We start from the raw sequence: 144,179 nt of genomic DNA, 5'->3' as shown, positions 1-144,179 counted from the left end.
TTTCGTTTGCGAAAACCCCTTCATCTCCCTATTGCACAATTAATTCTACCCCATCTATATTTTTCTTTAAGGAGATGTGCCGATGTTGAATATCTTTTTCATATCCTGGAGTTTGTGGAACAACCTAATGAGATACAAATCAATGTTTTTCGCCAAGTTTGAAGCAATTCGATTTAATATCATCAACACTCGTGTCATTTTAAAATAACTCTTCTATTTTAAGCAAAAACCCAAAATTTATGTTCAAATCTGAAATTTTGTGCGACTAAAATTTTGCGCCCGGGGCAAGTGTCTTTCTGTTCCCATATCCTAAAAACACCACTGCCATCTGCCGAATTTGGAAAATTTTCATACGTGTAGGAATAGAATAAAATAACGGAATTTCTGCTTGTTTTAGGATCAAATATTTATGAATATTATCCCTGATTACTATGTTACTAATATTCTTGTTTCCTATTTTACTCTTAACGAATTTTAAACTCTTCAGTAAGATTTGCAATGACAAAGCTTGTTGGGGTACTAACCTATGTGTATGAAGATCACGATTTGCGAAGGTTTTAGAAGTCCTTGATGCCGATCTTTCTAAATATTATCTGTCAATTTTTTAGTAACTTTCAATGCTATTGCAGTTTGCAGTTGTGTGGATCATCTCTGACATTTTTACCGTTACGTTTACGGTGGAATGGTGGTTTTACGATGGTTTACGGTGCACTAGGCGATGGTGCAAATTTTCATAGACGACTCAGAAGCACATTTACAATCCTATTTTGTATTTCAGTTGACATTTACCCCTTTTTACGCATAATGGGTTCACTTTTGTGTGCTTGATATTTTCTTTTGCTTTTTTTTCGATGATTTTATTTTTTCAATTTGTTTTTCATAGAAAGTATACAACAGACCAGATTCTAACGATTACATTAAGCAAACTGCATGATAGTGTGGTATAAAACGCGTGATCAAAGTTTAATTTTAAATAACGTTGGAACTTATAAAGTTTTGTTACTCTTACTGGAAGAAAGCTTCTTGTAAAAGACTCAACCTGGTTTCGTATTCATCTTACTGGACCAAATTTAGCATGGAAATCATTTAGTGAATTATCTTGTTGTTTTATAAAAATGTATGACCTAGAAAGAACCAATCGAATTAAAACTCACTTTTAATGCAGAAGTATAGGATAACAATAATCTGTTTCCCTCGCTGTTTGAAATTCACATCGTATCCACTCATAAGGCTTTTAGCCCCGAGTAAAGAATCATATGAGTAGCTCACTTTCCCTGCCTCATCCACTTCGAGGGATAAGGCTAGGTGGGTGAGGCTCAAAGAGTATGAAAAACTTATAAGAATAAAAATTGAATGTAGCACTGGAATAGCCGCTAGTGCCATCTAGCGTTTGGTGGTTTTCGTTCCTTTGTTTTTTAGCAAAACGCTAGACTACTGTATTTTCGTCTATTCAGATACATTGAAATGTATGGGAGTGTTGTTACAGTGTCAGCACCGCTATTGATTCTTAACCTCTGTCTTCCCACCTTAAATCTACAAAAATCCCACTCCTGTACGTTTCTTAATCTCTTTAATAGATTAATCTCTTTATTTTTTTATTTTTAACGTGTCTTCCCGCCTGAAATTTCCTAAAATCCCACTCCTACACGTTTCATAATCACTTAAATAGATTACTCTCTTTATATTCTTAATTTTTTCATCTCTGTCCTCCCACGTTAAATCCTCATAAATTCTGCTCCTATACGTTTCTTAATCTCTTTAATAGATTAATATCTTTATTTCTTTATTTTTAATCTGTTTCCACCTAAAATCTCCTAAAATCCCACTCCTAAACGTTTGTTAATCTCTTAATCTTTTTAACCTCTTAGGCTCATAACTTTTCGGACCACCTTCATACACATGGATTTACCTTGCGTTCCTTCTTGCCTTTAATTTTGTTTAAAGTTATTTGGACTTCATATTAATTCTGGTTATATTATGTGTTCTGTTTATTTTTCTCTTTGTTTGTTTTTCTTTAGTTTTTAATTTGTGTCTTAATCATATGTTAAATGGTAAAAGCATAAGACATGAGCTCTTTTGAAGGAAACACTATCGAACAAAAAGGGTATAGCCTTTTAATTTTATCATATATAAGACAAAGATTAATCATATACAAATAAATTGAAGCTGATGAAAGTCTTACATTATAATATGAAATAAGTCTAAATCTTAGTTAATCACATAATGTTCATTCTTTTTTCAATCATTTTTTGAATATAGAATTTTGACATACAGCTATCAAATCAGAAAAATGACCTGTTTATCGACATATTTGCTGTATATCTTTACAAGCTTTTGAAAAACTGTGTTTTTCGAAAGTCAATAAAAGGATTTTGTGTTGCGAATAGCGGAATTTTTCGAATATGTTTGCTTTGTATCTTATTAATTGAAATGAAATTGTACTATCACAAGATGACTTAAAACGTGGATGAACTTTTAAAGAAAGATAAATACATATTATTTATTGAGACTTGCTGCATATTATATAGTAGAATTTCATCACTTTTAATCTTTAGTTTTGTTTCCTGCCTAGGGCTGTATCTACAGGCTAGGATATCAATAGGTCCTCTAGGCGTGGGTGTTGGGGCTTACAATACCACAGGTGCAATAAATTGTAATTGATTTACTTTTTCTTATCAAAAATTGAACAGATGTGATTTATCGTCAAATTGCCTTGGTTCACCATTAGGCTTTTTGATCATGCAATGGCTAAAATGATCTTGTTCATAGTTAGGTCCATTCCTGAATGATTGAATTCCACCTAATCTAATTCCCCTACACAATTCCGAATGAAAATGTTGGCAAAACCATGATTGACCTAGATCCTGAATATAAACTGATTTTTCTCTTTTGATAGGCTGCATATTGGCAAAGGAGTTCAACTGGATTTACGAGGTGAAGGGGACATTTGGCTGCGATGTTTGTCAGATCACAGCGTTTTCGTACAAAGCTATTACTTGGACAGGGAGGCTGGAAGGGCACCTGGGGATGCTGTACATAAAATTTATCCTTCTGCTTACATCAAGGTACGCCCAAAAATTTGAAGAAATGATTAGAATTTTTACTGGAATATTAGAAGCTAAGATTTTTAGATGGTGTATGTCACCGACAATTCAAACTATATTACAGGGGTCGGTCGCAGCCACTAAAATCACTTTCTGTCACTTGTATTTTGGCCTGTCACTTTTTCTTTGAGATTGTCACTAAAGTCACTTTTCTGCCATTTCAAAATTCATTTGATTTAGCTACTGCTTATTCACTGAGCTAGAAAAGTAATGTAAAAACATATTAGATAACAGGTTATTACACGTTGGAAATTAGTAATGGCAATATGACACAGGAGTATGAAAAAAGGAATAATCTGAAATTCCAAAGCAACATCTTTAAATCTTTACAGATTAATTCTGCATAAGTTATGCATTTATTTTTCATTGCAAGCTTTTGATCGTGGCTTTAACCCTTATCAGTTGAACTGGTTGATCCGGGCGGTGGGGTGATCCCTCTCTGTCTTATTAGACCTTGCAACCTTCAAATCAATCAGAACAAAGTCTTTTAGTTAAGTGTCAGCTCATAGATTCTCAGTCACGCATTATCAGCTTTCGTTGTTGTAATGTCTTCACTTTTCCAAATCATAATTCCTATGTGATTTTTCTCCATTTGATTTAATATATTCAATGAACTGAAATCGATGTAAATACCATCGCCAAGCCAAGTTAATAAAATAATATGGGTCCTATAATCATATGGTAAAACTATAGGATGAAATTATAAGAATTTGAACTAGTTACAACTTTGTCTACTCTTAGCCCAATTAAGTCCCTCGGAGCTTAAAGTCCTCACTTAGAAGGAGGGCAAGGGCCCTCCACCAAATTTTAAAGTATTCTCTAAGTGTGGACCATCCCAAAAAGAGAGTAAAGAGAAGAAAATGACAACTCTTAGTGATAAGCTCAGAAAGTTTGCCTCTTCGCGGCATAATTACATGTTCATTTCGTTTTAAAAGATTATTTGCTTTTTCTGAAATGTGTATCGAAGAAGCAAATATAAGGGAAAATATACTTCGCGGCATAAAACAAATAAAGATTTGTTTTTAAATCTTTTATTGACCTCAAAATTCTTCAGTTGTAAAATAGACGAGATATGCACTAACTTCTCGAGTATTTTTAATTTTTTGCCATCCTTCTCCCCTAGTAATTCTGTCCTCCACATCAGTCAGTGTTCAGTTGCTGAAAGTTGGAAAACTGTTTTTTAAAGAAAGAGTTTTATGGACAAAGAGAATTTTTATGTTGTAGAGTAAATTGTGTTCTTATTTTAAGGTGACTTTTGAGATGACGGGGGGGGGGGGGGGGTACAAGCCCAGATTTCCAGGTTTTGGGCCATGGATGGCCAGTTGTAGTGTTTTTGAATCGGACCCAATTTCAAGGGATTTTAGGCTCTTTTTTGAAAATCCTGGAAGTTTATTTTCGTATCTCCTAAGCACTGTTCGTTTAGATGTGCCTAACAGTTACTATTCTGGAATAGGATTAAATTCTGAATAATATTGGATTTTACTCAGAAAAAAAAAGTTTGTTTAAGTGTATGTTTACTATCGATTATTATGAGCTGGGATTTGCCATTTAGTAGGTAACCATGATATGTGTGGGTGTCCTGTTGTAGTATAACTTTGTTATTGTCGTTACTCTCCTGTTTGCTTCGTATAATGAATGATAAGAAAAAAAAACTAATAAGTACATTTTAGGATTTTGCCCTCTTGTTCCAAAGCCAAGCTGGAGGACTCTTGGAGGCAAAAAATAAAAAAAAGGTAGTGACTAGGACCGGTCCAGTCCCTGTGCCTCTGTTCTAAATGCCTCTGAATAGTCACTTTTGTCATTTTCAAATTTCATTTAAATGACATTAAAAACAGAAGAAACAGAAGAAACAAGGGTGGTAGCAAATAAAGTTTGCAATAGTTTGGTGACCAAAGTACTGTTTGGCAAGCATCAGCTTCTCAATAATCGTGAGTTTCAAAAATTGACAATGATAGAAACAAGATAGTAAATACTTGCATCAGTGTATAAATTTATATTTAAGTAGTCAGTGTTGTCAAAAGTAGATTTTCTATAAGTATCATCTTTTTGCAACAAGGCGAAAAGTATACTGCCGTCAAAAATTAGAAATGATGTGAAAGGGAATAATTCTACTCTTGTTTGTTGTATTTCCAGGGAAAAAACCTGCGTGGAGACAAAGGTTTTATCTTGAGTTATTCTATTACACTTGTCTAGTAAAAACAAAACTGTAGAATGAGATTCAGAATTTGAGTAGGTATCTGACAACTTTGTGCCGAATAGCAAAATATCGTGTTGAAAGTATCAATTTTTAATGAGATTTGCATATGTCTAAAGAGGCGTGTTCAGCATGCAAATCGTCTTGCTTTCGCGACAGCCACTCACACCTTTCCCTGTCTGTGCTCCCCATCCAAGATCTTTTATTAATCGACCACTGTTTTTATATGTTTCTTTATTCATTTTTATAATGTAATATTTCCTGATAAGTCATATATATTCTTATATAAATTTTTTATATAAATGTAAATTTTATCTTATTTCCTAATGCCTGATGAGACTCCCATAATATGATGGTTTATTATAATATTGTGTAATATAATTATTATTATAATATTGTGTAATATAATGTAACATAATATTGTGTAATTATAATATTGTGTAATAATAATAATGATGGTTTATTATATTATTGTTTAATATTTGTGAAGAATTGCTTCGGCTGAGATTCCTAAAGTTTGACGTAGCATTAAATTTTTTTTTTATTTTTAACCTCTAGGGGGGCTTTTCTTAATCTAATTCCTGTTTTTGTTTCCTAGGTGTTTGACCTGCGACAGTGCCATCGACAGATGCAACAGCAGGCTGCAACAGCTCAGGCAGCCGCTGCTGCGCAAGCTGCAGCTGTGGCTGGACACTTAACAGGACCTGCGCCAGTTATTGGAATTAGTAAGTCAGGCGAAAATTATTCGGTGTGTTTTAATTAGTCTCGCTTGTGTGGCAGTTATTTTTGTGCACACCGTAGGTCATGTAGATAACTGGTTGTATACCCTGTTGTTTAATGTCACGTGTGTCTCAAAAACGCACAATGTCAATAACATGAAACAAAAAATAAATACATTTTTGCTTGTTTTTGGCTGATTTGTCAACTGTGCTTTACTTGGTTCTGTAAAGAAATATTTAAATGTGTTCCAAAGGTATTAACTATGGACTTTTTTCTAAATGTATAAATTAATGATAATGATAACCCGCAATATACAGAAAACCATAGGGAAGAAAAAAAAATCCCATACAAATTAAAAGAAATATTTATATTAGTACTGCAGAAGAATGTTGCCTGTTCAGTGTTGCTTTCACCACTGACTTCCTGCGTTCGACTGTTGTTTAATTTGTTTCATACCAATTAAAATTTTTCGAAAAATGGGTGAAAATTTCCTAGGAATGAACAGTGAAATTATTGTGTATCTAAAGTGGCATTTACTAATTTTTTGTAGACAGTTCGTGATAACGCATTGTAAATAAGAAATGACATTAATAGTAACCAAAACTCAAAAAAGGATTTTTATATATCAAAAGAATGGGTTTTTATGCTAGTTCCAAATATATGAGATTTATTAAGATTACTGTTACTCATCTCAGTAGTAAAAAGGGGAAACACTCCCAGAAAGGCAAGAAATCTTAATAAAAATTGCTCCATCACATTCCACATATCTGAGAATCTTACTGTAGTGGATCCAAGCTCGTATCTCCAAAAATGTGAAATTGTGTATTTTTTGACAGAACAGAAATAACGGATGTGTGATTATTATTATTTTTTTTTGTTTCTTTTCCCAGGGGTGATTTTAATGAACCAACGGTTATAGGAATATTGGGAGAGGGTTCATTCTAACCGAAATGAAATTTTTTAGTGCATTTTTAAGTGACCCAAATGATTAGAGAGTAACTAGCCCCCTCTCACACCCTTTTCTCCCAAATTCGTCTGATCAAAACTTTAAGATAGTCATTTCGTTGAGTATTGTTGAAAAGTCCAATAACTCTGCCTTTGAGGATAACATGACCCCTCCCCCCCACAGCTCCTGGGGGAATTGCTGTAAACTGTAAAATATGCTCATTGTGTACATGTTGTGTTTGCTATTGGGAAGTACACAGACATTTTAGAATGTGGGGGAGGGGTTTCTGATTTTTGGGGAGGGATGATTTTTTTGTGGGGAGAGAAGTTCCCGGGGCTTAGCTTTTCAGAGAAAATTTTACTCTTGGGAGTATTCCAGAATTCCTATGCTAAGTTTTTTTTTTTATTTATCTTACCTTCTCTTTGCCGATCCAACTTTTACATGTGGAGATATTCTGGGAAAATTTTAAGCCGGGTTGGAAGTGTCTGAAGGATTTTTTCTTGGGGGGGGGGATTTCCATGAGTTTTTCATGAGGGAGCTATGGAACTGGCCACGGGAGATTTCCAGGAAACAATTTCCACGACTGGGAGATTTGTAGCATGATTTGAAAGACGGTCAGAAATTGAAGTCTTTCTCAAATGAAAATACGGTAGGGGAAAATTTTCAAGAGGAATCGTCCACAAGAAATTTTTTGGGGGGAATTTTCAGCGAAGATAGGATTGATCAATATCGGAGAGTTTGCACAATTCTCTGTCTTATGTCGTTGTGCAACCTAGTTCATTTCTTGTATATTATTGACACTATTGAATGCTTTTCACATGTCCATAATATATGCCTCGTTTCACGGCGAAACCATTCGGAATTTTCCAGAAGTCTTCAAGCTTCTAAAGTCTTTAAGTCTCATCAAAGACATATCTTTGGAACCCAAGCTCATTATCTCCAGAAATTCCAGTATCTATCTCGATAAAATAGCGTATTTAAGCACTTTACTAAGGATGCACGATTTACTAATCTGCCTGTAAAGTTTGCATTCATTTAGAGCCTTTCTGTAAAAAAAAAGCTGTACACGCTCTTTGTCGATCTTATGGCCAAGGAAAGCATATTGTCCCCAATATGGCGAGAGATGGTAATCAGTATAGATTTAATGAAAATGGGAACCTCTTTAGAGGGTTTAAAGGCTTTAAGTAGATTAGGATGAAGTAGGAGTGTGCATAGCTATGGTGGTCTCAGGCGGCTTGGTGCTGCATAGAGTTGTTAGTAGTTGTATCAGGCTGTAGATCGTAAATTGAAGAAGTAGGTGATACATAAAGTGACGGTAATTGATTCTTTAGACCATTCTCACCTGTAATCGTAACGCTCTTTTTTAAGGAGTATAACATTGGCTCAAGCACATCCATGGGGCCTGTGATTCTTGTGATTCTGGGAGCCTGTTATTCAGTCCCAAGGATTCGTGTTCATATAACTTGCCTGGTCTCACTTATTTAGAAAAAAAAATCATCCTCTAAGAGAATTTTTCTATGAAATTTTTTTTTCGGTAAAATTGTGTTAAACTAAGGATTTTTGTTTTATTTAGATTTGACTGCGGCTGCTGGGATTGGTGTGGATGATTTGCGGCGATTATGTATCCTGCGATTGTCCTTTGTCAAAGGCTGGGGTCCCGATTACCCACGTCAATCAATCAAAGAAACCCCTTGTTGGATTGAGGTAAGCAGTCAAGAAGAAATGATCTCTTAACACCCATATATTTTCTTATTGACGTTCAAATTCATTTTAGGTGTTTTAGCAATTTAAACCTGAAATTACTATTTTAATAATTTTAATTAAGTTTAATTTATTTAACTTAATTACTTTTTTTTATGTTTCACAAAGAATGACTATGTTTAGTATCTTTAGCTAAAATTTAGTTTAAAACTTAAGATCTTTAGTTCAGAAATCAGCAATTCCTAATTTCTATTTTCATAAATGAGAACTTAGTTTAAGCTTTGCTTAAATTAACTTTAAAGTTAATAGTTAAATTGTAACTCGGTTTGTTTAGTAGTAGCACTGCACTATTGTGACAGAAAAGTCATTTTTTAAATAAAAAAAAAAAAAACAAGGAAATAACTACTGCTTTTGATTATAATAAAATGCACATTCAGTGCGCTTGAATATGGGTACGTTCTTTCATGATTGAATACAATAGACGAAACTCGCCCACATGATTAATGTCTTTGGATTGGATAAAGCTCCGCCCACGATTGAATTGGATAACGCTCCGCCCACGCAATGTCATTGGATGTGGATGCACACTTCCTTGATTGTTTTGTATGATACACAAACAGTCATAATATAAGACATTATCAACAGAACAGCTGAAAGTGGTGCAAACTTTTAATAAAACAATAAATAGCATTTATGCTATAACGCCCCGCCCACGCTTGAGTAGGATTGGATAAAACTCCTCATGCGCAATGTCATTGGATTTGGGTGCACACTTCCATGGTTGTTTAATACAATGGACAAACGAAAAATTAAGGAAGAAAAAACGAATTTTAATTTCAACAAAGTAATGAACAAAAATAAAAACAAAACTACAGTTTAGTACGTCTGGGAGCCTTTCTCAACAGAAAAAAAAGGAGAAGTACGACAAAAAGGAAAAAAAAAATTAATACATAACACACACACAAAAAAAACCACTACAACTAAACATACGAAGAAAAAAAATGATAACAATAAATAAATAAGAAATCCAAAGCGAATGTCTATAGTGAAAACATGGGTCACTCTCCTTTGAACAATCAGTGAATAAATGAGAATATTATATACAAACTTTCAGCGCTGATGTTACAAAACTTAAGAAAATACCAAAGCTAACTATAGTCGAATAGACAATTTGACTATAGTCAAATAGTCAAATATGAGCAATCAGTGTATCAATACACTAATTGCTCAGAGGAGAGTGACCCATGGTTTCACTCTAGACATTCGCTTTGGTATTTTCTTAAGTTTTGTACCATCAGTGCTGGAAGTTCGTTTTATAATGTGAGTTTCTTATTTATTTATTGTTATTAGTTTTTCCTCTTCTTCTTGTGTTTAGTTGTAGTGTATATTTTTTTTCCTTTGGTGTGTGTGCTGTTTAAAATAAGAATTTTGTCGTACTTTTTATTCTCTTTTCCTATTGAGAAAACCTCCCGGACATGGGGCCAAAATATTCGGAATATGTATTTTTTTTAATTAAATTGTAGTTTTGTTTTTATTTTTGTTCATTGCTTTGTTGAAATTAAAACCTGTTTATTCTCCCTTAATTTTTCGTAAATGGAAAGGTAATATGGTCTAAGAAATTATTTACACTGGACAAACAGTCATAATATAGCACATTATCAACAGAACTTCTCAAAGTAGTGCAAACTTTGAATAAAACAAATTTATAACATGTATGCAAAAGAATACTCCGTCAGAAAAAAAAAAACTCATCAGGCCTTGACAAATGATGTAAACAGCCTATATCTCCTTTACCCCCTTATAGATGAAAAAAAAATCATTTCGTGTTATTTTCATTATAAAAGGGCTTGTTTCTTCGTATTTTTGTTAAATAAATTGAAAAGACGACGAATTTCTCCTCCTGGGATTCTGAAGAATATGTTAGTTGTAGATTGTATATATCAAGTTGTAGCTTAAGTTTAGCAATATAACTATATAATGTGGTTTAGGTTTGTTTAATAATTCTAATCCTCCCCTATATAAAAAATTTTTTTATTCATTTATTTTAAAATAATGCCCCTGTTTTCTTCTATATTTCTATTTCTTTAATTAGCAAATTTTTACCGATGAAACTTTATAATATGGTTTAGGTTAAGCCTTAGTTTAGTTTATTTAGTAATTCTGACCTGCCTCTATATTAAAAGTTTTTTTTTCAATGTCTGTATTTAAAATAATGTACCTGTTTTTCTATATTTCCATTTGTTTAATTAGTTTAAGTTTAGTAATGAAACTTAATAAAATTGTTTTGGTTAAGTTTTACATTCACTTTGATAAATAGTTTGGACCTTACTTATTACTAAACTTTTTATTCCTCTGTGCTATTAAATATATGGTACCCGTTTTTGTCTTAAGCAACGTAATGTTAAAAAAAAAAAAAAATATTTAAACTCAGAAATCAGCAATATGTAATTTATAGGTTCGTAAATGAGGGCTTGGTTTATCCTTTGCTTAAATTTTAGCTTAAATTTAGTGATAAAACCTAAACCTCTTTCATTTCCAACAAAAGAATCTTGGTAACTGATTAGAGTGCAAACTCGCCCTAGTGCCAAAAAAATCACCAACGCTATCTTGCGTCTTGCGAAATTATAAGCCTGGCCTAGTATAATTCTTTTAAACTGTAGATTATTCTACCCAAAGCAGCCAAATACTTGCCTTTTTGGACAGTTTGAAATGCAGGTTAGTGTAAACAGTCCAAAACTATTTAACTAGTTGGTCTACCAGTTTGGAGTTACTTAGTAGATAACTTCGAAGACCACGCCGCCTTTCCATGACGAAAGTATAACAGTTCAAAATAGGGATGAAACCTTTTAATCGACAGTGAACAGATATACAATTTTTTAACTGGATATTTCAAACACATATACAGTGTTCATCATCAGCAGTACAACAAAAAATTTTACTTCTGATGATGAACACTGTACATGTGTTCGAAATATTCAGTTAAAAATTTTTATATCTGTTCACAGTCGATTAAAAGGTTTCATCCCTATTTTGAACTGTTATACTTTCGAAGTTACTTAGCCTAATTAATCAGCCAAGATTTTCCTCATCAAACCTAGGCCTACTTTGTGTAGCCTCGATATGCCTACTGAGTGAAATTGGTCCTTGAAATCAAATCAACACGGGTTATTTATTACTTACAGATAGACTTCACATTTAGATGCTATAAATGTACAGATTAGGCTATATCCTTATCATATCAAATATTCACTTCTGTTTGAAATTTTCTGCTTTGTTAGAGACAATGCTTTCGCCATCCACAAGGCCGCGTTTGGTGCCAGTAGTTTTCAATTGCTATCTTATCTATGTTAAATCCCGGAAGATCTAACTCTCATTGGTTACACAATCTCTTTGATTCCAACATTAAGAATTAAAACATTAAGATTAGTCATCAAGTTTAATCAACATTAAGATCAAATATATTACTTAAACACGACAAATCGATAAAAACCATAAAGAAGAGAGAAACGAAGATGATAACAACCAGTGAAAAAACCGCAGATTATCGTCAAAACCTCGGCTTGACTGTCCTCGGTGCAGAATAATAAAAAATATTGATAAAAATCCAAATTTAAGATAACTACTTCAATAAATATAATATACCTTATTTTGAGAAAGTCTTCCTATTTTAGTTTTGTGTTTGTTTTAAGGTTTGGTATTTATTGTCCATTTGTTATTATTATTATTATTTTTTATTCTGCATTGTGAAAGGTTAAGCGGAGGTTTCACTTTTTTTTACAGTTTTAGCCAATGATTATACTGGGCAATTATTTGATTTAAGAGTTTTATGTTTGGCATGCCTTCATGCCTTCTCATGATTTCCTGCTCGTGTGGTATATATAGACAAACCTCTCGTTCAAACAGTTCGTGGTAACGAACTGTAGTAAGGAGCGACCCGGCTCAATAGTAACCAAAACTCTAAAAATTTGAATTTTGATATCAATAGCTACGTCAAAAGAATCGCATTTTAATGCTGATTTTAAATATACAAGTTTCATCAAGTTTAGTCTTACCCATCAAAAGTTACGAGCCTGAGAAAATTTGCCTTATTTATGAAAATAGGGGAAAACACCCCCTAAAATTCATAGAATCTTCACGAAAATCACACCATCAGATTCAGCGTATCAGAGAACCCTACTGTAGAAGTTTCAAGCTTCTATCTACAAAAATGTGGAATTTTGTATTTTTTGCCAGAAGACAAATCACGGGTGCGTGTTTATTTGTTTGTTTTTTTTTGTTTTTTTTTCTTTTTCCCAGGGGTCATCGTATCGACCAAGTGGTCCTAGAATTTCGCAAGAAGTCTCATTCTAACGGAAATGAAAAGTTATAGTGCCCTTTTTAAGTGACCAAAAAATTGGAGGGCATCTAGGCCCCCTCCCACGCTCATTTTTTTCCCAAAGTCAACGGATCAAAATTTTGAGATAGCCATTTTGTTCAACATAGTCGAAAACCATAAGAACTATGTATTTGGTGATGATTTACTCCCCCACAATCCCTGGGGGAGGGGCTGCAAGTTACAAAATTTGACCAGTGTTTACATATAGTAATGGTTATTGGGAAGTGTACAGACGTTTTCAGGGGGATTTTATTTTGTTTGGGGGTGGAGCTGAAGGGAGGGGGCTATGTTTGAGGATCTTTCCTTGGAGGAATCTGTCATGGGGGAAGAAAAATTCAAGGAAAAGGGCGCATGATTTTCTAGCATTATTATAAGAAAACAATGAAAAATAAACATGAAAACGTTTTTTCAAATGAAAGGAAGGAGTAGCATTGAAACTTAAGACGAACAGAGATTATTACGCATATGAGGGGTTCTAAAAATACTTAAGCATAAAGAGCGAGGTATTTAAAGGAGATAATAAAAATATAAGATTATGAAAGTTTGTTGCGTAAGTTGCTAATTTATAAGTTACGTATATTTTTTACTAATAAAAACGTTCGTTAAAAATCAAAAGTTCTAGTTGCCTTTTTAAGCAACCGAAAAATGGGAGGGTAACTAGGCCTCCTTCTCCACCTCTTATTTCTCAAAATCGTCTGATTAAAACTAAGAGAAAGCTATTTAGCCAAAAAAAGAATTAATGTACAAATTTAATTTTAATAATTTATGTGCGGAGAGCCAAAACCAAACATGCATTAATTCAAAAACGTTCAGAAATTAAATAAAAAAACTAATTTTTTTTGCTGAAAGTAAGGAGCGACATTAAAACTTAAAACGAACAGAAATTACTCCGTATATAAAATGGGTTGTCCCCTCCGCAATCCCTCGCTCTTTACGCTAAAGTTTGACTCTTTGCCACAATTCTACTTTTTAAAACAATTAAAAGCTTTAGCGTAAAGAGCGAGGGATTGCGGAGGGGACAACCCATTTTATATACGGAGTAATTTCTGTTCGTTTTAAGTTTTAATGTCGCTCCTTACTTTCAGCTAAAAAAATTAGTTTTTTATATTTATTTGTACAAGATCCGTGTAAATATAAGTGAAATTATTGCTTAAAAATTTGACTCACTGTATATTTCTTTTCTAGGTCCATTTGAACCGAGCTCTTCAGCTCTTAGATGAAGTCCTCATTTCGATGCCTATTGAAGGACCTCGCCCTCACGAATAAGTTAAAAATTGTCGAGTTATTTTTTTCCAGTTTTATTCGATTTATCATGTTATTGATTTATATATTAATGTCATGTTTTTTTTTAATTTTAAAGGATTTTGTTTTCAAGTTGAAGCCTCTTTTCTACTCGTGGTACACTTACATGGTCGGGGAGCTGGCAACTTACTAGCTCCAAGTTACTCTGACTCCTACAATTTTGGGTTCCAGCTCTGACCCAAATTATTATAACTTGGGCTCCTTTTGGCGTGAAATTTTAGGTGGTGAACTCCGACTCGGGGAGCTGTTAAATTACTAGCTCCAAGTAGCTCCGACTCCTGCAATTTTTGGGTTTCAGCTCTGACTGCGATTATTGGAACATGGGCTCCTTTTGGTGTGAAATTTTAGGTGGTGAACTCGGAATCGGAGAGCTGGTAAATTACTAGCTCCAAGTAGCTCCGACTCCTGCAATTTTTGGGTTTTAGCTCTGACTACGATTATTGGAACTTGGGAATCCTTTTGGCGTAAATTTTTAGGTGGTGAACTCGGGCTCGGGGAGCTGGTAAGTTACTTGCTCCAAGTAGCTTCGACTCCTGGAATTTTCGGTTTCAGCTCCGACAACGATTATTGGAAGTTGGGCTCCTTTCGGTGTGGAATTTTAGGTGGCAACCTCGGACTTTTGCTTTTAATGTTAGCTTATAGGAGTGAATATTTGCGGAGGCTGATTAAATCCTGTTCTATCGAGATCGTCAACAACAAGCTTTTTGGTTCCCTGCCTTTGTCAAAAGAGACACACAAATCAAGGTGCCGGTTTTCGCAAACATTTTAAATTAGTTATCACGTGATGCAGTTCAGCTTGAAAATACTTTCTTGAGCATTTTTGCTTGAATGTAGCGGGGACCAAATTAAAAAAAGAAATGCCGGTGAAAGGCCAAGCAAAAAATAAGCTAGAATTATATGGCACAAAAAATAGTTTAAAGTAGTCTAAAGACTTCTTTTCTCCATATTTTTCCAGCACCTATTTAGAGTTAGGTTGACTCTAGCTGAGCTTACAGAGTCAGCGCCACTCACCCCCGTTCCAAACCAGAATAACCAGCCACGCCAGGACTTGAACACCTGTCCAACGGACAAAGAATTTCAAGATAGTCTAATATATCGTTAATAAATATTTTTTAAATTCTTTAAGTTTAAAACTAGAATAATACAAATATCTCAAGTTAAAGTGCCAAGGTCGGTGAAAAATAAAATGGGAGGTCTGAAAAAGTTAAGTGGAAACTTTTGCAACCGTAGAAATTTAAAAATAGAAAAGTCCCTCATAAATAAAAGAAACTTCGTATATTGCCTTTGGTAGTAGTTGCTGCTAAATTATAAAAAATAAATATTTGCAAAAATCAGCAAAACATAAGCAAAAATCATATGGCAAAAAAAAAAAGAAGAAAGTTATGCTTTCCTTTGAAGGTCTAGTTGTCTTTAAAAGGCTACACATTTATAACGTTAAATTTTCACAGTTAAAAGCATTGTCAAATTTAAGTAATTACCTTTAGATGTTAGTCTCCATGGTCTCTGACAGATCCCCTGACTAGGATAACCTGGATACAAAAAAGTAGAAGTTTTTTTCGGTGCTTTGAGAAGAATTTAGGTCTCCGTTCCTCATAAGCTCCATCGTTTCTCCTTATCCCCAAAGGGAAATCTTGCTTGTGTGACCTTATAGTGGCAATACGGTAGACCTTTCATGAGTTTTTCTAACCAGAACTGTGATCGCAAACTGCACTGCAGGGTGACCTTGAGGCGTGGCACCCATCGAGGAAATTATAGCCTAGTATATGACATAGCATTTGCACTGGATTCTCATTGACGGATAATTCTTCTGAGTTTTGTTTGTTTTTGTATACTTTTTAGGGCTTCCCAGTTAAAAAGCCCTTCCCAGTTAAATTATCTGTTATAGATTACCTCCCCATAGCACCACTATGTTGGTGGGAATGTATATATAATGAGCCGGGGGCAATAGGATTGAGATTGTCTGTGCAAGAGATCAGCTCTTGTTGATAGAAGAGTATCGCCAATTCCTGAAAGTTGTGTTTTGACCAAGATCATCCCAGGATTGCACAAACTCATCATTCAACTTAAGTTGCACGAGTTCATTCTGCCAACTTCTACAGTGTGGTTGTTAATGAAACAACTAATGTGTCAAGCAAATCATAACTAAATGTTGCCATTTGCTATAATGACAATGTCATAATATTAGGATTTTGTTGTTTTTTTAGACCTATATGGAACATAATACTCAGAAAGCTTTGGAAACTTCGAACAACATATTCAAAGGTAAACGCTTGTAAATGCTATGTTGGATTTTTTATGGCACTTGGTATTAACCAAGTGACATATAGTAATTGCCAATTCTGTTGGTCCCAGTTTTGCTACTTTAGGCACTTCCAGGTAAGCTAGGACGATGAAATTTGGCAAGCGTATCAGGAATCGGACCAGATTAAATTAGAAATAGTTGTTTTCCCGATTTGACCACGGGGGGGGGGGAAGGGAGTGGGGGGCTGGTTAATTCGGAAAAATAGAAAAAATGAAGTATTTTTAACTTATGAGCGGGTGATTGGATCTTAATGAAATTTGATGTTTGGAATGATATTGTGTCTCAGAGCTCTTATTTCAAATCCCGACCGGATCTGATGACATTGGGGGGAGTTGGAGGGGGGAAACCTAAAGTCCCGGTTTTGCTGCTTTAGGCTTTTCCAGGTAAGCTAGAACTATGAAATTTGTCAAGCTTATCAGGGACCGGACCAGATTATCGCCATATAGTAACAATGATTATCGACAGATTATCGACTATATAGTAATCGCCAATTCTGTCGGTCCCAGTTTTGCTACTTTAGGCACTTCCAGGTAAGCTAGGACGATGGAATTTGGCAAGCGTATCAGGAATCGGACCAGATTAAATTAGAAATAGTCGTTTTCCTGATTCGACCATCTGGGGGGGAGTGGGGGGCCGGTTATTTCGGAAAAATAGAAAAAATGAAGTATTTTTAACTTATGAGCGGGTGATTGGATCTTAATGAAATTTAATCTTTGGAATCATATTGTGTCTCAGAGCTCTTATTTTGAATCCCGACCGGATCTGATGACATCGGGGGAGTTGGAGGGGGAAAACCTAAAATCTTGGAAAACACTTAGAGTGGAGGGATCGGGATGAAACATGATGGAAAAAATAAGCGCAAGACCCAGATACATGATTGACATAATCGGAACTGATTCGCTCTCTTTGGGGTAGTTGGGGGGGGAGTAATTCTTAAAGATTAGAAAAAATGAGGTATTTTCAACTTATGAACGGGTGATTGGATCTCAATGAAATTTGATGTTAAGAAGGATATCGTGTCTTAGAGCTCTTATTTTAAATCCTGACCGGATCTGGTGACGGGGGCGGGGAGTTGGGAGGGGGAAACCTAAAACTCGGAAAACACTTAGAGTGGAGGGATCGGGATGAAACATGGTGGGAAAAATAAACACAAGTCTTAAATAGATGATTGATATAAACTGAACAGATCCGCTCTCTTTGGGGTAGTTGGGGGGGGGGGGTATTTCTGAAAAATAAAAAAAATAAGGTATTATTAACTTACGAATGGGTGATCGGATCTCAATGAAATTTGATATTTAGAAGGATATCGTGGCTCAGAGCTAATTAGAGGATCTGTTTTTCTATGATCTTCCACGATGCTGCAACAAGTACCGTTCACCCAACCACCCACAGGCGGCGTGCGAAAGTTCTTTCCTGAAATTCTCTCGATATGATGGTCCTCATGAGCCAGTACATGATTCGCCATGTCAAATGCAGCCCAAATGCGTAAACTGTGATGGGTCCCATATTTTGTATAACCTACGGTGCCCAATTCTATGTCATATTGTTAACAGCAGAAAGAAAACCCCAAACAATAAATGAATGAATTGAACGTTTCTATAGTTTCATATAACATAAATGGCACCAAGGATATAGATGACTCAATTGACTATTTGATTTCTATTAATAACATTGTATGCCTGCAGGAGCATCTGCTATGTACTTCTTCAGTTAATTTCCTAAAGCAAAGATCTTTTTCATTTTGTAGTGAGTGCTGGACGTACACGTGGTCACCCTTCCAGTGGGCTTGCGTGCATGGTAAATAAAAGACTGTCCCATTTATCTCCAGTACAGTAATTTTCAAATAGACATTTTTTTGGCTGTCCGGCTAGGCAATACTATGACAGACTGAGCCGGGACACAGAATTCCGGGGCAGGCGTTTTATCAATGGACACAATCATCTTTTCATTAATAGGTTTAACCGACAGAATTGATTCATGACCCCAAACTTGTTCCTGAGCTTGTTTGCGTTTCGTAGGATTGCTCAAATTAGGTAGAATCTTGGAGATAATCACAGTGGCATGATTTTCGTTGTTGCGAGACGAAAGGGATTGTAAATTGGTTTCGTAAGACACCATTTTAGAAGACATAATATTTAAAATCTGTTCACAGCTATTTACTTTCACAGCTAGTCTAGAATATGCTACCACTGGTACACAGGGGACTTCAGTAGGCATACAAATAACATAGTAAGGAATATCCAAGTCATCATTATCACACTTACGTAGCAGATCAAGAACATTCTTATCATTATTCGAAGCAGCCTTAGCACCAATACGCTTTGTAGACTGGATATCATTGTTAACTGTGTACCAAAGTTTCACCTTTTCTGAAGAAATTACTGATCCATCAAAAAAAAATCAATGACATGCTTAATTATCACCTCATCTTCGATTCCAGATTCGAAATTAGTCTGTATGAAATTTAGCTCGGGTGAGTAAACAAGTTTCCTGTCACCCACCAATTGCATACTATTGCTTTCTACATTAGACATAATTCGATAAAAGTTCATAAACTCAAATTCTCGATGTTCAAAGTTTATCTTTTTGAGGGAAAAATTTTCCAAGAAAATTGATTGTAAATTATTTGAGAAAATCCAAAGTATACTCTTCACGCGATTTAAAAAGGTAGATACAGCTTAAGAGGTCCACAAAATAGAATAAAAAGTCATTTGGTCAGAAAAGGATGTCCAATTTCGTCTATAAACCCATTTCACTGCACTTTGCTAGTAAATAGACGCAAGGGGGGCGATATTAAATCCCCCTCTTTCCAGAAAATGCAGCTGTAATTCAACTTCAATTGGCAATGTTCCTTACGCCTTTAGTCAGTATGCCAGTGAACCGGTCAAACAAGTTAACTTGGTAAAGTAGAAGCACTGAATTAACAAATATCGAAAAATAGGTCAAGTTCAAATTTCAAACAAGATTTCAATTTATAATCCTTTTAGCTAGCTAGGTATTATCTCAATGAACTCTGAGTAAGTTTTTCTTCTTCTATATATTTATATTTTGCTGAGGATGGCCCTTGGACATATGGTTGAAATATTCCTTCAAGTTAGATTTTTACTGTCTTATGGAAAGGATTCCCTTTTGTTCTTCTTATTTTTGATGTTTGTATCCCCTTTTAACATTCATTTTGGAGAGTTTATTATACTAATTTTAAAATCTTATTCGTATAGGGTGTTTCTTTTCAATTTTTTATGACTATTGTCCTTAACATTTCTGATAATAGTTTATCAGATCATCCCGATTCTTACTTGCTTGTTATTTATATGATTTTCTTTAGAATACCCCTCTTTGTGTTTTTATCAACTAGATTAGTTTTATCAGGAAGTCTGCGAGTTTTAATTGTTACAATAGTTTTGAAATGTTGACTCGAGCAACTATTTTTTTTTATTGCTAATCTTTTTCCTTTTTCGGTTGCTCTTACCTTTTTTGTTTTTGGCTTTGACTCCGAAATGCGAATCCGACATATCTTGGCTTGTGATAGGCTTTTTAGAAAATAAAGCTTATTTTCAGGAGAAATTATGTGTTTTAGCATCCTGAAACTAGATGTCTAATTTTTCTTTGAAACAGTGACATCAAACAAGCGAGAAATATAGTAAACATCTTAAGAAAGTAATTACAATTTTTTAATCGGTATTTTGCTTCATCACTGATAAAGAAGGAAACAAAAGTACAGTAAAAATGGCTTATTAGTTCAAGCTAAATTTGGTTCTGGATGAGCCATACGAAAATTACAATACCGATTAAATACTGCTGAAGACCTAAGGTAAGAACATACCACCTTTATTTATTTTTCATTTTGTATTTTGTGTCCGTAATAAACATGTTTCCGAAAATTAACTGTCAGACATCTTGAAAACACGTTTAGGCCCGCCTTTTCACCCCTGTCCCCTAAAGAATATCCTATGCCCTTTGACTCCAGGATGTAGACCCTACTTATCTCCCTCTAATAACAATACTGGAGCTATGTCCATATATCCATTAAAAATATGCGAATAAAACACAACCTTCTCAATCAGTTTTTTTCAAATTATTGTCTAAATATAAAAATAATAGCAAGATAAAAAGCAAACAACAAAATAGCTCTGAAAATTATTTACAGGGAGCAAAGTAGATTATTGGTGTGAACAAATGTACCTGGGATGGTTGCGCTCAGTTTGCTAGCCCGAAGGGTTGATGTATTATGACCCAGGATAGCGCGCGTTATGAATAGTTTAAATTACTAGTTTCAGTAGCTCCTGAATACCTCTTTCCCTTATCATATTTTCTGCAGTTGAAAATGGGGTGATATACTTCTTGGTTTCTCTCACAGATGAATTTAGTGACTATCATTTAAAGAGGTGCCCAAGCCAAGCAAGCTATTGAATATATGAAGATATTAGTAGAACGCGTCATTTCCCAATCACAGCAAAATATCAGAGGTTTTCACCCATAATTAGGTTAGTTTACTTTGAAGCTCCTAAGAGCATTAATTGGACCCACAGGTCCTGAAATCTGTCATTTCGCTGAACTTCGACCTTTTTCTCATAATAGTGACCTAGATTTAATATTTCTATTTGCCTTTTGCTACGAAAAAATCCGGCAACAGTGGAATTATTTTAAGAAAAGAAGGAAATAATGGAAAGCGTGGTGTTAGCCATAGAATTTGAGATTTCTAGTCTAGAAATAAACTGTCACTTCCATTTTAATCCCTTTAGTAAGTATCATATGGAAGCTACGTGCTCAGCTTTATGTGTATTTATTAATTAATAGCCTATTAGAAGCCTGCTGGGTTTTTTAAATCATTTAATTTCATTAGTTTTAGTTTTTTTAATTTCTACTCATCTCCTATAGCAAGATTCTGATTTCTTTGTCATTATTATTCTGCATTATTATCTGTCATTATCATTTAGTTTTTTTAATTTCTAATCATCTCCTATAGCAAGATTCTGATTTCTTTGTCATTATTATTCTGCATTATTATCTGTCATTATGATTTATGATTATTTGTATTATGATTATTGTATTATTTGTATTTATATTATGATTATTTGTCATTATTATCTGCATTATTGTTTCTTTGTCATTATTAGAGAAGCACATCCATTTTTTAGCTTTCTGAAATCCCTCTCCAACAAGATTAAGAATATGTAAAGTGGGCTTGCTTATAGGTAACATTACCTATAGAGCAAAGCATATTATTCCATGAGCCCTGCAGGCAGTAAGGCAAGGTCTGTATTCTATTTTTATTCAACAATCAGTGATAAGACAAAAAAAAGAGAAAAACTCAAACAAGGTTTATCAACTAAATATAGGGTAAAATTCTAGTTAATTGACTTCTTGTTATCTCAGAAAGGGTTTAGGTTAGGAAAATGAAACTTTCAGGGATGAATCTACAGACCAAAGTATTTCCTGGGAAGGTATTTTGAAGCAACTACCTCCACTCCTTCTCCCTCTAGAGGGCCCTGACATTGGTAACCTTTAAAAATATGTGTTATAAAAGTGAAACCTTGTAAAATAGATCTTATGCTTAAGATGTGCTTATGCTTTTTGTTTTCAAGTAAAACAAAATTGTTTTCAGCTTCATAACTTTGCTCAATTCCATTTTATAAGGTTGTAAAGATATGCAAATGCATTTCCTAAATTAAAAAAACACTGATATGGCTCAAAATTCTACTCAAATAACAAGAATTGCATTTTCAGAACTAAAGGCAGAGAAAAAGCAACTAGTAACTGGAAATTAAGGTAAAATTTGTTTTGTCAAAATTTCAATAGGTATAGACCTGTCATGTAGGCAAATTTCAGGGCCCTCTAGAGAGAGAAGGAGCGGAGGTTGGTACTTTAAAATACCTTCCTGGGACATACTTTAGCCTGTAGGCCCATCCCTGAAAGTTTCATTTTCCTAACCTAAACCCTTTCTGAGATAGCAAGAAGTCAATTAACTAGAATTTTACCAAATATAGAATACAAACCTTGCCCAGCTGCCTGCAGGGCTCATTGACTAATACTCTATGGTTTATAAGTAATGTTACCTGTAAGCAAGGCCACTTTATGTATTTTTAGTTTTCCCCAAGGAGGAGGAGGGTAAACCAGAAATGTATATGCATTTCTAAATAGCCTACTATAGTATGGAAACTAGGCTGTTTTGCAGCATAGTGTCTAGTTTAGACAGTTTGTGACAAAACTAAACATTTACCAAAAATTTAATAGGCTATAAGCTCACTGGCTTTACTGTTTAGAAGGACATTTTGGTAAATTTATTGACTTACTAATAAAGTTAGCATATCTCTTGATGCCTTTTTTTATGCTGTTCAGAAATATGACAATTGCTTCTATTGCAAAGTCAAGTTTAAGCACTTTCTGCTCTTGAAAATAACAAATTTTCAATTAAATTATGAGCTATTGGTCATTTTCCAACAAATTAATGCTATGTTTTCTCAGTCATTTTTGAGGTAATAGTACTACTTTTTCTTAGTGCCAAAATTATTTAAGTTAGGTTAGGTCAAAAAGTGCTTAAATTTGAATTTGCAATATAAGTGATAATTATATTTGTAAGGAGCATAAAAAAAGACATTGAGTGTTATATTCACTTTACATTTTACTAGTTTTCCCCAAGGAGGAGGAGAGTCAACCAGAAATGGATGTGCTCCTAGAATTAGCATTTCTAAGTAGGCCTATGGTAAAATTTTAGTTAATTGACTTCTTGCTATCTGGGAAAGGGTTTAGGTTAGGAAAATGAAACTTTCAGGGATGGGTCTACAGGCTAAAGTATGTTCCAGGAAGGTATTTTAAAGTACCCACCTCTACTCCTTCTCCCTCTAGAGGGCCCTGAAATTTGCATACATGACAGGTTCTATACCTATTGAAATTTTGACAAAACATTTTACCTTAATTTTCAGTTACTAGTTGTTTTTTCTCTCTCCTTAGTTCTGAAAATGCAATTCCTGTTATTTGAGTAGAATTCTGAGCCATAACAATGTTTTTTTTCCAAAATTTAGGAAATGCATTTGCATATCTTTAAAACCTTATAAAATGGAATTGAGCAAAGCTATGAAGCTGAAAACAATTTTGTTGTACTTCAATTAAGTGGAAGATCTATTTTGCAAGGCTTCACTTTTATAACACACATATTTTTAAAGGTCAGGGCCCTCTAGAGGGAGAAGGAGTAGAGGTAGTTACTTCAAAACACATTCCCAGGACACACTTTAGTCTGTAGATTCATCCCTGAAAGTTTCATTTTCCTAACCTAAACCCTTTCTGAGATGGCAAGAAGTCAATTAACTAGAATTTTACCAGGCCTACTATAGTATGGAAACTATGCTGTTTTCCAGCATAGTTTCCAGTAAAATTATAGCAGTTCATGTAACTGACTTACCAATAAAGTAAACATACCACTTGATGCCTTTTTTTAATGCTCTTATAATGCTATATTTTCTTGGTGCTAAAATTATTTATAATAAGGTTAGGTTATGTTAAAAAGTGCTTAAATTCGAATTTAAGGTAGAAGCAATTATTATATTTGTAAGGAACATAAAAAAAGCATCAAGTGGTATATTCACTGAATTGGTAAGCCAGTTATATGAACTGCTATAATTTTGCCTAGTTTCCAGTTTAGACAATGCTTAAATTCGAATTTAAGGTAGAAGCAATTATTATATTTGTAAGGAACATAAAAAAAGGCATCAAGTGGTATATTCACTGAATTGGTAAGCCAGTTATATGAACTGCTTTAATTTCACCTAGTTTCCAGTTTAGACAGCTTGCAACAAAACTAAACATGTACCAAAAATGTAATATAGGCTCACTGGTTTTACTGTTTAGAAGAAAATTTTGGTAAATTTATGACAGTTCATATTATTGACTTGCTAATAAAGTTAGCATACCACTTGATGCCTTTTTTTTATGCTGTTCACAAATTTAACAATTGCTTCTATTGCAAATTCAAATTTAAGCACTTTTTGTGCTCCTAAAAATGATGAATATTCAATTAAAGTATGAGTTATTGGTCATTTTCCAATGAAATAATACTACGTTTTCTCTGTGCTGTTTTCTTGGTCATTTTTTAGAAAATAATACTACTTTTTCTCAGTGACAAAATTACTTATAAGGTTATATTAGGTCAAAAAGTGCTTAAATTTGAATTTGCAATAGAAGCTATTATTATATTTGTAAAGAACATAAAAAAAGACATTGTGTGTTATATTCACTTTACTGGTAAGTCAATAACATGAACTGTCATAAATTTACAGCCTAATGTTCTAAATCATAATCTAGTTGTATTCTTTGTAGTTAGAGGTTTTACTGGTCTCATTTGGAAGTTTGCTCCTTCCTTTGGGTATCTTATCTGGTTTTTGATTTCCTTCTATACCTAGATGACTAGGTATAGACTATATTGAAATTTAATGACACAGCTTAATCTTCCAAGGCTGTTTAGTTTTTTTTTAGTTTGATGGAACACATGAAAAATTCTGATAGCAACTTTGAAAATCTTAAAATCTTGAGTAACCTATAGACCTAGCCTATTTTTCCTAAAAGTAATGCACTTTACCTAAGCTAAAGGTGTTGAATAGTTTCCTTCTCTAAGGATCTAATGTTCTTCTTATTTCTAAGTCTTAGAAATTTGCCTACTTGACAGGTCTATAGGCTATGATTACAAATCCCTCAGAAGCTAGGCTAGTGAAGGTATCAATCTCAGTGAACTGATATATACCATTAATTTCTGCCCCGGTTAATCAACAATAGGGATTTAGTTGGTTTTCCAAGTCATTCCATGAAAAAAAAACAAAAAACAATCTGAATATTTTATCTTAAATTGTATTGCCCAGCAAAATAAGGATTAAATCCCATAGAATTGCTGGTTAGTGATGATGATTGTTGGACGTCTCAATGGCATCCCATTCAGTTTGCCATAGCTTTGATGACCATTCTTCATCAACAGCTCTTTTAAAGACAGCAGTGCTGGGGGTAGTGACTGCTTTTTTGGTGAGAGAATTCCACAAGCTCACTATTCTGTAAGTGAAGAAGTTATTGCATAGTCTAGTGGCAGCTCTCTTCTGATGCAGTTTCCAACTATGCCTCCTAGTTCTGGCAGACTGGTCAAGTTGAAATAGCTTATTTAATGGAGAGTTATAATTCAGGAGCTTATCTGTCATGATAATATCACCCCTTTTACGTCTGTAGACAAGAGTGGGAAGTTTCAGCCTCTTCAGATGGGATGAGTAGTTTAAGTATTTGCATCCCTCAATTGCTTTTGCAGCCCGTCTCTTAACTGTTTCTAACTTCTGCTGGTCACCTTTGTTGAGGGGGCTAGCAACACCCATGCCAAACTCCAAATTAGGCCTGACCAATGCCTTATATAATTTAGTCATCATTATAGGTGACCTGCTAGTGATTGTTCTTTTTATAATGCCCAGGGCTTGGAGTGCTTTGGTTAAAGCTGTCTGTGTGTATATAGTGAATTTTAATTCTTTATCAACTATGACCCCCAAGTCTCTTTCTGCTTCAGATGAGATAATAGTCTGTCTTGATCCATCCATCCCTAACATATGATAAGGGCATTTCTCGTTTTTCTTTCCAAAGTGGATTTTTTAACATTTATTTACATTGAATTCAAGCCTCCACAAAGTTGCCCAATGGGAAAGTACCCACAGGTCATTCTGCATAGAGGCTCTCTTATGGGGTGTATTGACAGTTCCAATGAGTTTGGAGTCATCAGCATAAAGACTTATTTTATTTTTGACTGTGGTTTGTGCATCATTAATATAAATGTTGAATAAAATTGGTCCTAAGATGGGATCCTGGGGCACTCCATTTAATACTTCCGCCTCTTCTGAAAAGAATACCTGATTGCTTGATCTAGATGCTCAGTAACATAATCATATGCACCATTTCAACCGTGTGTCCATGTCTAAAGCCATGTTGACTATCATTGAGCAGCTCGTTAGTGGTCATGTGTTCAACAATGTGAGTATTCATGATTCCTTCTAAGATTTTACCAGCTACAGATGTAAGACTAATGGGTCAATAATTGGAAACGCTGTTGCAGCTACCCTCTTTGTGTACAGGTGTAACGTTTGCATCCCGCCCGTCTTGAGGAATCTGCTTAGTATCAAGAGGCATCTGAAGCATGTTTGCAAGGGGAGGAGCTATTTCCACATGAGGTTGTTTCAATACTCGTGGGCGAACTTCATCAGGGCCAATTGATTTGTTAGGATTAAACAGCTTCAGCCGCCTCTCCACATCAGAGGCAACCACAGTTATCTTTTGCATAGGTTCTTCAATAGAATATTCTGGTGCTTCTGGTAAGGGGGCATCGTCTGGAGGCGTGAACACTGACTTAAATTGTCTACTTAATTCAGCTGCTATATCATTTGGGGTACTAACTATCTTGCCATTCACAAGTAGTTCTGTAACTCAGTGTCTCCCTGGATTCCGAGCTGAAGCATACTTCCAAAATCTCTTAGGATTAGATTTTGAATCCAATGCCAATCCCTCTTCATATTCTGTTGTAAGCTTTCTCGTGAGATGCCTAACTTTATTCCAGGTTTGTTTAAATTTCTCATAGTTTTCATGGGAGGGGTTACTTTTATATTTGCTCCAATACTTCTTCTTTTTACATACAGCTTGCTTGACATCACGAGTGATAAATGGTAGGGTTTTGGGTCTTCTTTTCCAGGAAATTACTGTATGTTTTTCTGTTGCTTTAATTAAAACCCTTTCTATTTCAAGCCAAGCCTCCTTCATTTTCTTATCATCAATGAATGACCAATCCCAGTTTGCTAACTCATGTCTGACCTGGTTGTAATTTGTGTATACATGCTTAATCCAATTATCCTTCTCTGGGTGCAACCTAAGCCTGCAAGTAATTGCAACTTGGTCACTTGCTCCAAATGGTGGTTCCAAGTCAACACTAATGAGCATCTCATCGTCATTAACAAACAAAAGTTCTATTAGGGTTGGGTTCTGCCCACTTCTATACTTGGTCAGAAAATCATTTGCTTGGTATAGCAAATGCTCATGAAGGCAGTCCAGAAGTGGGCAATTTTAGTGTTCAACCCCTTCTGCAACAGCAAACCATCAATCCAGTGTAGTTCTGGTAAATTAAAATTTCCTAGGTATTTCCAGTATTTCCTTGTAAGTCATGATCATTTTTAAATTCCACTGCTGTTTTTCAGATCTTTATAAAGGAATTTTCTCAAGGCACATCAGAACACCTTAAGTCAATTCACCTTAAGTCAATGACTGCTACTTTTCTCTAATTGAGATTGCAACACTATTTTCTATCTCTCACTTTTTTTATGTTCTGATGCAATAAATATCACTTCCTATGGGCTGAGTATTTTCAGGTTAGATGTTTGTCCTTTGTATAACTTATTTTGACTTGGAAAAAAATTGAATTTAACCAACTGAATGTAACCATGCCAACTGTAACAAATATAGTACATTAAAATATACTTTTAGCAATATGTTCCCAATAATAGATTCACAATAATTGATATAAATCTATGCCCATGCTCTTACAACTCCTGGAAAAGCACCTGTATTCCTCTCTTCTAAGTTTTGGTCTAGTGCATTGTGATTTTCTCTTTTCAAATCACATTCACTAGAGAATATTGTTAAGGGGAAGGGAGACCCCTCCCCCCTGCACACTTTGGGAAAAGGGAAATCCCACCTTGCAGACTTCAAATGGTTTTCTCATCTGAAGCAGCTAAAAGGTTTTTGTACTAAGCTAATTTCAATAACTTAAAGTCAACAGCTAAGTCAAACCAGGACAATTTGAAATTGGCATAACACCTTATTTCAAATAAGAAAGCAAATTATTTTCATTAACCCTTTAAGTACTGAATTATGAAAGTAAATAATTGATAGGAAAAAAAATATTTGAAGGATGTTTCTAGATGAAAAAAATTCACTTAACTCAAATATGGAGTCATATTTTCAGTATCTGGTTCAGGGTTCAAGATCCATCATGTCCTTTTAAAAGGACATCCATGGAAAACGCTAAGAATGGAGGGATCGGGATGCAACTTCGTGGGACAAATAAGCAGAAGTTTTAGATACGTGATTTACATAATTGGGACGGATCCGCTCTATTGGGGGGGGGGGGTTAATTCTGAAAAATTAGAAAAAATGACGTAATTGTAACTTACAAAGGGGTTATCTGATTTTAATGAAACTTCATATTTGGAAGTACCTTGTAACTCAGATCTCTTATTTTAAATCTCAACCGGATCCAGCGTAATTGGGGGGGGGGCAGTTGTGGGGGACCAGAAATCTTAGAAAATACTTAAAGCGGTGAGATCAGGATGAAACTGGATGGGAAGAATAAAAACCTGTCTAAGATACGTGACTGACATAACCAGACCAGATCTGCTCTCTTTGGTGGTGCTGGAGGGGGGGGGGGGGTAATTTTGAAAATCGAGGTATTTGTAATTTAGGAAAAGGTGACCAGATCTTAATAAAATTTGATATTTAGAAGGATCTTGTGCTTGAATGCTCTAATTTTAAATTCCGACAAGATCCTGTGACATTGGGGGGAGTTGGAGGGGGAAACCGGAATTCTTGGAAAATGTTAAAATTGGGGTATTTTTATCTTTTTATTTTATCTTATTTTAAATCCCGACCGGATCTGGTGACATTAGGGGGAGTTTGGGGTGGGGGAACCTAAAATCATGGAAAACGCTTAGACTGGAGGGATCGGGATCAACTTGGTGGGTAAAACAAGCAAAAGTCTTAGATTCGTGATTTACATAATTGGAATGGATCCGGCCTATTAGGGGGGGGGGGGGTAATTTTGAAAAATTAGAAAAAATGACGTATTTTTAACTTACGAAGAAGTTATCGGATCTCCGTGAAACTGCATGTTTAGAAGGACCTCGTAACTCAGATCTCTTATTTTAAATCTCAAACGGATCTAGTGTAATTGGGGGATGCAGTTGGGGGGACTGGAAATCTTAGAAAATACTCAAAGCGGTGAGATCAGGATGAAACTGGATGGTGAGAATGAAAACCTGTCTAAGATACGTGACTGACATAACCGGACTGGATCTTCTCTCTTTGGTGGAGTTGGGGTGGGGGGTAATTTTGAAAATTGAGGTATTTGTAACTTATGAAAGGGTGACCAGAGCTTAATCAAACTTGATATTTAGAAGGATCATGTGCTTTAAAGCTCTAATTTTAAATTCCGACCAGAATCTGTGACATTGGGGGAGTTGAAGGGGGAAACCGGAATTCTTGGAAAACGTGAGAATTGGGGTATTTTTATCTTACGAACAGGTGATCGGATCTTAATGAAATTTGATATTTAGAAGAAATTCATGTCTCAGAGCTCTTATTTCAAATCCCGACCAGATCTTTTGACATTGGGGGAGTTGGAGGGGGAAACCTTTGAAAACACTTGGACTGGAGGAATCGGGAAGAAGCTTGGTGGATAGAATAAGCAAATGTCCTTTATACGTAATTGGCGGAACCGTACCGGATTTTCTCTGGCTGGAAGCGTTGGCTGATAAAGAAAAGTTGTTTCTACGAAAATTAAGTGAATATTTAAAAATTATAATCTTGTTAGCAATCTGTTGCAATGAAATATTTTCTTTCAAGTGGGAATCTAGATTGTAAATATAACTTACAACAAATTGAATTGTCGACTAGAGACTGTAAAATTCAAATTTGACCGAATTTTGTAACTTTGAAACAGAAAATCAATATCGAATAGAAACAAGCTGATGCCCCTTCGGTCCCCATTTTGGTCTACCGACAATAAGGTTTATGTTTGTTTATATTTATAACGTGGCAAACACAGTTTTTTTGTGTTTAAATATTTTTTATATTATACCCTTTTCCCCTTTTTGGTGGATTTTTTCTTAACTTTTCCTATTTTTCTTGGGGGGTGGGGTTCAGTATTCCCTGACCCTCCTTGAATTTGCCACTGTTTTAGTTTAATAATTACAATTATGGTAATTAATTATTCGCCTACAGAGATTAAGCAAATGTCTCTAGACATTTCATTCATATACGTATTCATATACGTGTTCATATACGTTCATATACGTATATGAAGAAGTTCGCTCCCTCGTCAATAAAAGGAATTATTAAAATTATCAATCGAAATTGTTTTTTTTGTAATTTCTCCTCCCCCCCCCCCGAGTATTCTTGACTAATATTGGATGCCCAAGAAATCTATAGGCCCTTGCATACAAATAGCCTCGTATTTGTATGTAAATGAATGCACAGCACTTGTATACATTTTTGTGATTTAGTGGTTAATCTTAATAAAATTGAACAAAACTTAAGCTTAGCCGTAAATAGCAAGGTATTGTCAAGGGGGTGAGCCCCTTCACAAAAATGTATACAAGTGCTGTGGATCCATTTACATACAAATACGAGGCTGTTTGTATGCAAGGGCCTATAGATTTTTTTGGTATCCAATATTAGGCAAGAATATCTGAAGGGGGGGGGGCAATATTAAAAAAACAATTCAATTCATAATTTTAATAATCCTTTGTATTGACGAGGTAGCAAACTTCCTCATATATAATATAAAGGGGCTCACCCCATTGTCAATACCTTGCTATTTACACTAAAGTTTAAGTTTTGTTCCATTTTATCAAGAATAACCACTAAATCACAAAAATGTACCTAAGTGCTGTGCAGTCATTTATATACTAATACGGGGCTGTTTGTATTCAAGGGCCTATATATTTTTTGGGTATCCAATATTAGTGAAGAATTTTCGGAGGGAGAGGTGGGGTCAAAAATTTCAAAAAAAAATTCAGTTGATAATTTTTATAATCTCTTTTATTGACGAGGGAGCGAACTTCCTCATTAGCATAATATGAAGGGGCTCGCCCCCTTGTCAATACCTTGCTCTTTACGCTAAAGTTCAAATTTTGTTCCATTTTTATTAAGAATAACCACTAAATCACAATGGCCCTTTAATTAGAATAAATAGTTCTGTTGAGATTACTAAAAACATATAAGCGTTAACAGCGAGGTATTGACAATGGGATGAGCCCCTTTATAGACGTAACAATTTCTATTCGTTTTTACCCCTCCTCCCCCCTCAACAAAAGAAATAATAAAAAAAAGCCTCTAAAAACAATCTTCCCACTTAACCCATTCCCCCCACCTCCCATCCAAAAACAATTATATGAAAAAGTCTATGTATGTACAAGTAACAAATACTATATGTGAACAATGCGTAAATTTAACAACTTGTAGCCCTTTCCAGGGACTATGGGGGCTCAAATAGGTCTCAAAGACATAGTTATTAGATGTGTCGACTATGTTAAACAAAATGGTTATCTCAAAATTTTGATTTGGCGACTTTTGAAAAAAATTAGCGTGGAAGGGGGCCTAGATGCCCTCCAAATTTTTGGTCACTTAAAAATATTTATTTTTCAATATTTTCTTAAATAATGATAGAAAAACCTGTGTCCCCTTCATTGAAATTCTATTCCCCCCATGACAAATTGCTCCATTTAAAAATCCTCCCATATAGTTCCCCCCTTAACATCCTCCCACCAAAAAAATTCTTCTCCCCATTGTGACACTATTTTCTCTTTTTAGATGACCAGAAAGATAAGAATTTGCCAATTACCATCCGAAACGACCTCGCCTGCCCCTGGACTTCCCCTGCCTGGCTCCGAAATGACCGTGCCTGCACCTGGACTGACCGTGCCTGCACCTGGGCTGACCGTGCCTGCACCTGGGCCAATCTTACCTGCCCCTGAAATGACCTTGCCTACCCCTGGACCGAGCTTGTCTGCTACCTTGGCTTCCTCCGGATTGATATTGCCTTCACCCAGACCCCCCAGCCCCTCCTTGTCCATGACCGAATTTTTACAAAAGAATCTTTTTAACAACAAGAAAATTAAATTACGAATAAGAAAAACACGGAATAATCGACCCATGACTGAGCAACCATCCGAAACGACCTTGCCTGCCCCTGCCTGCCCCTGGACTGACCTTGCCTGCCCCTGAACTGTCCTTTTCTTCCCCTGAACTGACCTTTCCTGCTCCTGGACCAATCTTACCTGCCCCTGAAATGACCTTGCCTACCCCTGGACCAATCTTACCTGCCCCTGAAATGGCCTTGCCTGCCCCTGGACCAACCTTGTCTCCTACCTTGGCTGCCCTCGGATTGATATTACCTTCAACCAAGCCCCCCTTGTCCATAACCGAACCCATGGCCCCCCAATTGAATCAGCCTACCCCCCAGCCATCATTGACTGTAACCGGAAATAAAACCCAGAAATATGTCAAGATCAATCCGACAGCGCCACTAGCAAAGGAAAAGAAAAAGCAACGATTTTTTTGGAAGGTCTGTCCAAATTGCCACAGGTCTTTCGAAAACCTCGAAAAACATCTTTTGTTAAAAAGAGGAGCCTCTGGTAAAAAACCTAATGGAGACTCGTATACCAAAGCAGAGGCAAAAGACATTCATGAAAAAGCCAAGGATGAGCTTGAAGAGAGGGCGAGAGATAAATCCTACTTCTCAACTTCAGAGCTAAAAGCTGCACTCATAACATCCAAAATACTCCGTGCATTCAGCAGAGCCTTGACAGAGATGACCGGCGTGTATTTTGACAATAGAGATGTACGGGACTGTGCAATTCAAATCCATGAAGCCGAGCCAGGAGCTCCAACTGTTTCCATTAGACACGAAATTCCTGTTGTTCCACCGTCAGACCCTGAGCCATCAGTCTTGGCGATGCCAGAGAGAGACTTTTTCTCCGGCGAGCCTCTAATGGGGCCTTCTCGACTCCATAAGAAGGTTTGATGGGCAGATATTGAATCGAACCCCGAGGATATCATAGATAGTGACGAGGAGGGTAGTGTTTACGATTCATTCAATATGGAAGATTACAGAAGGCTGAAGGATGGCGTCAAAAATTTTATGGTTCCTGTCCTCGGGAGTTTGTCGAGAAATCAATTACTTAGCGATGACATACCAAACTTGACGGCCTACCTTTGCTTTCAGGTGTCGTTTATGTTTGATCATCGGCCCGGCGTTCCGGAAACTATGACTATCAAGGAATTTATGAATCGTCAGTTAGTAGAGGAGGAAGCAATGTACGTCATCCCTGTGGAAAAACACAAAACTGCAAGTTTAAACTGCTGGCATAGCAATTAGCCTTGAGGAAGAGAAAATTTTCTGGAGTACCTTAAATTTGCCCGTCCTGCTCTGCTCAAGCCTGGTGAGCCTGTCCCAAAAAACTTCTTGCTGCCATAGAAGGGAAGGAAGCTGAAGAATGTGTCGAAAATAATGAAGAGGTTTCTGCGGAAGATTTTCCCAAATGGCATGAGGTGGGGGGTTAGGGTCCCGACCCAAACAACTGTCCGCCACCTTATAACAACTATAATTAGAAAAGCGACGAATAAAACTCAAGAAGAGCGCCAAATGATGGATGAATATGTTTGTGACTCAGGTAAGTTTCGCTCATTCTATATAATTTTCATAATTTAAATATTCTTTCCAGCTGAGTTCACCACTTAACATAGTCAAAAATTGATGATTAACTTATTGTAAATTTAATTGTGGGAACCAGCTGCCATTTTCCTGAGGCCCTTAGCCACTCGTAATTCCTCCAGAACTGAATTAACTTGCAGGGCTGTTTTTCGTTAGAATGTCTACCTCTAGTTTGTCAAAAACTATATAAATGTCTAGTTCCTCCTGAAGGATTTTTCCTAACCATTCTGTCTTTCAGAAATAACTTCAAAAAATCATTACGAAGCCTATGATTTCAAGAGGATTGCCGTAAGCAGGAATTTACTGCAGAGTCGTTGTTCTGCTTCAGAAGCCAATGAAGATTCAGACGAAGAAGAGGAGGAGTCAACGACCAAGAAAATCAAATTCATGGGCGAGGCAACGAGGAAAAGAGTGGTCAATGACGCAAGTTTTATTTTGCATTCTGTAATATAGACTTTTTTTTACCACATTTTCAAATTTAAGCACTTTTTAAGCTCTAAAAATGACAAATTTTCAATGAAAATACAAGTTATCTCTCATTTCCAACAAAATAATACTATGTTTTCTCTGTGTTATTTTCAGCAAAATAATACTACATTTTCTCAGTGCTAAAACTATTTATAATAACTTAGGTTAGGTTAAAATGTACTTGAATCTGAATTTGTGGTAGAAGTTATTAGTGTATTTGTAAACAGCATAAAAAACGCATCAAGTGGTAACTTATTGATGGATTGGATCAAAATGCTGGACATGCACAGAACAAAACACTACAAAAAAATAATATAGCCTATTTGTCACTTCTATAGCCTACCTAGATTAGAATGAGGATAAAAGTACATTATAGCATAAATTTCAGTTTTAGTTTCTTGTTCTGTGCTTTTAGTTTTGATATTGTAATTCTTGTTATTTGAGCAAAATGGTAAAATTTTAGAGTTGCTACTTGTTGCTATCTTGGAAAGGGATTATGTTAGAAAAATGAAACTTTCAGTAGTCTTGCAAATCCTGTTAAAAAAAAACTCTGGGAAGGTATTGCCAAGCTTTTATGTTCACACTCCTCTAATTTCTAAGGCTTCAACATTTGACTATTTGACAGGTCCTATACCTATTGAAACTTTGGAAAAACAACATTTTACCTTAATTTTCTGTTAACAGTTTCTTTTTCTCTGGTTTTAGTTCTGAAAATGTAATTCCTGTTGTTTGAGTTGCATTTTAAGCCATATCCGTGTTATTTCTAAATTTAGGAATTGTTTTTGTGGATCTTTAAAACCTCATAAATTGGTATTGAGTAAAGTTATGAAGCTGAAAACAGTTTTGTTGTACTTCATTTAAGCAATAAATCTATTTTGTAAGGTTTCTCTTTTATATAACAAAGATTTTAAAGGTCATCAAAGGTCAGAGCCCTCTAGAGGGAGGAGTGATGGTAGGTACATCAAAATACCTTTCTGGTACATGCTTTTAGTCTGTAGACCCGTCCCTTAAAGTTACATTTTATTACCCTAGGCTTTTCCAAGATAGCAAAAAGTAGCTAAATTAGAATTTTACCAATTAAAATTTCAGGCCGTATCAATTGTTCAAAAATCAGACCAGATTAAATTAGAAATAGTCTCTTCCCCCATTCAAATATCTGTGGGGACTCGAGGGATGTTTAATTCAGAAAAAAAATAGAAAAATTGAGGTATTTTTAACTTACAAAGGGGTGAATGGCTCTTAATGAAATTTGATATTTAAAAGGATCTTATTTTAAACTTCATAGCTCTTATTTTGAGTCCTGACTAGATCTGGTGATATTAGGGAAATTGGAGAAAGAAGCCAGTGTAAAATGCTAAGAGTGAGTGGAGAGATCAGGATGAAACTTGGTGGGATGAATAAGCACAAGTCCTAGATACATGATTGAAATAACCAGACTGGGTCTGCTCTCTTTGGGGGAGTTGGGGGGTTCAGTCCTTTGGCAAGTTTGGTGCTTCTGAACGTGCTAGGGCAATCAAAAAACAAGACCAAAGGTTCTATGGGATCCCGAAACTTCAATATTTAATCCAGACATTGGGTTTTGTCTTCGCTAGATCCAGTCTTCGCCAGACTCCTTGAACATTTTTACTCTTAAAGATCTAGAAACAGATTAAGGCCAAATGGCTAATCTTCTGAGAAAACTAAGTTCAGATTTGGATTCAGCATCTGTGTTTACCTCTATAAGTCATATCTATTTTGATGATACCGATCGAAACGATCCTGCCTTCTGCCAATTTTCCGGTTTCGCTGAAATTCCGGAGCTACTTGTCTGGCGAAAAATTGAAGCTCAGAAACGAATTTCGTGTATCTCCTTGAGTCCTTATTCCAATCTCAAACATCTATTCAACTTCAAATAAAAAATATACGCATAACAAATTATCCGGTTTCAGCCGATTCTGGACTAAATATAGGCCCGGCTAAAAAACAATTGTCATATACGGTTTCAGCATGCCCTCTTACCCCGAAATCGAACATCTTATCAACCTCAAATAAAACTTTTACTTTTAACTAACTTTCCAGTTTTGGCCGGATTCCCGGCGAAGGATTTATCCGGAAAGAACAAAGGGTTCTCAGCAGGCTGGCGCTGGAAGTAGTTAAACTAATGCAGGTTCTTTTCTTTCACCAGCAAGTCAATCCATGAAAGAAAGGACATAATAGCTAAAAATTTATCTTGTTTATAGACCAAACGTGTTACAACATAAGGGCAGAAGTGATAGATATCGATCAGGAATATGAGGACGGTGATAAAGACTCAGACGATAGTGAACCCTCCAACAAAAAACCGAGGACCACAAAGAAAAGGGCAGACCAAAGATACAAGAGTGAATGGGAAAGAGAATCTTACTTTAATGAATGGTTACGAAAAGGAAAGGTGCAGACCGGTCAAAACAGTGGATATTTAGCTCACTGTCTTTACTGCAAAAAGGATTTCGTTTGTAGAAAAGGGAAACACGACGCAAAAAGGCACAAACATACCAAAGCTCACGAAGAAAATAAAAAAGCGTGGATAACTCCGTCTTCTAAGACCATGCCATTGAGTCTTCATTTTTCTGTTGATTCAAAAATCGAAAGAGTGGCCACTGTTGAAGCGAAGCTAGTGACATTTCTCGTTGAGCAGGATCTACCCTATTCGCTTTCTGAATACTTGCTGAAACTTGTGAAAAGTATGCCAGGCCCAGATCTTTTAAGCCAGGCCACTCTTGGTAGAACTAAAGCAACTAATATTGCTCGACAAGCGTTGGCCCCTCATTTTCATGAAAAGCTTCTTGAAAGCCTGAAAACGAATCTTTTCTCCGTAGTAATTGACGAGACCACAGATTCCTCTGTAGCCAAACAACTTGCTGTTTGTGTCAGCTTTTGTGACGAAGCAATGAATGTGCAGGTAGATTTGCTCGCTCTTGTCGAATGCAGTGACGGATCAGCGTCTGGTCTATTCAACCAGCTAGTGAAGGTGATGGATGATGTCAAGAAGGCGGGTGTTCCTCTACAAAACTGGGTCGGATTCTGCTCTGACACAACGAATGCTATGATGGGGATAAACCACTCTGTCAAAACACTTGTTGAAGGGAAATATCCCTGGGTTACAGTTGTGAAATGTAGCTGCCATCTGTGTGCCCTAGTTGCAAGTCATGCTTGCAAAAAACTGTCCAAGAGCCTCGAAGATCTATGTCGGACTGTGTGCAATCACTTCAGATACAGTACAAAATACCAAGATGCATATAGGAAGGAATTTCAAGTCTTTACTCAAGTGGAACAGCATAGATTCCTTGCTTTGGCTCCAACACGCTGGTTGTCGTTTCAAAACTGTGCACGCCGTATTCTCGAACAATGGGATGCTCTTACGTTGTACTGGGACTCGTTGGTACTTGATGATCCCTCGAATGCTAATGATCATGTAAGAATGACACTAAACAATCCATACTCGAGGGTTATGATGTTTTTTGTCGAGTACGTGTTGGGAGAGCTGAATGAGTTCAACACCATCTACCAGTCTGAAAAACCCCTATTTCACCTCATGAAAACCCAGGTGGAAAAACTTCTTTGGACATTCGCCATGAACTCTATGAAGCCTTCATATGTTAGAACAGTCAACCCTTTTGACATCAATCCGCATGACGAAGTGAACTATCTTCCCGACGAAAATGTATATATCGGCTACAAAGGGTACGATCTCCTTGTGGGGCTCGAAACGAGAGAAGTTACCAGTGGCTATTTTGTAGTGGAAAGTCTCCGAATTCGTCGCTCCGCGAGGGATTTCTACGTCGAAGCTGTTCAATAAATTCTTGACCGTTTTCCATTCTCTGTAAAGATCTACGACCTGGTACACTTGCTTACTCCAAGCTCTAGTTATGAACTGAAAGTTCCCAGTCTTCGTCAGTTCTTCGACTACTACCTTTCTGCGCTTTGGAATAAAGCAAAGCTAGAGCAGGAATGGCGGTCTATACCGAGTCTAGCTCTACCTAGTACTGTCGATCTCCTTGACGTAGATGACATGGACATTGTCGTTTACTGGCGCCACATCTTGCAAACGAAGTCACCAAATGGTAGTCGGATGTTCCCAAATGTCGGGAAAATAGTTCAGTACTTTTTCTCAATCCCTTTCTCAAACGTTATTGCCGAGCGTCTCTTCAGTTTGCTCAAGGAAGTGAAAACTGATAAGCGAAACCGACTGAGTGCAGTGACTCTTTCGGCAACACTGAAAACCAAATGTGGCCTTAAGCGCAATTCTAAAGGAGGGCTTGACTCGGGCAAGTCAGTGCTAGAGCTAGAACCCGGACTAGTCAAACGTGTACTCAAAGTGAAGGCTAGTGCCTCTTCTCGTGACTGTAATGTTTTGAACCAAAGCATTGTGTATGGCCTGGCCAAAGATATTGTTTGTGACACACGTGAACAGTCCGATTCCGATTAATCTTGTCTGTTTGTCTTGTATTATTTATCTGAAATTAATCTTGTCTGTTTGTCTTGTTTTATTTATCTGAATGTTCCTTCTTGAAGCTTTTGATATTGATTTTCATTAAACATTAATCGGAAAAGGTTGAGATACGAGAATCTAGTTACCCATCAATTATTCTATTGGATAGGCTTGAAGGCCCAAAGGACAATCGCTTTTAATTTCTTCACTATTCACTTCACATTTATACGGTTTTCCCACCTTAGACTTTACCTGCTTTGGTACCTCTGCACTTTTACTTCTGTTGCGTGCTTGACGAAAACGATGAACGACAAATGTGTGTTCACGGACTAAGCTGACCATGCTTACCTTTGACCGCTGAAAAGAAGGATAGACAGCACGTGTTTTCTGAAATTTATGACAGATCTTCTCCACACTTCACTTGAAACTGAATCAACATTCATATTAAAGCGAGATTTTTCACCCGTTCTCTCTCAAAAATACAAAACACAATTTTTCCGAGAATTTCGGGCATGCCGCGGTTTTTACCGCATTTTGGTTCAAGGATGCCGCGGAAATGCCGCTTTTTGACGAGGCCGACGCCGCGGAGCGGTGCCGGTCGAGTGGCAACACTGATATATATATATATATATATATATATATATATATATATATATATATATATATATATATATATATATATATATGTGTGTGTGTTTGGGAGATTTCTGGGAGATATATATATATATATTTGGGAGATTAACAAAGTGACATATAGCAATCGCAAATTCTGTCGGTCCTGGTTTTGCTACTTTAGGTACTTCCAGGTAAGCTAGGACGATGAAATTTGGCAGGCATATCAGGGACCGGACCAGATTAAATTAGAAATAGTCGTTTTTCCGATTTGACCATCTGAGGGGGGAGTGGGGGCCCGTTAATTCGGAAAAAATAGAAAAATAGAAGTATTTTTAACTTACGAACGGTTGATCAGATCTTAATGGAATTTGATGTTTCGAAGGATATCGTGTCTCAGAGCTGTTGTTTTAAATCCTGACCGGATCTTGTGAAATTGGGGGGGGGGGGGGTATGGGAGTGGGAAACCTAAAATCTTGGAAAGCACTTGGAGTGGAGGGATTGGGATGAAACTTGGTGGTAAAAATAAGCACAAGTTCTAGATACATGATTTTAAATCCTGACCGGCATTAAGCCTCTTATTTTCCTTTTAAATCCATCTATTGATTCTTAGAATTTTGTTAGAGCTCATACCATATGACCTCTTGGCTCTTAGCTCTTCTTGCCTCGTCACAAGTACCATATGAGCTATTAGCTCTTGTTCACATATTGAGTTTTCCGTATTCCTGAAAAGTTTAAGTTCATGAAAAGTTTTAAAATTGGCTTTTGCAATATATATCTGTATTATGGCAGTTAATACAGTATTCGCTGTTTTTTTTATCATCAGTCATGCATCAAACGATTATTGATAAAGAACCAGAGAAAAGAAAAAAAAAGTTCGGACGAGAACCCTATATATTTTCATATAAATTTGTTTCTTTTCAAGGATAAGCATCCAAACCCTTTCTTTCATGGCTGTACACATTTTTTTTTAGAATGTCGGACATATAAGACTGAAAATTTCACATTTATTCCCCTTTATAGTTTAACATTCTTTCACTTTCTAACAGTTTAAACTTCGAATTTCTAAAAAATTTTAATTGCCAAAGAGTAGATTTTTGCAAACTTTTCTGAAAATTAAGCAGTCACAAAACACATAATATTGGAATTCAATTTTCACTGTCTCAATATAAGAGAAAGCCAGCGTACATGTGCAAAAACAAAAAAATATTCTAATATTTATCATACCACACATATCTATTGCTATCCAAAATTCATGAAAACAGAAATCCAACTGAGCATAGGGATCAAAATTCTTAAGTCCCATAACTTAAGTAAGAAACTAATTTGAAAAAAAATATTTCTTTTATTTGCGGCCTTACGGTCTATCACCTTAACCTCCTGAGAAGTGAGTCTAACATGATATTTTATTTCTATATCTTTACTTTACAGCCCATTTTCAGACAAAAAGTATGAGATGGGCCCTTTTATTTTCTAGTACAACCAGTGTATTGTCAAATTAAGTTGCAAATACCTGTTTGATTATTAAAGATATTGACTTATCACTATAATTATTTCTGCTGTTTTGATTTCCTAATATATGCTTCGTTTTCTACAGACCACAAAAAACAGGAATTGGCTGTAGAATTGTTCGAAAAGTTATTGGAAAGAAAAGAAATACATGCTGAAGAATTTGATGACGAATCACCCGGAACTGCCGACACTGGTAATTTTTAAATGCTACTATTCTTCACTTCTAAATCAAAACTCATTTTTCAAGATTTTAAGTCAGAATATTACGCATTTCTTTAGGTCTTAGTGCATCAAATGGCTGAATTCTTTATTTAAGCTGGGCGCAATTAAGCCATAAACGTACAACAAGTTGCTGTGTGCCGTCACTGCCTGAATCCGACTTGGCGTAATATCTTGGATACCTATACCACTTGACACCTTACATATGTTAGTCTACCTTTATTAATATTTTATCATCCAAGTTGGAAATTCTATAGAGCTAAACAAAATTCGGTTAAATGAAACTCCTTTGTATAGGGTTATATTAAACGTAATGAGCATATTTCTGTTGATGATCTAAAAAAAAAAAGGTAAGGTAAAGGATACGGCATTAGACTTTACAGTCCGTACCGGCGGTGCTGATCTCCATTTCTTGGCCCTTCAGCCAGGAAGTGCAATGGGGGGCTGGGGGCCAGCCATCCTGTGCTTTCGCACCACATCATGTTGATGATCCAAGTATATATTTGCTAAATGTGTTTTTGGTGTTCCTCTCTTGGAAGTAATATCAACTGTACACCAAAAGTGTGATTCTTCCCTTATGTAGAAATATTTTGGGTGTTTTCTTGGGAGTCTTAAACCTTTTTTAATTACTTATATAGAATTCTACCTGGATATGTTTAAGATAGTGAAATGCCTTGTAAATCCTTGTCTAGAAAAAAATAAAAGGAAAAAAATTATAAATAGGTGGCTGAAGTAACGGTAAATCACACAAAATTGCACATTTTTACCTTTTTAAAGAGCAATTTCGACAAAATTTCAAATTACAATATCTGTAATACCTTCCTCACTGTTAAGAATATTTTGATGTTGTCGTAAATCCAGAAAGTTCAGAGGTAAAGAAAGTTTCCTTGCCTTTCTTAGAGGAAGCGTTGGCTGATAAAGAAAAGATATTTCTACGAAAATTAAGTCAATATTTTAAAATTTAATCTTGTTAGCAATCTGTTGCAATGAAATATTTTCTATCAAGTGGAAATCTAGATTGCAAATATAACTTACAACGAATTGAATTATCGACCAGAGATTGTAAATTTAAAATTTGACCGAATTTTGTAACTTTGAAACAGAAAATCAATATCGAATAGAAACAAGCTGATGCCCCTCCCGGTCCCCAGTTTGGTCTACCGACAATAAGGTTTATGTTTGTTCCTATTTATAACGTGGCAAACACTGTTTTTTTGTGTTTAAATATTTTTTGTATTATACCTTTTTCCCTTTTTTGGTGGGTTTTTTCTTATCTTTTCTTGTTTTTCTTGGGGGTGGGGTTCAGTATTCCCTGACCCTTCTTGAATTTGCCACTGTTTTAATTCAATAATTACAATTATGGTAATTAATTATTCGCCTACAGAGATTAAGCAAATGTCTCTGGAAGAAATGTTGATGATCTTGCGTCTTTTGTATTAAACTTTGCGGCCACTATGTTTTAAGAACTCATTTACCAAGCTTCCAGCATTCGAGATCTTATAATTTCTTAATCCTTCAAGCTCCTCTTCACAAAATAAATCTTTCTTCATTTCCAAATTCTCGATTTTTTTGTATATTTGAATACAGCTTTATTCAGGCTTATACTATTCTTAAAATGTTCTGCATAAGTCCCCTTAACACTTTAACTTTCCTTTTGTTTCATAAACTCGTAGGAGTCCACAATGACTTGTTCCTTTCAATATCTTAACATGCTTACACAATATTTTACTAGTATGCATTATGGCTGCACCTTTTAGGTTTTCGGCTATTTATTCATAGTTTCTACTTCACATCCCCTTCATTCATACATTAATTTCTTTTCTACTTCTCCCACGTTCTCTTATTCTCGAGAGACCTATCACTCAGAAACCTCTTGCACAAACTTCTTCTCTCTTATACCAAGCCAAAGCGTGATATTCCTAACTCATTTTCTAACGTTCCTTCCTAATCTTCTGTGACTTCGCAGACCAGCTTCCTAAAATATGACATATAACATATTATGACATATGTAATATAACAATTTAACTGAAAGTAAAGAGCGACATTAACACTTAAAACGAACAGAAATAATTCCGTATATGAAAGGGGCTTTTCTTCCTCAGCGTCCCACTCCTTACGCTAAAGTTTGACTCACTCTCTTAACTCTACTTTTTAAAACAGTAAAAAACTTTAGCGTTAAGATCGGGGCGTTTTCCTTAATTCCTAATCTCTTCTAGACGAAAACACAGACTTTGGTGAAGATATGATTTTTAAAACGAATATTCAACACAAACAGAGACCAAAATCTCAACAGAGATCAAAACACTCCAGGAGAAAAATTCATTATTCGCCTGTACGTACTCACGTGCTGGTTGAGGAAGATATTGAAGATCCTCAACTAAGCACATCGAGAGGGCGACACAGGCGAATCGCCTCTCGCCAACCAGAAAAAAAAATCAACAGTAAGTATGAAATTTATATCAGTAGGTATCTCCTGACCGCTTTTCGCTAGTTCCAGCTAGTCCCTTTCTGTCAGGTAGAGCTAGTTGGGTTTGTTGTTCTATTCACTAATATTAAGAAGGATAATCATCTTTTATATAACCTGCTAGTGCTACAAATGTGTCTCAGTAATAAGCCGACATACTGAGGACAACTCCTCGATTCTACCGAGGCTAAGGTCTTTACATTGACCTCCTCCTAAAAAACTCCGGTTATATTTTAGAAGTGTTGAATTCAGTAGCTGAATGATAGATGCACCATTTGATTGGCCTCATCAGTAATGAGATGCTACTTGCCTATCTCTCTGCTAAAAAGAAGATAATAGAGACCACTAGTGGATCCAGGGGGTCGGGGGAGCCCAGACTCCTCAAGATTTTTTCTGGCGTCCTTATTCCTTGTTTTATCCGTTTCCCTTTTTTAAATAATAAATCGGTCAATACGATCAATCATTAGCGCCTTTGTTATATTCCCCCCCCCCTTGTCCTCTCCCAAGACTGTGCTTATTGGTGCCCATGTCATATTGAGCACCTCCCCTGAAGATTTTTCTCTAATATCTGCCCTTGGCGGAGCAAACTAAGTGCAGCTTGGACGTGGCTCATTTGGTCACTTTCCCTTTTATCTAGCTCGTTTTGCGCTTAACCATTTCTCTAAACTATATTCTAACTATATTCTAAAACTATTTTCAGTCGGTATTTTTTTGCATTTAATCATTATATTCCTATTTATCATATTTATTCCTATACATTCCTATTTCAATTATCTCGTTACGGCCCAAGACAGGTCAAAGTAGGCCTTTGAGAAAGATCATGGCAGGAAAGAGAGGAGAACTTTGAGCTAGGACTTTCTACCCAGACCTTTATTTATTTCCTTTTTTTGTAGTGTAACATTGTAATATTGTAAGTGCTAGTTTTTATTTTCGTAGTGTAACATTTGAGTGCTAAAGTATGCCTCCAGGCATGTGTACTGGTTTTTCATATCTATGTAATTCTTACAAATAAAAAATTATCTATCTATCTATCTAGTTTTGTACTAGATATATATATATATATATATATATATATATATATATATATATATATATATATATATATCATGAAAAGAGAAATCACCAATGCTACAGCACAAACACAAAAAAAAAAAAAAAAAAAAAAAAAAAAAAAAAAAAAAAAAAAAAAAAAAAGAGACAGAAGGAGAAAAGGAAGACTGTTTTCCTAAATTAGTGATTAATATAGACCAGCACTTGAATGAGGCCTTAACCCTACTCATCCATACAATCACATAGGTCAAACAGTATAGCCACACACAATCAACCATAAAGAATAATCCATGGAGAGGCAGTCATGTCGTCAATAAGTATAAGTTGTCATTTACCGAACAATAGAAAAAATAATATAGACAAATAATTCAGAGGCAACACCCAACATAAGGTCTCATCAGGAGAATACACTGGCCTATATAGGGTTTCGCCACTCTAAATTCTCTACCCAGCACAGTGTTGTGGCTACCACAGAATATCCATGGCATCCCCGCGTCAGGTATCACCCACAAAATACATGCCTATGAAAAAAAACAAAAAAAAACAGCAAATGTAAAACAACCAAGTAAAACCAAAACAAGCTATCATTAGAATTTTTTTTTGTATTGAACGGGGTAGAATTTTTTATCGAAGTTCAAGAAAGGGGAGTCCCTAGAAATATTCTAGTATACCTGCTTGAAAAAAATAATAGAAATTCGCTCAAAATTAGTCTCATTGAATAATTTCATAGCTTTAGAAACTTTCTGTTGTGCTAACTTCCTTGATTGATATATTCGCAGACATAGGATATAAATAATTTATCCTGTACGTGCATTGATTAGACAGCGTTTTGCTTAACATTTAGTAAGAGATTTTCGGTTTCCTTTACTTTTTGAATTGTTGACAAATCTAAAATCCCCTATCAATTTAGACAAAAATTGCTTCCGAAGCTCCCTGTGATGCTGAGAATATTTGCCAATGGGTTTTTTGTCTTTGAGACTGCCAGTTGACGCTGAGATTCGCAAAATGACATTTGGTATCAAACATCCTTAAAAGATAGTTTTTTTTTCTAAAATTACATTGAAGATTCACTTCGTATCTCTACACCTTTCCTGACAAGTCAGGTTTCGTCAAAATCTTTCGTCAAAAATCTCGTCTTAATGGCTCCTCCCTGACCACTTCACTATTACTGATTAAATGATCATTTTAGGAGAACGGGGATCATTCAAGATCTAATCGAATGTTACCCCCCCCCCCCTGGTAGTCAAATGAAGAGTTTGGTAGTCCGATCCTGCAAAAAGTTCGAAGGATACAAAAATGAGGAGGCTACTTGTCAAATATGCTTCGGGGTGTTCAGTGGCTCCCTTAACACCCTTTCATGCGGGCACATTTTCCAAAATCAGGTTTGTCCAATTATTTATGATTTTTTTTAAAGTGTCATCTGTGCTTAGCTCAGATGATAATTATAGTTATAGTAAATAAATACAAAGTAGAAACAATAGGGAAAATCTTTGACTTTGAATAGGGGAAATCCCGACACATGGGGGCAGGGCGACCTTGACAGAAGAGAATTCACAATTTTTTCACTACTCAAAAAGAGCAACTTCTTACAGACGAAAAACTTACTGAGAATGACTTTACAAATCCTACCATATGGTTTAACTGCGACGAGACTATGATTAGGTACGATCCACCTTTGCCTGTTTTAGCACAGAGGAGATCTAAAAACTTTTAAAAAATTGTGTGAAAGAAAAGGATGGGTTAACCGTGTTGGCCTATGTTAATCCTAAAGGTGAGTATCCCCCTTGCAGGTTGTGTACAAGGGTACTAGGATAAAAAATTTTTTAATCTCTGTCTTCCCACCTTAAATCTTCAAAAATCCTACTCCTATACGTTTCTTAATCTCTTAATCTTTTTAACCTCTTTGGCTCATAACTTTTCAGACCACCTTCATACATATGGATTTACCTTGCGTTCCTTCTTGCCTTTAATTTTGTTTAACGTTATTTGGACTTCATATTAATTCTGGTTATATTATTATGTTAAATGGTAAAAGCATAAAACATGAGCTCTTTTGAAGGAAACACTATCGAACAAAAAGGGTATAGCCTTTTAACTTTATCATATATAAGACAAAGTTTAATCATATACAAATAAATTGAAGCTGATGAAAGTCTTACATTATAATATGAAATAAGTCTAAATCTTAGTTAATCACATAATTTTCATTCTTTTTTAAATCATTTTTGATAATAGAATTTTGACATACAGCTATCAGATCCAAAAAAAATGACCTGTTTATCGACAGATTTGCTGTATATCTTTACAAGCTTTTGAAAAACTGTGTTTTTCGAAAGTCAACAAAAGGATTTTGTGTTGCGAATAGCGGAATTTTTCGAATCTGTTTGCTTTTTATCTTATTAATTGAAATGAAATTGTACTATCACAAGATGACTAAAAACGTGGATGAACTTTTAAAGAAAGATAAATACATATTATTTATTGAGACTTGCTGCGTATTATATAGTAGAATTTCATCACTTTTAATCTTTAGTTTTGTTTACCGCCTAGGGCCGTATCTACAGGCTAGGATATCAATAGGTCCTCTATGCATGGGTGTTGGGGCGTACAATACCACGGGTGCAATAAATTGTAATTGATTTACTTTTTCTTATCAAAAATTGAACTGATGTGATTTATCGTCAAATTGCCTTGGTTCACCATTAGGCTTTTTGATCATGCAATGGCTAAAAAGATCTTGTTCATAGCTAGGTCCATTCCTGAATGATTGAATTCCACCTAATCTAATTCCCCCACACAATTCCGTATGAAAATGTTGGCAAAACCATGATTGACCTAGATCCTGAATATAAACTGATTTTTCTCTTTTGATAGGCTGCATATTGGCAAAGGAGTTCAACTGGATTTACGAGGTGAAGGGGACATTTGGCTGCGATGTTTGTCAGATCACAGCGTTTTCGTACAAAGCTATTACTTGGACAGAGAGGCTGGAAGGGCACCTGGGGATGCTGTACATAAAATTTATCCTTCTGCTTACATCAAGGTACGCCCAAAAATTCGAAGATATGATTAGAATTTTTACTGGAATATTAGAAGCTGGGATTTTTAGATGGCGTATGTAACCGACAATTTAAACTATATTACAGGAGTCGGTCGCAGCCGCTAAAATCACTTTTTGTCACTTTTATTTTGGCCTGTCACTTTTTGTCACTTTTTCTTTGAGATTGTCACTAAAGTCACTTTTATGCCATTTCAAAATTCTTTCGAGTTAGCTACTGCTTATTCACTGAGCTAGAAAGGCAATGTAAAAATATATTGGACAACAAGCTGTTACACGTTGGAAATTAGTAATGGCAATATGACACAGTAGTATGAAAAAAAGAAATAATTTGAAATTCCAAAGCAACATGTTTAAGTCTTTACAGATTAATTCTGCATAAGTTATGCATTTATTTTTCATTGCAAGCTTTTGATCGTGTCTTTAACCCTTATCAGTTGAACTGGTTGATCGGGGTGGTGGGGTGATCCCTCTCTGTCTTATTAGACCTTGCAACCTTCAAATCAATCGGAACAAAGTCTTTTAGTTAAGTGTCAGCTCATAGATTCTCAGTCAGCTTTCGTTGTTGTAATGTCTTCACTTTTCCAAATCATAATTCCTATCTGTTTTTTCTACATTTGATTTAATATTTTCAATGAACTGAAATCGATGTAGAAACCACCGCCAAGCCAAGTTAACAAAATAATATGGGTCCTAAAATCATATGGTAAAACTATAGGATGAAATTATAAGAATCTGAACTAGTTACAACTTTGTCTACTCTTAGCCCAATTAAGTCCCTCGGAGCTTAAAGTCCTCACTTAGAAGGAGGGCAAGGGCCATCCACCAAATTTTAAAGTATTCTCTAAGTGTGGACCATCCAAAAAGAGAGTAAACAGAAGAAAATGACAACTTTTAGTGATAAGCTTAGAAAGTTCCCTCTTTGTGGCATAATTAAATGTTCATTTCGTTTTATAAGATTATTTGCTTTTTCTGAAATGTGTATCGAAGAAGCAAATATAAGGGAAAATATACTTCGCGGCATAAAACAAATAAAGATATGTTTTTAAATCTTTTATTGACCTCAAAATTCTTCAGTCGTAGAATAGACGAAATATGCAGTAACTTCTCGAGTATTTTTAATTTTTTGCCATCCCCCTCCTTCGTAATTCTGTCCTCCACTCAGTCAGTGTTCAGTTGCTGAAAGTTGGAAAACTGTTTTTTTAAGAAAGAGTTTTATGGACAAAGAGAATTTTTTATGTTGTAGAATAAATTGTGTTCTTATTTTAAGGTGACTTTTGAAATGACGGGGGGGGGGGGGAGGGGTACAAACCTAGATTTCCAAGTTTTGGGGCATGGATGGCCAGTTGTAGTATTTTTGAATCAGACCCAATGTCAAGGGATTTCAGGTTATTTATTGAAAATCCTGAAAGTTTATTTTCGTATCTCCTAAGCACTGTTCGTTTAGATGTGCCTAACAGTTACTATTCTTGAATGGGATTTAATTCTGAATAATATTGGATTTTACTCAGAAAAAAAAAGTTTGTTTAAGTGTATTTTTACTATCGATTATTATGGGCTGGGATTTGCCCTTTTGTAGGTAACCATGATATGTGCGGGTGTCCTGTAGTAGTATAACTCTGTTATTCTCGTTACTCTCCTATTTGCTTTGTATAATGAATGATAAGAAAAAAAAACTAATAAGTAAATTTTAGGATTTTGCCCTCTTGATCCAAAGCCAAACTGGAGGACTCTCTTGGAGGAAAAAAATAAGAGGAAAGTAGTGACTAGGACCTGTCCAGTCCCTGTGTCTCTGTTCTAAATGCCTCTGAATAGTCACTTTTGTCATTTTCAACTTTCATTTAAATGGCATTAAAAACAGAAGAAACAAGTATGGTAGCTAACAATACTGCTGAATTACTCGTATATGTTAACCATTGGATAAAAAAAAATTAACAACTGTTGCATGAAAACATGGCCTGTTTAGGGGAACTTAAAAGCTTAGAGCTGCGCATGGGTCCACCTCGTGTATATCCTTCTGATTACTGATAATCAGAATCCTTCATTTTCTCTCTGAATAAGACAAATAGAAGTAATAATATTAAAGTCAAACACCGCTCTATTTTTCTTATTAGTTGAGGCAATAGCCATTACAGGCTCAGAATGGCTAATAATTCGGAAGGAGATGGAGGTGAGGTTTATTGCAATTGTCTTTATATTTTTAGATCATTTATAATCTTAAACGACAACCCTTAATGTTATTTTCCTTGTTTTTTTTTCATTAAGCCCAGTAAAAAATAAAAGAAAAGGAAAAAAATTATGGGCCTATGAAACTATTATTGACATTATTTTCTCTCAGTGAAAAAAATACATAAATGCGCACTCCTTTGCTTTATAATACCATCACTTGACTCACTTTTTTCATGTTTTTATTTAGGGCTCGCCCCAGGGGAAGGGGCTGATTACCCCCCTCTCCTTCCCGCTCACAAAGGGGTGCCAAATGGTAAAAAAAACAAGAAATTTCTGGTTATCTTTTTTTAATATCGTAATTTTTTCTGGAAAATATGTTAAATTTAGTGTGTATAATAATGTATTATGTGTATAGTTTATTATATGTATATTACATGTCTATTATATGTATATTTATATATATATGGGGGGATGTGATGGTACACGGTACCTTTTTGAGCAAAATTTTATTTGAGAATTCTGCCTTAGTTACATCCGTTGCGCCATCTATCTAGTAGTATACACTTGTTTTCTTGAAAATATCAGTTTTTATCGTATATCTTAGGCAAGAAGTTTTTCTTTGGTCTTCGAGCAAGAAAAACTATCTGATTTTTATAATAATAGTTCTAAACGGTTTATTGTATAATGAACCTAAATGACCCTAAGCCTTGATATGAGGTAATTTCTTAAGAAACATATTTAAAAATATAGTCTGAGTAGCTTATGTAAATTTGAGTATCCATTTGTTGATCACGAAGGGGGTAAAGTGAAGCCATCTTAGCAATAAGTATTTATGGCTCACTAGTAAAGTGAAGCCATCTTAGCAATAAGTATTTATGGCTCACTAGTAAAGTGAAGCCATCTTAGCAATAAGTATTTATGGCTCACTAGTAAAGTGAAGCCATCTTAGCAATAAGCATTTATGGCTCACTAGTTAAGTGAAACCATCTTAGCAATAAGTGTCTATAGCTCACTAGTAAACTGAAGCCATCTTAGCAATAAGTATTTATGGCTCACTCAGTACTATCACTTAGCAATAAGCATTTATGGGTGTTCCATGGTAATTTTCAGAATTTCTGGTAACGCTTTTCTAGTCAAAAGCATGGTGTCGTTTTGATTGCCTTTAAGGGCTTAAAATAAAATTTGTTATGGAAATTATTACTTTTCACGGTTAGTCTTTCCTATAGCTTGCTCTCTTGACACCATTGTGTTTGCCATTGGATGTTAGCAAGGATACTGACGAAATCGGGTAGGGTAGAAAATATAATAGGGACATTGTCAAGTAGAGGAATTCCTCTGAATCACAGCTTAGATACCAATACAGTTATGAAAACTCCTATCTTGCCCATTAGAAGCTTTTGGTACAGCGCTCTGAATTTGGTGCCTCCTCCAAGCCCGCGCTCCGACGCGTAGATCGTACTACAACACCATAGGCGGGAACGCAATTTTGTTTTGTTGCATACACAGCTTAGATACCAATACCAGTTTCCTGTTACCAATTAGATACCAATACCAGTTTCCTGTCTCCAGCCGCTACCATCGCTACCGCACATTGTGTCCCAAAAATAAATCGAGTTTTCATAACTGTATTGGTATCTAAGCTGTGCTCTGGATGGACTAGTATTCCAATGTTATTATTATGCCAGCGGGATGTCTGGTCAATTTAATGTAGTCCAGCAGAAAGCACCTGCACTTCTTGATTGCCATATGCCTTGCCTCCCCTGCCTGGCCCACATTCTAAACACCGTCTTAAAGTAAAGTTGCAATTCATCTCTTTTGATAGTGGAACTTTTCAACATTCTTGAAGAAATATTCTTCTCTCAATCTACAAAGCTTTTTGCCGCTCTTAAAAAAACTCTTTGATTGATTTAGCCTTAAACTCCGAAACTTATCACGAACTCGGGGGACTGCAAGGGCTGAAACCATACAAGCAGTAGTTACTTATTTTGAAGCAATAGTTTGAAGCGATCTTGTTTTGACATCTGAGTTCAAAGTCAAGCTGAGATCTCAATGTGTTAGTTCTTTAGTTAACGTTTTAGAATCGTACTTGATTGGCTGGCTACAACGATGGGAAATTATCTCATAGTTTGTCTTATGAACACTCAGAAATTTTGCTCTTTACTTAAGCCCTTTTTAAAAAAATAGGAGGTACCAGTTGCAGATATTGAGCTGCCAAAGACAGTTTTTTTTTGCGAAACAGGGAAGAACTCCGGTTTCTACTGCTTTTCAAATAGGACTGGAAGTTTTGTTTCAGTTTTGACAAGGCTCTACTTGCTTCCGAGAAGTCCTAGGCAAAGGACAGTGCCGTCAGCTTAAGGAGGCTAATAGTCTTTGCAAATCGGCTTCTAAAACGCCTGTTGCAGTTCCTACTGTCGAAAGAATATTTAGCAAGCCCGAGTTTGTTAAGAATTGGCTGACAACTACCATGGTTGATTTTTGACTAGATTCCCTCTTGTTGTTGACGAGTGAGCAAGACCTCACTGATGCCATTGAGTTGATAAGATTATCCAGTGATGGTCCACTTTGAAGAAGAGGGGAAAACAGATTTAGGCGTTCTTAGTTACGTGCTTGCGCATATGCTATTCCGTTTTAGTTTATTGTTTGTCTCCGTAGAAAAGTATAAATGAAAAAGGATTAATGTGTAGTACATCTGTTATATACTGGGATATAAGAGTCGTCTAAATGAAGAAATATCCCCCTCCCCTTGCTTGTATGCTTCGATACAATCCTGTTTACGTTAACCAGGAAACACTAACAAATTACCAAAGTGGTAATCACAGAGGGTGCAATTAAAGTTTTTGATAGTTTGATGACCAAAGTACTGTTTGGCTAGCATCAGCTTCTGAATAATCGTGAGTTTCAAAAATTGACAATGATAGAAACAAGATAGTAAATACTTGCATCAGTGCATAAATTTATAATTTAGTCGTCAGTGTTGTCAGATACTAGATTTTCTATAAGTATCTTCCATCTTTTTGCAACAAGCCGAAAAGTATACTGCCGTCAAAAATTAGAAATGATGTGAAAGGGAACAGCTCTACTCTTATTTGTTGTATTTCCAGGGGAAAAACCTGCGTGGAGACAAAGGTTTTACCTTGAGTTATTCTATTACACTTGTCTAGTATAAAAAAAAAAAAAAAAAAAAAAAAAAAAAAAAAAAAAAAAAAAAAAAAAAAAAAAAAAAAAAAAAAAAAAAAAATGTAGAATGACATTCAGAATTTGAATAGCTATCTGACAACTTTGTGTCGAGTAGCAAAACATCGTGTTGAAAGTATCAAAATCTAATGAGATTTGCATATGTCTAAAGAGGCGTGTTCAGCATGCAATTCGTCTTGCTTTCGCGACAGCCACTCACACTTTTCCCTGTCTGTGCTCCCCGTCCAAGATCTTTTATTAATCGGCTACTGTTTTTATATGTTTATTTATTTATTTTTATAATATGATATTTCCTGATAAGTCATATATATTCTTATATAAATTTTTCACATAAATGTAAATCTTCTCTTATTTCCTAATGCCTGATGAGACTCCCATAATATGATGGTTAATTATAATATTGTGTAATTATAATATCGTGTAATACTAATAATGATGGTTTATTATATTATTGTTTAATATTTGTGAAGAATTGCTTCGGCTGAGATTCCTAAAGTTTGACGTAGCATTATTTTTTTTTTAACCTCTAGGGGGACTTTTCTTAATCTAATTCCTGTTTTTATTTCCTAGGTGTTTGACCTACGACAGTGCCATCGACAGATGCAACAGCAGGCTGCAACAGCTCAGGCAGCGGCTGCTGCGCAAGCTGCAGCTGTGGCTGGACACTTAACAGGACCTGCGCCAGTTATTGGAATTAGTAAGTCAGGCGAAAATTATTCGGTGTGTTTTAGTTAGTCTCGCTTGTGTGGCAGTTATTTTTGTGCACACCGTAGGTCATGTAGATAACTGGTTGTATACCCTGTTGCTTAATGTCATTTGTGCCTCAAAAACGCACAATGTCAATAACATGAAACAAAAAATAGATACATTTTTGCTTGTTTTTGGCTGATTTGTCAACTGTGCTTTACTTGATTCTGTAAAGAAATATTTAAATGTGTTCCAAAGGTATTAACAATGAACTTTATTTTAAATGTATAAATTAATGATAATGATAACCCGCAATATACAGAAAACTATAGGGAAGAAGAAACCCATACAAGTTAAAAGAAATATTTATGTTAGTACTGCAGAAGAATGTTGCTTGTTTAGTGTTGCTTTTACTACTGTCTTCCTGCGTTCGACTGTTGTTTAATTTGTTTCATACCAATTAAAACTTTTCGAAAAACGGGTATCGCCTAGGAATGAACAGTGAAATTATTGTGTATCTAAAGTGGCATTTACTAATTTTTTGTAGACAGTTCGTGATAACGCATTGTAAATAAGGAATGACATTAATAGTAACCAAAACTCAAAAAAAGGATTTTTATATATCAAAAGAATGGGTTTTTATGCTAGTTCCAAATATATGAGATTTATTAAGATTACTGTTACTCATCTCAGTAGTAAAAAGGGGAAACACTCCCAGAAAGGCAAGGAATCTTAATAAAAATTGTACCTTCACATTCCACATATCTGAGAATCTTACTGTAGAGGTTCCAAGCTCGTATCTCCAAAAATGTGAAATTGTGTATTTTTTGACAGAACAGAAATAACGGATGCCTGATTATTATTATTATTTTCTTTGTTTCTTTTCCCAGGGGGGATCTTAGTGAACCAGTGGTTGTAGGAATATTGGGAGAGGGTTCATTCTAACCGAAGTGAAAATTTTTAGTGCATATTTAAGTGACTTAAATGATTGGAGAGCAACTAGCCCCCCTCCCACTCCCTTTTCTCCCAAATTCGTCTGATCAAAACTTTGAGATAGTCATTTCGTTGAGTATTGTTCAAAAGTCCAATAACTCTGCCTTTGAGGATAACATGACCCCTCCCCCCCACAGCTCCTGGGGGAATTGCTGTAAACTGTAAAATATGCTCATTGTGTACATGTTGTGTTTGCTATTGGGAAGTACACAGACATTTTTAGAATGTGGGGGAGGGTTTTCTGATTTTTGGGGAGGGGTGATTTTTTGTGGGGAGGGAAGTTCCCAGGGCTTAGCTTTTCAGAGAAAATTTTACTCTTGGGAGTATTCCAGAATTCCTATGCTAAGTTTTTTTTTTATTTATCTTACCTTCTCTTTGCCGATCCAACTTTTACATGTGGAGATATTTTGGGAAAATTTTTAGTAGGGTTGGAAGTGTCTGAAGGATTTTTTCTTTGGGGGGGGGGATTTCCGTGAGTTATTCATGAGGGAGTTATGCAACTGGCCACGGGGGAGGTGGATTTCCAGGAAACAATTTCCACGACTGGGAGATGTGTAGCATTATTTGAAAGACGGTCAGAAATTGAAGTCTTTCTCAAATGAAAATATGGTAGGGAAAAATTTCCAAGAGGAATCGTCCACAAGAAATTTTTTTGGGGGAATTTTCAGCGAAGATAGGATTGATCAATATCGGAGAGTTTGCACAATTCTCTGTCTTATGTCGTTGTGCAATCTAGTTCATTTCTTGTATATTATTGACACTATTGAATGCTTTTCACATGTCCATGATATATGCCTCGTTTCACGGCGAAACCATTCAGAATTTTCCAGAAGTCTTCAAGCCTCTAAAGTCTTTAAGTCTCATCAAAGACATATTTTTGGAACCCAAGCTGATTATCTCCAGAAATTCCAGTATCTATCTCGATAAAATAGGGTATTTAAGCATTTTACTAAGGATGCACGATATACTAATCTGCCTGCAAAGTTTGCCTTCATTTAGAGCCTTTCTGTAAAAAAGCCGTACACGCTCTTTGTCGATCTTATGGCCAAGGGAAGCATATTGTCCCCGATATGGCGAGAAAAGGTAATCAGTATAGATTTAATGAAAATAGGAACCTCTTTAGAGGGTTTAAATGCTTTAATTAGATTAGGATGAAGTAGTAGTGTGCATAGCTATGGTGGTCTCAGGCGGCTTGGTGCTGCATAGAGGTGTTAGTAGTAGTATCAGGCTGTCGATCGTAAATTGAAGAAGTAGGTGATACATAAAGTGACGGTAATTGATTCTTTAGACCATTCTCACCTGTAATCGTAACGCTTTTTTTTAAGGAGCATAACATTGGCTCAAGCACATCCATGGGGCCTGTGATTCTTGTGATTTTGGGAGCCTGTTATTCAGTCCCAAGGATTCGTGTTCATATAAATTGCCTGGTCTCACTTATTTAGTAAAAAAAAATCATCCTCTAAGAGAATTTTTTTATGAAATTTTTTTTCGGTAAAATTGTGTTAAACTAGGGATTTTTGTTTTATTTAGATTTGACTGCGGCTGCTGGGATTGGTGTGGATGATTTGCGGCGATTATGTATCCTGCGATTGTCCTTTGTCAAAGGCTGGGGTCCCGATTACCCACGTCAATCAATCAAAGAAACCCCTTGTTGGATTGAGGTAAGCAGTCAAGAAGAAATGATCTCTTAACACCCATATATTTTCTTATTGACGTTCAAATTCATTTTAGGTGTTTTAGCAATTTAAACCTGAAATTACTAATTTTTTTTCATGTTTCACAAAGAATGACTATGTTTAGTATCTTTAGCTAAAATTTAGTTTAAAACTTAAGATCTTTAGTTCAGAAATCAGCAATTCCTAATTTCTATTTTCATAAATGAGAACTTAGTTTAAGCTTTGCTTAAATTAACTTTAAAGTTAATAGTTAAATTGTAACTCGGTTTGTTTAGTAGTAGCACTGCACTATTGTGACAGAAAAGTCATTTTTTTAATAAAATAAAAAACAAAACAAGGAAATAACTACTGCTTTTGATTATAATAAAATGCACATTCAGTGCGCTTGAATATGGGTACGTTCTTTCATGATTGAATACAATAGACGAAACTCGCCCACATGATCAATGTCTTTGGATTGGATAAAGCTCCACCCACGCAATGTCATTGGATGTGGATGCACACTTCCTTGATTGTTTTGTATGATACACAAACAGTCATAATATAAGACATTATCAACAGAACAGCTGAAAGTGGTGCAAACTTTTAATAAAACAATAAATAGCATTTATGCTATAACGCCCCGCCCACGCTTGAGTAGGATTGGATAAAACTCCTCCTGCGCAATGTCATTGGATGTGGATGCACACTTCCTTGATTGTTTTGTATGATACACAAACAGTCATAATATAAGACATTATCAACAGAACAGCTGAAAGTGGTGCAAACTTTTAATAAAACAATAAATAGCATCTATGCCATAACGCCCCGCCCACGCCTGAGTAGGATTGGATAAAACTCCTCATGCGCAATGTCATTGGATTTGGGTGCACACTTCCATGGTTGTTTAATACAATGGACAAACGAAAAATTAAGGAAGAAAAAACGAATTTTAATTTCAACAAAGTAATGAACAAAAATAAAAACAAAACTACAGTTTAGTACGTCTGGGAGCCTTTCTCAACAGAAAAAAAAGGAGAAGTACGACAAAAAGGAAAAAAAAATTAATACATAACACACACACAAAAAAAAACCACTACAACTAAACATACGAAGAAAAAAAATGATAACAATAAATAAATAAGAAATCCAAAGCGAATGTCTATAGTGAAACCATGGGTCACTCTCCTTTGAACAATCAGTGAATAAATGAGAATATTATATACAAACTTTCAGCGCTGATGTTACAAAACTTAAGAAAATACCAAAGCTAACTATAGTCGAATAGACAATTTGACTATAGTCAAATAGTCAAATATGAGCAATCAGTGTATCAATACACTAACTGCTCAGAGGAGAGTGACCCATGGTTTCGCTCTAGACATTCGCTTTGGTATTTCTTATTTATTTATTGTTATTAATTTTTCCTCTTCTTCGTGTGTTTAGTTGTAGTGTATTTTTTTTCCTTTTGTGTGTGTGCTGTTTAAAATAAGAATTTTTGTCGTACTTTTTATTCTCTTTTCCTATTGAGAAAACCTCCCGGACATGGGGCTAAAATATTCGGAATATGTATTTTTTTTAATTAAATTGTAGTTTTGTTTTTATTTTTGTTCATTGCTTTGTTGAAATTAAAACCTGTTTATTCTCCCTTAATTTTTCGTAAATGGAAAGGTAATGTGGTCTAAGAAATTATTTACAATGGACAAACAGTCATAATATAGCACATTATCAACAGAACTTCTCAAAGTAGTACAAACTTTGAATAAAACAAATTTATAACATCTATGCAAAAGAATACTCCGTCAGAAAAAAAACTCATCAGGCCTTGACAAACGATGTAAACAGCCTATATCTCCTTTACCCCCTTATAGATAAAAAAAAATCATTTCGTGGTATTTTCATTATAAAAGGGCTTGTTTCTTCGTATTTTTGTTAAATAAATTGAAAAGACGACGAATTTCTCCTCCTGGGATTCTGAAGAATATGTTAATTGTAGATTGTATATATCAATTTGTAGCTTAAGTTTAGCAATATAACTATATAATGTGGTTTAGGTTTGTTTAATAATTCTAATCCTCCCCTATATCAAAATTTTTTTTATTTATTTATTTTAAAATAATGCCCCTGTTTTCTTCTATATTTCTATTGCTTTAATTAGCAAATTTTTACCGATGAAACTTTATAATATGGTTTAGGTTAAGCCTTAGTTTAGTTTATTTAGTAATTCTGACCTGCCTCTATATTAAAAGTTTTTTTTTCAATGTCTGTATTTAAAATAATGTACCTGTTTTTATATATTTCCATTTGTTTAATTAGTTTAAGTTTAGTAATGAAACTTAATAAAATTGTTTTGGTTAAGTTTTACATTCACTTTGATAAATAGTTTGGACCTTACTTACTACTAAACTTTTTATTCCTCTGTGCTATTAAATATATGGTACCCGTTTTTGTCTTAAGCAACGTAATGTTAAAAAAAATATATTTAAACTCAGAAATCAGCAATATGTAATTTATAGGTTCGTAAATGAGGGCTTGGTTTATCCTTTGCTTAAATTTTAGCTTAAATTTAGTGATAAAACCTTCTAATAAGTACAATCACTTAGCAATTTTGTGTTTTTTACCTTATAATAAGCTTTTAATATTATAATTTAATATATAATTATACATGATATTTAGTTATTAATATAATATGTAAATCTTATAATAAGTAATATTATTTAGTTGGATAGTAATTTTATTCTTTAGTAATTATAACAAGCAACAAAGAGAGATAAAACTAAAAAAAAAAAATTAATAAATTCTCAAACGAGACTGCAGCCAGTAGAGAGAAAAGAGATGAGATTCTAAAATTTTGTCTTTTATTTTAGTCTTTCATCTCTTTTCTCTCTACTGGCCGCATTCTCGTTTGAGGTTTTTTTTGTTGAGTTTTATCTCTCTTTGTTGTTTGTTGTCATGGTTGGCCAGTTCAGCTTAAGAACTTTCTTTAGTAATAAAATTTTATGAGGTTTGTGTTCTTAAATACGTGATACCTCCCTGTAGCTGCAACTTCTGAGGAATAGAAATAAGCTTAATTAATTGGATGTATTAGTTTTATATCTATCCATTCGTCGAGTCAGAATTATGATATTACTCAGACTTTTTCTTAAAAGATGATCTCAACCTCTTTCATTTCCAACGAAAGAATCTTGGTAACTGATTAGAGTGCAAACTCGCCCTAGTGCCAAAAAAATCACCAACGCTATCTTGCGTCTTGCGAAATTATAAGCCTGGCCTAGTATAATTCTTTTAAACTGTAGATTATTCTACCCAAAGCAGCCAAATACTTGCCTTTTTGGACAGTTTGAAATGCAGGTTAGTGTAAACAGTCCAAAACTATTTAACTAGTTGGTCTACCAGTTTGGAGTTACTTAGTAGATAACTTCGAAGACCACACCGCCTTTCCATGACGAAAGTATAATGACCTTTTAATCGACAGTGAACAGTATACAGTGTTCATCATCAGCAGTACAACAAAAATTTTTACTTCTGATGATGAACACTGTACATGTGTTCGAAATATTCAGTTAAAAATTTTTATATCTGTTCACAGTCGATTAAAAGGTTTCATCCCTATTTTGAACTGTTATACTTTCGAAGTTACTTAGTTAATTAATCAGCCAAGATTTTCCTCATCAAACCTAGGCCTACTTTGTGTAGCCTCGATATGCCTACTGAGTGAAATTGGTCCTTGAAACCAAATCAACACGGGTTATTTATTACTTACAGATAGACTTCACATTTAGATGCTATAAATGTACAGATTAGGCTATATCCTTATCATATCAAATATTCACTTCTGTTTGAAATTTTCTGCTTAGTTAGAGACAATGCTTTCGCCATCCACAAGGCCGCGTTTGGTGCCAGTAGTTTTCAATTGCTATCTTATCTATGTTAAATCCCGGAAGATCTAACTCTCATTGGTTACACAATCTCTTTGTTTCCAACATTAAGCATTAAAACATTAAGATTAGTCATCAAGTTTAATCAACATTAAGATCAAATATATTACTTAAACACGACAAATCGATAAAAACCATAAAGAAGAGAGAAACGAAGATGATAACAACCAGTGAAAAAACCGCAGATTATCGTCAAAACCTCGGCTTGACTGTCCTCGGTGCAGAATAATAAAAAATATTGATAAAAATCCAAATTTAAGATAACTACTTCAATAAATATAATATACCTTATTTTGAGAAAGTCTTCCTATTTTAGTTTTGTGTTTGTTTTAAGGTTTGGTATTTATTGTCCATTTGTTATTATTATTATTATTTTTTATTCTGCATTGTGAAAGGTTAAGCGGAGGTTTCACTTTTTTTTTACAGTTTTAGCCAATGATTATACTGGGCAATTATTTGATTTAAGAGTTTTATGTTTGGCAAATTTGCTCATGCCTTCTCATGATTTCCTGCTCGTGTGGTATATATAGACAAACCTCTCGTTCAAACAGTTCGTGGTAACGAACTGTAGTAAGGAGCGACCCGGCTCAATAGTAACCAAAACTCTAAAAATTTGAATTTTGATATCAATAGCTACGTCAAAAGAATCGCATTTTAATGCTGATTTTAAATATACAAGTTTCATCAAGTTTAGTCTTACCCATCAAAAGTTACGAGCCTGAGAAAATTTGCCTTATTTATGAAAATAGGGGGAAACACCCCCTAAAATTCATAGAATCCTCACGAAAATCACACCATCAGATTCAGCGTATCAGAAAACCCTACTGTAGAAGTTTCAAGCTTCTATCTACAAAAATGTGGAATTTTGTATTTTTTGCCAGAAGACAAATCACGGGTGCGTGTTTATTTGTTTGTTTTTTTTTTGTTTTTTTTTTTTCTTTTTCCCTGGGGTCATCGTATCGACCAAGTGGTCCTAGAATTTCGCAAGAAGTCTCATTCTAACGGAAATGAAAAGTTATAGTGCCCTTTTTAAGTGACCAAAAAATTGGAGGGCATCTAGGCCCCCTCCCACGCTCATTTTTTTCCCAAAGTCAACGGATCAAAATTTTGAGATAGCCATTTTGTTCAACATAGTCGAAAACCATAATAACTATGTATTTGGTGATGATTTACTCCCCCACAATCCCTGGGGGAGGGGCTGCAAGTTACAAAATTTGACCAGTGTTTACATATAGTAATGGTTATTGGGAAGTGTACAGACGTTTTCAGGGGGATTTTATTTTGTTTGGGGGTGGAGCTGAAGGGAGGGGGCTATGTTTGAGGATCTTTCCTTGGAGGAATCTGTCATGGGGGAAGAAAAATTCAAGGAAAAGGGCGCATGATTTTCTAGCATTATTATAAGAAAACAATGAAAAATAAACATGAAAACGTTTTTTCAAATGAAAGGAAGGAGTAGCATTGAAACTTAAGACGAACAGAGATTATTACGCATATGAGGGGTTCTAAAAATACTTAAGCATAAAGAGCGAGGTATTTAAAGGAGATAAGAAAAATATAAGATTATGAAAGTTTGTTACGTAAGTTGCTAATTTATAAGTTACGTATATTTTTTACTAATAAAAACGTTCGTTAAAAATCAAAAGTTCTAGTTGCCTTTTTAAGCAACCGAAAAATTGGAGGGTAACTAGGCCTCCTTCTCCACCTCTTATTTCTCAAAATCGTCTGATTAAAACTAAGAGAAAGCTATTTAGCCAAAAAAAGAATTAATGTACAAATTTAATTTTAATAATTTATGTGCGGAGAGCCAAAACCAAACATGCATTAATTCAAAAACGTTCAGAAATTAAATAAAAAACTAATTTTTTTAGCTGAAAGTAAGGAGCGACATTAAAACTTAAAACGAACAGAAATTACTCCGTATATAAAATGGTTTTGTCCCCTCCGCAATCCCTCGCTCTTTACGCTAAAGTTTGACTCTTTGCCACAATTCTACTTTTTAAAACAATTAAAAGCTTTAGCGTAAAGAGCGAGGGATTGCGGAGGGGACAACCCATTTTATATACGGAGTAATTTCTGTTCGTTTTAAGTTTTAATGTCGCTCCTTACTTTCAGCTAAAAAAATTAGTTTTTTATATTTATTTGTACAAGATCCGTGTAAATATAAGTGAAATTATTGCTTAAAAATTTGACTCACTGTATATTTCTTTTCTAGGTCCATTTGAACCGAGCTCTTCAGCTCTTAGATGAAGTCCTGATTTCGATGCCTATTGAAGGACCTCGCCCTCACGAATAAGTTAAAAATTGTCGAGTTATTTTTTTCAGTTTTATTCGATTTATCATGTTATTGATTTATATATTAATGTCATGTTTTTTTTTAATTTTAAAGGATTTTGTTTTCAAGTTGAAGCCTCTTTTCTACTCGTGGTACACTCACATGGTCGGGGAATTGGCAACTTACTAGCTCCAAGTTACTCTGACTCCTACAATTTTGGGTTCCAGCTCTGACCCAAATTATAAAAACTTGGGCTCCTTTCGGTGTGAAATTTTAGGTGGTGAACTCCGACTCGGGGAGCTGTTAAATTACTAGTTCCAAGTAGCTCCGACTCCTGCAATTTTTGGGTTTCAGCTCTGACTGCGATTATTGGAACATGGGCTCCTTTTGGTGTGAAAATTTAGGTGGTGAACTCGGAATCGGAGAGCTGGTAAATTACTAGCTCCAAGTAGCTCCGACTCCTGCAATTTTTGGGTTTTAGCTCTGACTACGATTATTGGAACTTGGAAATCCTTTTGGCGTAAATTTTTAGGTGGTGAACTCGGGCTCGGGGAGCTGGTAAGTTACTTGCTCCAAGTAGCTTCGACTCCTGGAATTTTCGGTTTCAGCTCCGACAATGATTATTTGAAGTTGGGCTCCTTTCGGTGTGGAATTTTAGGTGGCAACTTCGGGCTTTTGCTTTTAATATTAGATTATAGGAGTGAATATTTGCGGAGGCTGATTAAATCCTCTTCTATCAAGATCGTCAACAACAAGCTTTTTGGTTCCCTGCCTTTGTCAAAAGAGACACACAAATCAAGGTGCCGGTTTTCGCAAACATTTTAAATTAGTTATCACGTGATGCAGTTCAGCTTGAAAATACTTTCTTGAGCATTTTTGCTTGAATGTAGCGGGGACCAAATTAAAAAAAGAAATGCCGGTGAAAGGCCAAGCAAAAAATAAGCTAGAATTATATGGCACAAAAAAATAGTTTAAAGTAGTCTAAAGACTTCTTTTCCCCATATTTTTCCAGGCACCTATTTAGAGTTAGGTTGCTTCTAGCTGAGCTTACAGTCAGCGCCATTCACCCCCGTTCCAAACCAAAATAACGAGCCACGTCAGGACTTAAACACCTGTCCAACGGACGAAGAATTTCAAGATAGTCTAATATATCGTTAATAAATATTTCTTAAATTCTTTACGTTTAAAACTATGAAAATCCAAATATCTCAAGTTAAAGTGCCAAGGTCGGTGAAAAATAAAATGGGAGGTCTGAAAAAGTTAAGTGGAAACTTTTGCAACCGTAGAAATTTAAAAATAGAAAAGTCCCTCATAAATAAAAGAAACTTCGTATATTGCCTTTGGTAGTAGTTGCTGCTAAATTATAAAAAATAAATATTTGCAAAAATCAGCAAAACATAAGCAAAAATCATATGGCAAAAAAAAGAAAGTTATGCTTTCCTTTGAAGGTCTAGTTGTCTTTAAAAGGCTACACATTTATAACGTTAAATTTTCACAGTTAAAAGCATTGTCAAATTTAAGTAATTACCTTTAGATGTTAGTCTACATGGTCTCTGATAGATCCCCTGACTAGGATAAACTGGATACAAAAAAGTAGAGGTTTTTTTCGGTGCTTTGAGAAGAATTTAGGTCTCCGTTCCTCATAAGCTCCATCGTTTCTCCTTATCCCCAAAGGGAAATCTTGCTTGTGTGACCTTATAGTGGCAATACGGTAGACCTTTCATGAGTTTTTCTAACCAGAACTGTGATCGCAAACTGCACTGCAGGGTGACCTTGAGGCGTGGCACCCATCGAGGAAATTATAGCCTAGTATATGACATAGCATTTGCACTGGATTCTCATTGACGGATAATTCTTCTGAGTTTTGTTTGTTTTTGTATACTTTTTAGGGCTTAAAAAGCCCTTCCCAGTTAAATTATCTGTTATAGGTTACCTCCCCATAGCACCACTATGTTGGTGGGAATGTATATATAATGAGCCGGGGGCAATAGGATTGAGATTGTCTGTGCAAGAGATCAGCTCTTGTTGATAGAAGAGCATCGCCAAGTACTGAAAGTTGTGTTTTGACCAAGATCATCCCAGGATTGCACAAACTCATCATTCAACTTAAGTTGCACGAGTTCATTCTGCCAACTTATACAGTGTGGTTGTTAATGAAACAACTAATGTGTTAAGCAAATCATAACTAAATGTTGCCATTTGCTATGACAATGTCATAATATTAGGATTTTGTTGTTTTTTTAGACCTATATGGAACATAATACTCAGAAAGGTTTGGAAACTTCGAACAACATATTCAAAGGTAAACGCTTGTAAATGCTATGTTGGATTTTTTATGGCACTTGGTATTAACCAAGTGACATATAGTAATCGCCAATTCTGTCGGTCCCAGTTTTGCTACTTTAGGCACTTCCAGGTAAGCTAGGACGATGAAATTTGGCAAGCGTATCAGGAATCGGACCAGATTAAATTAGAAATAGTTGTTTTCCCGATTTGACCACGGGGGGGGGAGGGAGTGGGGGGCCGGTTAATTCGGAATAAAAATAAAAAAAATGAAGTATTTTTAACTTATGAGCGGGTGATTGGATCTTAATGAAATTTGATGTTTGGAATGATATTGTGTCTCAGAGCTCTTATTTCAAATCCCGACCGGATCTGATGACATTGGGGGGAGTTGGGGGGGGGGGAAACCTAAAGTCCCGGTTTTGCTGCTTTAGGCTTTTCCAGGTAAGCTAGAACTATGAAATTTGTCAAGCTTATCAGGGACCGGACCAGATTAAATTAGAAATAGTCGTTTTCCCGATTCGACCATCTGGGGGGGGGGAGTGGGGGGCCGGTTATTTCGGAAAAATAGAAAAAATGAAGTATTTTTAACTTATGAGCGGGTGATTGGATCTTAATGAAATTTAATGTTTGGAATCATATTGTGTCTCAGAGCTCTTATTTTGAATCCCGACCGGATCTGATGACATTGGGGGAGTTGGAGGGGGAAAACCTAAAATCTTGGAAAACATTTAGAGTGGAGGGATCGGGATGAAACATGATGGAAAAAATAAGCGCAAGACCCAGATACATGATTGACATAATCGGAACTGATTCGCTCTCTTTGGGGTAGTTGGGGGGGGGAGTAATTCTTAAAGATTAGAAAAAATGAGGTATTTTCAACTTATGAACGGGTGATTGGATCTCAATGAAATTTGATGTTAAGAAGGATATCGTGTCTTAGAGCTCTTATTTTAAATCCTGACCGGATCTGGTGACGGGGGCGGGGAGTTGGGAGGGGGAAACCTAAAACTCGGAAAACACTTAGAGTGGAGGGATCGGGATGAAACATGGTGGGAAAAATAAACACAAGTCTTAAATAGATGATTGATATAAACTGAACGGATCCGCTCTCTTTGGGGTAGTTGGGGGGGGGGTATTTCTGAAAAATAAAAAAAAAATGAGGTATTATTAACTTACGAATGGGTGATCGGATCTCAATGAAATTTGATATTTAGAAGGATATCGTGGCTCAGAGCTAATTAGAGGATCTGTTTTTCATGATCTTCCACGATGCTGCAACAAGTACCGTTCACCCAACCACCCACAGGCGGCGTGCGAAAGTTCTTTCCTGAAATTCTCTCGATGTGATGGTCCTCATGAGCCAGTACATGATTCGCCATGTCAAATGCAGCCCAAATGCGTAAACTGTGATGGGTCCCATATTTTGTATAGCCTACGGTGCCCAATTCTATGTCATATTGTTAACAGCAGAAAGAAAACCCCAAACAATAAATGAATGAATTGAACGTTTCTATAGTTTCATATAACATAAATGGCACCAAGGATATAGATGACTCAATTGACTATTTGATTTCTATTAATAACATTGTATGCCTGCAGGAGCATCTGCTATGTACTTCTTCAGTTAATTTCCTAAACCAAAGCAAAGATCTTTTTCATTTTGTAGTGAGTGCTGGACGTACACGTGGTCACCCTTCCAGTGGGCTTGCGTGCATGGTAAATAAAAGACTGTCCCATTTATCTCCAGTACAGTAATTTTCAAATAGACATTTTTTTGGCTGTCCGGCTAGGCAATACTATGACAGACTGAGCCGGGACACAGAATTCCGGGGCAGGCGTTTTATCAATGGACACAATCATCTTTTCATTAATAGGTTTAGCCGACAGAATTGATTAATGACCCCAAACTTGTTCCTGAGCTTGTTTGCGTTTCGTAGGATTGCTCAAATTAGGTAGAATCTTGGAGATAATCACAGTGGCATGATTTTCGTTGTTGCGAGACGAAAGGGATTGTAAATTGGTTTTGTAAGACACCATTTTAGAAGACATAATATTTAAAATCTGTTCACAGCTATTTACTTTCACAGCTAGTCTAGAATATGCTACCACTGGTACACAGGGGACTTCAGTAGGCATACAAATAACATAGTAAGGAATATCCAAGTCATCATTATCACACTTACGTAGCAGATCAAGAATGTTCTTATCATTATTCGAAGCCGCCTTAGCACCAATACGCTTTGTAGACTGGATATCATTGTTAACTGTGTACCAAAGTTTCACCTTTTCAGAAGAAATTACTGATCCATCAAAAAAAAAAAAAAATCAATGACATGCTTAATTATCACCTCATCTTCGATTCCAGATTCGAAATTAGTCTGTATGAAATTTAGCTCGGGTGAGTAAACAAGTTTCCTGTCACCCACCAATTGCATGCTATCGCTGTCTACATCAGACATAATTCGATAAAAGTTCATAAACTCAAATTCTCGATGTTCAAAGTTTATCTTTTTGAGGGAAAAATTTTCCAAGAAAATTGATTGTAAATTATTTGAGAAAATCCAAAGTATACTCTTCACGCGATTTAAAAAGGTAGATATAGCTTAAGAGGTCCACAAAATAGAATAAAAAGTCATTTGGTCAGAAAAGGATGTCCAATTTCGTCTATAAACCCATTTCACTGCACTTTGCTAGTAAATAGACGCAAGGGGGGCGATATTAAATCTCCCTCTTTCCAGAAAATGCAGCTGTAAGTCAACTTCAATTGGCAATGTTCCTTACGCCTTTAGTCAGTATGCCAGTGAACCGGTCAAACAAGTTAACTTGGTAAAGTAGAAGCACTGAATTAACAAATATCGAAAAATAGGTCAAGTTCAAATTTCAAACAAGATTTCAATTTATAATCCTTTTAGCTAGCTAGGTATTATCTCAATGAACTCTGAGTAAGTTTTTCTTCTTCTATATATTTATATTTTGCTGAGGATGGCCCTTGGACATATGGTCGAAATATTCCTTCAAGTTAGATTTTTACTGTCTTATGGAAAGGATTCCCTATTGTTCTTCTTATTTTTGATGTTTGTATCCCCTTTTAACATTCATTTTGGAGAGTTTATTATACTAATTTTAAAATCTTATTCGTATAGGGTGTTTCTTTTCAAAATTTTTTTTATGACTATTGTCCTTAACATTTCTGATAATAGTTTATCAGATCATCCCGATTCTTACTTGCTTGTTATTTATATGATTTTCTTTAGAATACCCCTCTTTGTGTTTTTATCAACTAGATTAATTTTATCAGGAAGTCTACGAGTTTTAATTGTTATAATAGTTTTGAAATGTTGACTCGAGCAACTATTTTTTTTTATTGCTAATCTTTTTCCTTTTTCGGTTGCTCTTACCTTTTTTATTTTTGGCTTTGACTCCGAAATGCGAATCCGACATATCTTGGCTTGTGATAGGCTTTTTAGAAAATAAAGCTTATTTTCAGGAGAAATTATGTGTTTTAGCATCCTGAAACTAGATGTCTAATTTTTCTTTGAAACAGTGACATCAAACAAGCGAGAAATATAGTAAACATCTTAAGAAAGTAATTACAATTTTTTAATCGGTATTTTGCTTCATCACTGATAAAGAAGGAAACAAAAGTACAGTAAAAATGGCTTATTAGTTCAAGCTGAATTTGGTTCTGGATGTGCCATACGAAAATTACAATACCGATTAAATACTGCTGAAGACTTAAGGTAAGAACATACCACCTTTATTTATTTTTCATTGTGTATTCAGTGTCCGTAATAAACATGTTTCCGAAAATTAACTATCAGACATCTTGAAAACACGTTTAGGCCCGCCTTTTCACCCCTGTCCCCTAAAGAATATCCTATGCCCTTTGACTCCAGGATGTAGACCCTACTTATCTCCCTCTAATAACAATACTGGAGCTATGTCCATATATCCATTAAAAATATGCGAATAAAATCACAACCTTCTCAATCAGTTTTTTTCAAATTATTGTCTAAATATAAAAATAATAGCAAGATAAAAAGCAAACAACAAAATAGCTCTGAAAATTATTTACAGGGAGCACAGTAGATTAGTGGTGTGAACAAATGTACCTGAGATGGTTGCGCTCAGTTTTCTAGCCCGAAGGGTTGATGTATTATGACCCAGGATAGCGCGCGTTATGAATAGTTTAAATAACTTCTTTCAGTAGCTCCTGAATACCTCTTTCCCTTATCATATTTTCTGCAGTTGAAAATGGGGTGATATACTTCTTGGTTTCTCTCACAGATGAATTTAGTGACTATCATTTAAAGAGGTGCCCAAGCCAAGCAAGCTATTGAATATATGAAGATATTAGTAGAACGCGTCATTTCCCAATCACAGCAAAATATCAGAGGTTTTCACCCATAATTAGGTTAGTTTACTTTTAAGCTCCTAAGAGCATTAATTGGACCCACAGGTCCTGTTATCTGTCATTTCGCTGAACTTCGACCTTTTTCTCATAATAGTGACCTAGATTTAATATTTCTATTTGCCTTTTGCTACAAAAATCCGGCAACAGTGGAATTATTTTAAGAAAAGAAGGAAATAATGGAAAGCGTGGTGTTAGCCATAGAATTTGAGATTTCTAGTCTAGAAATAAACTGTCACTTCCATTTTAATCCCTTTAGTAAGTATCTTATGGAAGCTACGTCCTCAGCTTTATGTGTATTTATTAATTAATAGCCTATTAGAAGCCTGCTGGGTTTTTTAAATCATTTAATTTCATTAGTTTTAGTTTTTTTAATTTCTACTCATCTCCTATAGCAAGATTCTGATTTCTTTGTCATTATTATTCTGCATTATTATCTGTCATTATGATTTATGATTATTTGTATTATGATTATTGTATTATTTGTATTTATATTATGATTATTTGTCATTATTATCTGCATTATTGTTTCTTTGTCATTATTAGAGAAGCACATCCAATGAGCACTCTCCAATGAGATTAAGAATATGTAAAGTGGGCTTGCTTATAGGTAACATTACCTATAGAGCAAAGCATATTATTCCATGAGCCCTGCAGGCAGTAAGGCAAGGTCTGTATTCTATTTTTATTCAACAATCAGTGATAAGACAAAAAAAAGAGAAAAACTCAAACAAGGTTTATCAACTAAATATAGGGTAAAATTCTAGTTAATTGACTTCTTCTTATCTCAGAAATTGTTTAGGTTAGGAAAATGAAACTTTCAGGGATGAATCTACAGATCAAAGTATTTCCTGGGAAGGTATTTTGAAGCAACTACCTCCACTCCTTCTCCCTCTAGAGGGCCCTGACATTGGTAACCTTTAAAAATATGTGTTATAAAAGTGAAACCTTGTAAAATAGATCTTATGCTTAAGATGTGCTTATGCTTTTTGTTTTCAAGTAAACAAAATTGTTTTCAGCTTCATAACTTTGCTCAATTCCATTTTATAAGGTTGTAAAGATATGCAAATGCATTTCCTAAATTGAAAAAAAAAAACACTGATATTGCTCAAAATTCTACTCAAATAACAATAATTGCTTTTTCAGAACTAAAGGCAGAGAAAAAGCAACTAGTAACTGGAAATTAAGGTAAAATTAGTTTTGTCAAAATTTCAATAGGTATAGACCTGTCATGTAGGCAAATTTCAGGGCCCTCTAGAGAGAGAAGGAGTGGAGGTTGGTACTTTAAAATACCTTCCCGGGACATACTTTAGCCTGTAGGCCCAACCCTGAAAGTTTCATTTTCCTAACCTAAACTCTTTCTGAGATAACAAGAAGTCAATTAACTAGAATTTTACCAAATATAGAATACAAACCTTGCCCAGCTGCCCACACCTGCAGGGCTCATTGACTAATATGCTATGGTTTATAAGTAATGTTACCTGTAAGCAAGGCCACTTTATGTATTTTTAGTTTTCCCCAAGGAGGAGGAGGGTAAACCAGAAATGTATATGCATTTCTAAATAGCGTACTATAGTATGGAAACTAGGCTGTTTTGCAGCATAGTGTCTAGTTTAGACAGTTTGTGACAAAACTAAACATTTACCAAAAATTTAATAGGCTATAAGCTCACTGGCTTTACTGTTTAGAAGGACATTTTGGTAAATTTATTGACTTACTAATAAAGTTAGCATATCTTTTGATGCCTTTTTTTATGCTGTTCAGAAATATGACAATTGCTTCTATTGCAAAGTCAAGTTTAAGCACTTTTCTGCTCTTGAAAATAGCAAATTTTCAATTAAATTATGAGCTATTGGTCATTTTCCAACAAATTAATACTATGTTTTCTCAGTCATTTTTGAGATAATAATACTACTTTTTCTTAGTGCCAAAATTATTTAAGTTAGATTAGGTCAAAAAGTGCTTAAATTTGAATTTGCAATATAAGTGATAATTATATTTGTAAGGAGCATAAAAAAAGACATTGAGTGTTATATTCACTTTACATTTTACTAGTTTTCCCCAAGGAGGAGAAGAGTCAACCAGAAATGGATGTGCTCCTAGAATTAGCATTTCTAAGTAGGCCTATGGTAAAATTTTAGTTAATTGACTTCTTGCCATCTGGGAAAGGGTTTAGGTTAGGAAAATGAAATTTTCAGGGATGGGTCTACAGGCTAAAGTATGTTCCAGGAAGGTATTTTAAAGTACCCACCTCTACTCCTTCTCCCTCTATAGGGCCCTGAAATTTGCATACATGACAGGTTCTATACCTATTGAAATTTTGACAAAACATTATACCTTAATTTTCAGTTACTAGTTGTTTTTTCTCTCTCATTAGTTCTGAAAATGCAATTCCTGTTATTTGAGTAGAATTCTGAGCCATAACAATGTTTTTTTTTCCAAAATTTAGGAAATGCATTTGCATATCTTTAAAACCTTATAAAATGGAATTGAGCAAAGCTATGAAGCTGAAAACAATTTTGTTTTACTTCAATTAAGTGGAAGATCTATTTTACAAGGCTTCACTTTTATAACACACATATTTTCAAAGGTCAGGGCCCTCTAGAGGGAGAAGGAGTAGAGGTAGTTACTTCAAAACACATTCCCAGGACACACTTTAGTCTGTAGATTCATCCCTGAAAGTTTCATTTTCCTAACCTAAACCCTTTCTGAGATGGCAAGAAGTCAATTAACTAGAATTTTACCAGGCCTACTATAGTATGGAAACTATGCTGTTTTCCAGCATAGTTTCCAGTAAAATTATAGCAGTTCATGTAACTGACTTACCAATAAAGTAAACATACCACTTGATGCCTTTTTTCAATGCTCTTATAATGCTATATTTTCTTGGTGCTAAAATTATTTATAATAAGGTTAGGTTATGTTAAAAAGTGCTTAAATTCGAATTTAAGGTAGAAGCAATTATTATATTTGTAAGGAACATAAAAAAAGGCATCAAGTGGTATATTCACTGAATTGGTAAGCCAGTTATATGAACTGCTATAATTTTGCCTAGTTTCCAGTTTAGACAATGCTTAGATTCGAATTTAAGGTAGAAGCAATTATTATATTTGTAAGGAACATAAAAAAAGGCATCAAGTGGTATATTCACTGAATTGGTAAGCCAGTTATATGAACTGCTATAATTTCACCTAGTTTCCAGTTTAGACAGCTTGCAACAAAACTAAACATGTACCAAAAATGTAATATAGGCTCACTGGTTTTACTGTCTAGAAGAAAAATTTTGGTAAATTTATGACTGTTCATATTATTGACTTGCTAATAAAGTTAGCATACCACTTGATGCCTTTTTTTTATGCTGTTCACAAATTTAACAATTGCTTCTATTGCAAATTCAAATTTAAGCACTTTTTGTGCTCCTAAAAATGATGAATATTCAATTAAAGTATGAGTTATTGGTCATTTTCCAATGAAATAATACTACGTTTTCTCTGTGCTGTTTTCTTGGTCATTTTTAAGAAAATAATACTACTTTTTCTCAGTGACAAAATTACTTATAATAAGGTTATATTAGGTTTAAAAGTGCTTAAATTCTAATTTGCAATAGAAGTTATTATTATATTTATAAAGAACATAAAAAAGACATTGTGAGTTATATTCACTTTACTGGTAAGTCAATAATATGAACTGTCATAAATTTACAGCCTAATGTTCTAAATCATAATCTAGTTGTATCCTTTGTAGTTAGAGGTTTTACTGGTCTCATTTGGAAGTTTGCTCCTTCCTTTGGGTATCTTATCTGGTTTTTGATTTCCTTCTATACCTAGATGACTAGGTATAGACTATATTGAAATTTAATGACACAGCCTAATCTTCCAAGGCTGTTTAGTTTTTTTTTAGTTTGATGGAACACATGAAAAATTCTGATAGCAACTTTGAAAATCTTAAAATCTTGAGTAACCTATAGACCTAGCCTATTTTTCCATAAAAGTAATGCACTTCACCTAAGCTAAAGGTGTTGAATAGTTTCCTTCTCCAAGGATCTAATGTTCTTCTTATTTCTAAGTCTTAGAAATTTGCCTACTTGACAGGTGTATAGGCTATGATTACAAATCCCTCAGAAGCTAGGCTAGTGAAGGTATCAATCTCAGTGAACTGATATATACCATTAATTTCTGCCCCGGTTAATCAACAATAGGGACTTAGTTGGTTTTCCAAGTCATTCCATGAAAAAAACAAAAAAAAAAAAACAATCTGAATATTTTACCTTAAATTGTATTGTCCAGCAAAATAAGGATTAAATCCTGTAGAATTGCTGGTTAGTGATGATGATGGTTGGACGTCTCAACGGCATCCCACTCAGTTTGCCACAGCTTTGATGACCATTCTCCATCAACGGCTCTTTTAAAGGCAGCAGTGCTGGGGGTAGTGACTGCTTTTTTGGTGAGAGAATTCCACAAGCTCACTATTCTGTAAGTGAAGAAGTTATTGCATAGTCTAGTGGCAGCTCTCTTCTGATGCAGTTTCCAACTATGCCTCCTAGTTCTGGCAGACTGGTCAAGTTGAAATAGCTTATTTAATGGAGAGTTATAATTCAGGAGCTTATCTGTCATGATAATATCACCCCTTTTACGTCTGTAGACAAGAGTGGGAAGTTTCAGCCTCTTCAGATGGGATGAGTAGTTTAAGTATTTGCATCCCTCAATTGCTTTTGTAGCCTGTCTCTTAAATGTTTCTAACTTCTGCTGGTCACCTTTGTTGAGGGGGCTAGCAACACCCATGCCAAACTCCAAATTAGGCCTGACCAATGCCTTATATAATTTAGTCATCACCTTAGGTGACCTGCTAGTGATTGTTCTTTTTAAAATGCCCAGGGTTTGGAGTGCTTTGGCTAAGGCTGTCTGTGTGTGTATAGTGAATTTTAATTCTTTATCATCTATGACCCCCAAGTCTCTCTCTGCTTCAGATGAGGTAATAGTCTGTCTTGATCCATCCATCCCTAACACATGATAAGGGCATTTCTCGTTTTTCTTTCCAAAGTGGATTTTTTGACATTTATTTACATTGAATTCAAGCCTCCACAAAGTTGCCCAATGGGAAAGTACCCACAGGTCATTCTGCATAGAGGCTCTCTTATGGGGTGTATTGACAGTTCCAATGAGTTTGGAGTCATCAGCATAAAGACTTATTTTATTTTTGACTGTGGTTTGTGCATCATTAATATAAATGTTGAATAAAGTTGGTCCTAAGATGGGACCCTGGGGCACTCCATTTAACACTTCCGCCTCTTCTGAAAAGAATACCTGATTGCTTGATCTAGATGCTCAGTAACATAATCATATGCACCATTTCAACCGAGTGTCCATGTCTAAAGCCATGTTGACTATCATTGAGCAGCTCGTTAGTGGTCATGTGTTCAACAATGTGAGTATTCATGATTCTTTCTAAGATTTTACCAGCTACAGATGTAAGACTAATGGGTCAATAATTGGAAATGCTATTGCAGCTACCCTCTTTGTGTACAGGTGTAACATTTGCATCCTGCCAGTCCTGAGGAATCTGCTTAGTATCAAGAGACTTCTGAAGCATGTTTGCAAGGGGAGGAGCTATTTCCACATGAGGTTGTTTCAATACTCATGGGTGAACTTCATCAGGGCCAATTGATTTGTTAGGATTAAACAGCTTCAGCTGCCTCTACACATCAGAGGCAACCACAGTCATCTTTTGCATAGGTTCTTCAATAGAATATTCTGGTGCTTCTGGTAAGGGGGCATCGTCTGGAGGCGTGAACACTGACTTAAATTGTCTACTTAATTCAGCTGCTATATCATTTGGGGTACTAACTATCTTGCCATTCACAAGTTGTTCTGTAACTCAGTGTCTCCCTGGATTCCAAGCTGAAGCATACTTCCAAAATCTCTTAGGATTAGATTTTGAATCCAATGCCAATCCCTCTTCATATTCTGTCGTAAGCTTTCTCGTGAGATGCCTAACTTTATTTCAGGTTTGTTTAAATTTCTCATAGTTTTCATGGGAGGGGTTACTTTTATATTTGCTCCAATACTTCTTCTTTTTACATACAGCTTGCTTGACATCACGAGTGATAAATGGTAGGGTTTTGGGTCTTCTTTTCCAGGAAATTACTGTATGTTTTTCTGTTGCTTTAATTAAAACCCTTTTCATTTCAAGCCAAGCCTCCTTCATATTCTTATCATCAATGAATGACCAATCCCAGTTTGCTCATGTCTGACCTGGTTGTAATTTGTGTATACATGCTTAATCCAATTATCCTTCTGTGGGTACAACCTAAGCCTACAAGTAATTGCAACATGGTCACTTGCTCCAAATGGTGGTTCCAAGTCAACACTAATGAGCGTCTCATCGTCATTAATAAACAAAAGGTCTATTAGGGTTGGGTTCTGCCCACTTCTATACTTGGTCGGAAAATCAATTGCTTGGTATAGCAAATGCTCATGAAGGCAGTCCAGAAGTGGGCAATTTTAGTGTTCAACCCCTTCTGCAACAGCAAACCATCAATCCAGTGAAATTCTGGTAAATTAAAATTTCCAGTATTTCCTTGTAAGTCTTGATCATTTTTAAATTCCACTGCTGTTTTTCAGATCTTTATAAAGGAATTTTCTCAAGGCACATCTGAACACTTTCCTATTCATGCTTTAAGGATTTTCTTTAACCCTTAATGTGTCTGAAAACAAATATTTGTTAGCTAACATTGTTAACCTAGCTAAAAACTAGACAGCAGAAAATCCCTATAGCTAATATATTCTAAAATGAATGTTTAACAATACATATGCAGTTATAGATTCAAAAACAAAATTTAAATATCTATTTTGTTAGACCTGTTTGGTCTAGCCTACTGTCTAGTGGTTTAAATAATATTTCTTCTTTTTGTGTGTGAAAAAACTTGAGTGTGCAAAATAAGGAAAGAAAACAATCAAAAATAAGGTTTTAAGGCCAAATGAGAACACTATCAGTGTTCTCATTTGGCCTTAAAAACCCAATTTCTGATTGTTTTCTTTCTTTGTATTATGGCAGACCGGTGTGGTTTAAGAAATTATCTTTGAGCATACAACTTAAGGCAATGACTGCTACTTTTCTCTAATTGAGATTGCAACACTATTTTCTATCTCTCACTTTTTTATGTTCTGATGCAATAAATATCACTTCCTATGGGCTGAGTATTTTCAGGTTAGATGTTTGTCCTTTGTATAACTTATTTTGACTTGGAAAAAAATTGAATTTAACCAACTGAATGTAACCATGCCAACTGTAACAAATATAGTACATTACAATATACTTTTAGCAATATGTTCCCAATAATAGATTCACAATAATTGATATAAATCTATGCCCATGCTCTTACAACTCCTGGAAAAGCACCTGTATTCCTCTCTTCTAAGTTTTGGTCTAGTGCATTGTGATTTTCTCTTTTCAAATCACATTCACTAGAGAATATTGTTAAGGGGAAGGGAGACCCCTCCCCACTGCACACTTTGGGAAAAGGGAAATCCCACCTTGCAGAGTTCAAATGGTTTTCTCATCTGAAGCAGCTACAAGGTTTTTGTACTAACCCATTTTCAATAACTTAGAGTCAACAGCTAAGTCAAACCAAGACAATTTGAAATTGGCATAATACCTTATTTCAAATAAGAAAGCAAATTGATTTCTTTAACCCTTTAAGTACTGAATTATGAAATTGATAGGAAAAAATATTTGAAGGATGTTTCTAGATGAAAAAAATTCACTGAACTCAAATATGGAGTCACATTTTCAGTAACTGTTTCAGGGTTCAAGATCCGTCATGTCCTTTTAAAAGGACATCCGTCCTTAGTGGAGTTTTTTATGACACTTTGTATTAACCAAGTGACATATAGCAATTGCAAATTCTGTCGGTCTGTCTGTTGGTCTGTCAGTCCTGGTTTTGCTACTTGAGGCACTTCCAGGTAAGCTAGGACGATGAAATTTGGCAGGCGTATCAGGGACCGGGCCAGATTAAATTAGAAATAGTCGTTTTCCCGATTTGACTATCTGGGGAGGGGGAGTGGGGTGCCGGTTAATTCGGAAAAAATAGAAAAAATGAAGTATCTTTAACTTACAAACAGTTGATCAGATCTTGTTGAAATTTAATGTTTGGAAGGATATCGTGTCTCAGAGCGCTTATTTTAAATCCCGACCTGATCGGGATCGGGATGAAACTTGGTGGGAAAAATCAGCCCAAGTCCTAGATACATGATTAACATAACTGGAACAGATCCGCTCTCCTTGGGGCAGTTTTGGGGGGGGGGGGTTAATTCTGAAAAATTAGGATATCAAAGCTATTATTTTAAATCCCCACCGGAGCTGGTGACATTGTAGGGAGTTTGGGGGGGGGGACCTAAAATCATGGAAAATGCTTAGAGTGGAGGGATCAGGATGAAACTTGGTGGGAAAAATGAGCAGAAGTCTTGGATACGTGATTGACATAATTGGAACGGATCCGCTCTATTTGGGGGAATTTTTTTTTTTTTTTGGGGGGGGGGGGTAAATTCTGAAGAATTAGAAAAATGATGTATTTTTAACTTACAAAAGATTGATTGGATCTTCATAAAACTTCATATTTGGAAGGACCTTGTAACTCAGATCTCTTATTTTAAATTTCAACCGGATCCAGCGTCATTGGGGGGGATTGGGGGGAAGGACTGGAAATCTTAGAAAATACTTAAAGTGGAGAGATCAGAATGAAACTGGATGGGAAGAATAAAAACAAGTCTAAGATAGGTGACTGACATAACCGGACCGGATCCGCTCTCTTTGGTGAAGTTGGGGGGGGGGGTAATTTGGAAAAATGAGGTATTTGTGACTTACAAATGCTTGATCTGATCTTCATGAAAATTGATATTTAGAAGGAATTCATGTCTCAGAGCTCCTATTTCAAATCCCGACCAGATCTGTTGACATTGGGGGAAGTTGGAGGGGGAAATCTGGGAAAACGCTTAGAGCCGAGAGATCAGGATGAAACTTTGTGGAAAAAATAATCGCAAGTCCTAGATACGTGATTGACATAACCGGAACGGATCGGCTCTCTTTGGGGGAGTTGGGGAGGAGGGTTAATTCTGAAAAATTAGAAAAATGAGGTATTTTTAACTTAAAGGAATAATCAGATCTTAATGAAAATTTATGTTTGGAAGGAAATCGTGTCTCAGAGCTCTTATTTTAAATCCCGACCGCATCCGGTGACATTGGGGGAGGGGCAACCTAAAATTTTGGAAAACGCTTAGAGTGGAGGGATCGGGATGAAACTTGGTGGGGAAAATAAGCGCAAGTCCTAGATACGTGATTGACATAACCGGAACGGATTCGCTCTCTTTGGGGGAGTTAGGGAGAAGGGTAAATTCTAAAGCATTAAAAAAATGAGGTATTTTAACTTACGAAGAAATGATCAGATCTTTGTGAAATTTAATATTTAGAAGGATCTCGTAACTCAGATCTCTTATTTTAAATCTCGACCGGATCCAGTGTCATTTGGGGGGGAATCTTGGAAAACGCTTGAAGCGGAGAGATCAGGATGAAACTTGGTGGGAAGAATAAGCACAAGCCCGAGATAAGTGACTGACATAAGCGGACTGTATCCGCTCACTTTGGTGGAGTTTGGGGGGAGGGAGGTAACTCAGAAAAATTAGAAAAATGAGGTATTTGTAACTTACCAATGGGTGATCAGGTCTTAATGAAATTTGATATTTAGAAGGATCTTGTGCTTTAGAACCTCATTTTAAATCCCGACCAGATCCAGTGACATTGGGGGGAGGAAACCGGAAATCTTGGAAAACGCTTAGAGTGGAGAAATCGGGATGAAACTTGATGGGAAGAATAAGCACAAGTTGTAGATACGTGATTGACATAATTGGAACGGATCCGTTCTCTTTGGGAGAGCTGCGGATTTTTTAATTTGGAAAAATTAGAAAAATTGAGATATTCTTAACATAAGAACGGGCGACCGGATCTTAATGAAATTTGATATTTAGAAGGAACTCATTTCTCAAAGCTCTTACTTCAAATCCTGGCCAGATCTGTTGAGATTTGGGGGAGTTAGAGGGGGAAACCAGAAATCTTGGGAAACGCTTATAAATGTGGTAGATTCGTGATTGACGTAACCGGACTGGATCCGCTCTCTTTGGGGGAGTTAGGGGGATTCAGTGCTTTGGCTAGTTTGGTGCTTCTGGACGTGCTAGGACAATGAAAATTGGTAGGTGTGTCAGGGAGCTGCACAAGTTGACTTGATAAAGTCGTTTTCCCTGATTCGACCATCTGGGGGGGGGGAGGGCAGAAGGGAGAGGAAAAATTAGAAAATTGAGGTATTTTTAACTTACGATTTGGTGATCGGATCTTAATGGATTTTTAAATTTAGAAGCACCTCGTGACTCACTGCTCTTATTTTAATCCCGACCGGCATTAAGCCTCTGATTTTCCTTTTAAAGCATTCTATTGATTCTTAAAATTTTGCTAGAGCTCATGCCATATGAGCTCTTGGCTCTTGGTTCTTTTGACCTCGTCACAAGTGCCATATGAGTTCTTAGCTCTTGTTGTGGGGAGGGGGGTATTTTCCTTGAAAATTCCTCATTTTGTATTTTCGTTGAAAAAACTGAAAAAGTTACAAAATCTCCCCCCTCTAGATTTGAAAAATACATTTTTTGTTCCTAGATTTTCGTATATTAATGCCACTAAAATATAATTTAAATATACATTGCTGTGTGGCTACTCAGCAATTTTTGAGCACTATTTAATTGACCTGTGAAACAGTTAAACATAAAAACGACTTGGTTGAAAAATCTCATTCTTCAACGCGATTCATTTTCAAAATTTAGCATGTTGACCCGGCTGACTACAAATAATATATTAGGGTAACCATTATCAGAGGTGTCAATTCACTGAAATTTAGGGAGGGAAAATGTATTATTTTCAAATCTAACGTTGAAGTGAATTTGTCGTTGTGTTCAGTATTTTCAATTACATACCTAAAAATTATTTTGCAATGAAAATACCCCAAGAATTTGTATTTTTCAAAGTTTTGGCGAAAATTTAAAAGTTTAGAGAACTCCTGCCCTGCTCCCCCCCTCTGGTTGACGCCATTGACCACCATTGCGTTGTTTTCGGTGATCATCATTTCTTCGCAGTTGTTTTTCTGCTTTGTTAAATCCGCAGTATGGAGTAAGAATGCTTAACAGAAGTACTATTAGATAAAAGTACTTAAGATAAAATACTAAAGAAGAGATTCTATAGTATTGAGGGGTCTGTAAAACCCTGAAATCAAATGACATTTCAGGTAGTGTGTATGTTGGTCTCTGCCTCTTTCTCTCTCTCTCTCTCTCTCTCTCACCTTTACCCCTCTCCCTCTCTCTCTCTCCCTTCGTTTTATACTATAAATCTCCTTTTTTTGAATCCTTGATTCCGCTTACACTGTTTTACTACTGCAGACACAAGATGTAATTAAGAGCAAGCTTCAGAAACTCAGAGAAAAATTAGCCTCAATGCTGAGCATTCCAGTTGAAAATGTTGATGTCTTCAACGTGCAAATGAGAAAAGAACGTTCCCCTTTTACTGAATATTCATTTCCCTGCTCATGGCTTGCCATATTATAAAGCCGAAAGATTAAACGGAATCGTACTACAAAGACGAGAAGAGGTAAGTCTGCTTTTATTATCTTTTTCTTTCACTTTCTTGTGAAATAGGATTTCTATTATATTCTCGTATTTTTAATTTGAAATGGTTGGACTTTTTTTTCTTTTTTTACGTCGTATATGGGTCAATATATATTGTACTAGTTGCTGAAATTCAGCCAAAACGATTAGACACATTAAAAAGTAAAATTTTCAGGGCTAGAAGGTCGTAGTCTTGCAGTTCTTGCTTTCTCTTTTTTTTCTCTCTCTCAGTCTGGTACAACCCAAAATCAGACAACTATTTTGGCAGGTAGAGATTTATGATTTTACTTTTCTACGCGACTATCATTAACATAACCTTTTTAAACTTTTGTTTGCATTAAAATACAAAATCTGGTCACTTTCTTATTTTCTGCCTTAAGTACTTTGTTAGGCTTTTTTGCCGTTTTAATGAAGGAAAATAAAAGGAAGTTATATTTCAGTAGGCTCACCTGAAATACTTTCTTATAACGCCAGAAGAACGTATTTAATTTTATTTTTGTGCTTTTTTTTATATAGTTGATCTCAGCAACGTCAAAAAGTCAATCGAACTTATCATTGATTATAGGATAGGAACTTTCTTGCTTAGAGAAGATTGAAAATTCAATGCAATTTTGCAATTATTTACAATCTAATTTTGAGGGGGTTTTAAATTCATTAGAAAATGGATATATAGCTTAAGTTCGTAGTAACAGTTTTTATTAAATTTGTAGTTACCTTAGGTATGCGATGTATATTAAATAGGTTTTTACTTTAATCAAAGATTCGTTTTTCTTTAATAAAATAGTAAGATGGTTTTATTATATATGCTCGACAATCCTATAGAAGTTAGTTCCTGGAAAACTAAGAGCTTACTTTTCTTAATCTTCCTTACACTACGTTACCTTTCCATTTACATAATACTTTTGAAATTACCGTCCTGCCCAGCACCAGTAGATCTTGGAGTCGCTTCCGACTGCCACTTTTATCTGTCAGCTGGAGCTTCCTGAGCGATTCTCATCCAGTCTGTCCCATCTCCGACCTTTGCCTCTGGAAGTCTTCCCATGGCTCTAGCTCTCTTTGAATTTTTGCCAAAGATTATTCCCCTGTTCTCCTTGTCATCATCTTCAGATGAAGTCGCAGATGAGGACGTATCGACATCCTGTATCTTTGGATACAGGATGTCTAAATTTTCATTTATCAAAATTATTTTTAAACTATAGACAGTTTCAATTCATAAGACATTAAATTATAGATTTCATAATTAAACTTAAATATTGTGCAAACCTCATTATGTACTTCTGCTTCCTGTTAATTGAGTTAAAAAAATCTTATCCATGTAAACCCACAGTACGCATAATCATACAGTACAGAGTGCACATTCCCATGCTATGGGAATAGCAGGTCGACAGGTATCGACCTGTCTATACAGGTATCGACATCCATTATCGACAGGTATCGACATCCTGTATCTTTGGTGCGCTGCATATTGGTGCTAAGAAGCTTCAGGTGATGTCAAATAACAACAGTCAGCATATTATCTCAATCACTATATCCGAATCAGTTGCTCTTAAAAACTCTTATCCCATGTGGTCACTTATTTTACAATAAGATCATCATCACATTCTTTGCAGTGTAAACTCTTCACTCACCTTCGTTTGGCTCCATAAAGGTTGATCGCAAACTGTTTTATATGTCTTAGGTATTGTTTCTTAACCTGGAGGTTGAAGCCCGTGGTTGGGGGTTGGTGGGTGATAAAATAGACAAGGAGGATATACACATGCATACAAATACATATATATAAATAAATTCTTAGAAAATGACAAAGCATTTGTCAATCAGTAACTAAAGAGATAATTAAGTTCTACTAGTTAAAAAATAGCTTGGCTCTATTTATTCATTGTAAGGGGGCAACTGAATTTTTACCCTTTCTTAGGGGAGGGACACTAAAAAGGCTGGCAAAAAATGTACTAGAATCATTCCTATTTTTTATATAATTTCTCGTTTTTCTATTTATTAAAAGGCAGTCTTTGAGGGGATTGACTTTTGTTCTCGTTGGGAAAAGGGGGAAAGGAGGTTGCGACGCTAGAAATACTGAGAAGCGATTGTCTTCTAGGCACTTATCAATAAGGAGGGGAAATTGAATTTAAATAATCTTTGTTTTAAAGGTTCCTAGAACTGGGAAAAGACGGTACCTGATAGTTAGAAATGAATAGAACAACAAAGCTGGGAAAGCATTTTTGCTGAAAAATAACTTATAACTTATTATTCAGTTGTTATAGTATAACTTATAATATAATATTATTCAGTTATAATATAATAATTTATTATTCTGTCGTTTTAAGATTGTGTTAAGAATTAGGTGTGTTGTAATAGGAGTCAAAATTTTGATCTTATGTGTGGATGTTTAAATGAGAGTGTATATCACTTGATATGTGAATGTGAGGAATTGAGTGATAGGAGATTTGAAGTGTTTGGTAGGGGAGATTATGATTTTGATTGGTTGGTGAGAGTGTATGTGGATGATTGTTTTATGTGTGTCAGAAGCTTGGCACGATTCCTTCGTCTCGTGATGAATCATAGAAGCAGATTTCTGTAGGATTATGTTACGATTTATGTCATTTTTTTGTAATTGTTCTTGGTTTTGTATTTTTTGCCGTAGCCTACGGGCTTTTAGCGTAAATAAATTCTATTCTACAGGTATTATGGATTAGGGTATACTAAGGATATACGGTTGAATTCTTTTCTATCCTATTTGTCAGCTTAAATGGAAATACAAAGGGTTTTCCCCAAAGGTTATGGCTTCCTGTTATAAGGTTTTTAGTCATTTAGTGAGATGGTAACGAGGGAATTAACCTGTTCACTTAATAGGTAAACAATTCATTACTAAAAATTCGATTTCTTGAGATGAATATTTTACGCTAAAAAACGGGTATATGATTCTGGTGATGGCTCATAAGGTGGGTATAATGATTTTCTAGCTATAGCATCTTCCTGCCTTAGTTTCTCTTACCTAACCTCGAGGTAAGGTATTACTTTTTGCAAGGGTGTCAGTTGAAAGGGGAATTTGCCCTCGTCTTCTATATCCTCCCAGACTTTGAAAATAGGTTTTTTTTTCGGTATTTTCATAAAAATGCCTTTTTGGGGTTTTCACTGAAAATATAAGAACAATCTCCCTTCCCTCGTACGTTTTTGCGACTTGGCGCCTCTGACCTCATGCCATACAAATACTGTAGTATATTTCCTGTAGTGGATTCACTGAATTTCAGCTGCAAATAGTTCCTTGTCCTCCTGGTTGTGGTCAACAGGGCTTTATGTTTTTTTTCTTTTTTTGCCATAGTGTCTCAGTTTTTTGAGATTTTAAAGCTTTTTGTATTAATTGGTAAAATGAAACAATTATGAATCAGCTGTGAATTTATGAAATAATGAACTGTTGGAATTGGCCATTTTTGTATGAAATAATATTAAATTTTATATAAAGTATTTTATAAATAAAGAATTGATACTGGACCAAACATTAAAGTCCCTATTTTCCTTTTTTAAGACATATATCTTTGTATAACTTTCAAAGGAGCCAAATCAAAAAATCAAACTTCATTTTCAGTGTCCTTGGAACAGTTAAAATGTGTCATTCTTTAAATGCTATTTGTTTCCAAAATTCAATATTTTGACCTGGCTGACTACCAACAATGCATAAGGGTATAGTCATAGTAGTTCTTCATTATCAGTGGTTCAATTGATGGAAATTTAGGGAGGGCAAAATGCATTTTTTAAATCTATGGGGAAGGCAAATTTGTCATTGTGTTCAGTATTTTCATAGAGGAATTCTCATGTTCTCTTTACTTCCTTTTCAAGCTTTAATCTGAGGTTTGAATCAACATAAAAATGGTTTCTATAGATGGATGTCTACAAGAGAATTATGCGTTTATTGGCTCGTGCACTAACATAATGGAAATTAGTGCCCTACCTGTAATGGTAAATGCTAATAAAACATCATTGGTGGGAGTTCGAGTTGATGTGCTCCCGGAGTGCACCTGTGGTGCTAGAAACTTTACGGCAGGGATGTTCTGTCGGCTAAATCCTTGCTTTAATGGAGGACGATGTACTGAAACTAGGAACGGTGCTATGTAAGTGTTATAATTAGTTGTGGTATGAGTAATAGGGGTAGTTGTTGAGGGTTTAGGGGAATTTTTCTATTAGCCTTAAATGTGTAAACAACAGGCTCACAAACCATTAATAGCAACCCAGAGGAAAATTAGACACCATTTTGAAACATGAAGGCTTCTTACCTTAATCTAACTTTTAAAGGAAAATAAAAATGATTAATTGAAAAATTGAAAAAAGTAAGAATGCTAAAAAAATCACTGTCACAATAGAGATATAATATCTTTTGGTATTAATAATAGATTCGTTCCTGTATCCCTGCATACATACTAATTATTGTTCGATGTTCGAGTTGAGTGACTATCCGAGTGTACCAGTGGTTTTAGAAAGTATACAGCGTTTTTTTTTTATTTTAAATCTTTTTTCTAATAGAGGACTGTGCGCTGGGACTAAGACGTAAAGGTTATAAACAGTTGTAATGTAAGTAATAGCAGTTACTAGGGTAATTTTCGTAAAACTTGAATGTCCGGTCTTTGGTAATATGTAAATGCTAGATTTTTGTCTTGGACTTCCGTATTACGATCTTAGCCTTAAATTTGTTATCAACATGCTCATAAACCTCTGGTAGCTGCTCAGATGAAAATCAGTCACCATTTTTGAAACATAAAGGCTACTTACCTTGGTCTAACCAAAAAAAAAACATCCGAAAACGCCGGAAAAAAACGCAATCACAATAAAGATATAATCTCTTTGGGTATTAATAACAGATCTATACCTACACACGTGAATACACAGTCATCATTGGTGGGTGTTCGAGTGGATGTGCTACCTGAGCCTACCTATTGTTTCAGAAATTTTACAATGCATATGTTTTGAGGTTCCAATCTCTTTTTTAATGAAAAACTGCGCTGGAACTTGAAATGGTGCAATGTAAGGGGTATAAATAGTCGTGGTATGAGTGTGTCTCGGTAAAAAAACGGTCATGACGATTTTCATTGATAAAAATAAAAATATTTTTTTTGGAATATGTATTTACCAGCTTTTGATGTTAGACTGCTATATTGCAACATTAACTGTGGTTGCACACCCGAGAGCATATACACGATCAATACCCACCCATCATGAGCGGGTGTTCTAGTTGATGTGTTATCTTGATGTTCTGTCTTCCAAGTCGTACTTCATTGGACGAAGATACACTGAAGCGTTAATGTAAGCGAATAAATTCTATGTTCCTAATTTATTTTCCCTAAGTCTATAAATAGGTTCAAGGACGCGTACAGGTTCGGGGTCCACCCACACATACCCCAAAATTTTGAATTTCTCCCAAATATTAGGGTACTTCTTATTTAAACTATAAAATCTTTTTTATTATTGCCCCCCCCCATCCCCCCGAAAATAAAAATCCTACATGTGCACCTGCAGTGACTCACGTAACCCGTAAGTATTTTAGGGGAAAAAATATATTCAGTTGTTAATTATGAATGGTTTATTTACACATTGTTTCACAATTCGTTTTAACTGAAAATTCTGTTATTCAAAGTATAAGTGAATAAAAACCTTTCCTTCTCGATGCATTGTGATGCTTATTTTGTCAGATGGGTTGTGTAAGAACATTTCTTCTTGAAGGATTGACAAAAAAAAACAGACTTTAGTGGAAAGAATAGCCATTCTTACGGCTATAGGGTCGAGGGCGCGGTAGCCCACAAGCATATAAGCTAACTCCTGACCGTTTTATCTTTTAATGTTGCTGTTTACTTTCGTTTGATTTTATATATAAAAGCTGCATATTTGCATAAATTCTATACAACTTAAATGTTAGGCACATGAGCCTAACTATCAAAAGTGTGTGAAGAGCTTCTTAGAAAAAAATAGTTTAGATAATACCCTGTGATGGTGCAGTGGATGAGGCCATGGCTATTAATCAAAAGTTCCTGAGCTCAATCCCGCCCGTTGCAAGGAATTTTTCTCGCAACATTTATCAAATATAATTTTTTCCTATTTTTTAGGCTAGAAATCTTTGCTTTTAAATAATCATGGTTACTAATCTCATTCCCTTTCTTGTTGTTGGACTTTTGATTGAAATTTAATATAATAACAAGATATATGTAGAATCGCCTGTGTTTTCTAATATTTTTCTATATTTCATAAAAAAAATCATTAAGCTATTAACATCTAAAAATAAAGCTTAGAAGCAAAACCAAACCCAAAAGCCTGGAATGTATATGAATACATTGTATACGTATTTTTAAACACTTTGAAAAATTATGTATAAACAGGAAAAGTTAAATATTACCATTTAGATTGCTGAAAATAAAGCTCCTGGTAGAACTTATCCCCCCCCCAAGAAATTTCATTATGAGGCTAATAGTGTCAGTACGTCATTAAGTAGTTGTTTAAAAAAAAATATTTCTTCGAAAATTTCTTGTATTTTTCGCTTCTCTGTCTTTCATTGTTTCTATTTTGGTGCTAAAAACGAGTTTGAAATGACCTAATGGAATCACAATTTTCCATGCTATTGACGGTTTTCTTCAAAATTTTTAATTAATTTCTTCTTTCATTAATTTCTACCATTAAAAGGTGTCAATGTCCGAGTGGTTACGACGGACCTAGATGTCAACAAACCGCAAGAAACTTCCGGGGTCACGATCACGATATTCGTGGTATCCATCGCTTGAAATGTGTGAAAACTCACACTTGAGCATTGAGTTCCTGACGAAGAAAGGTGACGGACTGCTTTTATATAACGGCCCGATTGTCCTTCCTGAACCAGAAGAAATGCTGAATTCAGGTAAGAAAGTAATTTTGTCATCTAGTAGTAGAATAGCTACACAAAAAGAGGATACTACTACTACTAACTCACTGAAGCATCAAGCCGCCTGATGTCAACAAGAGATGGCGTATACCGATTGAAACCATACGCGAGCCATTGCTACCAATCAAACCTGCTTGTCCTTTTAAAAGGACATCCGGACTTAAAGGGTTAACCTCCATCCTACCCTGTTATGATGATTCAGCACTTAGCCCCCAAAACAAGAGGAAAAGAAATGAAGATAAACCTTATTTAATTTTTAAGCATAGGGCTTCTTTTTCATGTCTGTTTACCCTAAGCTCTGGTTATTTTCCTGGTGCTGTTGAGAAGCAAAAGCGGTTTAGATTTTGAATCATGATATGCTGGCTTACTCACCATTTCATCCCCATTAGAAGCACTAAAGAGGATAACCCCTGTTAATCAAATGGTTAGTGTTGATGTCAGCTTTGAAAATCCATTATTTGCCTTTTTGGAAATTGATTTTGGAAATTAAAATGTCTAAAAATGTAAATAAATTGCATTGCTCTTGAAACACATTTTTTTTATTCTTAATAATCAGTTTAATGCTTAGTTCCACTCTTTTAAAAGATCCATACTGGAAGAAGTGGTTTTGTAGTCACATAATCTCTTTTTATTGTAGGTATGCTTTTATTGAAAATTTATTTGGTAGAGAATTCAGTGGCATCAATTCATAGAAATTAGCTAGGGGGTGGGGGTGGGGGTGGGGTGATTTTTCAAATCTATGGGTGTTAATTTCTTTTGTTCTTTCTATTTTTTTAAATGGAAATATTAAAAAATTTAATTTTTCTAAGAAATTGCCAAACAAATTTCTCTACTCAATACGAAAAAACTGCTGAAGACTATTTCAGTATAAATGATTATAGCCTGTTGGTGATTTTTCTTTGATTCACTATTTCTCTCTCTAAACAATGTTGACCTAACAGGTTACACTTGACCAGTCTATTAAACTCCCATGTTAGCTTGCTATGAAGGCAATCTCTTATGTCATGTATATATCTTCTTCTTCTATTGTGGGGAGAGAAGGCTTTTCAGTCAAGAATAATCAGTCCTTTTCTTTTGACTCACCATATAATATGAATCCGTCTACTGTAAGTGGTTTCTACATATTTATCTTGAGATGGCTTGATTTTGATTATATATCTTGTAGTAGCTCTTTTTAGTCTAGAAATTGAAACATCAGGGGGATAAATTTTCGAGTTCAGTATTCTGTGTGCAGATTAGGTCTGCTAGACTTGTGGCTGGTGGTGAGATTTGGTGGTGGTTGAATCACTTTAACTGTTTACTTTGGAAGAAAAGCTGAGCAGACACCAGTATATTACATACAAATTGACAATGGTCAATTTTTTCATTCTTTAATGGCAGTGTCTGCAAAGTGGGGAGGAAGGGATTTAAACCAGAAGAATTTTGAAGGCTGATTAGAAAGAGCCTGAAAGTTTAGTCCATTTGAGCCTGAATGGATTCTGTGATAGGTTTTAGAATGTAACACAAATAGTGCATTAATAATAATCTTAAAAATCTTAAAAATAATCTTAAAAATAATAGATTCATGGTAATTGATGGAAATTGATGCCCATGCTCCTTAAACTCCTGGAAAAGTACTTTTATTCATCTCCTCTAAGTTTTTATCTTCTGCACTGTAATCTTCCTAGTTGAAAGCACATTCTCTAACTTAAAAGGTTCTCAATTTCAGTAACATATAGTCCCTCCAAATCCGTACTAAGGAAATTTGAAAAGGTCAAAATTCCTTATTTCAAACAAGTAAGTAAAATAATGTCTTTGATCTCCATCTTACCTTGTTGTGATAATTTAACCCTTAACCCCCAAAATAAACAGAAAAGAATCAAAAGAAATATAAATGTATTTGTATTATTCAAAATACCTGTATTTTGGAATTTGTATTATATCGTTGGTGTTAACTGGAAACCATGTATCTACCTTTTTCAAAATAATTTCAGGAGGTGAAAAAAACATAATAACTTTTTCTCATTAGTAGTTGTGCTGTTGGAACGTTTACTTTAGATAGCAAATTTTTATGGCGGATCTTGTGGGAAGAACCAAAACAACTCAACTAAAGCAATTCTGACAGAAACACCGACACGCGGTTTCCGCTTGACTAACCGGTTACCTTATGGCAGAGTGTCATTTGGAAAACGCATATCTTGGAAAACCTTGCAATTCAGCTAAACTGTTTTTATCCAAAACTCGAATACAAAAAGTACAGATTGTAAATCACTTAGTCATTGGCTATTTTTCAGACAATTTGTCTTCTTCTCCTGCTTCTTCATCTTCATCAGTCTCAAGAAGGACCTCTTTCACACCCTTCAAAGTACTCAAACTTTCGTATTCATGATGGAATGGCTGTGGGATCACCTTCTTCTTGCAAAGAGCCACAACGTCTCTTTTTCACTTCCGAAACAGGGATTTCCTTAGCGTAAGCTGCCTTTAGCACTTGCTTCTTATGGCCAAATTCAGCTTGCCTTTCATCTATTTCCGTGGAGCCACCGTGAAACTTTACAACTGACGACTTTTTTGTGAGCTTTACTGTAAGCTGTAGACTATTTTTATATGCAATCGAAGCAAGTACGTTAAACCTATTTTGATCAGAACTATTATTTGGCTTAAAATTCAATATTCTAAGTTTGGGCCATGGCCTCCCACCTCAGATTGGTCGGAATTCCCCATTTCTGGGTATATAAAAAAGAGGGACCAAAAACATGTTTCTTATTTTGAAAATTTCTAATCTTAAAAATCTTTTATGATTCTCGTTTTTTCTTTTTATTTAACCCTTTTTGGAGGCTTGTCGACTTTTCAACTGCATTTGTGGATTACTTTTTATATAAGCTGGTATTCATTGTTGACTAATATTGTTAATTTTGTTCCCATTCACTTGGCTCTATTTCAATTTGTACTAATACTAATACATCAAAAGTTACAAATCCAAACTTAATTCTAGTTGAACATTATCTGGGTACAGCTATATTCTATGGAGGGTATAGGACACAAGAACTGGGACTTTACAGAAAAGAGAAGTTGAGATACCATAATATGGGTGCTATTGACCTTGCTCCAACTGCCTACTCCGAGGAGCTGTAATTGAGAGAGTAAGTGTAGTCTTGACATTTTTAACTAATTCTCTTTTTGTGCAAAAGAATATTAGAGAATTTTTCGGCATAACAGATCGGAAAACCAAGCTTTCCAGTTAGAATGGACTGGCATTCTTTTCTTTATATCATGAACAAGCCTTAATTTGGTAAACATGAACAAGTTTCGAGAGAAAGGGCGTTTTCAAAGGCCTCACCCCCTAATTTTCGCCTGTTTAGAACTTTACTAAATTTTCCTTTATTTCATGTGTTGCTTTTCTCAGGTCAAGTATAATTAAGTTTTAAATTTTTGAATTTTCGTTTTAGTTAACCAATTTCAGTAAAAAAGGGAGTTCATTGGTTGAAAGCATTTTAAAATTTGTTCCCCTGAGTATATTGATAGAGAATTATTTGTATTTGTGGGATATTTTATGTTGCAACGGATATCCTGTAAAATTTGTCAATGAAATCTGAGGCCTATATGCCTATAATAAAGGCCATATGGCTCCAATGTTTCATTATTATTTATTTTTTTCCCAGAGGCACTTCATATGGAAGGGGTCGTCAAAAATACTTTGGAGGAGGCTCATTCGATTGGATATCGGATTTTCTAGTACCCTTTTTAATAGCCAAAAGTGATTGGAGGCCAACTAGCCCCTCCCCTTACTTCTAAATTTTCAGATAGCAAATTTGTTAAAAATAGTTCAGATCATACAACAAAATTCTGGTGTTGACGGATCGCTCCAGGAACCGGGGGCTGGTGTTGTAAATTACGTCGTGGGAATATATATGGTTCTTATGGAAAGGAGACTCGTGTAAGCTTCTGAGAGGGCTCATTTGATTGGAAATTTAAAGTTCTGGTTCACTTTTTAAGAATAAAAAAGATTTTTTTTACTCTCCCCCCCCACACTATTTTTTAACCAATTGATCAATATTTTGATATAGAGATTTTGTTGAAAATAGTTCAAAGGTCATAAAGTAAAAACTCAGGTGTCGATACAACTCCCCTCCCCCCCCTCTGGTTGTCGGTGTCGATACAGATGCTTTAACTTACGCCCTAGGGGTGTATATGAATCTTATTAAAGGGGTGCTCGTATAAGATGTAGAGAGGGTTCATTTGATTAGAAATTGAAAGTTCTAGTTCACTTTTTAAGTCAAATGAGATCAGAGGGCAACTAGCTTAACGAAAACTATGGGGCGACACAAACCCCAGGGCCCGGGAGCAGTGTTGTAAGTTTTGTCTTGGGGATTCTCGTTTAAACTTCACAGTGGACTCATTTGATTGGAAATTGAAAGTTGTATTCATTTTTAGAGAGTCAGAAGAGATTTCATTCATTTTTTAAGGGCAACTAGCCTCTCCTGCCCCTTTTCCCCTAAATGTATCTGATAAAAATTTTGAGATAGGGCTCATTTGAATGGAAACTGAAAGTTTGAGTTCACTTTTAAGAGTTTCAAGAGGTTCGAGGGCAAATAGCCCCCCCCCCTAGACGATTATTTCACTAAACTTATTCAATAAAAATATTAAGATGGCAATTTTGTTAAAAATAGTTCGAAGGTCAGATAAGAAAAACTGGTGTCGTTACAACCCCCCAAAACTCCTGGTGGTTATGGAAACGGGGCTCGTATAAGCTTCAGAGAGGGCTCATTTGAAAGTTCTAGTTTACTTTTTAAGAGTCAAATTAGACCGGAGGGCAAATAGCTCACCACGCTCTTTTTCTAGCCAAGTACATCCGATAAATATTTTAATATAGACATTTTGTTGAAAATAGTTCAAAGATCTTATAGTAAAAACTCCGGTGTCGATACAACCCCATATGGCCTGGGGGCAGTCGTTGTAAGTTATGTTCTGGATATATATATATATATATATATGGTAATTATGGAAGTGATACTCGTATAAACTTCGAAGAGGGCTCATTTGAATGGAAATTGAAAGTTCTAGTTCACTTTCTAAGAGTTAAAAGAGATTAGAGGGCAACTATCCCCCCCCATACTCTTTTCCTCCAAACTCATCCGATACAAATTTTTAGATAGCCATTTTTGATAATAAGTTCAGAGATCAGATAAAAAAAACTCCGGTCTCGACACATCCCCCTGGGCCCGAGGGCAGGCGTTGCAAGTTATGTCCATGGAGCATATATGGTTTTTATGAAACGGATGCTAGTATAAACTTCAGAGAGGGCTGGTTTGATTGGAAACTGAAACTACTAGTTCACTTTTTAAGTCAAAAGAGATCCGAGGGCAACGAGCCCCTCCAGGTCCTCCCCCCCCAAACTCATTTGATCAAAATTTTGAGATAGGCATTTGTTAAAAATAGTTCAAAGGTCAGATAAGAAAAACTTTGGCGTCGATACATATCCCTCAGGGTCTGGGACATGCGTTGTAAGTTATGTCTTGGGGGTATATACTGTTCTTATGGAAGGAATGCTCGTATTTGATCGGAAATTGAAAGTTCTATCCAGTTTCCGAGAGTCAAAAGAGATCGGAGGGCAACTAGCCCCCCCTCCTCGCACACGCGTTTCTCCCAAGCCCATCTGATACAAATTTTGAGATAGGCATTTTTCAAATAGATCAAAGGTCAGATAATAGAAACTTCGGTGTCGACAACTTTTCAGGGTCAGGGTTCAGGCGTTGCAAGTTATTTCTATGGGGTATATGTTGTTATGAAAGGGATCCTAGTATAAATCTCAGATAGGGTTCATTTGATTCGAAACTGAAAGTTCTAATTCACTTTTTAAGAGTAAAACGAGATGCGAAGGAAACTAGCCCTCCATGTCCTTTTACCCCCAAATCCATTCGATAAAACTTATGAGATAGCCATTTTGTTAAAAATAGTTCAAAGGTCAGATAAAAAAATGCGATGTCGACGCAACCTCCTAGCGCCCGGGGTCGGGCGTTGTAAGTTATTCTCTGGAGGCATATGTGGTTCTTATGGAAGGGACTCCCGTATAAACTTCGGAGAGAGCTCATTTGATCGCAAATTGAAAGTTCTAGTTCACTTTGTGTGTCAAAATACATCAGAGGGTAATTAGCCCCCCTTGGCGCTTTTCCCCAAATCCGATAAAAATTTTGAGATAGCCATCTTTTAAAATAGTTCAAACATCAGATAACAAAAATGTCGGGATCGACACAACCCCCAGAGCTTGGGGGCAAGTATTTTGTGTCATGACCCGGAGGCTAATGAGGTTTTTTGTAAGGGGTGGTCGTATAAACTTCAAAAGTGGCTCATTTGATTAGCAATTGAAAGATCTATTTCACTTTTTAAGAATCAAACGAGTACTGAGCGTAATTAGTACAATCTTTCCCCAAATCCCTTTTCTCTCTAATCCGTCCGATATAAATTTTGAGATAGCTATATTTGTAAAATAGTTCAAACATAAGATAAAAAAACTCCGGTGGCTCATTTGATTGGAAATTGAGAGTTCTAGTTATCTTTTCATAAGTAATAAGCTAACGATTCACTTTTTAAGAATAAAAAGTGATCCGATTTTGAATAGTCACCTCCTACCCAGCCTTCATTTCTCCAAATGCTTCCAGTCGATTTTTTTTATATAGCCATATTTTTCAAAATAGACCAAAGATAATATTACAAAATTCCAAGGATAAAACAGCCCTCCAGAATCCGGGGCAAGTGTTTTAAATTTTGAGATAGCCATTTATTTAAAATAGTTCAAACATCAGATAACAGAAATTTCGGGGTCGACACAACCCCTAGAGCCTGGGGGCAAATATTTTGTGTCATGACCCGGAGGCTAATAAGGTTTTTGTAAGGGGTGGTCGTATAAACTTCAAAAGTGGCTCATTTGACTAGCAATTGAAAGATGTGTTTCACTTTTTAAGAATCAAATGAGTACCGAGCGTAATTAGCGCATTCTTTCCCCAAATCCCTTTTCTCTCTAATCCATCCGATACAAATTTTGAGATAGCTATATTTGTAAAATAGTTAAAACATCAGATAATAAAAACTCCGGGGTGTACACTCTCCCGCAAGCTGGGGGCAAGTTTTTTAAGTTATATCCTGGAGACGTATAAGGTTTATATGTAAGAAGTGGTTGTATAAACCTCAAAGGTGGCTCTTTTCATTGGAAATTGAGAGTTCTACTTATCTTTTCATAAGTAATAAGCTAACGGAGGGCATCTACCTCCCCTCTTGACACAAATAGCCTCTTTCCCTAATGTATCAAATGAATGTTTTGAGATGCTCAGTTTGTTTGAAATAATTCAACGATAAGATACTAAGAACTCCGTTTTCAACATACCCCCCTCCCCTTCAGAGCCAGGGAAAAAGTTTTAACTTTTGCCGCGGGGGTATATAAGGTTTTTATGGAAAAGCCGGTCGTATAAACTTTGGAGGGGACGCAAATGATTAGAAATTGAAAGTTCTGATTCACTTTTTAAGAATAAAAAGTGATCCGATTTTGAATAGTCACCTCCTACCCAGCCTTCATTTCTCCAAATGCTTCCAGTCGATTTTTTTTATATAGCCATATTTTTCAAAATAGACCATAGATAATATAACAAAATTCCAAGGATAAAACAGCCCTCCAGAATCCGGGGCAAGTGTTGTAAAATGTGCCGTGGGGACAAATAAGGTTCTTATGGAAAGGATGGCCGTACAGACTTCGGAGGGGGCATATTCAATTTTGAATAAGAATTTCTTATGCCGTTTCAAGCAAAAAAAAAATTTAGTGATCGGATTGCAACTATCCCTCTCTCCCCACAAGGCTATTTTACCCAAACGCAATCTAAATTTTATAGTTATTTTGTTTAATCTAGTTTAAAGATCAAATAAAGATTTTGAAGTCGACACATCCCTTCTTGTGCCCTGGGTCAATTGTCGTAAGCTATGCCCCGAGGGTATATAAGGTTTTATGTAAGGGGTGGTCGTATAAACTGCTACGATGGCTGGTTTGATTAGAAATTGAAAGTTCTAGTTACTTTTTAAGAATCATCAAAAGTGATCGGAGGTATCTACTCTTTCCTCCCCCACGTCTATCCACCTTTTTTTTTACTTTCCACCCTTTTTTTTTTACTTTCCACCCTTTTTTTTTACTTTGATTCTTTGGTATTTTGATATTTTGTACTTTGATACTAGATTTGATACTTTGATGAAAGTTTTATATTGACAAACAAAATAAAAGATCTTATTTTGAAATAAGGAGTTTTTTTTTAGAAACTTAACTTTTTGCATTCAAAAAGCGAACAGAAATTATTAAAAAAAACTGAAAGTTTCTTCTCCGATTCTTTCCGAAATAATTGGGGTTATGTTCATCTAATGAATTATTTCTTCACTACAAACAAGACTATGGCTACTGCCCCTTTCCAATTTCTTAATTAAATAACCAATTTTATTACTTCGAATTGTCATTCTCTTACCTAACTGGGTACAAAGCTCTGCAAAATTAGTTTACCTTTTTTTTTTAGTTCTAATAATTTTGAGAACAGAATTCAAAGATGTGAGAATTGGATTAAGGATTGGTTGTTAAACCGCGGTCGTCTATAGGGAGAAGGCCTCATATACTTTTAATGAAAGGTGTCTTCATTACAAACAAGAGTATGGCTACTGCCCTTTTCCCTAACAGTAGAAATATCATTCTCTTTAATTCTATTGCTTCGAATTGTCATTCTCTTACTCAGTGGCTACAAGTTAGTCAAGTGGCTACAAGTTAGTACAAGTTAGTCAAGCGGCTGTAAAATTAGTTTATCTTTTTTTTTATTATAATAATAGGGAGAACAGAATTCATACACAATTGAGAATTGGATTAAGGATTGATTGTTAGACGGCGGTCGTTTTCAGGGAGTACGGGCTATGTACTTTTACTGAATGGTGTCTTCATCACTAAAAAAAGAGTATGTTTACTGCCCGTTTCTCTAACGGTCAAAGTATAAGGCCTACTGCGTATTTGGCACTACTAAATGGAATTATATGATAAATATTTTCTTTTGTTCTAAGTATAACATTGAAAATAAAATGAAAATTGGAACGAAACCAAACCAGGATTTACCAATAGGCCCACTAGGCCCTGTGGATTTCACTATTCCCGAAGTTTTGGGATTTCCCCGAAAATATCGCAATAACAGAACGGCAAAAACGCATAGGCCTAGAGGCGTCAAAGCTTTAAATCTGGCTTAGGCGAAAAATTTTTCTGATCTGGTGAGCTTTTAGAAATCAATATCTTTATATACCCAACATTCAGTTTAATTTATTACTTCTTTCCAAACTGTTAGTTTATTTGGAATAACAAAATATTTGAAACAGAGAATTTTGAAAAACTTGAAACTGGCAATCAAAAACGAACAGAAATTAATAAAAAGTTTTTTAAAGAAAATTAAAGGCCATAACTTAAGATCAGAAGAAATAGAAACCTAGAAAAAATCGAACTCAAAACAACCCGAAATTACTTTTAAAGAATAAATACAACCAAAATGAACAGAAATTAAATGAACAATCATACCAGAAGACACAACAGGTACTAATGTAAATGAATAGATAATTCTCTAAACGAATAAAGTTGATGCTGAATTTGCAAATCGAGCTTAAAACGAAGAAAAGTATATTGTATTATTGAGGTATAAATGAAATCCAAAACGAACAAAAATTAAATAAACAATCATAGCAAACAAACAAATAATAGTTACTAATATAAATGAGTAAATAAATCTTAAAACGAGTGAAGCTTTAATTGAATATTCAAATCTAGCTTAAAACACACAAAAATCTCTACAAAAAAGAGTTTGGGTTTTTCCTCCTTCTTTCACTGTATAAGTCTAAAACCTACTGCGTTATTGCCACTTTGCTGAAAACTATATGTGTCATAGCAGTCTTGAGAAGTACAAATAAAATCGAACTGAATGTTTGATATGTAGTGCTATATATATGTTGAAAGATAATCAGTTTTAGATTTTATTTCGCTGCAATTTTATTTTCATTTTCAATGCTGTAATATCTGGAAAATAAAATATGTGTAATATATTCGTTTTCAGTGAAGCAAAAATGACATAGTAGGCTTTAGACCTTAACAGTTAGGGAAGGGGGCAGTATCTAAACTTTTTTTTGCAGTCAAACTATAATTGTCTTGAACAGTCTTGAAAAGAAGTAATAAAATTAAACTAAATATTTAATATATAATGATACTAATTGCGGTAAGCTCATCAGTTCAAACCACGAACTGTTTGAAAATTATACGGATTTAATTGAAACATAATATTACAAGTTGTTTTAAATTAATCATAACATTCAGTAAGTTTTTTATTTATGTAAATGATACGACACATAACAGTTTTGACAAGTTGAGTTACATCGTTCCTAGCTCTTGCGGAATATTTACGTCTGTTGAACGAACTTACAATTTCTGGAACGTTCTATTGAGCACCGGAATACTTTGGATAATTCTATAAATTTAAAAAAAAACCTGGAAAGTTTTAATTCAGCATTAGGAGAACATATCTTTTCTGATCCGCACCATTTTATACAGTCCGAGGAAGCAAAAACCATTTCTAATGATAAAGGTTTCATTCAACAAAAAAGCGCATTTTCTCAGGTTTATCAATTATAAGAAATACTGGTAATATAAATATTTATCCTAAAAAATTAACCTATATTAAAAAATGAACCCATACTCAAAAATAAAGTCTTATACAGTTTTCAAGGTATAAATTCAAGCAACAAACATACACAACTTTTAGTATCCGAGGCTTTGCATAAAATCATGCCGTAATAATGTATTTCTGGTTCAATTGTTATTTTAAAATTTTAATGCAGTAACTATTGTGGTTTCACGAAGGTAGCTGTGAATTGTAAAAGTTATTAGTTGTATTTTTTATTTTAATGGTAATTTATTTTAGTTTTATATATACTTTTAAGTTATATTTTTTGTTTTAGTTTCTAGTTTTTTTTCTAGACTAAAGACGTCTTATTGCATACTGGCGAAATATTCATTTGATTTTTTTTTGTTTCCCTTTGTTTTCTGGCCATTGGCCCAATTTTCTTTATATTCATTTCTTTGTTTTTTGTCATGGTGTCCTGTTTTGGCTTTAGATCTTTTATTTGTCAAGAGACCGCGCAAAACTTAGACCAACATGTGAATTTTTTTCTTGTAAAAAAATGTACCTGTAAAATAAATCAGCAAGCTTGTTTAAATAATGGCAAGAAAGAACAAATCATTTCTAAATCCTTTAGATTAAACACCTATTTTGGTTTTAATATTGAAAGGTAATTAAAGATTAGGTAAGTTTTCATAGCTATAAACAATTTAATTGTCGAACAAATATAGAGACGTTTGGTCCGTCGGAACTTTTCTCAAAATTGATGGACATGATTTTCAAACTGTAAGTTCCTATGAGCTGTTTTCACACCCTTTAAGGGCCGAAAATGTAATATCTCCAGAAGTGATTATGTTGAAAATTACAAATTTAATACTAGGTATCTTAATCCAATTTAGGCTCTGACTGAATCTATATCTGTAACAGTATTCACCTAGGCTTTTTCAACTAGCTTACTGTCTAGATTCCGAAGTCAGTCATTTGGAATTTATCATTGGTCTTTAAAAAAACTCTAGTTAGGGAGAGCCCTAGATTTTCTTAGCTTAGTCATTGGAGTAAGGTGTAGGCTCTTGTTGAAAATCAAATTTCAACATGTGATTCAGCCAACAAGGTTAGAGTGTACATTTATATGATGACTTTAGTAAACCTGATAAATCGCTAGATATGATATCCAAAATTTTGCTCAAAGCAATATCACAAGGACTTGAAAAATTTGTCCCCGAAATAAATTTCTGCCGAAGGTTTAGAAACAGAGTGAGGCTTCTTAAACTGGTTCTCCAAACAATAAAAGGAAAAAATGCAGCTTGGAGGGGTTTCATTGCTGACAGGACTGATGTAAATATGGAAACTTAAAAAAAAACAAACTAGAAATCGTGCGTCCAAACTGTTGCGTAAAAATAGGTGGGAGCTTGAGTCATATTTTGATTAGGAATTCGGAAAAAATCCAAAGAATTTTGGCGATATGTTTGTCGTTTTTCAGGAGATGAGTCACCGTCGTCCAGCGTTTTTAGGGAAGGTACCATTCTTATAGAAAAGGACGTCTGTAAAGCCGAAAAGTTCAACTGTATTTTTAACAGTAGTTTTGAAGTTTCTGGGACAGAGAGTTTGACAAAAAATGAGTTGGAATCTAGTTTCAGGAATGATTTAACTACTCCGAATGGAGTATCTGACGACCGTTTATTTTCTATTTTGGAGGTTTTGAAAGTGCTGAAAAAGTTGGATAGAGGTTGAAAAGCCTGGATATTGACGGTATTAAAAATATTATGGTAAGAAATTTGGCATCTGTTTTATGTGAGGTACTTCTGATACTGTTCAATCAGTTGCTTTCGGCTCAACATGCATACAGGCAGAAGACTTCATGTAGTACGCAACTTTTGGGGGGTCATAAAAGACTTCCAGCAGTTTGCTGACGAAGATGACCCATTTGGTTGCATATGGTTCGATTTTTCTAAGGGCTTTGACAAAATATGCCACTAAGCTGCATCAATAACTCCAAAATCTTAGTGAGCGTACACGTAAGTAGATAGAAGGTTTCGTGATTGGTAGAAGTCAAGCTTTTTTCGTTGGTCAGGCAAAATCCTCAAGTATATTAGTTAGTAGCGGGGTTCCACATGGTAGTTACCGGGGTCCGATCTTATTCTCCGTATATATAAATGATCTACAGTCAGTTATAGAAAATTCTGCTGTTCAAATTTTTGATGATGATGTGAAGTTGTATAGGAAAGTTGGCTCGGTACAAGATGAAAAACTACTCCAGGAGGATATAGAACGTTTAAGTGAATGGTGCAGGGTCAACTATATAGTTTTAAACACTTAAAAGTGTGCTTTCATGCAATATATCCTCAGAAAATCGGTTGGAAGTTTGCATCCTCACTATTTAATTGGAAGTACCAAGGTACCACAGGTGAGGACTATCCGCGATCTTGATAGATATTTGATCGCATAGTATTTGATCTGTTATTAAAGTTTGATGAACATACGAGGATTGTCTTGGGTAGAATACGGTTTACATTTTCTAGAATTAAAAGAGCATTGTTGAAGTTTAATGTGAATTTTTTTTTAAATTATACAAATCAAAAGCTAGCCCTATCCCTATCTGAATATGTCAGTGTCTATAGTATTGTAAACGGCATTATAAACTTGGAGTCAGAAAATTTCTTTCAAAGAAGCCATTATACATCAACCAGTCAAAATGCATTGAAATTTTACCCCTCCCCCCGCACCAAAATCCGAAATAGGTGAGAAGTCTTTTGTAAATAGATCAATAAACTTTAGAAGTCATTACCTGATAGCTGTGTCACTGCTTTTACCGTTCCTAGTTTTAAGACTGAGTTAGTAGACACCTCTTTTTACAGTAACGTATAGTGTCAGCCATAAGCCTACCATTGATTTCTGTTAAATATTGCAGCAGTTGCCACTTTTTGATTTTCATTTTGTATGTTATGCTTACAAGCTTTTAGCTAAAAGGCTATTTAATGAATAAATGAATACAGAAATCGAAAATTATGTTCTAATTTTGGTAAGGGACTGCTCTACTCTTGTAAGTTTTTGTGAGCTCTGATGGGTGTCGGCAATTTTTATCGATGTTGTATTAAAGCCAAATGTATCACAGGGTTTGCCCGCCGTCCAAGCAAGATTGCTTTTTGCCCTCCAAACTGCATTTTCCTTGAAAAAAAGATACCAGTAATTAAGCTGTTTATTAACTCATCAGCTCTATCTAATTACACCAAATCCCCTTGTAATGTGCATAAGCAGTAAAGGTGGTGAAGTTGCACACATTCATTACTACTGACAAGTCATTGCAAGACCAAGCTGTCTAAGGGGAGCACAGTTACGCACGCTCCTCCTCCATTCCAATCAATACATTCTCTCTCAGACATTTTACCAGGGAACATTCTAGCAGTTGCCACTTTTTGATTTTTATTTTGTATGTTATGCTTACAAGCTTTTAGCTTACAGGCTGTTGGATGAATAAATAAATACAGAAATTGAAAATTAGGTACTAATTTTTGATAAGCGACTGCTCTACTCTTGTAGCTTTTTGTGAGCTCTGATGGGTGTCGCCAGTTTCAATAGTTGTTTTTTTTAAAGATGTTTGCATCATAGGGTTTGCCCATCGTTCAAGCAAGATTGCCTTTCGTCCTCCAAATTGCATCTTCCTTGAAAAAAAGATACAAGTAATTAAGCTTATTATTCACTCATCAGCTATATAAAATTTCACCAAACCCCCTTGTAATGTACAGAAGCAGTAAAGGTGGTGAGGTTGCACACATTCACTACTACTAACAACTCATCGCAGGACCAAGCTGCCTAAGAGCAACACAGCTTCTTCTCCATTCCAATCAATTGATTCTCTCACAGATAATACCAACGACATATTTCTGGCGGGTTAAAGCCCAAATGTTGACTAAAAGAAAATTCATATGAAAGAAAAGTCTAATTAAAAAAGACAAAGATTCGTTAGCAACACACAGATATATATATTATTTTATATTCACAAAGCTATAAAATAATACTAATAAAAATCTAAAATATGTTCATAGAAAATTAGGCAAATCCAAATATACTTTTTAAAAATATTTTCCAAAAGAGACAGCATAAAACTTGAGTGGTTCGTAGCCCTCCTCCTTCAGAAAACATGTAATCATTGCAATGACCCATTCGGTCATTGCATATGTGATCACAACATTTGTTATAAAAATTGTGATCCTGGCCGTTTTTTCTAATGCCCTTTCTTCATTTGGCATTCCAATTTTGACGGATTCACACGGTCGTTTTTCAAATCATTTTTAGTATTTCAACATAAGACACTACCCAATTTAATTTTTTAAATAGACAAGACTTTAGCCCTGCATTCTTTTACTCTAACGAAATTATTTACACAGCAAAACCTCAGTTTGGTAAAAATATGTTTAAGGCCTAATCTATTGGCCTGTTGTCCAGATAATGGTCACAGTAAAAAGTTGTCAGTTTGTTTTTAAGTACCTATCTATATCCACTTTACCTGATTGACGACCGAGTTTCTGAGTAATGCAAAATCTGTGGATCTTTGAGCTACAGTCATCTTGAGAGCACTCCACCCTATTCTCACCTTCGGATCTGCTGCGCTTCTCCTTCCATGACCCACGACATTTCACACATACCCAATTCTCTTTATGTTTTTTCCTCTCTCCCTATCCTTAAGCCATGAAATTGTCATCTCTGAAGATATGGCAGGACTTGGGTAGACAGATATGGTATTCGTCCTTTTTGGTTGATTAGCTACTGGAACACTAAAAAAATGTTTGGTGGGGGTAAGTCTTATACTGTCGGTTAGTTTATTCACAGTGGTTCGTACACACGGATCTTCGGCTTTCTTACTAAGACTTTCGACTGCTCGACTTTGTTCTATTCTCTCGGTTTTTATGACTCGCATGTTCACTACTCAACGTAGGCCTACTCATTTGGACTTCCGAAGGGAACTGAAATTCTGGAAAGTAATTTGATTTCAGTAAGATATCTCACGAAGGTAAGGGGTTTCACTCGAAGGCAAGAGGGTTTTCTGGCTCAGTTTCTACTGGAAAACTAAAAAATATTTTGTGGGGGTTAAGCCTTATTCTCTCGGTTAGTTTATCTACAATAGTTAGTATACTCATATCTTCGACTTTCTTCTTAGGACTTTCTACTACTCGACTTTGTTCTATTCTCTCTGTTTCTATGGCACGCACGTTCTCAGTTTCACAACTCAACATAGGTCTACTAATTTGGACTTCCGAAGGGAAATGAAATTCTGACGCTATATCAGAATAACGAGAAGGTAATATGATTCCAGTAAGAGATTTGTCACGAATGTAAGGGGTTTCACTCGAAGGTAAGAGGTTTGCAAATGTGTTTTTATTGGATGAGACAGGAGGACTCTCTTGAAGTGACTCATATATTTGAGCAGGAGACATCCCTCTGTCAAATGTCTCATTGGATGACGAAGTGGTTTCGTCGACATCAAATACCGGTACAGCTATTGGGGCTAGCGGCCCTTCCGGCCAGTGTGGCAGGTTAAAATCTGCCTGCGGTATTGACGACAAAGGTGTAGAAGTACAGAGGTTCATTAATGTCGCTCTTCCTTCTGACTGATAGTCATTTTCCACAGACCTCCAATATTCATTTAGATCAGTCATTTCTGTGGTATCTGTCCAAATTGGTCCGTAATTGGAGAGAAAGTCCCGTAATGTACATTGCTCAATGCTTCTCTCTAAAAGATCTTTGATTATTTTGATTTTGGTTTGTGGAATTTGCTGGCTTATAATTATAGAGCTATTTATTAAACCCTGGCTGTTGTTTGTGGTGTTTTGTATGTCTAATCCAGCACATTCTGGTATAATTACACTCTGTTGGTCTAGGTACATCTTGATTAGACCTTAGGTCAGCTAACTTACTAAAATCTACGCGAAGGGAATTTTATAGGAAAATTCCACTTCCTAAATGCATTTTTACATATTTCTGGGGTTATGGCTTGTCTATGGGTGTCCATGGTAGGGTCTTGGGGTCGCCCTGCCCCCGTGTATTGGTTCGGAAATACCTGCTGTCAGGTCATTGTTTCGTTTTAAAAAATTGCCCATGAACCTTTCCCTCGGTATTCCATCTTGTTACTGGAAACCCGACTTTCTGGCAGTCCTTCACCCAGGTTGCCTCAATACTCGATTTTCTGGCAGTCCTTCACCCAGGTTGCCTCAATATCTTCGCCAAAAATTTTATGGAGGTCTACGTTTTGCCAATGCTTCAGCAAATATACCTTTTAAAAATATGTCCCGAAGGAAATGGCATAAAATTAATGGTCTATAGCACTCTTTTTCCAGGAAACTTGCAATCATTGCAATGACCCATTCGGTCATTGTATATACCATTACAGCATTGGTTATGATAATTGTCATCCTTGCCATTTTTTCCAGTGCCCCCTCGTCATTTTGCATTCCAATAACGTGCTGCAGTTTGATCCATGATGGGTTTGACGGATTCACACGGTCGCGGTTCTCCATCTAAACACGAGTAAACATAGATTGTAGGAAAATATTATTTGATAACTTTTCTAAATGACGTTTTTATTTATTTTCTTTATGGCGATAAATGACTGAATCCTTTTGGGGAGATACCGTAATTACGAATTACGGTATGCCTTGGCTTACGTCGGTAATGATGTGGTACAATGATTATGAGGAGGATTTGCTGTGCATAATCCCACTCTAACATGATTCTTCACTTTTCATTTCGTAATCTCCTTTCTAGTAGCCGGTTTAACAATGGTCCAAGATGCCTACGGGCAACACAGCTACGCACGCTCCCCCTCCATTCCAATCAATTCATTCTCACAGATAATACCAACGACATTTTTCTGGCGGGATCGAGCCCAAATGTTGACTAAAAGAAAATTTATATGATACAAAGTCCAATTAAAAAAGAAGAAGATTTGTTAGCAACACACAGATATAGATATTATTTATATTCACAAAGCTATAATATAATAATAATAAAAATCTAAAATATGTTCATAAAAATTAGGCAAATCCAAATATAGCTTTTAAAAATATGTCCCGAAGGAGATGGCATAAAACCTGAGTGGCTTGTAGCACTCCTCACCCAGGAAACAGGAGACCATTGCAATTACCCATTCGGTCATTGCATAGGCTGTTGCAGCGTTAGTCGTGAATATTGCCAACCTTGATTATTTTTAGAGCGCCCTCTCCTCATATGGCTTTCTAATATCGGCTATTGGCTGGATCCATAATGAGTCGGATGGATTAACAGGGTTGAAGTTCTCGATCTAAAAACAAGTAAACATAGATTGTAGGAAAATATTATTTGATAACTTAAATCGTGTAACAAACATTATTATATTAAAAGAGTCTCCAAGGAACGTATCAAAATTAACTCCCATGGTTAGCCAATAGTAATTGCGTTAAAAAAAATTAAGGACTTAAATGTTAGCGGACATTTTCCCAACGAAACTTTGGAGCATATTATTGGTATTGAATGATGAACCTGAACGGGAACACATGGAGGGCTACTCAGACCAATGGTATTCCGAAACCGATTTACTTTCACAGTGACCCCTGTTGCTTATCATGTTCCTTATCACGGGTCGATAAATATGGACTTCCCTTCTCCGAGATTTAAGGCGCTGATGATAAGTTAGTTCGGCATTCATACACTATCTTCTAATTTTTTTTAATAAAGTGATGTGTTAAGGATAAACTATTGATGTGTCTACCTCTGTAGTAGACACAAATGGATAATCCCACTCTAACACGATTCTTCACTTTTCTTTTCGTAATCTCCTTTCTAGTAGCCGGTTTAACAATGGTCCAAGCTGTCTACGGGCAACACAGCTACGCACGTTCCCCCTCCATTCCAATCAATTCATTCTCACAGATAATACCAACGACATTTTTCTGGCGGGTTAGAGCCCAAATGTTGACTAAAAGAAAATTAAAATGATTGAAAGTCCAATAAAAAAAGACAAAGAAGCGCTAGCAACATACAGATATAGATATTATATATATTCACAAAGCTATAAAATAAAACTGATAAAAATCTAAGATATGTTCGTAAAAATTAGGCAAATCCAAAAATACCTTTTAAAAATATATTCCGAAGGAGATGGCATAAAACCTGAGTGTCTTGTAACACTCCTCCCCCAGGAAATAGGAAACCATTGCAATGACCCATTCGGTCATTGAATAGGCCATTACAACGTTAGTCGTGAATATTGCCAACTTTAACAATTTTTCGAGCGCCCTATCTTCATATGGCGTTCCAATATCGACCATTGGCTGGATCCATATTGAGTTGGATGGATTAACAGGGCTGAAGTTTTCGATCTAAACACAAGTAAACATAGATTTTAGGAAAATGTTAATTGATAACTTAAAACATGTAACAAACATTATTATATTAAAAGAGTCTCCAAGGAAATTATCAAAATTAATTCAAAAGTGATCAAAAAAAGAGGATCAAAAGTGATCCTGGCCAATTTTTCTAATGCTCTTTCTTCATTTGGCATTCAAATAACGTGCTGCGGTTTGATCCATGATGGGTTTGAAGGATTCACACGGTCGCTCGATCTTAACACAAGTAAACATAGATTGTAGGAAAATATTATTTGATAACTTTTCTTAATGTCGTTTTATTTATTTTTGAATGGCGATAAGTAACTGAATCCTTTTTGGGAGCTACTGTAATTACGAATCTAGTATCTGCCGTGCCTTACATCGGTAATGATGTGGTAAATTGATTATGAGGAGGATTTGTTGTGGATAATCCCCCTCTAACACGATTCTTCACTTTTTATTTCCTAATCCCCTTTCTAGTTACCGGTTTAACAATGGTCCAAGCTGCCTAAGGGCAACACAGCTACGCACGCTGCTTCTCCGTTCCAATCAATTTATTATCTCACAGATAATACCAACGACATATTTCAAGCGGGTTAAAGCCCAAATGTTGACTAAAAGAAAATTCATATGAAAGAAAAGTCCAATTAAAAAAAGACAATGATTCGTTAGCAACACACAGATATAGATATTATTTATATTCACAAAGCTATAAAATAATACTAATAAAAATCTAAAATATGTTAAAAAAATTAGGCAATCCAAATATACCTTTTAAATATATATCCCGAAGGAGATGGCATAATACCTGAGTGTCTTGTAACACTCCTCCCCCAGGAAATAGGAAATTATTGCAATGACCCATTTGGTCATTGAATAGGCCATTACAGCGTTATTCGTGAATATTGCCAACCTTGACAATTTTTCGAGCGCCCTCCTCATACGGCATTCCAATATCGGCTATTGGCTGGATCCTTAATGATTTGGATGGATTAACAGGGTTGAAGTTCTTGATCTAAGCACAAGTAAACATAGATTGTAGGAAAATATTATTTGATAACTTGAAGCCTGTTACACACATTATTATATTAAAGAATCTCCAAGAACGTATCAAAATTAATTCCCATGGTTTGCCAATAGTAGTTGCGTTAAAAAAAATTAAGGACTTAAATGTTAGCGGGCTTTTTTCCAAAGAAACTGTTTGGAGCATATTATTGGTATTAAATGATGAACCTGAACGGGCACACACGGAGGGTTACTCAGACCAATGGTATTCTGAAACTGATTTACTTTCACAGTGACCCCTTTTGCTTATCCTGTTCCTTATCACGGTCGATAAATATGGACCTCCCTTCTCCGAGATTTAAGGCGCTGATGATACGTTAGTTCGGCATTCATACACTATGTTCTAATTTTTTTAATAAAGTGATGTATTAAGGATAAAATAGTGATGTCTACTTCTGTAGTAGACACAAATAGATAATCCCACTCTGACACGATTCTTCACTTTTCTTTTCGTAATCTCCTTTCTAGTAGCCGGTTTAACAATAGTCCAAACTGCCTACGGGCAACACAGCTACGATCGTTCCCCCGTAATGCCAACCACATTTTTCCGGCGGGTTAGAGCCCAAATGTTGACAAAAAAGAAAATTGATATGATAGAAAGTCCAATTAAAAAAAGGCAAAGAAACGTAAGCAACACACAGTAATAGATATTATTTATATCCACCAAGCTATAAAACAATACTAATAAAAATATAAAATAAGTTCTTAAAAATTAGGCAAATCCAAATATACCTTTTAAAAATATGTACCGAAGGAGAAGGCATAAAGCCTAAGTGACTTATGGTACTCCTCACCCAGGACACATGCAATCATTGCAATGACCCATTCGGTCATTGCATATGCCATTACAGCTTTGGATGCGAAAATTGCCATCCAAGTTCTCGATCTAAACACAAGTAAACATAGATTGTAGGAAAATATTATTTGATAGCTCAAAACGAATAACAAATATTATTGTTGCCTTCTCGTCATTTGGCATTCCAATAACGGGCATTGGCTGGATCCATGTTGTGTTCGATGGATTAACATGGCTGAAAACAGCGTTGGTTGTGAAAATTGCCATCCTTGCCAATTTTTCCACCGCCCTCTTGTCATTTGGCATTCTTATAACGGGCATTGGATGGATCCATAATGTGTTCGATGGATTAACAGGGCTGAATTTCTGGATCTAAATACAATTAAACATAGATTTTAGGAAAAAATTATTTGATAACTTAAAACGTGTAACAAACATTATTATATTAAAAGAGTCTCCAAGGAACGTATCAAAATTAATTCAAAAGTGATAAAAAAAAAACAGGATCAAAAGTGATCCTGGCCAATTTTTCTAATGCTCTTTCTTCATTTGGCAGTCAAATAACGTGCTGCGGTTTGATCCATGATGGGTTTGAACGATTCACACGGTCGCGGTTCTCGATCTTAACACAGGTAAGCATAGATTGTAGGAATATATTATTTGATAACTTTTCTTAATGATGTTTTAATTATTTTTTAAGGCGATAAATAACTGAATCTTTTGGGGGAGCTGCTGTAATTACAAATCTAGTATCTGCCGTGCCTTACATGGGTAATGATGTGGTAAATTGATTATGAGGAGGATTTGTTGTGGATAATCCCCCTCTAACATGATTCTTCACTTTTTATTTTCTATTTTCCTTTCTAGTTACCGGTTTAACAATGGTCCAAGCTGCCAAAAGGCAACACAGCTACACACGCTGCTTCTCCGTTCCAATCAATTTATTCTCTCACAGATAATACCAACGACATTTTTCTAGCGGGTTAAAGCCCAAATGTTGACTAAAAGAAAATTCATATGAAAGTAAAGTCCAATTAAAAAAAGACAAAGATTCGTTAGCAACAGACAGATATAGATATTATTTATATTCACAAAGCTATAAAATAATACTAATAAAAATCTAAAATATGTAAAAAAAAATTAGGCAATCCAAATATACCTTTTAAAAATATCCCAAAATAGACTGCATAAAACCTGAGTGATTTGTAGCACTCCTCCCCCGGAAAACATGTAATCATTGCAACGTCCCATTTGGCCATTGCGTATGCCATCACAGCATTTGTTATAAAAACTGTGATCCTAGCCAATTTCTCAAATGTCATTTCTTCATTTGGCATTCAAAGAACGTGCTGCGGTTAGATCCATGATTGGTTTGACGAATTTACAAGGTCGTGGTTTTCGATCTAAACACAAGTAAACATAGATTGTAGAAAATATTATTTTATAACTTTTTTTAATGACGTTTTGTTTTTTTTTTAATTTATGGCAATAAATAACTGAATCATTTTGGGGAGCTACTGTAATTACGAATCTAGTATCTGCCATGCCATACATCGGTAATGATGTGGTACAATGATTATGAGGAGGATTCGCTGTGGATAATCCCACTCTTAACACGCTTCTTCACTTTCATTCAATACCAACGACATTTTTCTGGCGGGTTAAAACCCAAATGTTGACTTAAAGAAAATTCATATGAAAGAAAAGCCCAATTAAAGAAAAGGCAAAAGATTCGTTAGCAACACACAGATATAGATATTATTTATATAAATAGAAACGAAGACCACACTGCCTTTCCATCACTAACACCAAAAACAATATTGAATTTCTCAAGTCAGTGGGAAACAAATTAGAATGAATATTTTGGCCCTATGTCCAAGGGCCGTCCTCAGCCATACAGAAATTAATAAGAAGAAACTACTTACAAGAGGATAAGATCAATAAAACTAAAATGAAAAGTTTTTCAAAACAGTCCCAGCATCCTTACTTCAGCTAAGTTCCACCAGGAATGATAAATATATTGTGATGAAACGAGGCAATTCATTGACGTGAATGAGTATGATTTAAAAGCATGTTTGTAATGCCAGCCTAGCTTTTATCGCTGCTGATATCAAAGGTCTATTTGTGACAGGTTCTGTGTTAATATCTATTGGTTTTTTATAATATTTTGTAAGGTAATTTTTAATTAAATTTATGTATTGAGCATTTAGTGAATATTCTCCTGTATCTCTATTTAAGGAAACGTTATTATTTATTTTAACTCTGATCTCAATTGCTTCTTGAACTACTTGCTTTATGCCTAGATCATTGCTAATAATGGCGGATTCTTCAAAAAGTATTTTGTGGCTAGGATTTTCAAAAACATGGCTGCATAAAGCAGAATCAAAAGAAACAGAAGTAACATTAGAATTCAGAGCTTTGGTTATATCCTTATGCTTTTGTAGGCGTTTCTCGAAATTCTTGTGGGTTCTCCCTATATAGAATTTGTCACAGTCGTATGGTATTTGATAAACACTTCTTTGGCGTGTAACTGGAGTTCTATCTTCACCAGAATTTAGGAGATTTCTGATTTTCAAATTATTGGTAAATACAACTTACAGATTATTTTGCATACTTTTTTAAGACTTCTTAAAAAGTTTGAGAAACTTTTCATTTTAGTTTTATTGATTTTATCCTCTTTTAAGTTGTTTCATCTTATATATTTTTGTAAGGCTGAGGGCGGCCCTTGGACATAGGGCTGAAATATTCATTCTAATTTGTTCCCATTGTCTTTTGAAATTCCCTATTGTTTCTTCTTGTATTTGGTGTGTGTGATGGAAAGGCAGTGTGGTCTTTGTTGCTATTTACGTCTCGCCTATGGGGAGCAGTTGACCAATGATATATTTTACTTCATTAGTTTAGGCAAAAACACGCGAATTGTATTAACCAACAAAAATTCTAGGAATCTTACAAATTTGAAAATCTAATTCCCAAGACTTTAAGGTTCAGATTACACTTAAATACCTGAAAAGATGAGTGATTTGCTCATACATTACAATTAAAAACATTATTAAACATTATTAAAGAGAAAAAACAAAAAAGATACATTATATCCTCTGACAGGAAATCTGTAGAAAAGTTTTCATTCGAAATTTTTTCTTCTGATGATTTTAACCAAGTTGCTGGATTGGAAAGAAATTTATTTTGTTATGATTTCTATTTATCAAGGGAACGACTTATTAGAAAATCGGAAAACCTGCTAAATGAATCATCAATGAATAACCCTATTTATGCTCCAAGATTCACTTTTGGACCGGCTGTGGTTAATTTGTCCTCTAGAACGCTTGAACCATTCGAAATTCAAAACCTCGAAAAAGGTCCAAAATTCTCTTCCGAACCAAGTTACTCTGGCGGATTTGATTTTCCCCTATAAAGTCTTCTTTGCACGAATTTTATTCGTATATTTCCAACCCAGACGAGGTTAGGGCTAGTTTTATTGATACACTTTACAATAATAAAAAAGGCTGATTCTCCCGCCAATATAAAACTAGATAATTTGCGTGACCTAAGAATTCTATCCATTCTCCGCAAAGACGTAAATAACGTATTGCTGAGGACGGCCCTTTGACATAGGACCTAAATATTCATTCTAATTTGTTTCCCACTGTCTTGAGAAACTCCCTATTGTTCTTCTTGTTTTTGGTGTTTGTCTCCGCAAAGACCCGTCCATTATTATCACTAAAGTTGATAAAAGCAATTCTTTGGTTGTCATGGATACGACAAATTACGACACAAAAATTTATGTACATCTAAATGATAAAATTACATATAAAACCACAATATACGAGCATGAACGCCGTCATTGACGTTTTATTATAAGTATTTTTTCACACAAATATTAGCTTTCTAATTTTATTAATTTTATTTTGTCCGATTTTAGGTTGTACAAATAAGCTCTTTTCCGTACTATATGCAAGAAATGTATCGAGCCCGTCAAAAGAAGATTCATGATCGTGAAGATTGCCCGCTGCTCCGACATTTTGAAATGCAAAAAATTATTGATGAGGTCAATTAAACACAGGAAGAAGAACAAAAAAGTAAGTGCAGTAAAAGGATGTGTTTTAACGTGCCAATTGATAGTATTCCAGCTCATTGCCACCAAGTGAATTAATGCCCACGATCATACTGATCAGCTTGCTAAAAAAAATTTATAAAATAATTAAAAGATCTAAACTGAAATGGTAAAATTACTCCACAATTATATAATAAATTTTTCCCCGAAGCAGCTTTTTTCCGAAATTTTATGGTCTACCAAAATAACATAAGCAAGGCACTCCTTTAAGGCCAATTGTAGCTTGTACGAAAACCCCCGCCTCCAAAATTGGAAAATGGTTATGTACAGCCTTCAAACCTTTGCTTTTTTCTCAATAATCTTTTATGTGTAATTCGGTGGATTTAGTTGAAAAACTCAAAAACGTAAATATTTCAGAAAATACATATATCAGTAGCTTTGACATTGTGTTTATGTATACAAATATTAATGTAGTAGAATCCGAAAAATTATTAGAAAATAAAATAAAGCAACAGGATTAGATTGCGACGTTCTGAAGACCTTGGTTAAACTTTGTAACAAGTACTCAATGTATTTCCAAATTCGTAAATCTTTCTACCAACAAAAAAATGGCCCTACAAACAAAAATTGATTGTGTTTTTAATTCTTTGTTTGGGATTCTCTTTTTTTAGGTTATTTTAGTTTTTATCTTTGTTTTATCAGCGTTGAAGACGCCTCGATTTCATACAGGCAAAATATCCGCGTCGTATTAGTTTTTATATTTTCTTTATACAGGCTTTAGTCCTGTTTGCCTGTTCATAGTTCATCATTAATGTACTTACTGTAGGCTCCAGATGACACTTCAAATTGAGGAGACAATATATGGCCAGGACTATGTTGAACAGTCTCCCGATACTGTATCCCCATGTTTGGAGACTTTTTGGGCAAGTGCTAATGAAAACTACCATGCAAAAAATCCGATTGACACGGTAAATGCAGAAACAAATACCACGTGCACAATCATCATAAATCTGAATAAACAAAAGTAAAATTAATACTATTCATTTCTTATAGATTTCAAAGAAAACACTATTTATTAGTAAATGTGGGATCCAAAACTAAAAATATAAATTGCCAAAATGCAAAATGTCAGCAAAAAATCTAAATTGCTACTTCATCACTTAGGTAATCAATAAACCATGATTTCCTAATCTCAATTTTAATGTAGTTAAAAATAAATACGAGGTTATGAAGTAATAATAGTAGGAAAATATTATGTGATACCGGTGCCATTTGGCGGCCCTATTCTAAGTTTTCTTTTTTCCCTATTCTTTGTTTGGGATTTTCGTTTTTTTTAGGTTTTTTTAGTTTTTATCTTTGTTTTGTCAGTATGGAAGGCGCCTCGATTTCATAGGGGCAAATTATCCGTGTAGTTTTAGTTTTTATATTTTCTTTCTACAGGTTGTAGTCCGGTTTGTTTGTTCACAGTTGATATTTTATTTTTCTTGGTCTTTGTAATGGCTGGGCAGTTTAGATCTTTGATGTTAATTAGTGTAATTAGCACATGTGAAGACTGCAACCGCCTTAAATATCATACTCATTAATGTACTTACTGTAGGCTCCAGAAAGCACCTCAAATTGAGGATACAATAAATGGACAGGACTATGTTCATCATCCTCCCGATCCTGTATCCCAAATTTTGTAGTGTTACTGTGCAAGTGCTGTTGAACGCTGCCACACAAAGTAATGCAAATGAGACAATAAATGCAAAAACAAATCCAATATGCACAATCATCATAAATCTGAAAAAGCAAAAATAATACTAATCATTTTTTATAGATTCCAAAGAAAACACTTTTTATTAGTAAATGTGGGATCCAAAACTAAAAATATAAATTGCCAAAATGCAAAATACCAACACAAAATCTATATTGTCACTTCATCACTTAGGCAATCAATTAACCATGACATCCCTGTATCAATTTTAATATAATTAAAAATAAATACGAGGTTATGAATTAATAAATCGATGGAATAAGTAACTAACATAATAAAAATAAATAATAGAAAACCGACAGGAAAAATTATAAGCTTTATTTCTCTAAATAAAAATGCAGAAAGGATGTTTTTCACAATCTAAGAAAGTGGCAGTTTTCTTTGTCGATAATTTTAATGAATACACGAAAAAGGGGCATTTTGAAAACATAAGTTGATAATGACTAACTTTTTCTTGGCCATGTCATATCTGAAACTTACCATTGCATTTTCTGCGAGATTTAAAATAATTGCATGAAAAATCTATTTCAAGAAATGAAGCTGAACCAAAGTTTCTCAGCAACAAACTAGAGCTTCCAATCCTGGGCTAATGCTTATTTGTTGACCTTTTACAGCTTTTACTGTGGACAAGAAAGTATGAGGTTCAAGACCGTCGAAAATAAAAACACTTTAAACGAAGAATATGTCACTAAAGCAACTTTTTGTTGTACGTCCCTTTGTTCTTCGTAAAGATGCGGTTTTAAGTTTGACGTACCCAAGACAAACAAAGGAGCCATTTGGTGGCCCTATTCTAAGTTTAACTAATTTTCAATTGCTGAAAAGCAAAGGTTAATAGTAACATTTTTTGATCAAAAAAGTTTTCAACTTTCAATTGACAAAGTTTTTTTTATTCCAGCTGAAAGCAAAGGCTAATAGTAACATTTATTAATCAAAAAAGTTTTTGAGCGTTAAAAAAAATCAAATTCTAAATAAACCACCCTAGAGTTGCGAGAGTTGTTCATAAAGTATTGGGACAAAAATCATTAGGAGAACAATATTATTTTTCTGCCGTTATTTTTCTTAGTGAATTGGGATATAACATAGAACTTCAACATGAGGAGCGAAGGGGCGATAAAAGGACAGTTCCCATATATTCAGAATAATTTATTTTGTAAATTTATGTCGCTAAGGAAACTAAGCAAATCAAGCCCAAAAGCTCCCAATTTGTTGTTATAAATCCATTGTTAGTACCCCTTTTTTTAGTTTATAGGCTTAAGAATTAAAATCTTGGATTGCAGTTAAAAGTTAGAACAAACTTTGAAAATATTGCCAAACATTTTGATGAATAGTAGTTTTGCTGAATGAGATCTTAATATATCTTTTTTTAAACTTCGGTCTTCAGTGGCAAATTTTTCGATGAAACACTTGATGAAAATGTATATGGACTCTTGTTGAAACTCGTAGATTGTTGAATCTCGTAGATTGTTGAAACTCGTAGATTGTTGAAACTCGTAGATTGTTGAAACTCGTGGACTTGAAGATCTAGTGATGGACTCATGATCCACTTTAAGAAAATGTAGTGTTCCACTGGTAGCCTACGGTGCGTCATCGAAATATAAGCGTTTCTAAAAATCAATAGAGAATTAAATCTAGGCTTCAAATCTAAGCAGTTGACTTGGCCTAAATGGAGTTAAAATTTCATTGGGTGAAAAATTCCTCATTTCATTCAGTGACAGTTCTAGGGCTGGGGTCAGCTGCCCCTTCCCCCAGTTTTTCTGCCATTATATTCTTTTATTTTATGTTTTCTCTAATGGTATACCTTGCCCAGTTTAACTCCATTTTGTTACACTCCCCCGCCACGGTGAGGTGCCACTGATTTAGGGGGAGAAAATAGGGTGTAATCTCTGTGCAATGCACAAAACTTGTGCAGGCCACGTCAGTCATTTGGTCAAAGTATATTTCAAAATTTTTTCATATGTTTTTGTAAGCAAATCTCGTGTCAAAAGTGTCTTTGTCAAAATCTTTTTGGGTCCACAAATAACCAAAAAAAGTAAGCCAATGAGAATTATTACCAAAAATAAAGTTTTATCGTGTTTCAATAAATCATTAAGGACAAATTGCCAAATTAAACCTTTATTCACTCGTAACTAAAAGAAAATAAAATGACAAATTTCGCTAAGACTTTGAAACAGAATGTAAAGATATCTGTCGTAGGCCTACGTAGAATAATTCACTCTTAAATTCTTAATGATTGGATTGCCCGAATTTCTGGGACTATTCACTATTCTATCGCTGTAGCCTATGTTTTTTCAGCATTCCAATTTAATCGCTTACTATATCACACTCTACTTAATATACTTTAGCCTAAAGAGTGTAATTAAATGTATGTGTTTTGCTTATATTTTTTATTTTGTATTATATTGATATATATTGTATTTGTGAGTGTTTTGCTTGTGTAGGATATTCAGATTATTTTAGGACAAAAAAGATAATTACGCTCGCTATAGAGCTATTTATTAAACCCCGGCTGTTGTTTGTTGTGTTTTGTAGGTCTATTCCAGCACATTCTGGTGAAATTAGATTCTCTGTTGGTCTAGGTACATCCTGATTAGACCTAAGGTCAGCGAACTTACTAAAATCTACGTGAAGGGAATTCCATGGGAAAATCGCACTTTTCCTAAACGCATTTTTACATATCTCTGGGGTATATGGAAGATGCTGACAAGAAGACATCTTCTTGACCACTTTCGGAGGACCACTATTGATATTTTCTATCCTATTTCCTTTTTCATCCACGTGTCCTTTTGTCCAGAGGTCTGTATGCTTCTTCCAATTGTTTTTAAGGGGCTTAAATTGTTTTAAGGGGTTTCGAAGGGCTGAGAAAGGTGAGTGGTATTCGGTAATATCCACAATAGTGTAATATTTTTTTCCTTAGCAGATTCAGCTATCTTCAAGGATATATGACTCGTGTTGCTATCCATAGTTAAAACAACCATTTCGTAACCCTTTGCAGCTAGCCATGGGTAAAATACTTCTTGCATCCATTTTAAAAATACATCCTGCGCCATCCATCCTGATTCGCTATTGAATTATTTTACATCTTGTGGAACTGTTTCGAGAGAATTTTTGTTCATCCTAGTACCCTTGTACACAACCAGCGGGAGGGGGGAATACTCACATTTAGGATTAACACAGGCCAACACGGTTAACCCATCCTTTTCATTCACAAAATTTTTAAAAACGTTTTTAAATCCCCTCTGTGCTAAAACAGGCAAAGGTGGATCTAACCTAATTATAGTCTCGTCGCAGTTAAACCATAAAGCAGGATTTGTGAAGTCATTCTCAGTAAGTTTTTCGTCTGACAGAAGTTGCTCTTTTTGAATAGTGAAAAAATTGTGAATTCTCTCATCTGTCAAGGTCGCCCTGCCCCCATGTGTCGGTTCCGCAATACTTACTGTCAGGTTTTTTTTTTCGTTTTAAAAAGTTGCCCATGAACCTTTCTCGTGGTATCCCTTTTTTTGAATTTTTTTTAGACAAACCGTTTTCTTTCTTTACCTGTCCCAAAGAGTTTCGTAATTGCTCCTTTGTAACTGGAAACCCGAATTTCTGGCAGTCCTTCACCCAGGTTACAGCTTGTGCCTCAGTATCTTCACCAAAAATTGGAGGAGGTCCTCGTTTTGACAAATCGTTAGCAAATATACCTTTTAAAAATTTGTACCGAAGGAGATGGCATAAAACCTGAGTGGTTTATAGCACTCCTCTCCCAGGAAACATGCAATCATGGCAATAACCCATTCGGTCATTGCATATTTCATTACAGCATTGGTTATGAAAATTGCCATCCTTGCCAATTTTTCTAGTTCCTTTTCGTCATTTGGCGTTCCGATAAATTACTGCGGGTTGATCCATGATGAGTTTGACGGATTCACACGGTCGCGGTTCTTGATCTAAACACAAGTAAACATAGATTGTAGGAAAATATTATTTGATAACTTTTCTTAATGACGTTTTATTTATTTTCTTTATGGCGATAAATAACTGTATCCTTATGGGGAGCTACTGTAATTACGAATCTAGTATATGCCGTGCCTTACATCGATAATGATATGGTAGAATGATTATGAGGGGGATTTGCTGTGGATAATCCCACTCTAACACGATTGTTCACTTTTAATTTCGTAATCCCCTTTCTAGTAGCCGTTTTAACAATGGTCCAAGCTGCCTACGGGCAACACAGCTATGCACGCTCCCCATCTATTCCAATCAATTCATTCTCTCACATTTACTACCAACGACATTTTTCTGGTGGGCTAAAGCCCAAATGTTTACTAAAAAAAATTCATATGATAGAAAGTCCAATTTAAAAAAGACAAAGATTCGTTAGCAACACACAGATATAGATATTATTTATATTAACAAAGTTATAAAATAATAGTATTAAAATCTAAAATATGTTCCTAAAAAATTAGGCAAATCCAAATATACCTTTTCAAAATATGTCCCAAAAGAGACGGCATAATCCTAAGTGGTTTATAGAACTCCTTCCTCAGAAAACATGCAATCATTGCAATGTCCCATTTGGTCATTGCTTATGTCATCACAGAATTTGTTGTAAAAATTGTGATCCTGGCCAATTTTTCTAATGCCCTTTCTTCATTTGGCATTCAAATAACGTTCTGCGGTTTCATCCATGATGGGTTTGAACGATTCACACGGTCGCGGTTCAAATCATTTTTAGTATTTCAACATAACACACAACCAAATTTAACTTTTGAAATAGACTAGCCCTGCATTCTTTCGCTTAAACGAAATTCTTCACGCAGCAAAACCTCAGTTTGGTAAAAATATGTTTAAGGCCTAATATATTGGCCTGTTGTCCAGGTAATGGTTACAGTAAAAAGTTGTCTTTTTGTTTTTAGGTACCTGTCTAGATCTACTGTACCTGATTGACGAGCGAGTTTCTGAGTTATACAAAATCTGTGTATCTTTGAGCTACAGTCAACTTGAGAGCACTATACTCAATACTAACCTTCGGATCTGTTGCGCTCCTCCTTCCATGACGCACGACATTTCACCCAATTTAACTTTTGAAATAGACTAGAGTTTTTAGCCTTGTATTCTTTTACTTTAGCGAAATTATTTACGCAGCAAAACCTCAGTTTGGTAAAAATATGTTTAAGGCCTAATCTATTGGCCTGTTGTCCAGATAATGGTCACAGTAAAAAGTTGTCTGTATGTTTTTTAAACACCTGTCTAGATCTACTTTACCTGATTGACGATCGAGTTTCTGAGTAATACAAAATCTGTGCATCTTAGAGCTACAGTCATCTTGAGAGTAATCCACCTAATACTCACCTTCGGATCTGTTGTGCTCCTCCTTCCATGACTCACGAAATTTCACACATACCCAATTCTCTTTATGTTTTTTCCTCTCTCCTTATCCTTAAGCCCTGAAATTGTCATTTCTGAAGATATGACAGGACTTGGGTAGACAGATATGGTATTCATCCTTTTTGGTTGATTAGCTACTGGAACACTAAAAAAAAATTTGTGGGGGGGGGTAAGTCTTATTCTGCCGGTTAGTTTATCCACTCTGGGTCGTACACTTGGATCTTCGGCTTTCTTCCTAGGACTTTCGACTGCTCGACTTTGTTCAATTCTTTCTATTTCTATGACACGCACGTTCTCATTTTCACCACTCAACATAGGCTTACTCAATTGTACATCCGAAGGGAAATGAAATTCTGACGTTGTATCAGAAGAACACGAAGGTAATGTGATTCCAGTAAGAGATATCTCACGAATGTAAGGTTTTTCACTCGAAGGTAAGAGGGTTTTTTGGCTGATTTGCTACTGGAACACTAAAAAAATGTTTTGTGGGATTAAGTCTTATTCTATCGGTTAGTTTATCCACAGGAGTTCTTATACTCATATCTTTGACTTTCTTCTTAGGACTTTTTACTACTCGACTTTGTTCTTTTCTCTCTGTTTCTATGACACGCACGTTCTCAATTTCACTACTCAACATAGGTTTACTCATTTGGACATCCGAAGGGAAATGAAATTCTTTCGCTATATCAGAAGAACACGAAGGTAATATGATTCCAGTAAGAGATTTGTCATGAGTGTAAGGGGTTTCACTCGAATGTAAGAGGTTTGCAAATGTGTTTTTATTGGGTGAGATAGGAGGACTCTTCAAGTGCCTCATTGATTTGAGCAGGAGACATCCCTCTGTCAAATGTCTCATTGGATGACGAAGTGGTTTTGTCGACATCAATTACCGGTTCAGCTATTGGGGCTAGCGGCTCTTCCGACAAGTGTGGCAGGTTAAAATCTGCGCTCGGTATCGACGACAAAGGTTTAGAAGTACAGAGGTTCATTGAGGTTGCTCATACATCTGACTGATATTCATTTTCCAGAGACCCCCAATATTCATATAGACCAGTCATTTCTGTGGCACCTGTCCAAATTGGTCCGTCATTGGCAAGAAAGTCCCGTAATGTACATTGCTCAATGCTTCTCTCTAAATGATCTTTGATTATTTTGGTTTTGGAAGTGGTTGGCCTATAATTATAGAGCTATTTATTAAACCCTGGCTGTTGTTTGTTGTGTTTTGTAGGTCTTTTCCAGCACATTTGTTGTGTTTTGAGGTCTATTCCAGCACATTCTGGTAAAATTACACTCTTTGTTGGCCTAAGTACATCCTGATTAGACCTTAGGTCAGCTAACTTACTAAAATCTACGTGAAGGGAATTCCATTGGAAAATTCCACTTTTCCTAAAAGCATTTTTACATATCTCTGGGGTCATGGTTTGTCTAAAGATATATGAAAGATGCTAACAAAAAAACATCTTCTTGACGACTTTCGGAGAACCACTATTGATAATTTCTATCCTATTGCCCTTTTCATCCACTTGTCCTTTTGTCCAGAGGTCCGCGTGCTTCTTCCATCTGTTTTAAAGAGGTTTAAATTTACCTACGTCTAAGGGTCGCAAAAGGTGAGTGGCATTCGGTAATATGAAGAATAGCGTAATGTTTTTTCCTTAGCAAATTCAGATACCTTCATGGATATATGAATCGTTTGGCCATCCATAGTTAAAACAACCTTTTCATAACCCTTTGCAGCTAGCCATGGGGAAAACAATTCTTGCATACATTTTAAAAATTCATCCTTCGTCATCCATCCTGATTCGCTACGGAATGCCTTTACATCTTGTGGAACTGTCTTGAGGAATCTTTTTATCATAGTACCCTTGTACACAACCTGCGGGGGGGATACTCACCTTTAGGATTAACACAGGCCAACACGGTTAACCCATCCTTTTCATTCACACAATTTTTTAAAAGTTTTTAGATCTCCTCTCTGCTAAAACAGGCAAAGGTGGATCGTACCTAATCATAGTCTCATCGCAATTAAACCATATGGTAGGATTTGTAAAGTCATTCTCAGTAAGTTTTTCGTCTGTAAGAAGTTGCTCTTTTTGAGTAGTGAAAAAATTGTGAATTCTCTTCTGTCAAGGTCGCCCTGCCCCCATTTGTCGGGATTTCCCCTATCCAAAGTCAAAGATTTTCCCTATTGTTTCTACTTTGTATTTGTTTACTATAACTATAATTATCATCTGAGCTAATCCCCGTTCTCCTAAAATGATCGTTTAATCAGTAATAGTGAAGTGGTCAGGGAGGAGCTATTAAGACGAGATTTTTGACGAGATATTGACGAAACCTGACTTGTCAGGAAAGGTTTATAGATACGAAGTGAATCTTCAATGTAATTTTAGAATTTTCTTTTTAGAAAAACTATCTTTTAAGGATGCTTGATACCAAAATGTCATTTTGCGAATCTCAGCGTCAGCTGGTAGTCTCACAGACAAAGGACCCATTGGCAAATTTTCTCAGCATCACAGGGAGCTTTGGAAGCAATTTTTGTCTAAATTGATAGGGGATCTTAGATTTGTCAACAATTCAAAAAGTAAAGGAAACCGAAAATATCTTACTAAATGTTAAGCAAAACGCTGTCTAATCAATGTACGTACATGATAAATTATTTACATCCTATGTCTGCGAATATATCAATCAAGGAAGTTAGCACAACAGAAAGTTTCTAAAGCTGTGAAATTATACAATGAGACTAATTTTGAGCGAATTTTTATTATTTTTTTCAAGCAAGTATTCTAAAATATTTCTAGGGACTCCCCTTTCTTGAACTTCGAAAAAAATTCAACCCCGTTCAATGCAAAAAAAAATTCTAATGATGTAAGTTTAATTAAATCTAAATATATATATATATATATATATATATATATATATATATATATATATATATATATATATATATATATATATATATATATATATATATATATATATATATATTTATATCTAGTACAAAACTAGATAGATAGATAAATAATTTTTCATTTGTAACAATTACATAGATAGATATGAAAAACTAGTACACATGCCTGGAGGCATACTTTAGCACTCAAATGTTACACTACGAAAATAAAAACTAGCACTTATAATAGTATATACTTTAGCACCTGTAATATTACAATGTTATACTTAAAAAAAGCTCTGGGTAGAAAGTCCTAGCTCAAAGTTCTAATCTCTTTCCTGCCATGATCTTTCTCAAAGGCCTACTTTGACCTATCTTGGGCCGTAACGAGACAATTGAAATAGGAATGTCTAGGAATAAATATAAATAGGAATATGATGATTAAATGAAAAAAAATACCGATTGAAAATAGTTTTAGAATATAGTTAGAATATAGTTTAGAAAAATGGGTAAGCGCGAAACGAGCTAGATAAAAGGAAAAGTGAACAAATGAGCCACGTCCAAGTTGCACTTAGTTTGCTCCGCCAAGGGCAGATATCTGATAAAAATCTAAAGGGGAGGTGTTCAATATGACATGGGCACCAATAAGCACAGTCTTGGGAGAGGACGGGGGGAATATAACAAAGAAGCTAATAATTGACCAAATTGACAGATTTATTATTTAAAAAAGGGAAAACGGATAAAACAAGGAATAAAGACGCCAGAAAAAATCTTGTGGAGCCTGGGCTCCCCCGACCCCCTGGATCCACCAGTCGTCTCTATTATCTACTTTTTAGCAGAGAGATAGGCAAGTAGCATCTCATTACTGATGGGGCCAATCAAATGGTGTACATATCGTTCAGCTACTGAATTTTTCAACACTTATAAAAAATAACCGGAGTTTTTTAGGAGGAGGTCAATGTAAAGACCTTAACCTCGGTAGAATTGAGGAGTTGTCTTCAGTATGTCGGCCTATTACTGAGACACATTTGTTGCACTAGCATGTTATATAAAAGATGATTATCCTTCTTACTATTAGTAAATAGAATAACAAACCCAACTAGTTCTACCTGACAAAAAGGGACTTGCTGGAACTAGCGAAAAGCGGTCAGGAGATACGTACTGATATAAATTTCATACTTACTTTTGAATTTTTTTTCCAGTATGGCGGGAGGCGATGGCGGGAGCACGTCGAGCTCTTGACGTGCTTGATTGAGGATCTTCTACGTCCTCAACCAACACGTGAGTGCGTACTCTCGCATAGTTAATTTTATTCTTACAATGTCTAAATTTCTGTTGTGGTCTGTTTCTGTTGTGGTCTGTTTCTGGTCTGTTTCTGTTGAGCATTATATTCACAGTCCGAGTTTTCTCGGACTGTATTTTTTTTTTAAATGTTTAAATTTCTGTTGAGATTTTGGTCTTGTTTCTTGTCTTGATTTGGTCTGTTTCTCTTGAGCATCCTTTTGAGCATCTTTTTTAAAGAACATATCTTCAAATAAGTCCGTGTTTTCGTCTAGAAGAGATTAGGAATTAAGGAAAACGCCCCGTTCTTTACGCTAAAGTTTTTTACATAAATTTCATATTTTTAAATTTCATACTTAGTGTTGATTTTTTTTTTCTGGATGGGGGGAGGCGATTCACTTGTATCGACCTCTCGACGTGCTTGGCTGAGGATCTTCTAAGTCCTCCTCAACAAACACGTGAGTACGTACTGTCGAATAATGTATTTTTTTTTTCTCGATTGTTTTAATTTCTGTTGAAACATAGGGAGGCGATGGCGGGAGCACTTCGAGCTCTCGACGCGCTTGGTTGAGGATCTTCTAAGTCCTCAACCATCACGTGAGTGCGTACTCTCGCATGGTTAATTTTTTTCTTACAATGTCTAAATTTCTGTTGTGGTCTGTTTCTGTTGTGGTCTGTTTCTGTTGAGCATTATCTTCACAGTCCGAGTTTTCTCGGACTATTTTTTTTTTAAATATTTAAATTTCTGTTGAGATTTTCGTCTTGTTTCTTTTCTTGATTTGATCTGTTTCTGTTGAGCATCTTTTTTAAAGAACACATCTTCAAATAAGTCCGTGTTTTCGTCTAGAAGAGATTAGGAATTAAGGAAAACGCCCCGTTCTTTACGCTTAAGTTTTTTACATAAATTTCATATTTTTAAATTTCATACTTACTGTTGATTTTTTTTTCTGGATGGCGGGAGGCGATTTGCTTGTATCGACCTCTCGACGTGCTTGGTTGAGGATCTTCTAAGTCCTCAACCAACACGTGAGTGCGTACTGTTGAATAATGTATTTTTTTTTAAATGTTTAAATTTCTGTTGAGATTTTGGTCTTGTTTCTTGTCTTGATTTGGTCTGTTTCTGTTGAGCATCTTTTTTAAAGAACATATTTTCAAATAAGTCCGTGTTTTTGTCTAGAAGAGATTAGGAATTAAGGAAAACGCCCCGTTCTTTACGCTAAAGTTTTTTACATAAATTTCATATTTTTAAATTTTATACTTACTATTGATTTTTTTTCTGGATAGCGGGAGGCGATTTGCCTGTATCGACCTCTCGACGTGCTTGGTTGAGGATCTTCTAAGTCCTCCTCAACCAACACGTGAGTACGTACTGTCGAATAATGTATTTTTTTCCTCGATTTTTTGAATTTCTGTTGAAACATTGGAAGGCGATGGCGGGAGCACGTCGTGCTCTCGACGTGCTTGGTTGAGGATCTTCTAAGTCCTCAACCAACACGTGAGTGCGTACTGTTGAATAATGTATTTTTTTTTAAATGTTTAAATTTCTGTTGAGATTTTGGTCTTGTTTCTTGTCTTGATTTGGTCTGTTTCTGTTGAGCATCCTTTTGAGCATCTTTTTTAAAGAACATATCTTCAAATAAGTCCGTGTTTTCGTCTAGAAAAGATTAGGAATTAAGGAAAACGCCCCGTTCTTTACGCTAAAGTTTTTTACATAAATTTCATATTTTTAAATTTCATACTTAGTGTTGATTTTTTTTCTGGATGGCGGGAGGCGATTCACTTGTATCGACCTCTCGACGTGCTTGGTTGAGGATCTTCTAAGTCCTCAACAAACACGTGAGTACGTACTGTCGAATAATGTATTTTTTTTTCTCGATTGTTTTAATTTCTGTTGAAACATAGGGAGGCGATGGCGGGAGCACTTCGAGCTCTCGACGCGCTTGGTTGAGGATCTTCTAAGTCCTCAACCATCACGTGAGTGCGTACTCTCGCATGGTTAATTTTTTTCTTACAATGTCTAAATTTCTGTTGTGGTCTGTTTCTGTTGTGGTCTGTTTCTGTTGAGCATTATCTTCACAGTCCGAGTTTTCTCGGACTATTTTTTTTTTAATATTTAAATTTCTGTTGAGATTTTCGTCTTGTTTCTTTTCTTGATTTGATCTGTTTCTGTTGAGCATCTTTTTTAAAGAACATATCTTCAAATAAGTCCGTGTTTTCGTCTAGAAGAGATTAGGAATTAAGGAAAACGCCTCGTTCTTTACGCTAAAGTTTTTTACATAAATTTCATATTTTTAAATTTCATACTTACTGTTGATTTTTTTTTCTGGATGGCGGGAGGCGATTCGCTTGTATCGACCTCTCGACTTGCTTGGTTGAGGATCTTCTAAGTCCTCCTCAACCAACACGTGAGTACGTACTGTCGAATAATGTATTTTTTCCTCGATTGTTTAAATTTCTGTTGAAACATAGGGAGGTGATGGCGGGAGCACGTCGAGCTCTCGACGTGCTTGGTTGAGGATCTTCTAAGTCCTCAACCAACACGTGAGTGCGTACTCTCGCATGGTTAATTTTTTTCTTAAAATGTCTAAATTTCTGTTGTGGTCTGTTTCTGGTCTGTTTCTGTTGTGGTCTGTTTCTGTTGAGCATTATCTTCACAGTCCGAGTTTTCTCGGACTATTTTTTTTTTAAATGTTTAAATTTCTGTTGAGATTTTGGTCTTGTTTCTTGTCTTGATTTGGTCTGTTTATGTTGAGCATTTTTTTAAAGAACATATCTTCAAATAAGTCCGTGTTTTTGTCTAGAAGAGATTAGGAACTAAGGAAAACGCCCCGTTCTTTACGCTAAAGTTCTTTACATAAATTTAATATTTTTAAATTTCCTACTTACTGTTGATTTTTTTTTCTGGATGGCGGGAGGAGATTCGCTTGTATCGACCTCTCGACGTGCTTGGTTGAGGATCTTCTAAGTCCTCCTCAACCAACACGTGAGTACGTACTGTCGAATAATGTATTTTTTTCCTCGATTGTTTAAATTTTTGTTGAAACATCGGAAGGTGATGGCGGGAGCACGTCGAGCTCTCGACGTGCTTGGTTGAGGATCTTTTAAGTCCTCAACCAACACGTGAGTGCGTACTGTTGAATAATATATTTTGTTCTTAAAATGTTTAAATTTCTGTTGTGATTTTCGTCTTGATTTGGTCTGTTTCTGTTGAGCATTAAAGAACGTATCTTCACAGTCCGAGTTTTCGTCTAGAAGAGATTAGGAATTAAGGAAAACGCCCCGTTCTTTACGCTAAAGTTTTTTACATAAATTTCATATTTTTAAATTTCATACTTACTGTTGATTTTTTTTTCTGGTTGGCGGGAGGTGATTCGCTTGTATTGACCTCACGACGTGCTTGCTTGAGGATCTTCTAAGTCCTCCTCAACCAACACGTGAGTACGTACTGTCGAATAATTTATTTTTTCCTCGATTGTTTAAATTTCTGTGGAGATTTTGGTCTTGTTTCTTGTCTTGATTTGGTCTGTTTCTGTTGAGCATCCTTTTGAGCATCTTTTTTAAAGAACATATCTTCACAAAAGTCCGTGTTTTCGTCTAGAAGAGATTAGGAATTAAGGATAACGCCCCGTTCTTTACGCTAAAGTTTTTTACATAAATTTCATATTTTTAAATTTTATACTTACTGTTGATTTTTTCTCTGGATGGCGGGAGGCGATTCGCTTGTATCGACCTCTCGACGTGCTTGGTTGAGGATCTTCTAAGTCCTCCTTAACCAACCCGTGAGTAGGTACTGTCGAATAATGTATTTTTTTCCTCGATTGTTTAAATTTCTGTTGAGATTTTGGTCTTGTTACTTGTCTTGATTTGGTCTGTTTCTGTTGAGCATCTTTTTAAAAGAACATATCTTCAAATAAGTCCATGTTTTCGTCTAGAAGAGATTAGGAATTAAGGAAAACGCCCCGTTCTTTACGCTAAAGTTTTTTACATAAATTTCATATTTTTAAATTTCCTACTTACTCTTGATTTTTTTTCTGGATGGCGGGAGGCGATTCGCTTGTATCGACCTCTCGACGTGCTTGGTTGACAGTATCTGATCTGTGAATATTTTCTTTTGCCTTGTTACGAAACTTTTAACTAAAGCGTGGGAGGGGGTCTAGGTAGACTCCAATTTTTATAGTCACTTAAAAAGCGAACTTTTCATTTCCATTGGAATGAGACCTCTTACGACAATCTAGGACCACTTGGTCGATACGATGACCCCTGGGAAAAAACAAAAACAAAAACAAACAAATAAGCACGCACCCGTGATTTGTCTTCTGGCAAAAAATACAAAATTCCACATTTTTGTAGATAGGGGCTTGAAACTTCTACAGTAGGGTTCTCTGATATGCTGAATCTGATGGTGTCATTTTCGTTAAGATTCTACGACTTTTAGGGGGTGTTTACCCCTATTTTCTTAAATAATGCAAAGTTTCTCAGGCTCGTAACTTTTGATGGATAAGACTAAACTTGATAAAAGTTATATATTTAAAATCAGCATTAAAAGTCGATTCTTTTGATGTAGCTATTGGTACCAAAAGTCAATATAACAGTTCGTTACCACGAACTGTTTGACTAATCATGGTTCGAAGATTTATCTTTCTATTCTTCAAAATATTTTCCAAGTGGAAAATAAATTCTTTACCGTGGCTATTCTTCTATTCATCTTCACTGCATCAACCATTCTTACTAACAATGCTACCTAGGTAAGCAAAGCTATTTAATAGGTTGGTTATCTCGTTACCTAATATCACTTTTCATCGTCAATACTTTGTTATTTAAGCGGACCAGTCTTCTCAACTTTAATTTTGAAGCATATTCTAGCTGAAGCATCCTGACACTATACTAAGTCCTTGTTTTTAACCTACTTTAAGAAACTCGAAAGGTCACCTCTTCCCCTCTTTTTCAAGTACTGGAAAAAAACAACCTTAAGCACTTCAAAAGCTCTCCTGAAAAATAGCAATTTAGGACATGGGACAGTTATATTAGAGCAAATTTGAAGGTAGGATAGTTTCATTCCAGTGCATCGAAATGTTCAACAGCAAAGGTGTTAAGATTTTCAAGACCATGATCAATCGGCAAATAAAAAAAACAAAAAAAGGGAAAAATACTACAGCGAAGCAAGAAAAAGATGGTAAACAGTTGACATAAAAAGGCTAACCTTATCTTTCAGTTCTCGGGGTATGGTATGTTTACAAAATGATAGTATTTCCAGCTTTTCTATACGGATTGAAAGTTGACCATTCTTGGTTTTAAAAGGATAACCAGCCAAACCAATGATGTCACCGTTGTTGATTTTTGCTAAATCCATATCAAATAAATTAGGCTATAGGTAGCTATCGGGGTCAGCCATTGCTTTTATCACAGGCATCGTACCATAAGCATTATAAAATATAAGCGTCGAACTGGACTTTCGAACAGCGCGAATCCGTCCTTGAAAGCAAAAATAGAATCAAAAGCAAGCTAAATATAAATAAAATAAAAGATAAACCTTATGGTAAGGACTCTCGACGTGCTTGGTTGAGGATCTTCTAAGTCCTCCTCAACCAACACGTGAGTACGTACTGTCGAATAATGTATTTTTTTCCTCGATTGTTTAAATTTCTGTTGAAACATCGGAAGGCGATGGCGGGAGCACGTCGAGCTCTCGACGTGCTTGGTTGAGGATCTTCTAAGTCCTCAACCAACACGTGAGTGCATACTGTTGAATAATGTATTTTTTTCTTAAAATGTTTAAATTTCTGTTGTGATTTTCGTCTTGATTTGGTCTGTTTCTGTTGAGCATTAAAGAACATATCTTCACAGTCCGAGTTTTCGTCTAGAAGAGATTAGGAATTACGGAAAACGCCCTGTTCTTCACGCTAAAGTTTTTTAACATAAATCTCATATATTTAAATTTCATACTTCCTGTTGATTTTTTTTCTGGATGGCGGGAGGCGATTCGCTTGTATCGACCTCTCGACGTGCTTGGTTGAGGATCTTCTAAGTCCTCCTTAACCAACCCGTGAGTAGGTACTGTCGAATAATGTATTTTTTTCCTCGATTGTTTAAATTTCTGTTGAGATTTTGGTCTTGTTACTTGTCTTGATTTGGTCTGTTTCTGTTGAGCATCTTTTTAAAAGAACATATCTTCAAATAAGTCCATGTTTTCGTCTAGAAGAGATTAGGAATTAAGGAAAACGCCCCGTTCTTCACGCTAAAGTTTTTTACATAAATTTCATATTTTTAAATTTCCTACTTACTCTTGATTTTTTTTCTGGATGGCGGGAGGCGATTCGCTTGTATCGACCTCTCGACGTGCTTGGTTGACAGTATCTGATCTGTGAATATTTTCTTTTGCCTTGTTACGAAACTTTTAACTAAAGCGTGGGAGGGGGTCTAGGTGCACTCCAATTTTTATAGTCACTTAAAAAGCGAACTTTTCATTTCCATTGGAATGAGACCTCTTACGACATTCTAGGACCACTTGGTCGATACGATGACCCCTGGGAAAAAAAAAAAACAAAAACAAACAAATAAGCACGCACCCGTGATTTGTCTTCTGGCAAAAAATACAAAATTCCACATTTTTGTAGATAGGGGCTTGAAACTTCTACAGTAGGGTTCTCTGATATGCTGAATCTGATGGTGTCATTTTCGTTAAGATTCTACGACTTTTAGGGGGTGTTTACCCCTATTTTCTTAAATAATGCAAAGTTTCTCAGGCTCGTAACTTTTGATGGATAAGACTAAACTTGATAAAAGTTATATATTTAAAATCAGCATTAAAAGTCGATTCTTTTGATGTAGCTATTGGTACCAAAAGTCAATATAACAGTTCGTTACCACGAACTGTTTGACTAATCATGGTTCGAAGATTTATCTTTCTATTCTTCAAAATATTTTCCAAGTGGAAAATAAATTCTTTACCGTGGCTATTCTTCTATTCATCTTCACTGCATCAACCATTCTTACTAACAATGCTACCTAGGTAAGCAAAGCTATTTAATAGGTTGGTTATCTCGTTACCTAATATCACTTTTCATCGTCAATACTTTGTTATTTAAGCGGACCAGTCTTCTCAACTTTAATTTTGAAGCATATTCTAGCTGAAGCATCCTGACACTATACTAAGTCCTTGTTTTTAACCTACTTTAAGAAACTCGAAAGGTCACCTCTTCCCCTCTTTTTCAAGTACTGGAAAAAAACAACCTTAAGCACTTCAAAAGCTCTCCTGAAAAATAGCAATTTAGGACATGGGACAGTTATATTAGAGCAAATTTGAAGGTAGGATAGTTTCATTCCAGTGCATCGAAATGTTCAACAGCAAAGGTGTTAAGATTTTCAAGACCATGATCAATCGGCAAATAAAAAAAACAAAAAAAGGGAAAAATACTACAGCGAAGCAAGAAAAAGATGGTAAACAGTTGACATAAAAAGGCTAACCTTATCTTTCAGTTCTCGGGGTATGGTATGTTTACAAAATGATAGTATTTCCAGCTTTTCTATACGGATTGAAAGTTGACCATTCTTGGTTTTAAAAGGATAACCAGCCAAACCAATGATGTCACCGTTGTTGATTTTTGCTAAATCCATATCAAATAAATTAGGCTATAGGTAGCTATCGGGGTCAGCCATTGCTTTTATCACAGGCATCGTACCATAAGCATTATAAAATATAAGCGTCGAACTGGACTTTCGAACAGCGCGAATCCGTCCTTGAAAGCAAAAATAGAATCAAAAGCAAGCTAAATATAAATAAAATAAAAGATAAACCTTATGGTAAGGACTCTCGACGTGCTTGGTTGAGGATCTTCTAAGTCCTCCTCAACCAACACGTGAGTACGTACTGTCGAATAATGTATTTTTTTCCTCGATTGTTTAAATTTCTGTTGAAACATCGGAAGGCGATGGCGGGAGCACGTCGAGCTCTCGACGTGCTTGGTTGAGGATCTTCTAAGTCCTCAACCAACACGTGAGTGCATACTGTTGAATAATGTATTTTTTTCTTAAAATGTTTAAATTTCTGTTGTGATTTTCGTCTTGATTTGGTCTGTTTCTGTTGAGCATTAAAGAACATATCTTCACAGTCCGAGTTTTCGTCTAGAAGAGATTAGGAATTACGGAAAACGCCCTGTTCTTCACGCTAAAGTTTTTTACATAAATCTCATATATTTAAATTTCATACTTCCTGTTGATTTTTTTTCTGGATGGCGGGAGGCGATTCGCTTGTATCGACCTCTCGACGTGCTTGGTTGAGGATCTTCTAAGTCCTCCTTAACCAACCCGTGAGTAGGTACTGTCGAATAATGTATTTTTTTCCTCGATTGTTTAAATTTCTGTTGAGATTTTGGTCTTGTTACTTGTCTTGATTTGGTCTGTTTCTGTTGAGCATCTTTTTAAAAGAACATATCTTCAAATAAGTCCATGTTTTCGTCTAGAAGAGATTAGGAATTAAGGAAAACGCCCCGTTCTTTACGCTAAAGTTTTTTACATAAATTTCATATTTTTAAATTTCCTACTTACTCTTGATTTTTTTTCTGGATGGCGGGAGGTGATTTGCTTGTATCGACCTCTCGACGTGCTTGGTTGAGGATCTTCTAAGTCCTCCTCAACCAACACGTGAGTACGTACTGTCGAATAATGTATTTTTTTCCTCGATTTTTTGAATTTCTGTTGAAACATCGGAAGGCGATGGCGGGAGCACGTCGTGCTCTCGACGTGCGTGGTTGAGGATCTTCTAAGTCCTCAACCAACACGTGAGTGCGTACTGTTGAATAATGTATTTTTTTTCTTAAAATGTTTAAATTTCTGTTGAGATTTTGGTCTTGTTTCTTGTCTTGATTTGGTCTGTTTCTGTTGAGCCTCTTTTTTAAAGAACATTTCTTCAAATAAGTCCGTGTATTTTTCTAGAAGAGATTAGGAATTAAGGAAAACGCCCCGTTCTTTACGCTAAAGTTTTTTACATAAATTTCATATTTTTAAATTTTATACTTACTGTTGATTTTTTTTCTGGATAGCGGGAGGCGATTTGCTTGTATCGACCTCTCGATGTGCTTGGTTGAGGATCTTCTAAGTCCTCCTCATCCAACACCTGAGTACGTACTGTCGACTAATGTATTTTTTTCCTCGATTGTTTAAATTTCTGTTGAAACATCGGGAGGCGATGGCGGGAGCACGTCGAGCTCTCGACGTGCTTGGTTGAGGATCTTCTAAGTCCTCAACCAACACGTGAGTGCGTACTGTTGAATAATGTATTTTTTTTTAAATGTTTAAATTTCTGTTGAGATTTTGCTCTTGTTTCTTGTCTTGATTTGGTCTGTTTCTGTTGAGCATCTTTTTTAAAGAACATATTTTCAAATAAGTCCGTGTTTTTGTCTAGAAGAGATTAGGAATTAAGGAAAACTTTCCTTAATTAAGGAAAACGTTCTTTACGCTAAAGTTTTTTACATAAATTTCATATTTTTAAATTTTATACTTACTATTGATTTTTTTTTCTGGATAGCGGGAGGCGATTTGCTTGTATCGACCTCTCGACGTGCTTGGTTGAGGATCTTCTAAGTCCTCCTCATCCAACACCTGAGTACGTACTGTCGACTAATGTATTTTTTTCCTCGATTTTTTAAATTTCCGTTGAAACATCGGGAGGCGATGGCGGGAGCACGTCGAGCTCTCGACGTGCTTGGTTGAGGATCTTTTAAGTCCTCAACCAACACGTGAGTGCGTACTGTTGAATAATGTATTTTTTTTTTAAATGTTTAAATTTCTGTTGAGATTTTGGTCTTGTTTCTTGTCTTGTTTTGGTCAGTTTCTGTTGAGCATCCTTTTGAGCATCTTTTTTAAAGAACATATCTTCAAATAAGTCCGTGTTTTCGTCTAGAAGAGATTAGGAATTAAGGAAAATGCCCCGTTCTTTACGCTAAAGTTTTTTACATAAATTTCATATTTTTAAATTTCATACTTACTGTTGATTTTTTTCTGGATGGCGGGAGGCGATTTGCTTGTATCGACCTCTCGACGTGCTTGGTTGAGGATCTTCTAAGTCCTCCTCATCCAACACCTGAGTACGTACTGTCGACTAATGTATTTTTTTCCTCGATTGTTTAAATTTCTGTTGAAACATCGGGAGGCGATGGCGGGAGCACGTCGAGCTCTCGACGTGCTTGGTTGAGGATCTTCTAAGTCCTCAACCAACACGTGAGTGCGTACTCTCGCATGGTTAATTTTTTTCTTACAATGTCTAAATTTCTGTTTCTGGTCTGTTTCTGTTGAGTATTATCTTCACAGTCCGAGTTTTCTCGGACTATTTTTTTTTTAAATGTTTAAATTTCTGTTGAGATTTTGGTCTTGTTTCTTGTCTTGATTTGGTCTGTTTATGTTGAGCATCCTTTTGAGCATCTTTTTTAAAGAACATATCTTCAAATAAGTCCGTCTTTTCGTCTAGAAGAGATTAGGAACTAAGGAAAACGCCCCGTTCTTTACGCTAAAGTTTTTGACATAAATTTCATATTTTTAAATTTCCTACTTACTTTTGATTTTTTTCTGGATGGCGGGAGGCGATTCGCTTGTATCGACCTCTCGACGTGCTTGGTTGACAGTATCTGATCTGTGAATATTTTCTTTTGCCTTGTTACGAAACTTTTAACTAAAGTGTGGGAGGGGGTCTAGGTGCACTCCAATTTTTATAGTCACTTAAAAAGCGCACTAGAACTTTTCATTTCCATTAGAATGAGACCTCTTACGACATTCTAGGACCACTTGGTCGATACGATGACCCCTGGAAAAAAACAACAAAAACAAACAAATAAGCACGCACCCGTGATTTGTCTTCTGGCAAAAAATACAAAATTCCACATTTTTGTAGATAGGAGCTTGAAACTTCTACAGTAGGGTTCTCTGATACGCTGAATCTGATGGTGTCATTTTCGTTAAGATTCTACGACCCCCTTTTAGGGGGTGTTTACCCCTATTTTCTTAAAAAATGCAAAGTTTCTCAGGCTCGTAACTTTTGATGGATAAGACTAAACTTGATAAAAGTTATATATTTAAAATCAGCATTAAAATGCGATTCTTTTGATGTAGCTATTGGTACCAAAAGTCAATATAACAGTTCGTTACCACGAACTGTTTGACTAATCATGGTTCGAAGATTTATCTTTCTATTCTTCAAAATATTTTCCAAGTGGAAAATAAATTCTTTACCGTGGCTATTCTGCTATTCATCTTCGCTGCATCAACCATTCTTACTAACAATGCTACCTAGGTAAGCAAAGCTATTTAATAGGTTGGTTATCTCGTTACCTAATATCACTTTTCATCGTCAATACTTTGTTATTTAAGCGGACCAGTCTTCTCAACATTAATTTTGAAGCATATTCTAGCTGAAGCATCCTGACACTATACTAAGTCCTTATTTGGACTTATAAACAGTAGATTTTAACCTACTTTAAGAAACTCGAAAGGTCACCTCTTCCCCTCTTTTTCAAGTACTGGAAAAAAAACCTTAAGCACTTCAAAAGCTCTCCTGAAAAGTAGCAATTTAGGACATGGGACAGTTATATTAGAGCAAATTTGAAGGTAGGATAGTTTCATTCCAGTGCATCGAAATGTTCAACAGCAAAGGTGTTAAGATTTTCAAGACCATGATCAATCGGCAAATAAAAAAAACAAAAAAAGGGAAAAATACTACAGCGAAGCAAGAAAAAGAGGGTAAACAGTTGACATAAAAAGGCTAACCTTATCTTTCAGTTCTCGGGGTATGATATGTTTACAAAATGATAGTATTTCCAGCTTTTCTATACGGATTGAAAGTTGACCATTCTTGGTTTTAAAAGGATAACCAGCCAAACCAATGATGTCATTGTTGTTGATTTTTGCTAAATCCATATCAAATAAATTAGGCAATAGGTAGCTATCGGGGTCAGCCATTGCTTTTATCACAGGCATCGTACCATAAGGATTATAAAATATAAGCGTCGAACAGGACTTTCGAACAGCGCGAATCCGTCCTTGAAAGCAAAAATAGAATCAAAAGCAAGCTAAATATAAATAAAATAAAAGATAAACCTTATGGTAAGGACTCTCGACGTGCTTGGTTGAGGATGTTCTAAGTCCTCCTCATCCAACACGTGAGTACGTACTGTCGAATAATGTATTTTTTTCCTCGATTGTTTAAATTTCTGTTGAAACATCGGAAGGCGATGGCGGGAGCACGTCGAGCTCTCGACGTGCTTGGTTGAGGATCTTCTAAGTCCTCAACCAACACGTGAGTACTGTTGAATTATGTATTTTTTTCTTAACATGTTAAAATTTCTGTTGTGATTTTCTTCTTGATTTGGTCTGTTTCTGTTGAGCATTAAAGAACATATCTTCACAGTCCGAGTTTTCGTCTAGAAGAGATTAGGGATTACGGAAAACGCCCTGTTCTTCACGCTAAAGTTTTTTACATAAATTTCATATTTTTAAATTTTATACTTACTGTTGATTTTTTTTTCTGGATAGCGGGAGGCGATTTGCTTGTATCGACCTCTCGACGTGCTTGGTTGAGGATCTTCTAAGTCCTCCTCAACCAACACGTCAGTACGTACTGTCGAATAATGTATTTTTTTCCTCGATTGTTTAAATTTCTGTTGCAACATAGGGAGGCGATGGCGAGAGCACGTCGAGCTCTCGACGCGCTTGGTTGAGGATCTTCTAAGTCCTCAACCAACACGTGAGTGCGTACTCTCGCATGGTTAATTTTTTTCTTTCAATGTCTAAGTTTCTGTTGTGGTCATTTTCTGTTGTGGTCTGTTTCTGTTGAGCTTTATTTTCACAGTCCGAGTTTTCTCGGACTATTTTTTTTTAAATGTTTAAATTTCTGTTGAGATTTTCGTCTTGTTTCTTGTCTTGATTTGGTCTGTTTCTGTTGAGCATCCTTTTGAGCATCTTTTTTAAAGAACATATCTTCAAATAAGTCCGTGTTTTCGTCTAGAAGAGATTATGAATTAAGGATAACGCCCCGTTCCTTACGCTGAAGTTTTTTACATAAATTTCATATTTTTAAATGTCATACTTACTGTTGATTTTTTTTTCTGGATTATGGGAGGTGATTCGCTTGTATCGACCTCTCGACGTGCTTGGTTGAGGATCTTCTAAGTCCTCCTCAACTAACACGTGAGTACGTACTGTCGAATAATGTATTTTTTTTCCTCGATTTTTTGAATTTCTGTTGAAACATCGGAAGGCGATGGCGGGAGCACGTCGTGCTCTCGACGTGCTTGGTTTAGGATCTTCTAAGTCCTCAACCAACACGTGAGTGCGTACTGTTGAATAATGTATTTTTTTTCTTAAAATGTTTAAATTTCTGTTGAGATTTTGGTCTTGTTTCTTGTCTTGATTTGGTCTGTTTCTGTTGAGCCTCTTTTTTAAAGAACATATCTTCAAATAAGTCCGTGTTTTTGTCTAGAAGAGATTAGGAATTAAGGAAAACGCCCCGTTCTTTACGCTAAAGTTTTTTACATAAATTTCATATTTTTAAATTTTATGCTTACTGTTGATTTTTTTTCTGGATAGCGGGAGGCGATTTGCTTGTATCGACCTCACGACGTGCTTGGTTGAGGATCTTCTAAGTCCTCCTCATCCAACACCTGAGTACGTACTGTCGACTAATGTATTTTTTTCCTCGATTGTTTAAATTTCTGTTGAAACATCGGAAGGCGATGGCGGGAGCACGTCGAGCTCTCGACGTGCTTGGTTGAGGATCTTCTAAGTCCTCAACCAACACGTGAGTGCGTACTGTTGAATAATGTATTTTTTTCTTAAAATGTTTAAATTTCTGTTGTGATTTTCGTCTTGATTTGGTCTGTTTCTGTTGAGCATTAAAGAACATTTCTTCACAGTCCGAGTTTTCGTCTAGAAGAGATTAGGAATTAAGGAAAACGCCCCGTTCTTTACGCTAAAGTTTTTTACATAAATTTCTTATTTTTGAATTTCATACTTACTGTTGATTTTTTTTCTGGATGGCGGGAGGCGATTCGCTTGTATCGACCTCTCGACGTGCTTGCTTGAGGATCTTCTAAGTCCTCCTCAACCAACACGTGAGTACGTACTGTCGAATAATATAAATTTTTTCCTCGATTGTTTAAATTTCTGTGGAGATTTTGGTCTTGTTTCTTGTCTTGATTTGGTCTGTTTCTGTTGAGCATCCTTTTGAGTATCTTTTTTAAAGAACATATCTTCAAATAAGTCCGTGTTTTCGTCTAGAAGAGATTAGGAATTAAGGAAAACGCCCCGTTCTTTACGCTAAAGTTTTTTACATAAATTTCATATTTTTAAATTTCATACTTACTGTTGATTTTTTTTTCTGGATCGCGGGAGGCGATTCGCTTGTATCGACCTCTCGACGTGCTTGGTTGAGGATCTTCTAAGTCCTCCTCAACCAACATGTGAGTACGTACTGTCGAATAATGTATTTTTTTTTTCCTCGATTGTTTAAATTTCTGTTGAAACATAGGGAGGTGATGGCGGGAGCACGTCGAGCTCTCGACGTGCTTGGTTGAGGATCTTCTAAGTCCTCAACCAACACGTGAGTGCGTACTCTCGCATGGTTAATTTTTTTCTTACAATGTCTAAATTTCTGTTGTGGTCTGTTTCTGGTCTGTTTCTGTTGTGGTCTGTTTCTGTTGAGCATTATCTTAACAGTCCGAGTTTTCTCGGACTATTTTTTTTGAAATGTTTAAATTTCTGTTGAGATTTTGGTCTTGTTTCTTGTCTTGATTTGGTCTGTTTCTGTTGAGCATCTTTTTTAAAGAACATATTTTCAAATAAGTCCGTGTTTTTGTCTAGAAGAGATTAGGAATTAAGGAAAACGCCCCGTTCTTTACGCTAAAGTTTTTTACATAAATTTCATATTTTTAAATTTTATACTTACTGTTGATTTTTTTTTTCTGGATAGCGTAAGGCGATTTGCTTGTATCGACCTCTCGACGTGCTTGGTTGAGGATCTTCTAAGTCCTCCTCAACCAACACGTGAGTACGTACTGTCGAATAATGTATTTTTTTCCTCGATTGTTTAAATTTCTGTTGAAACATCGGGAGGCGATGGCGGGAGCACGTCGAGCTCTCGACGTGCTTAGTTGAGGATCTTCTAAGTCCTCAACCAACACGTGAGTTCGTACTGTTGAATAATTTATTTTGTTCTTAAAATGTTTAAATTTCTGTTGTGATTTTCGTCTTGATTTGGTCTGTTTCTTTTGAGCATTAAAGAACATTTCTTCACAGTCCGAGTTTTCGTCTAGAAGAGATTAGGAATTAAGGAAAACGCCCCGTTCTTTACGCTAAAGTTTTTTACATAAATTCCATATTTTTAAATTTCATACTTACTGTTGATTTTTTTTCTGGATGGCGGGAGGCGATTCGCTTGTATCGACCTCTCGACGTGCTTGGTTGAGGATCTTCTAAGTCCTCCTCAACCAACACGTGAGTATGTACTGTCGAATAATGTATTTTTTTCCTCGATTGTTTAAATTTCTGTTGAAACATAGGGAGGTGATGGCGGGAGCACGTCGAGCTCTCGACGTGCTTTGTTGAGGATCTTCTAAGTCCTCAACCAACACGTGAGTGCGTACTGTTGAATAATGTATTTTGTTCTTAAAATGTTTAAATTTCTGTTGTGATTTTCGTCTTGATTTGGTCTGTTTCTGTTGAGCATTAAAGAACATTTCTTCACAGTCCGAGTTTTCGTCTAGAAGAGATTAGGAATTAAGGAAAACGCCCCGTTCTTTACGCTAAAGTTTTTTACATAAATTTCATATTTTTAAATTTCATACTTACTGTTGATTTTTTCTGGATGGCGGGAGGCGATTCGCTTGTATCGACCTCTCGACGTGCTTGCTTGAGGATCTTCTAAGTCCTCCTCAACCAACACGTGAGTACGTACTGTCGAATAATGTATTTTTTTCCTCGATTGTTTAAATTTCTGTGGAGATTTTGGTCTTGTTTCTTGTCTTGATTTGGTCTGTTTCTGTTGAGCATCCTTTTGAGCATCTTTTTTAAAGAACATATCTTCAAATAAGTCCGTGTTTTCGTCTAGAAGAGATTAGAAATTAAGGAAAACGCCCCGTTTTTTACGCTAAAGTTTTTTACATAAATTTCATATTTTTAAATTTCATACTTACTGTTGATTTTTTTTCTGGATGGCGGGAGGCGATTCGCTTGTATCGACCTCTCGATGTGCTTGGTTGAGTATCTTCTAAGTCCTCGTCAACCAACACGTGAGTACGTACTGTCGAATAATGTATTTTTTTCCTCGATTGTTTAAATTTCTTTTGAAACATAGGGAGGTGATGGCGGGAGCACGTCGAGCTCTCGACGTGCTTGGTTGAGGATCTTCTAAGTCCTCAACCAACACGTGAGTGCATACTCTCGTATGGTTAATTTTTTTCTTACAATGTCTAAATTTCTGTTGTGGTCTGTTTCTGTTGAGTATTATCTTCACAGTCCGAGTTTTCTCGGACTATTTTTTTTTTAAATGTTTAAATTTTTGTTGAGATTTTGGTCTTGTTTCTTGTCTTGATTTGGTCTGTTTATGTTGAGCATCCTTTTGAGCATCTTTTTTAAAGAACATATCTTCAAATAAGTCCGTCTTTTCGTCTAGAAGAGATTAGGAACTAAGGAAAACGCCCCGTTCTTTACGCTAAAGTTTTTTACATAAATTTCATATTTTTAAATTTCCTACTTACTGTTGATTTTTTTTCTGGATGGCGGGAGGCGATTCGCTTGTATCGACCTCTCGACGTGCTTGGTTGAGGATCTTCCAAGTCCTCCTCAACCAACACGTGAGTACGTATTGTCGAATAATGTATTTTTTTCCTCGATTGTTTAAATTTCTGTTGAAACATCGGGAGGCGATGGCGGGAGCACGTCGAGCTCTCGACGTGCTTGGTTGAGGATCTTCTAAGTCCTCAACCAACACTTGAGTGCGTACTGTTGAATAATGTATTTTGTTCTTAAAATGTTTAAATTTCTGTTGTGATTTTCGTCTTGATTTGGTCTTTTTCTGTTGAGCATTAAAGAACATTTCTTCACAGTCCGAGTTTTCGTCTAGAAGAGATTAGGAATTAAGGAAAACGCTCCGTTCTTTACGCTAAAGTTTTTACATAAATTTCATACTTACTGTTGATTTTTTTTCTGGATGGCGGGAGGCGATTCGCTTGTATCGACCTCTCGACGTGCTTGCTTGAGGATCTTCTAAGTCCTCCTCAACCAACACGTGAGTACGTACTGTCGAATAATGTATTTTTTTCCTCGATTGTTTAAATTTCTGTGGAGATTTTGGTCTTGTTTCTTGTCTTGATTTGGTCTGTTTCTGTTGAGCATCCTTTTGAGCATCTTTTTTAAAGAACATATCTTCAAATAAGTCCGTGTTTTCGTCTAGAAGAGATTAGGAATTAAGGAAAACGCCCCGTTCTTTACGCTAAGTTTTTTACATAAATTTCATATTTTAAAATTTCATACTTACTGTTGATTTTTTTTCTGGATGGCGGGAGGCGATTCGCTTGTATCGACTTCTCGACGTGCTTGGTTGACAGTATCTGATCTGTGAATATTTTCTTTTGCCTTGTTACGAAACTTTTAACTAAAGCCTGGGAGGGGGTCTAGGTGCACTCCAATTTTTATAGTCACTTAAAAAGCGCACTAGAACTTTTCATTTCCATTAGAATGAGAACTCTTACGACATTCTAGGACCACTTGGTCGATACGATGACCCCTGGAAAAAAAAAAAAAAACAAAAACAAACAAATAAGCACGCACCCGTGATTTGTCTTCTGGCAAAAAATACAAAATTCCACATTTTTGTAGATAGGAGCTTGAAACTTCTACAGTAGGGTTCTCTGATACGCTAAATCTGATGGTGTCATTTTCGTTAAGATTCTACGACTTTTAGGGGGTGTTTACCCCTATTTTCTTAAATAATGCAAAGTTTCTCAGGCTCGTAACTTTTGATGGATAAGACTAAACTTGATAAAAGTTATATGTTTAAAATCAGCATTAAAATGCGTTTCTTTTGACGTAGCTATTGGTACCAAAAGTCAATATAACAGTTCGTTACCACGAACTGTTTGACTAATCATGGTTCGAAGATTTACCTTTCTATTCTTCAAAATATTTTCCAAGTGGAAAATAAATTCTTTACCGTGGCTATTCTGCTATTCATCTTCGCTGCATCAACCATTCTTACTAACAATGCTACCTAGGTAAGCAAAGCTATTTAATAGGTTGGTTATCTCGTTACCTAATATCACTTTTCATCGTCAATACTTTGTTATTTAAGCGGACCAGTCTTCTCAACATTAATTTTGAAGCATATTCTAGCTGAAGCATCCTGACACTATACTAAGTCCTTATTTGGACTTATAAACAGTAGATTTTAACCTACTTTAAGAAACTCGAAAGGTCACCTCTTCCCCTCTTTTTCAAATACTGGAAAAAAAAAACCTCAAGCACTTCAAAAGCTCTCCTGAAAAGTAGCAATTTAGGACATGGGACAGTTATATTAGAGCAAATTTGAAGGTAGGATAGTTTCATTCCAGTGCATCGAAATGTTCAACAGCAAAGGTGTTAAGATTTTCAAGACCATGATCAATCGGCAAATAAAAAAAACAAAAAAAGGGAAAAATACTACAGCGAAGCAAGAAAAAGAGGGTAAACAGTTGACATAAAAAGGCTAACCTTATCTTTCAGTTCTCGGGGTATGATATGTTTACAAAATGATAGTATTTCCAGCTTTTCTATACGGATTGAAAGTTGACCATTCTTGGTTTTAAAAGGATAACCAGCCAAACCAATGATGTCACCGTTGTTGATTTTTGCTAAATCCATATCAAATAAATTAGGCAATAGGTAGCTATCGGGGTCAGCCATTGCTTTTATCACAGGCATCGTACCATAAGGATTATAAAATATAAGCGTCGAACAGGACTTTCGAACAGCGCGAATCCGTCCTTGAAAGCAAAAATAGAATCAAAAGCAAGCTAAATATAAATAAAATAAAAGATAAACCTTATGGTAAGGACTCTCGACGTGCTTGGTTGAGGATCTTCTAAGTCCTCCTCAACCAACACGTGAGTACGTACTGTCGAATAATGTATTTTTTTCCTCGATTGTTTAAATTTCTTTTGAAACATCGGAAGGCGATGGCGGGAGCACGTCGAGCTCTCGACGTGCTTGGTTGAGGATCTTCTAAGTCCTCAACCAACACGTGAGTGCGTACTGTTGAATAATGTATTTTTTTCTTAAAATGTTAAAATTTCTGTTGTGATTTTCGTCTTGATTTGGTCTGTTTCTGTTGAGCATTAAAGAACATATCTTCACAGTCCGAGTTTTCGTCTAGAAGAGATTAGGAATTACGGAAAACGCCCTGTTCTTCACGCTAAAGTTTTTTACATAAATTTCATATATTTAAATTTCATACTTACTGTTGATTTTTTTTCTGGATGGCGGGAGGCGATTCGCTTGTATCGACCTCTCGACGTGCTTGGTTGAGGATCTTCTAAGTCCTCCTCAACCAACACGTGAGTACGTACTGTCGAATAATGTATTTTTTTCCTCGATTGTTTAAATTTCTGTGGAGATTTTGGTCTTGTTTCTTGTCTTGATTTGGTCTGTTTCTGTTGAGCATCTTTTTTAAAGAACATATCTTCAAATAAGTCCGTGTTTTCGTCTAGAAGAGATTAGGAATTAAGGAAAACGCCCCGTTCTTTACGCTAAAGTTTTTTACATAAATTATATATTTTTAAATGTCATACTTACTGTTGATT

At 35.5% G+C, this 144,179-nt stretch overlaps 2 protein-coding genes and 1 long non-coding RNA gene across 11 annotated transcripts in view; all 3 read left to right on the top strand.

The window, feature by feature from the left end:
- The window catches only part of LOC136040849 (mothers against decapentaplegic homolog 4-like), a 90,640-nt gene extending 76,226 nt beyond the window's left edge, over nt 1-14,414 (top strand). For all 6 annotated transcript variants that reach the window (XM_065725218.1, XM_065725221.1, XM_065725219.1 and 3 more), the window contains 4 exons: nt 2,897-3,065; nt 5,897-6,023; nt 8,538-8,668; nt 14,226-14,414. In XM_065725218.1, the coding sequence (XP_065581290.1) occupies nt 2,897-3,065; nt 5,897-6,023; nt 8,538-8,668; nt 14,226-14,306 (508 nt within the window). In that variant the 3' untranslated portion in view covers nt 14,307-14,414. The remainder of the gene's footprint in view (nt 1-2,896; nt 3,066-5,896; nt 6,024-8,537; nt 8,669-14,225) is intronic.
- A 6,872-nt stretch (nt 14,415-21,286) lies between these two features.
- On the top strand, nt 21,287-63,005 carry LOC136040988 (mothers against decapentaplegic homolog 4-like). 4 transcript variants are annotated; one of them, XM_065725474.1, is made up of 10 exons: nt 21,287-21,385; nt 32,233-34,094; nt 34,374-34,558; nt 41,263-41,370; nt 43,613-43,837; nt 46,100-46,292; nt 47,785-47,953; nt 53,903-54,029; nt 56,543-56,673; nt 62,818-63,005. In XM_065725474.1, exons 6-10 carry the CDS (start codon nt 46,207-46,209, stop codon nt 62,896-62,898), a joined length of 594 nt encoding a protein of 197 aa, XP_065581546.1. In that variant the 5' UTR covers nt 21,287-21,385; nt 32,233-34,094; nt 34,374-34,558; nt 41,263-41,370; nt 43,613-43,837; nt 46,100-46,206; the 3' UTR covers nt 62,899-63,005. The 4 variants fall into 4 exon arrangements, with proteins under 4 accessions (XP_065581546.1, XP_065581545.1, XP_065581547.1 ...); XM_065725475.1 differs by lacking the exons at nt 32,233-34,094; nt 34,374-34,558 and having other exon boundaries at nt 21,368-21,385; XM_065725476.1 differs by lacking the exons at nt 21,287-21,385; nt 32,233-34,094; nt 34,374-34,558; nt 41,263-41,370 and adding an exon at nt 41,466-41,603.
- A 6,741-nt stretch (nt 63,006-69,746) lies between these two features.
- Nucleotides 69,747-120,108, top strand: LOC136040620 (uncharacterized). The gene is made up of 7 exons (XR_010620842.1): nt 69,747-69,832; nt 81,043-81,250; nt 85,099-85,370; nt 87,925-88,135; nt 91,131-91,278; nt 112,940-113,096; nt 119,726-120,108. It is a non-coding gene; the product is annotated as an uncharacterized LOC136040620 (long non-coding RNA).
- Nucleotides 120,109-144,179: the final 24,071 nt, after the last annotated feature.

This window comes from Artemia franciscana, chromosome 21, assembly GCF_032884065.1.
Source record: "Artemia franciscana chromosome 21, ASM3288406v1, whole genome shotgun sequence".
Taxonomy (NCBI): domain Eukaryota; kingdom Metazoa; phylum Arthropoda; class Branchiopoda; order Anostraca; family Artemiidae; genus Artemia; species Artemia franciscana.
Note: the sequence above shows the minus strand (reverse complement) of the source record. Positions and strands in the feature narration are given on the sequence as shown.

Coding starts and splice junctions, on each gene's coding strand:
- LOC136040988 (XM_065725473.1), top strand. CDS start 37,170: ATGCCATTGAGTCTTCATTTTTCTGTTGATTCAAAAATCGAAAGAGTG.